This window comes from Mytilus trossulus, chromosome 4 (genome assembly GCF_036588685.1).
Source record: "Mytilus trossulus isolate FHL-02 chromosome 4, PNRI_Mtr1.1.1.hap1, whole genome shotgun sequence".
In the NCBI taxonomy this organism is placed as follows: Eukaryota; Metazoa; Mollusca; class Bivalvia; order Mytilida; family Mytilidae; genus Mytilus; species Mytilus trossulus.
The window spans coordinates 79,190,655-79,334,833 of record NC_086376.1 but is presented as its reverse complement, the minus strand read 5'-3'; the positions used below and the strand labels follow the sequence as shown (position 1 = coordinate 79,334,833).

At 32.7% G+C, this 144,179-nt stretch overlaps 4 protein-coding genes and 1 long non-coding RNA gene across 5 annotated transcripts; 4 read left to right on the top strand and 1 right to left on the bottom strand.

Annotated features, from left to right (window-relative positions):
• Positions 1 to 32,260: 32,260 nt before the first annotated feature.
• LOC134716066 (protein mono-ADP-ribosyltransferase PARP15-like) lies at positions 32,261 to 33,582 on the top strand. Its single transcript, XM_063578793.1, has 3 exons — positions 32,261 to 32,384; positions 32,859 to 33,036; positions 33,293 to 33,582. Exons 1-3 carry the CDS (start codon positions 32,268 to 32,270, stop codon positions 33,580 to 33,582), a joined length of 585 nt encoding a protein of 194 aa, XP_063434863.1. The 5' UTR covers positions 32,261 to 32,267.
• Positions 33,583 to 49,998: 16,416 nt separating this feature from the next.
• Positions 49,999 to 51,219, top strand: LOC134716062 (uncharacterized). Its single transcript, XR_010106827.1, has 2 exons — positions 49,999 to 50,228; positions 51,031 to 51,219. It is a non-coding gene; the product is annotated as an uncharacterized LOC134716062 (long non-coding RNA).
• A 1,069-nt stretch (positions 51,220 to 52,288) lies between these two features.
• On the top strand, positions 52,289 to 61,995 carry LOC134716061 (uncharacterized). The gene is made up of 4 exons (XM_063578786.1): positions 52,289 to 52,470; positions 53,240 to 53,320; positions 58,128 to 59,336; positions 61,322 to 61,995. The coding sequence occupies exons 1-4, from the start codon at positions 52,422 to 52,424 to the stop codon at positions 61,732 to 61,734; spliced, it is 1,752 nt and encodes a 583-aa protein (XP_063434856.1). The 5' UTR covers positions 52,289 to 52,421; the 3' UTR covers positions 61,735 to 61,995.
• Positions 61,996 to 66,223: 4,228 nt separating this feature from the next.
• On the bottom strand, positions 66,224 to 111,378 carry LOC134716060 (protein mono-ADP-ribosyltransferase PARP14-like). Its single transcript, XM_063578785.1, has 22 exons — positions 111,172 to 111,378; positions 110,146 to 110,252; positions 105,296 to 106,277; positions 104,046 to 104,222; positions 98,469 to 98,771; positions 96,425 to 96,676; positions 95,989 to 96,225; positions 93,750 to 95,492; positions 92,862 to 93,350; positions 91,144 to 91,244; positions 86,746 to 86,973; positions 85,331 to 85,552; positions 84,210 to 84,300; positions 82,931 to 83,095; positions 82,254 to 82,325; positions 79,360 to 79,536; positions 73,908 to 74,126; positions 71,937 to 72,130; positions 70,249 to 70,663; positions 68,893 to 69,044; positions 67,341 to 67,518; positions 66,224 to 66,997 (listed from the first exon to the last, which is right to left on the bottom strand). Exons 1-22 carry the CDS (start codon positions 111,350 to 111,352, stop codon positions 66,708 to 66,710), a joined length of 6,975 nt encoding a protein of 2,324 aa, XP_063434855.1. The 5' UTR covers positions 111,353 to 111,378; the 3' UTR covers positions 66,224 to 66,707.
• Positions 111,379 to 117,605: 6,227 nt separating this feature from the next.
• On the top strand, positions 117,606 to 130,256 carry LOC134716059 (collagen alpha-1(XI) chain-like). The gene is made up of 3 exons (XM_063578784.1): positions 117,606 to 117,965; positions 126,315 to 126,421; positions 129,217 to 130,256. The coding sequence occupies exons 1-3, from the start codon at positions 117,785 to 117,787 to the stop codon at positions 129,871 to 129,873; spliced, it is 945 nt and encodes a 314-aa protein (XP_063434854.1). The 5' UTR covers positions 117,606 to 117,784; the 3' UTR covers positions 129,874 to 130,256.
• Positions 130,257 to 144,179: the final 13,923 nt, after the last annotated feature.

Genomic DNA, 144,179 nt, shown 5'->3' with positions numbered 1-144,179 from the left:
TTTAATGACATATAGTTTACAAGTGGGAACAAATCTTATGTACAGGTAGCTAAACAAGGTGTAAAGATGTGAACAAATGTAATCTGAAACCAGTGTACACTACACTACACTAATCATAAACATGTTTACTCTACACGGCGTCTGGTAAGAACACGGCCTTATATGTATTATTGATGTTGCTATAATTGTATACCTATAGTTTATATAGACTTTGGTAATAAAGATATATATAAGAATCTACCAACCAGTAAACTTAATAGGTATTGGATCATCAAAATTGACAATACTACACAAACAGGAAAAATTATATGAGTCTAATAATATAAATTATACAATAATTGCAAATATTTCGGCTCAACAAATGGCCTTTTTCGGTGTCAAAAGTTTTAATATATGTATATATATATATATATATATATATAAGTACGTCTGAGTCAGTGACAACCCTACAACAGATGTATCCATCGGATCGCCATCAATGATGGTGATACATGGCTGTGTACATAATGTATATACAACTCGTCTAAACATCAACATTGTTGGGTTGATGTTTAGACGAGTTGTATATATATATATATATATAAAAGTCTATAAAAAGGACCAACCAGCAAATTTACTATGTACCGGATCGTCTAGAATAGGCGATACTATGCAGATAAGGAAAAAATTATATCAGTCTAAAGATTTGCACAACGGTACTTATATCAGTACCGTTGTGCAAATCTTTAGACTGATATATATATATATATATATATATGTTTAGACGAGTTATATATATATATATATATATATATAAGTACGTCTGAGTCAGTGACAACCCTACAACAGATGTATCCATCGGATCACCGTCAATGATGGTGATACATGGCTGTGTACATAATGTATATACAACTCGTCTAAACATCAACCCAACAATGTTAGATCTGTAAATTTGCTTTCGCAAATTTTTGGTTCTTCCCTCGCCGGGATTCGAACCCATGCTACTGTGATATCGTGACACCAAATCGCCTGCACTGCAGCCGTCCCGCTAGACCACACGACCACCTGGGCTCTCAAAAAAAGAGCTTTCGGTGGCCATATGTTACCTTTCCACGTCAGTTTTAATCTAGCGGCGTACTACAGTACATGATATATAAGGTATGAAGATGTTATTGTTACAGATCAGCTAAATTATCTATAGTAAAGGATCCCACAAATTAATGTAAGATACAGTCACAGAAGTACGTCTGAGTCAGTGACAACCCTACAACAGATGTATCCATCGGATCACCGTCAATGATGGTGATACATGGCTGTACATTGATGTTTAGACGAGTTGTATATACATTATGTACACAGCCATGTATCACCATCATTGACGGTGATCCGATGGATACATCTGTTGTAGGGTTGTCACTGACTCAGACGTACTTATGAATATAATTATTTTCTGTGACTGTATCTTACATTAATTTGTAGGATCCTTTACTATAGATAATTAAGCTGATCTGTAACAATAACATCTTCATGCCTTATATATCATGTACTGTAGTACGCCGCTAGATTAAAACTGACGTGGAAAAGTAACATATGGCCACCGAAAGCTCTTTTTTTGAGAGCCCAGGTGGTCGTGTGGTCTAGCGGGACGGCTGCAGTGCAGGCGATTTGGTGTCACGATATCACAGTAGCATGGGTTCGAATCCCGGCGAGGGAAGAACCAAAAATTTGCGAAAGCAAATTTACAGATCTAACATTGTTGGGTTGATGTTTAGACGAGTTGTATATACATTATGTACACAGCCATGTATCACCATCATTGACGGTGATCCGATGGATACATCTGTTGTAGGGTTGTCACTGACTCAGACGTACTTATGAATATAATTATTTTCTGTGACTGTATCTTACAATAATTTGTAGGATCCTTTACTATAGATAATTTAGCTGATCTGTAACAATAACATCTTCATGCCTTATATATCATGTACTGTAGTACGCCGCTAGATTAAAACTGACGTGGAAAGGTAACATATGGCCACCGAAAGCTCTTTTTTTGAGAGCCCAGGTGGTCGTGTGGTCTAGCGGGACGGCTGCAGTGCAGGCGATTTGGTGTCACGATATCACAGTAGCATGGGTTCGAATCCCGGCGAGGGAAGAACCAAAAATTTGCGAAAGCAAATTTACAGATCTAACATTGTTGGGTTGATGTTTAGACGAGTTGCATATACATTATGTACACAGCCATGTATCACCATCATTGACGGTGATCCGATGGATACATCTGTTGTAGGGTTGTCACTGACTCAGATGTACTTATGAATATAATTATTTTCTGTGACTGTATCTTACATTAATTTGTAGGATCCTTTACTATAGATAATTTAGCTGATCTGTAACAATAACATCTTCATGCCTTATATATCATGTACTGTAGTACGCCGCTAGATTAAAACTGACGTGGAAAGGTAACATATGGCCACCGAAAGCTCTTTTTTAGAGAGCCCAGGTGGTCGTGTGGTCTAGCGGGACGGCTGCAGTGCAGGCGATTTGGTGTCACGATATCACAGTAGCATGGGTTCGAATCCCGGCGAGGGAAGAACCAAAAATTTGCGAAAGCAAATTTACAGATCTAACATTGTTGGGTTGATGTTTAGACGAGTTGCATATACATTATGTACACAGCCATGTATCACCATCATTGACGGTGATCCGATGGATACATCTGTTGTAGGGTTGTCACTGACTCAGATGTACTTATGAATATAATTATTTTCTGTGACTGTATCTTACATTAATTTGTAGGATCCTTTACTATAGATAATTTAGCTGATCTGTAACAATAACATCTTCATGCCTTATATATCATGTACTGTAGTACGCCGCTAGATTAAAACTGACGTGGAAAGGTAACATATGGCCACCGAAAGCTCTTTTTTTGAGAGCCCAGGTGGTCGTGTGGTCTAGCGGGACGGCTGCAGTGCAGGCGATTTGGTGTCACGATATCACAGTAGCATGGGTTCGAATCCCGGCGAGGGAAGAACCAAAAATTTGCGAAAGCAAATTTACAGATCTAACATTGTTGGGTTGATGTTTAGACGAGTTGTATATACATTATGTACACAGCCATGTATCACCATCATTGACGGTGATCCGATGGATACATCTGTTGTAGGGTTGTCACTGACTCAGACGTACTTATGAATATAATTATTTTCTGTGACTGTATCTTACATTAATTTGTAGGATCCTTTACTATAGATAATTTAGCTGATCTGTAACAATAACATCTTCATGCCTTATATATCATGTACTGTAGTACGCCGCTAGATTAAAACTGACGTGGAAAGGTAACATATGGCCACCGAAAGCTCTTTTTTTGAGAGCCCAGGTGGTCGTGTGGTCTAGCGGGACGGCTGCAGTGCAGGCGATTTGGTGTCACGATATCACAGTAGCATGGGTTCGAATCCCGGCGAGGGAAGAACCAAAAATTTGCGAAAGCAAATTTACAGATCTAACATTGTTGGGTTGATGTTTAGACGAGTTGTATATATATATATACTCTAAATTTATAATAAGATCCATTTTGTTACAACCTGTGATCAATTTTATTTGGCAATCGCCAATGGCAGTCAGCAGGGTTAAAGAACATCAGTTGTTCGACCTGTTAGTCAAATGCGTTTTGTTTAAATATACTTTTTCACTCTTTTGGTCTTTTGGAAAATGTTGTTTGTGCTGTTTTTAGACCCTTTTACAACGAAATTTGTTTGACATGCACACGTATAAAAATTGCGGTTTTTATCCAACGCAGTCATAGGTTTGAACGTAGTTTTCAATTTAGACTCGTTTATATTTTTTGTTTGGGCATGTATCATATTTTCCCTCCGGTTTATATGATCCGTTCATCCTATATATTGACTCTTAAAATTCAAGAGTTAATCTAAAAATGAGGGTACTTTCTCTAAAAATGAGGGTGCTTTTTATATGGCCTTCCAAATACCGTTTCGATCCCTAACATCACTGAAGAGACATTTATTGTCGAAATCCGGATATGGTGTACTAAAGAAATATTGACACCGAATGTTTGTGGCACAACATCCTGTCCACAAGTTAACAATTTTTTTTTCTGTGACGTATTAAATTTATAATAAGATCCATTTTGTTACAACCTGTGATCAATTTTATTTGGCAATCGCCAATGGCAGTCAGCAGGGTTAAAGAACATCAGTTGTTCGACCTGTTAGTCAAATGCGTTTTGATTAAATATACTTTTTCATTTTTTTGGTCTTTTGGAAAATGTTGTTTGTGCTGTTTTTAGACCCTTTTACAACGAAATTTGTTTGACATGCACACGTATAAAAATTGCGGTTTTTATCCAACGCAGTCATAGGTTTGAACGTAGTTTTCAATTTAGACTCGTTTATATTTTTTGTTTGGGCATGTATCATATTTTCCCTCCGGTTTATATGATCCGTTCATCCTAGTTATTGACTCTTAAAATTCAAGAGTTAATCTAAAAATGAGGGTACTTTCTCTAAAAATGAGGGTGCTTTTTATATGGCCTTCCAAATACCGTTTCGATCCCTAACATCACTGAAGAGACATTTATTGTCGAAATCCGGATATGGTGTACTAAAGAAATATTGACACCGAATGTTTGTGGCACAACATCCTGTCCACAAGTTAACAATTTTTTTTTTCTGTGACGTATTAAATTTATAATAAGATCCATTTTGTTACAACCTGTGATCAATTTTATTTGGCAATCGCCAATGGCAGTCAGCAGGGTTAAAGAACATCAGTTGTTCGACCTGTTAGTCAAATGCGTTTTGTTTAAATATACTTTTTCACTCTTTTGGTCTTTTGGAAAATGTTGTTTGTGCTGTTTTTAGACCCTTTTACAACGAAATTTGTTTGACATGCACACGTATAAAAATTGCGGTTTTTATCCAACGCAGTCATAGGTTTGAACGTAGTTTTCAATTTAGACTCGTTTATATTTTTTGTTTGGGCATGTATCATATTTTCCCTCCGGTTTATATGATCCGTTCATCCTATATATTGACTCTTAAAATTCAAGAGTTAATCTAAAAATGAGGGTACTTTCTCTAAAAATGAGGGTGCTTTTTATATGGCCTTCCAAATACCGTTTCGATCCCTAACATCACTGAAGAGACATTTATTGTCGAAATCCGGATATGGTGTACTAAAGAAATATTGACACCGAATGTTTGTGGCACAACATCCTGTCCACAAGTTAACAAATTTTTTTTCTGTGACGTATTAAATTTATAATAAGATCCATTTTGTTACAACCTGTGATCAATTTTATTTGGCAATCGCCAATGGCAGTCAGCAGGGTTAAAGAACATCAGTTGTTCGACCTGTTAGTCAAATGCGTTTTGTTTAAATATACTTTTTCACTCTTTTGGTCTTTTGGAAAATGTTGTTTGTGCTGTTTTTAGACCCTTTTACAACGAAATTTGTTTGACATGCACACGTATAAAAATTGCGGTTTTTATCCAACGCAGTCATAGGTTTGAACGTAGTTTTCAATTTAGACTCGTTTATATTTTTTGTTTGGGCATGTATCATATTTTCCCTCCGGTTTATATGATCCGTTCATCCTATATATTGACTCTTAAAATTCAAGAGTTAATCTAAAAATGAGGGTACTTTCTCTAAAAATGAGGGTGCTTTTTATATGGCCTTCCAAATACCGTTTCGATCCCTAACATCACTGAAGAGACATTTATTGTCGAAATCCGGATATGGTGTACTAAAGAAATATTGACACCGAATGTTTGTGGCACAACATCCTGTCCACAAGTTAACAATTTTTTTTTTCTGTGACGTATTAAATTTATAATAAGATCCATTTTGTTACAACCTGTGATCAATTTTATTTGGCAATCGCCAATGGCAGTCAGCAGGGTTAAAGAACATCAGTTGTTCGACCTGTTAGTCAAATGCGTTTTGTTTAAATATACTTTTTCACTCTTTTGGTCTTTTGGAAAATGTTGTTTGTGCTGTTTTTAGACCCTTTTACAACGAAATTTGTTTGACATGCACACGTATAAAAATTGCGGTTTTTATCCAACGCAGTCATAGGTTTGAACGTAGTTTTCAATTTAGACTCGTTTATATTTTTTGTTTGGGCATGTATCATATTTTCCCTCCGGTTTATATGATCCGTTCATCCTAGTTATTGACTCTTAAAATTCAAGAGTTAATCTAAAAATGAGGGTACTTTCTCTAAAAATGAGGGTGCTTTTTATATGGCCTTCCAAATACCGTTTCGATCCCTAACATCACTGAAGAGACATTTATTGTCGAAATCCGGATATGGTGTACTAAAGAAATATTGACACCGAATGTTTGTGGCACAACATCCTGTCCACAAGTTAACAATTTTTTTTTTCTGTGACGTATTAAATTTATAATAAGATCCATTTTGTTACAACCTGTGATCAATTTTATTTGGCAATCGCCAATGGCAGTCAGCAGGGTTAAAGAACATCAGTTGTTCGACCTGTTAGTCAAATGCGTTTTGTTTAAATATACTTTTTCACTCTTTTGGTCTTTTGGAAAATGTTGTTTGTGCTGTTTTTAGACCCTTTTACAACGAAATTTGTTTGACATGCACACGTATAAAAATTGCGGTTTTTATCCAACGCAGTCATAGGTTTGAACGTAGTTTTCAATTTAGACTCGTTTATATTTTTTGTTTGGGCATGTATCATATTTTCCCTCCGGTTTATATGATCCGTTCATCCTATATATTGACTCTTAAAATTCAAGAGTTAATCTAAAAATGAGGGTACTTTCTCTAAAAATGAGGGTGCTTTTTATATGGCCTTCCAAATACCGTTTCGATCCCTAACATCACTGAAGAGACATTTATTGTCGAAATCCGGATATGGTGTACTAAAGAAATATTGACACCGAATGTTTGTGGCACAACATCCTGTCCACAAGTTAACAAATTTTTTTTCTGTGACGTATTAAATTTATAATAAGATCCATTTTGTTACAACCTGTGATCAATTTTATTTGGCAATCGCCAATGGCAGTCAGCAGGGTTAAAGAACATCAGTTGTTCGACCTGTTAGTCAAATGCGTTTTGTTTAAATATACTTTTTCACTCTTTTGGTCTTTTGGAAAATGTTGTTTGTGCTGTTTTTAGACCCTTTTACAACGAAATTTGTTTGACATGCACACGTATAAAAATTGCGGTTTTTATCCAACGCAGTCATAGGTTTGAACGTAGTTTTCAATTTAGACTCGTTTATATTTTTTGTTTGGGCATGTATCATATTTTCCCTCCGGTTTATATGATCCGTTCATCCTATATATTGACTCTTAAAATTCAAGAGTTAATCTAAAAATGAGGGTACTTTCTCTAAAAATGAGGGTGCTTTTTATATGGCCTTCCAAATACCGTTTCGATCCCTAACATCACTGAAGAGACATTTATTGTCGAAATCCGGATATGGTGTACTAAAGAAATATTGACACCGAATGTTTGTGGCACAACATCCTGTCCACAAGTTAACAATTTTTTTTTTCTGTGACGTATTAAATTTATAATAAGATCCATTTTGTTACAACCTGTGATCAATTTTATTTGGCAATCGCCAATGGCAGTCAGCAGGGTTAAAGAACATCAGTTGTTCGACCTGTTAGTCAAATGCGTTTTGTTTAAATATACTTTTTCACTCTTTTGGTCTTTTGGAAAATGTTGTTTGTGCTGTTTTTAGACCCTTTTACAACGAAATTTGTTTGACATGCACACGTATAAAAATTGCGGTTTTTATCCAACGCAGTCATAGGTTTGAACGTAGTTTTCAATTTAGACTCGTATATACTAGTATATATATACAACTCGTCTAAACATCAACCCAACAATGTTAGATCTGTAAATTTGCTTTCGCAAATTTTTAGTATATATATATATATGCATGCGAAAGCAAATTTACAGATCTAACATTGTTGGGTTGATGTTTAGACGAGTTGCATATATATATATAAGTTGCATATATATATAATAAACACTATAACACAAATTCCCATACGTTTCGGCCATTGCGGCCTTCTTCATTGGAATAAATTACAACATTGAAACAACAATTACATCGCTTAGATACATTACGTTATAATAACTTATATGACGTTCATTTGCCGCGTTTTTCGCTTTTTTTAATATAAATATATTTATTATCGTTCATACATTGTGTTGAGTCCTTCAGGTTCTAAAGTTTTTTAATTTTTTCATCCAAAAGGCTTCTTTAGTTTTTCTGTAAGTTTCTGTCCCAAATACTCTCTCTATGGCGGTAACTTTTGAATTTGTTATTGAATGATAATTCTGAATGAAATGGTTGGCTTCTGGATCTTCTGTTTTCTTTGTTCGTATTTTTTAAAAGTTCAATAGCATTCGTTGATATATAGTGTATCACCCTTTTGTCCTACATATATAACTTTTTCACATTTTGTACAATTAATCGCATAAATCACGCCTACGGTTTTACAATTTATGAGGGGGAGGACAGGGGGGTATCCGTCTCCACCCTCTTCTCCTTTCTCCTACCCCTTTTCTCCTTTCTCCTACCCCTCTTCTCCTTATTTTTTTTTTAATTTACCGGAAAAAAGAGAGATATTTTATTTTTTTCTCCAACATTTTCTCCTTTCTCCCAGCCTTCCTCTCCTTTCTCCTACCCCTTTCTCCTTTCTCCCACCCCCTTTCTCCTTTCTCTTACCCCCTTTCTCCCTGTCTCCCTTACCCCTGTCCTCCCCCTCATTTATTTGTCCCTGAATGGTATATTCTTTGCCGGTGTTGTCACAAAATACCTTGGTTTCATTTATATGTGAGCATAATGCACAATTTTTACATCATGGTCCACATCCATTAGTTTGTTTATAAATAGTAAACTATGCTTTTTGTGCACTAAGATGTTTTTTATGTTGTTATCACGTTTAAATGCCACGATAGGCGGATCGGGGAATATTTTCTTTAGTCTTTCGGATTGATGGAGAATTTTAAGATTTTTTCTAAGAATTGAATGTACATTTGGAAGCGCTTTAGAAAAAATAATTACTAAAATTACCCTGTTGTTTTCTTTCTTCTGTTTGTACTGTAATAGATCTTCTCGGTTTAAATTATCGACTTTTTTCAATTGAACTTCAGTGGACGAGTTGTTGTATCCACATTTTCTTAGGTGCGTTTTTATTTCTTCTCTTCTTGTTTTGTAATCTTCTTCTGTTGAGCAAATTCTTTTGACACGAATACCAAGTCCATATGGTATAGCATTTTTTACAGAGTTTGGATGGCTTGACGACACTTGTAAGTACTGGTGTTTATCTGTTGATTTTGTATAAAGATCTGTTTTAAGTTGTCCGTTTTCTATGTGTACAAACACATCAAGGAATTCAATTGTTTCGGTTGAGTAACGCATTTTTTTTTTAATTCTCGAATGCAAACTGTTAGACATTTCGTGATTTTTTTTTAATTCATCTAAACCATGATCCCATATTCCCCAGATGTCATCAACATATCTCCAATATGAACATGGTTGTAAATTGCTTTTTTGAAATACATTTTCTTCCCATTGTCCGAGGTAGGTTCAAGCAGAATTCATGCCTAGATGGGAACCAATAGCTGTTCCCTCGGTTTGTAAAAAGTGCTTTCCGTTAAAGCTAAAATTATTGTTTTCAATGACTAAATTCATCATTTTAAGAACATCTTCAGTTGGGATTGATGTGTTAGTTCGATTTTCTAGTGCTGATTTGCATGCTTCTCGCGTTTCTTTTCTTGGTACGCTTGGATATAATTTACCTACATCTAAACAAATCATTATTGCGTTGTCTGGTAAAGGCTGTTGTATTGCATTTAATTTGTTTAAAAAATCTGTTGTGATTTTGATATAGGTTGGCAAGTTTTGAACATTCTCCAAAAGCTCGTTTTCGACTATTTCCGCGATTTTTTCTGAGGGATGGTTCCGCCTATTGATAATTGTTCTAACTGGGTGATTTTTTTTTGTGTAATTTCGGATTGGCTTGTACCCGTCCGGGACATGTTCCTTTCGGTAAGAGATTTTGTTCATGTCTTTGTCTATTATTTCTCTTTTACATAAATTTTCTATGAGTTTCTTTACTTTATTTTCATTTTTCTGTGTTAGATCCTTATCTATTGCTTTGTATGTATCGTTGTTATCTAATTCTCTTTCTACCTCTAATTTATAATCTTCTGTGTTCATTATTACAACTCCGGATGATTTGTCGCTTGGTCGTATCACGATGCTTGCATCATACAAAAGTTCCCGCATTGCTTTTTCTTCTTCAATAGTTATATTCATTTTGAATTTTCGACTTTATATACTTAAAATTTTATCTTTTACGGTTTGTATTTACTCATCTAACCATCTTTCTTTTTCCTGGAGAGGGTGTGAACGTACTTGATTTTTTGAATTTAGTATACTCGTTTTCGTAAAAAAAAAAATCATCGTTTTTTTTGAAAAATGTTCGCGAAGACGCATTCTTCTTTCCCATGTCTTTAGATCAGCTATACGTTTCCCCATGTCTACTTTTCTTCTAGTTGGAACAAACTTAAACCCTTTTGACAATAATGTTTTCTGTGCGCTCGTTAATTCTTTTGAAGATTTATTAATAACCTCACATTTTGGGTCGCGGTTTTGTTTATTAAAAGTATCTATTGACTCTTCTAATTTGTTTGTTGTTTTTGGATTTGTTTCTTTTGCTAAATTGGGTTTGATAACTGGATTACATGAACATGGTCTAGGTATATTTTTTACAAGCGAAAGATGATTGTTTTCATGTAGTATTGTGATATACGGCATGCCATGGTTGCAATGTTTATTTCTTGAAAATTGGTTACATTCAGCTATGAGACCGACTTTAGTTTTAATAAAAAAAAAATCAACATTATATGTTTCACTAGCTGCTATAATTTCTGCTTCCGTAGCCCAGGATGTGGAGTGTCCATCTGTTTTTGAAATGTTCTTTAAATGGGTATCGAAATCACCGTCAATAAATTCCGTATAAAAGTTTTTGTTTGTTGAAATTGTTGCTAAAATTTGGTGACGTATATCTTTATGTCTTTCTTGGGTGTCGAATAAATAATTTGAGATGCATCGAAAAAAAAACAATTCCCGTCTTTCACTATGTTTATATTCTACTCTTTGATCGGGTTAGTTCTAGTTTGAATATCTGTTGTTAATTTATTGTTGTTACGTAATACGTTGCTTTGACATTTTATTGCAGAGATTTTCTTACTCTTCGTTCTTTTAATTTTTACGTCTATTTTTTGCAGTTCATTCTCATGATTCTGTTGAATTTCATGTAAAATATCAATTCCAAAAATGTTTATGATGTTGTTGTGTATTTGTGTTAAATTGTTATCAACTTCTTGAATTTGTGTAGTACATACCTTTATACTTTCTTTGGTTAATTGATATGAAGAGTTTTCTAAGATATTATTCACATTTTCTTGACGACTGGCGTCGACTTTACCCAAGTTTAATGTCCACTTTAAATTAAATCCCTTTGGTATGATTTTAAGTCTATCACAGGTTTCCAAAAATGAAAGATGACTTCCGTAGCGGCATTTCTTTTCACATAGTTTAAAAAGTCTTCTACTCCAACTTTCAATGTTTCCAACAGATTGCAATTGTGTGTATTCCATGCCTTTTACTGTCTATATGTAAAGTCTCTGAATGATTGTATAATAAAATCTATAACACAAATTCCCATACGTTTCGGCCATTACGGCCTTCTTCAATGGAACAAATTACAACATTGAAACAACAATTACATCGCTTAGATACATTACGTCATAATAACTTATATGACGTTCATTTGCCGCGTTTTTCGCTTTTTTTTAATATAAATATATTTATTATCGTTCATACATTGTGTTGAGTCCTTCAGGTTCTAAAGTTTTTATTTTTTTCATCCAAAAGGCTTCTTTAGTTTTTCTGTAAGTTTCTGTCCCAAATACTCTTAAATAAAGCTTTCAATGGCCGTGTATTACCTTTCCTCGTCAGTTTTAATTTAGCGGCGTACTACAGTACATGATATATAAGGCATGGAGATGTTATTGTTACAGATCAGCTTATTATCTATAGTAAAGGATCCTACAAATTAATGTTAGATACAGTCACAGAAAATAATTATATTTATAAGTACGTCTGAGTCAGTGACAACTCTACAACAAATTTATCTATCCAGGCCCGTAGCCAGGAATTTACAAGGAGGGGTTCGTTTGACTCACAAACTCGACTTTAACAGTCACAATTCGAACAAAACATCGACTTTAACACTGCTTATTTGTTTTCAGGGGGGGGGGGGGGCGTCGTCCGAACCCCCCTGGCTACGGGTATGCTATCGGATCGCCATCAATGATGGTGATACGTGGCTGTGTACGTAATGTATATACCACTCGTCTAAACATCAACCCAACAATGTTAGATCTGTAAATTTGCTTTCGCAAATTTTTGGTTCTTCCCTCACCGGGGTTCGAATCCCGGTGAGGTAAGAATAAAAAATTTCCTGCAATTATACTGAAGAGATGAGTAGATGATCATTTCTGTACACTAAACATAAATACTTCGTGTATTGTATCAGAGATCCTTATTTAATTCCTACAAGCAGGTAACACCTCTCGAAACGAAAGCTTATTTTTAAGCCAGAGTTAGAGGAGGGGATAAGGTCTCTGCACAATGCTAGGCGGTGTTGTCGTAGAAGTTAGAAAAAAATACAGTTTCCAGCCCCGGCGCCGGGGAGGAAGTTACGAATCAAATCTACTCTAACATCGTTAGGTTGATTTTCTAGGCAATTTATATATATATATAATATATATATATATGTGTACGTTAATAAAATTTAGCATACTAGTAACATAAATAAACATTTTTAGATCTAATTATTCCAAAATATAGAAAGGTCTATGAGTTTGTTTCTGAGATACAATCATTTGAAACCTTTGGTAGACTAATATGTGCACAAATGTTTAAACCAAATACAAAATATATATTGGAAGCAATGAGGGCTTAAAAATCGATTGATATCCGAAAGATTAATTTTAGCATATTCGTGCATGGCACACTGTAATTATCGGGTACTGATAAAGTGAGAAACGGAATCGAAACGAAACGAAACGAAATATAACGAAACGAAACGAAATACAACGAAACGCAACGAAATACAACAAAACGAAACGAAATATAATGAAACGAAACGAAATGAAAGAATGAAGAAACGAAACGAAACGAAATGGAAAATGAAAAAACGAAATACAACGAAATAAACGAAATAGGCCTATATATAATATATCTTTTACATTGTTATAGGAGGTTAGGATTTTGATTTTAAAAAGGTGGTGTAATTAATTGTTTTTTTTTATTCCAAGTTCCGAGTCCAAGTTAAGGGGGCTACTATTTGATTTTTTGGGGGGGAGGGGAGGGGGAGAGGGCTATGATGAAATTAAAAAAAAGCCTGCAGGACAGGGATTTGAGTATAAAAAAGGCAAGACAGGATTGTTTAGTAAAAAAGAAGGCCGGATGAGCAACCGAGCAAAAAAACAGGATACATTTATATAAATAAGGCAGAACCAAATATAGTGAAAAATAAAAAGGCAGGACAGAGATTACAACTAAATAAAATGCAGGACAAAAAAATTCATCCTAGCCCATAAAAATCAAATGGTATCTCCCTAAGTTCGAATTGGCCCTGTTGTATTTGACAAGAAATTAAAAATGTGAAATGCTAACGGCTGACGAGTAGCCATAACGAAAACTAAATTGAACTGAAAAAAGAGATCTGAGGTGAACGTTCTGTGTTTGAACCTCCCTTTTTACCAAACATGAATTTGAATGGAGATATATTTTTTAATTTGAAATTGTTTTTCTCCTGGGTTGGAGACCCGTTCAATCTTTTGAAAATGACTGGATTCGCTGCTGACGTCTATGAGAAAGAAAATCAACATACCTAGATGGTCAGAAAGAAACCACCATGTTTTAAGTGATTAACAAATATCTACATCGTGTTGCAAGCTGATTATCTCAATATAGATATATTGAAACATCTTACTGACAGCAATTCGGACTTGTGTGTAGGTTAAACTAATATCTTTGGTTAAGTTGCTTTCAAACTGAACCATGAAATCATTACTTTTGAGTGTAGTTACTTTTGAAAGCAGTTTAGTCCGACATATAGACAACGTTCTGTTCATCAGACTAGACTACTCTAAAGGGCGGGTGGATTCGTTTGAATTGTTTTACATTTATCATTTCGGGCCTTTTAAAGCTGACTATGCGGTATGGTCTTTGCTCATTGTTGAAGGCCGTATGGTGACCTATAGTTGTTAATAACTGTGTCATTTGGTCTCTTGTGGTCTCATTGGCAATCTCACCACATCTTTCTTGTATGTACAAAATCATTGCTTTCCCTGAAATCTAGTAGAACAATTGCTTAAAGTATATCTGAAACAAACTCAGTGACATGACAAAAATTGGACTTTGACCAATGAACCATGAAAATAAGGTCAAGGTCAGATGACATTTTTTAAACGGCAATTTTCATCTTATTAGTCTCATATAAACCAAATTATTGATAAAGTACACCCCTTATAATGAACTATAGAAATGGGGTCCAAGTCAGATGATACCTGTAAGTTGAACACACCAAATATAGTGCACCTACTGCTTAGAATATAGGCGATATGGATTTGACCACGAAAACTTAACACTGTCCGACGCGCATGCAGATTTTACAAGATACTTAATTTTGTATATTTTGTATGCACCTGTCCTGGATTATTCAGGAGCCTGTTGTTCATGTGGTTGTTGTTGTTCATATGTGTTTTCTGTTTCTCGTTTTGTATATATTATATTGTGTCGCGGATCATACATATTCTGGAGTGTTGCTAATATTTAAATCGCGTCTTTTTCATAGAGTTAATATTTTATAGCTTCTTTTTATGTTATAATGTTTAACTTCTGTCTCAGGTTAGGTTGAAGGTTGGCGAGCCTGTTAAACTGTTTAAACCAGATGCATATTCAATACTACTGTCAGGAACCTGTTTTTCAGTGGTTGGTGTGGTTCATATAGGTGTTTCTCGTTTGCTGTATTTTGATTTACTTGTTTAAAGTTTGTATTCAAAGGCAATTTTGGGGACTTTATATATAGCTTGCTGTTTAGTGTTAGCAAAGACTCTGTGTTCAAGTCGATACTCATTGAACTGTTAACTTAAAATGCATTGCGACTTGGATGGAGAGTTGTCTCATTGGCACTCAAACCACATCTTAATTATAGCGTTGGTTTCCTGTTTAAATAGTTTTACATTGGTCATTTTTTACTCTTTATATCTTGTTCGGTGATTGTTCATGAGTTCGTATTGAAAGGCCGTACTCTAACCTATAATTGCTAAGTTAATTGGGCAGGTCCATGATTTCAATACGGGTGGTGTAAAAGGGATTGAGTTTACCGTGCAGAAAGAGTCACGAACACAAATATTTAAATGGTGACGCCCCTCACAATAAAAAATGATCTCCCCTTTCTCAAGTTTCTCGGATATACCGAGTTTAGTAAGACCGGTCGGTTAAAATGATATGCAAGTACTTATATTCGAAAAAAAATATTCGGACAAGAACTTGTTTTCCCCCTATAGTACCGACCGTGCAAGGGCTTTATAGCCAATCAAGGTCGTTAAAAACTCCCGTAGTACCCAATAGTTCTCCGTTTCTGATATAAAGGCCAAAAGATTTTTTTCAACGGCTTTTTATAGTTCGTTCCTATATTGGACGGTCTTCAACAATGAGCAAAGCCCGTACCCCATAGTCAGCTATAAAATGCCCCGAAATGTCAAATGTAAAACCATTCAAACGAGAAAACTAACGGCCTAATTAATGTACAAAAAATTAACGAAAAAAAAACAAATATGTAACACAGCACCAAACGGCAACCACTGAATTACAGGCTCCTGACTTGGGACAGGCATGCACATACATATACACATACATGCATACTGTGGCGGGGTAAACATGTTAGCGGGATCCCAACCCTCCCCTAACGTGGGACAGTGGTGTAACAGTAAAATATAGGAACGAACTATAAAAATCAATTGAAAAGAGCTTAACTCATCAGATGGATACAAATAGAAATACATAGACAAAAACCAGAGTGGAATCGTTTTCAAAAACGATTTTTTTGCACAAAACAGGGTAAAACATTCATATCTTATTATATTAATGTTCTCGTCCTGAATATTAATTTGACTTGCCACTGGACGTTAAAGACCAATATATACATTAACCCTCAAACCCCTAAAATACTCTTAAAATAAAACATTTTTTTATTCACAATTTATTATGACCTTGGCTATTGAAATATTTTGCCATTATGGTCTATAAAGATATCAGATATCAGCTGGTTAGCTACTAAAAATTGCAATGATTCAACATCAAAATGTTTTTAAGTTCTGTTTCCTTAACTACTAACACTGTCGAAATAAATTTTAAAATGTACATGTATAAGGGTACTTACATTTTCTTTTCCTTCTCATTGGGCTCCATTTTGCGTAATAACGGTTGAATAAAAAATATTCCTTTTATATATACCCGGCTGGAGCCCTTGCAAAATCTGGTGCTGAATGCGTTTTAGAAAACTTCAAAGACCTTTGATTTTTTTTCTCACGCTCACAACTTACCCATATATAAACATGATAAAGGGATTTTTGGAACATCAAAGTATTATATTGTACGTCAGAATGGGTAGCACGTCCACACGGGGTTGTAGAAAAGTATGCAATCCTCAATTAAGAGATCAAAGGAGTTTTTTTTTTCATCTTATATACTGTTTTAACGTGGTTGTAACAATGATAACTACATCAACAGCACCAAACAATTGCATAACATAAGGGTCAGATTCATTTCGTTGTATTTCGTTTCTTCATTTTCCATTTCGTTTCTTCATTTTTTCATTTCGTTTCGTTTCGTTATATTTCGTTTCGTTTCGTTGTATTTCGTTGCGTTTCGTTATATTTCGTTTCGTTTCGTTGTATTTCGTTTCGTTTCGTTTCGATTCCGTTTCTCACTTTATAAGTACCCGTAATTATCCTCTGAAAAAACCCAACCAGGAACAGTAAATATTTCAAATATTTTATATAGTTATATGGTAGCTACTGTTACAATGACTTCTATATAAAATGAACTAGCATGACTTGTATTCAATCCTTATCGAGATTATTTATATTTTTAGATTCCACAGTTGAAAAGTATAATTTCACTTGGAAACCCCCATGGAAGAACTTTCGTATCAAAATATGTTCTAGCAACAAAGTTTTAGAAAACACTTCACGATTCCTTATTCCGTTAAAAATGCAGTTTTTAATTACACATCATTTGTCAACCGTACAGAAAATAATTCGTAATTTGGAGAGTTCAATAGTTGAAAGCATAAACTCGACCGAAGAACTTTTAGAAATAAAGGTAAAGGAAGGTGACGATATATTTACTGAAATAGAGAGAGCTTTAGCTAGGGAAACTGATGATATTGTTATGAAACCTATTCAAAGATTAGAGTTTACATCAAGCTTAGTAGAGGAGCTATTCAAAAAGGAATTAAAAGACCACTGCATCGATCTTATGCGAGACGAAACCAATATTTTTGTAGTAGGATTTGAGAACATGAAGTTTTTGATCACTAAAAACATAGACGAGATCAATCGACTCACTGCCACCAAAGTAGTAAAACTAGGAGATAAGTGGAAAATTGAAGCTATCAAGTGTTTTGGAATTATTGACACACTTAGTAAAATGTTCTCTGATGTTGTTGTTCGTCTGCAAGAAGAAACTTCCAGTGTGTCTTTAAAAGGCAGAGATGTTACGATAAACAAAGCAGAAATAGAAGTACACAAATTGTTATCAGATTTGTTCAATGAGAAATTGCTCTTTGATCCACTGACTCTGAAACTGTTAACCTCTAAAGAGATTTCCAAACTTTTCAACGAAATTCTTCAAAAGGAACATCTCCAAGTAGTATGGACAGTTGATAGTACTCATCTCTATTCCTTTAGCAAAACAAAAATTGACAAAGATGCATTAAAAACAGTTGTCTACGAAAACTTTTTGACAGCAGGGTTTTCAAAAGCACCAAAACATGAAAATCAGTTTTGCAATAGCAATACTTTTATTGAAACAACAAAGAAGCAAAACAATAAGTTGCTTTTTCTTGAGACAACCAAGTCCGGTATAAATATTGCTGGAACAAAGAACCTGATATGTTATCTTCTTCACCAAGAGAAGAATTTCTACAGCGATGTTGGAAACGCAAAAGAAATACAGGGTATGTGTTTTCTCTACGAAAATAAATTCCCCTTTTTGTTCATTTTTGTCGTTAAGTTTTGAACTCTGCAACTTGAACTAAGATGAAAAATATGCTCCAATTCTGGTTCATCGATGATAAATTGGATGCAGATCACATCAGTGATATAGAAGTCGTCTCGTCTTCACAAAGATGTAAAAAAACATAACGTCACGGTTTTGACAGCGATAGGCTGACAACATGACAGTATAAGATTGCATAATAAAAATACCCCACCCCCCCTCCCCCCCCCAAAAAAAATAACAATCCAAAGTGTCTACAAAACAAAGATGAGGTATTTAGTCGTCTGCTTTATATGCATCAATAATTTAAAATGAATATGCGATTTGAATACCCATATATCCACATAGAGATTGATCGTACTAGACCGAAATCTATATAATCACATTCATTTTCTAATTGTTGTGCATTTTGAATAAAAGTATAGGAAAACATTTCTATTAATATTTTGACAAACAAGACCTAAAAGTTGTATATTAGTAATGAAAGTCATCACAGATACCAGAATTAAAATTGTGATCGTTCGACGCGCTTGTTGTCTTCAAAAGACAAAATCAGTAAAGCTTGAATAATTTTTTTTTTTAAAAGTTTAAAAAGTACAAAAAGTATGTCAGAACTTATAAAATATTGAGGCCCTAAAAATAAGAATGTAACAGCGTCTGTCTGAATAAATTTTCTGAAATACTGAAACTTCTAACACAGAACCATTTTGTTTGCTATTTACTAATTTCAAAAAGTATATATTTTTTTATGCTTAGTCGACACATTAAGCCTCGAGATAGCTAGCATTAAAGATGTAAAAATGAAAATTGATAGTGAAAGGAGAGAACTTGAGGTGAAATTGAATGACGAAACTCAAAAGAGAAAGAATGCTAACGATCAATATCAGTCATTAGAAAGAAAATGCAAGGAAGGAGAAGAAAAATTTAAAAGGTTTGTGATTATCAGTCTAAAGTTCCTTTAAAGTAATTCGATTTTAAACACTTATCTTATAAAGACATATGAAAGAGAGACGAAAGATATCAAAGCTGCATTCAAACTCAAAAGTAGAAAACAAACCGAAAACGCAATGGCAACACGAGATAAAAGCCAAAAGACAAATAACATTATGAAACACAACTTAAAAAAACGAAAGACCCAGCAACACAAATCTTACCAAAAGCCAAGTGTGATCTTATGTGCTCAAGAAAAATAAGGAGATCACTCTTACATGCGACATCCGTCTAAGTCTGATTTTGAAGGTTACATTCGGTGGGAAAGGTAATTATTTCGGTAACAACTACTGAAACATATCCGTCGTCATCTCTTAAACAGATACTTGTATTCTGTAACGGTCAATTAACTCATGATGGCGCGTCCGTAAGATTTTCGAAAGGATGATATCACGTCTACCATTTGGAACATTTGATTTAATAGCTTCCTTGTGAGTAGAACTCTCAATTTTAAATAAAATATCATGAACCAAAACGCAAGATCTTGGATATCTTATCAAAAGGGAGATATAAACTCCGTATACGGGCGCTACTAGAATGTTGCTATATAAAGATAAAAAGCTCATAACTAAGCTTAAGTTCTACACACTGGATGAAGTAAATCAGTAATAGAGAAGGTTAGTTATCAGAGTTTCATGGTTATGTCGGTCTATCTTCAACATATGATTTTGATCGGTTGTTTATTGGGTATTTTATGCCTCTCTATGACTAGTTTAGTAACATTTGCTAGTCTCAGCATCTTCTAGAAACTTCAATTTGGTTGATTATTTTATTTCAAATCATACGTAAGGTTCATAATGACTGAGACTTATACACAGGTACTGTTATATACCAATAGATGGATAATTAAATTTAGACTAACGGTATAACAAATGTAAGTGGGGTTGACAACTTTGACATCGAAATAAAGCTGATGTTCACGACCCAGCGACTACATTTTCAAAAATGCAAATTCAGTACCTTGCGTTTTACAATAGGATTTTTTTCTGAGACATGTTGAGTTATACAATCAATTGATTTCAGAATATCCTTTGAGAAAGAGTTGTTACAGGAGGAAAGCAGAAGAAACGAGTCGAATCTTATAACACAATTGGAAGAATTAAAAAAAACTGAACGCCAAACAGGTGTAGTATTTTTCACTTAAAGAAGCATCATTTGAAATAACTAAGAACTAATGAATCCCAATAAATCCACATAGAGATTGATCGTACTAGACCGAAATCTATATAATCACATTCATTTTCTAATTGTTTTGCATTTTGAATAAAAGTATATTTAAAACAATTCTATAAATGTTTTTACAAACAAGACCTAACAGTTGTATATTAGTAATGAAAGTCATCATAAATACCAGGATTAAAATCATGAGCGTTAGACGCGGTTTATGTCTTCCAAAGACAAAATCAGTGAAGCTTGAATAAGAAGATTTTAAAAAGTCGAATAAATTACAATTCTATTTGTCAGAAGTTAAAATGTATTGAGGACCTGAATTTCGAATGTAACAGCGGCTGTCTGTATGAATTTTCTGAAATACTGAAACTTCTAACACAGAACCATTTTGTTTGCCAATTACTAACTTCAAAAAGTATATATTTCTTTATGCTTAGTCGACACATTAAGCCTCGAGATAGCTAGCATTAAAGATGTAAAAATGAAAATTGATCGTGAAAGGAGAGAACTTGAGGTGAAATTGAATGACGAAACTCAAAAGAGAAAGAATACTAACGATCAATATCAGTCATTAGAAAGAAAATGCAAGGAAGGGGAAGAAAAGCTTAAAAGGTTTGTGATAACCAGTCTAAAGTTCCTTTAAAGTAATTAAATTTTAAACACTTATCTTATAAAGACATATAAAAGAGACGAAAGATATCAAAGCTGCATTCAAACTCAAAAGTAGAAAACAAACCGAAAACGCAATGGCAACACGAGATAAAAGCCAAAAGACAAATAACAGTATGAAACACAACATAAAAAACGAACGACTCAGCAACACAAATCTTACCTGAAGCCATGTGTGATCTTATGTGCTCAAGAAAAATAAGGAGATCACTCTTACATGCGACATCCATCTTATATAAATAAAAAAAAAAGAAGAAGAGGTGGTATATAGTTATCAAAAGTACCAGGATTATAATTTTATACGCCAGACGCGCGTTTCGTCTACATAAGACTCATCAGTGACGCTCAGATCAAAATAGTTTGAAAGCCAAACAAATACAAAGTTGAAGAGCATTGAGGACCCGAAATTCCAAAAAGTTGTGCCAAATACGGCTAAGGTTATCTACTCCTGGGGTAAGAACATCCTTAGTTTTTCGAAAAATTCAAAGTTTTGTACACAGAAAATTTATAAAAATGACCATATAATTGATATTCATGTCAACACCGAAGTGCTGACTACTGGGCTGGTGATACCCTCGGGGACGAAACGTCCACCAGCAGTGGCATCGATCCAGTGGTGTAAATAGTTATGATTGCCAATGAGACAACTATCCACAAAAGACCCAAATGACACAAACATTAACAACTATAGGTCACCGTACGGCCTTCGACAATGAGCAAAGCCCATACCGCATAGTCAGCTATAAAAGGCCCCGATAAGACAATGTAAAACAATTCAAACAAGAAAACTAACGGCCTTATTTATGTAAAAAAATGAATGAAAAACAAATATGTAACACATAAACAAACGACAACCACTGAATTACAGGATCCTGACTTGGGACAGGCACATACATAAATAATGTGGCGGGGTTAAACATGTTAACGGGATCCAAACCCTCCCCCTAACCTGGGACAGTGGTATAACAGTACAACATAAGAACGAACTAGAACCCGAAGTCTAATTTTGAAGGTTACATTCGGGGGAAAGGTAATATTTATGGTAACAACTACTGAAACATATCCGTCGTCATCTCTTAATTAAGGAAGCTGGCTCGTCATGTTTTGGATTTTTGTCAGATTTTCGAAATCCTCTCGTTTTATCCGCTTAAATGCCTTGAAAAAATTTGCACGGTGACCCCCATTTTTCTTTTTGAAATTCTTTAACATGTATAATGATAAGCCATCTGTGAAAGTCTTATAAAATTTTAATTACTTTTTAACAGTTTTTGATAACTTTAACTTGTCAATGATAAAGCTATGAAAAGTCAAGAAAGAATATTTTCCCGCCAAAATTTCAATGGCTAATATCTAGAAAAACAAGCACTGTGACCTATATATTTTTTGGGCTTTTTTGATTCCTTTATTAATTCCTTATCAATATAAACTAGTGTTTTGAAAAGTTAATTACTTTGAAACTTAGAAGCCAGCTCCCTTAAACAGATACTTGTATTCTATAACGGTCAATTAACTCGTGATGGCGCGTCCGTAAGATTTTCGAAAGGATGTTATCAAGTCTACCATTTGGAACATTTGGTTAAATAGCTTCCGTGTGAGTAGAACTCTCAATTTTAAATAAAATATAATGAACCAAAACGCAAGATCTTTGATATCTTATCAATAGGGAGATATAAACATCGTATACAGGCGCTACTAGAATGTTGCTATATAAAGATAAAAAGCTCATAACTAAGCTTAAGTTCTACACACTGGATGAAGTAAATCAGTAATAGAGAAGGTTAGTTATCAGAGTTTCATGGTTATGTCGGTCTATCTTCAACATATGAGTTTTGATTGTTTGTTTATTTGGGTATTTTTTGCCTCTCTATGACTAGGTTAGTAACATTTGCTAGTCTCAGCATCTTCCAGAAACTTCAGTTTGGTTGATTATTTTATTTCAAATCATACGTAAGGTTCATAATGACTGAGACTTATACACAGGTACTGTTATATACCAATAGATGGATAATTAAATTTAGACTAACGGTAAAACAAATTTAAGTGGGGTTGACAACTTTGACATCGAAATATAGCTGATGTTCACGGCCCAGCGACTACATTTTCAAAAATGCAAATTCAGTACCTTGCGTTTTACTATAAGATTTTTTTCTGAGACATGTTGATTTATATTACCAATTGATTTTAGAATTACCCTTGAGAAAGAATTGTTACAGACGGAAAGCAGAAGAAACGAGTCGAATCTTACTACACAATTGGAAGAATTAAAAAAGACTGAACGCCAAACAGGTGTAGTATTTCTTCACTTAAAGAAGCATCATTTGAAATAACTAAGAACTAATGAATCCCAATAAATCCACATAGAGATTGATCGTACTAGACCGAAATCTATATAATCACATTCATTTTCTAATTGTTTTGCATTTTGAATAAAAGAATATTTAAAACAATTCTATAAATGTTTTTACAAACAAGACCTAACAGTTGTATATTAGTAATGAAAGTCATCATAAATACCAGGATTAAAATCATGAGCGTTAGACGCGGTTTATGTCTTCCAAAGACAAAATCAGTGAAGCTTGAATAAGAAGATTTTAAAAACTCGAATAAATTACAATTCTATTTGTCAGAAGTTAAAATGTATTGAGGACCTGAATTTCGAATGTAACAGCGGCTGTCTGTATAAATTTTCTGAAATACTGAAACTTCTAACACAGAACCATTTTGTTTGCCATTTACTAACTTCAAAAAGTATATATTTCTTTATGCTTAGTCGACACATTAAGCCTCGAGATAGCTAGCATTAAAGATGTAAAAATGAAAATTGATCGTGAAAGGAGAGAACTTGAGTTGAAATTGAATGACGAAACTCAAAAGAGAAAGAATGCTAACGATCAATATCAGTCATTAGAAAGAAAATGCAAGGAAGGGGAAGAAAAGCTTAAAAGGTTTGTGATAACCAGTCTAAAGTTCCTTTAAAGTAATTAAATTTTAAACACTTATCTTATAAAGACATATAAAAGAGACGAAAGATATCAAAGCTGCATTCAAACTCAAAAGTAGAAAACAAACCGAAAACGCAATGGCAACACGAGATAAAAGACAAAAGACAAATAACAGTATGAAACACAACATAAAAAACGAACGACTCAGCAACACAAATCTTACCTGAAGCCATGTGTGATCTTATGTGCTCAAGAAAAATAAGGAGATCACTCTTACATGCGACATCCATCTTATATAAATAAAAAAAAAAGAAGAGGTGGTATGATTGTCAATGAGACAACTACCCACAAAAGACCCAAATGACACAAACATTAACAACTATAGGTCACCGTACGGCCTTCGACAATGAGCAAAGTCCATACCGCATAGTCAGCTATAAAAGGCCCCAATAAGACAATGTAAAACAATTCAAACAAGAAAACTAACGGCCTTATTTATGTAAAAAAATGATTGAAAAACAAATATGTAACACATAAACAAACGACAACCACTGAATTACAGGATCCTGACTTGGGACAGGCACATACATAAATAATGTAGCGGGGTTAAACATGTTAACGGGATCCAAACCCTCCCCCTAACCTGGGACAGTGGTATAACAGTACAACATAAGAACGAACTAGAACCAGAAGTCTAATTTTGAAGGTTACATTCGGGGGAAAGGTAATATTTATGGTAACAACTACTGAAACATACCCGTCGTCATCTCTTAATTAAGGGAGCTGGCTCGTCATGTTTTGGATTTTTTGTCAGATTTTCGAAATCCTCTCGTTTTATCCACTTAAATGCCTTGAAAAAATTTGCACGGTGACCCCCATTTTTCTTTTTGAAATTCTTTAACATGTATAATGATAAGCCATCTGTGAAAGTCTTATAAAATTTTAATTACTTTTTAACAGTTTTTGATAACTTTAACTTGTCATTCTAATGCAACAACGTTTGTAACGTTCATTTTGATTGGATAACGTCACTTTCTTACATGGCATCAATTGACAATTGATGCTATGGGACCTACGCGCAAGCGCAGATGGCATATGACAGATTTTAAATACATGTTTTAACGTTGTTTTCTGTCAGTTTCATTAGAATGGAGATAACAATATTGTATTTTAAGCTCCGACGGCATCAATTGGGGATTTGATGGTCGCAAATACCCGTTTACTGTCTCCGCTAACGCGTCGCCAGTAAACTTAATTTGCGACCATCAAATCCCCAATTGATGCCGTCGGAGCTTAAAATACAATACAGTTATCTCCTAAATGATAAAGCTATGAAAAGTCAAGAAAGAATATTTTCCCGCCAAAATTTCAATAGATAATATCTAGAAAAACAAGCACGGTGACCTATATATTTTTTGGGCTTTTTTGATTCCTTTATTAATTCCTTATCAACATAAACTAGTGTTTTGAAAAGTTAATTACTTTGAAACTTAGAAGCCAGCTCCCTTAAACAGATACTTGTATTCTATAACGGTCAATTAACTCGTGATGGCGCGCCCGTAATATTTTCGAAAGGATGTTATCAAGTCTACCATTTGGAACATTTGGTTTGATAGCTTCCGTGTGAGTAGAACTCTCAATTTTAAATAAAATATCATGAACCAAAACGCAATATCTTTGATATCTTATCAATAGGGAGATATAAACTCCGTATACAGGCGCTACTAGAATGTTGCTATATAAAGATAAAGAGCTCATAACTAAGCTTAAGTTCTACACACTGGATGAAGTAAATCAGTAATAGAGAAGGTTAGTTATCAGAGTTTCATGGTTATGTCGGTCTATCTTCAACATATGAGTTTTGATTGTTTGTTTATTTGGGTATTTTTTGCCTCTCTATGACTAGGTTAGTAACATTTGCTAGTCTCAGCATCTTCCAGAAACTTCAATTTGGTTGATTATTTTATTTCAAATCATACGTAAGGTTCATAATGACTGAGACTTATACACAGGTACTGTTATATACCAATAGATGGATAATTAAATTTAGACTAACGGTAAACAAATTCAAGTGGGGTTGACAACTTTGACATCGAAATATAGCTGATGTTCACGACCCAGCGACTACATTTTCAAAAATGCAAATTCAGTACCTTGAGTTTTACTATAAGATTTTTTTCTGAGACATGTTGATTTATATTAACTATTGATTTCAGAATTACCCTTGAGAAAGAATTGTTACAGACGGAAAGCAGAAGAAACGAGTCGAATCTTACTACACAATTGGAAGAATTAAAAAAGACTGAACGCCAAACAGGTGTAGTATTTCTTCACTTAAAAAAGTATCATTTAAAGTAACTAAGAACTAATGAATACCCATAAATCCATATAGAAATTGATCGTACTAGACCAACATCTATATAATAACATTCATTTTCTAATTGTTGTGCATTTGGAATTAAAGTATATTTAAAACAATTCTATAAATGTTTTTACAAACAATACTTAAAATTGTATTTAAGAAATGAAAGTTATCATAGATACCAGGATTAAAATCGTGAGCTTTAGTCGCGCTTTTAGTCTTCCAAAGACAAATCAGTGAAGCTTGAATAAAAAGATTTAAAAAAGTCGTAAAAATTATAATTCTGTATGTTAGAAGTTAAAAAGTATTGAGGCCCTAAAATTTCGAATGTAACAGCGGCTGTCTGAATAAATTTTCTGAAATACTGAAACTTCTAACACAGAACAATTTTGTTTGCCATTTACCAGCTTCAAAAAGTATATATTTCTTTATGCTTAGTCGTCACATTGAACCTCGAGATAGCTAGCATTAAAGGTGTAAAAATGAAAATTGATCGTGAAAGGAGAGAACTTGAGGTGAAATTGAATGACGAAACTCAAAAGAGAAAGAATGCTAACGATCAATATCAGTCATTAGAAAGAAAATGCAAGGAAGGAAAAGGAAAGCTTAGAAGGTTTGTGATTTAAGTTCCTCTAAAGTAATTCGATTTTAAACACTATCTTATAAGACATATAAAAGAGAGACGAAAGATACCAATGGGGCATTCAAACTCCTGAGAAGAAAATAAACTGACAACGCCACGACAATACGAGATACAGACACAAAAACAATAGGAAAAACGTTAGACTCAGCAACACAAACCTTGCTAAAACCAAGTGTGAATTCAGGTGGAATGTTGAATAAAACTAAAACGTTTACATCTAAGCTTAACTCATCACTTTTGTCTAAACATTATGTTCTCATCCGATCCATATTGTTAACTTCTATATGTAACATGTAAGATATGAAGCAAATTGACTGAATCCTTTAGTTTCTTTTAGGGTAGATACGATCAACATAATCACTATACTTATATTTAGTATAATATGGACATTATATATACAGAACATGACTTAATACGACGGTTCTGTTTAAGAAATTCGTTTTATAATTTTTTGTTACACCTTAAACGAAGCACGACAGTAAATGATTCCAATGACGATCGAGAAGGTTCATGATCAGATTGTCCAAATTTTTATGGAACTATTTGTGGACTTGTTTGTCTTTGAAAAAATGTGGTTTGTTGTTTATTATGGTTTGATTGGTCTATATGCGACTCATGCGTTTCGATTGAATGATGTTTTCTTTATATCAGTTGTCTCTCTGTGACTGGGCTGAAACCTTCGCTTGTTTCAGTTTATTATAGTAACTCATTTGTTTCTTCTTCAAACCATTCGTACTGAGATTTATACTATTAATTGGTTTCAGAATTATCCTTGAGAAAGAGATGTTAATACAGGAAAGCAAAGATAAAGAGGCAAATTTCATTACACAAATAGAAGAATTAAAATCAATGAACGACAAACAGGTACGTATTAGTTCTTCAAGTATAATTCAAAGTAACTTATGTTAATTTTTCACTTTTATACATATAAATACTGAAAACATTAATCTTATACCGTTTTTAGATCACCTTGCCTAAAAGGCCATGTGAGCTTTTCTCATCACTTGGCGTCCGTCGTCGTCGTCGTCGTCATCGTCGTCGTTAACAATTTTTCAAACATCTTCTCCTTTGAAACTACTGAATCGATTTGCATGAAACTTAGCATGAATGTTCCTTAGATTATCCTGCACAAATTTTACGCTTCGATTTTTGATCCGTCAAAAAACATGGCCGCTGTTACTTAAAATAGAACAGAGGGGTCAAATGCAGTTTTTGGCTTATATCTCAAAAACGAAAGCATTTAGAGCAAATCTGATATGGGGCAACAATGTTTATTAGGTCAACATCTGTCAGCCCTGAAATTTTCAGATGAATCAAACATTCATTTTTGGGTTGCTGCCACTTAATTGGTAATTTTAAGGAAATTTTGCAGTTTTTGGTCATTATCTTGAATATTATTATAGATAAAGATAAACTGTAAACAGCAAAAATGATCAGCAAAGTAAGATCTACAAATAAGTCAATGACCAAAATTGTCAATTGACCCCTTAAGGGGTTACTGTCCTTTAATGACAATTTTTTCACAATTTGTTCATCATATTTGCAAACTTTAAAAAATCTTCTCCTCTAAAACTACTCAACCAAATTCAACCAAACTTCAACTGTATGATCAGTAGGGTGTATAAAATAGAATTTATGCTTTATATTTTATTTCGTCAAAAAACATGACCGTCATGGCTAAAAATAGAACACAGGGTAAAATGCAGTTTTTGGCTTATATCTCAAAAACTCCAGCATTTAGAGCAAATAAGACAAGAAGTTAAAGTATTTATTAGGTCAATGTCTACCTGTCCTGAAATTTTCAGCGGAATTGGGTAACTGGTTTTTCAGGTATAATGCCCCTGAATTGATGATTTTAAAGAAATTTAGCAGTTTTTGGCTATTATCTTGAATATTATTATAGATACAGATAAACTGTTAATAGCAAAATTTTTAAGCATAGTAAGATCTACAAATAAGTCAATTTGACCAAAATTGTCAATTGACCCCTTAAGGAGTTATTGCCCTTTAAAGACTTTTTTTCACAATTTGTTCATCATGTTGACTTACTTTAAAAAATCCTTCCTTTGAAACTGCTGTATCAATTTCAGCCAAACTTAGGCTAAATGAGTTTCAAAGTATCTAGTATAAATTTTATATTTCATTTCCTTGTATGTCAAGAAACATAGCTCCTATGGCTAAAATAGAACATAGGAGGAAATGATTTGTTTTGCTCTTGAAGAAAATAGGACGATTCAAAGAACATTTAAATAAATTGAAAAGCCAAAATAATCATTGATGAGAGATTTAACCAAAAAAAAATTAGGTGAGCGATTCAGGCTCTTGAGAGCCTCATGTTGTTGAACCATAACATATTTTTCAAATTTTATTTGTATTTTGTTTATCTCAAATTCTACTTTTATAATCATTGATGAAGGTAGTGAACTAAAGTATTGATGCTAATTTTTTTTGTTTCAAAAAGTTTCAGCGAAATGGAAAACATTTCGTGTTTTTTCATGGTTTAAAATGAACAAATATTTATGTGACACTGGAAGAGACTGTATAAAAAGTTGGAATAAATTGATCATAATATTTAAATTGATGATGGTAGTCGAAGAATGATAGCTCTTCTTTAGAGATCACCAGTCACTGGTCACATTCAGGGCTCAGATTATATCTCATTTGTATTGTAATGAAATTAAACATGAATTCATATTTTGAAAGATTATCTTTTCATATGATATGTGTAAATAATAATTTCTAATAACTTGGTTAAAGATGTCATGCAATTTTAAATAAATTATTTTAACTGAAAAACTTTTTTTTTTACATACAATACAAGTTGATAAGGCCATCACCATTAAATCATGGGACAAAGTGTATATTCTTTACTGCTACCCACAAGGCAATTCAATCTCATTACTCATCTTAGAAAATGTTAAAAAAAACTTTATTTTGACCATACATAATTGAAAAGATTGATGACATTGTTCTTTAGGCTAATATATAAAGGGTTGCATGTCTTTTTAGTAATTTCATAAAACTGCATTAGAAAAAAATATAATTTGTGACAACTTTACGACAAAATTTCCCATGCTGAAGTTTTTTTCTGCGGTCTCCGTTCTATCGTGTATACTAGCTATAGTTTATCGAAATGAAAGCGACAGTTAATTCCAAACCATACGAATGAATGAAAATTTAAAAACAACGCACTAGGCAACAAAGGGTAGAAGTTTAGATCTCCCACCTCCCACAATGCGTCTAGCCGATGCACCCAACAAAACATATAATCAAAAACAGTTTAAAAGAAGTAAGAATATGTAACAGAAAAAAATACATGAAACATATTCTTTCAGCTCAAAATTCAGGACCATTATATTTGATAAATAAAGCAAATTCGTATGACATTGAAGTATCAATGTAATCTCAATAGTATGCCATATTATATATAATGTGCTTTGAAAAAGTTGCGGCGAAACTGAGAAATTAAAAGCGAAAATATTATATAGTTAAAGTAAGGTTCTGTATAGGATTTTATAAATGGTTGTTTTACTGGCATAGTTTGCTAAATTTAATTCCTTATCTTTAACAATGATTCATATATTATACCAACATCTTTAAGAATGTTTTTGTAGTTTTATTATCAATCCTTATTTTACAGAAACAAAATCCAAGGGCTTCTTCTGATACACTGATAAGGCCAAAACCAAGACATCGCCGAACACAACCATCAGGATGTCCACAGCCGGATTTTCTAACTTCAAGTAAGATGACAGGTTAAATGTAAGGTCGTGTTCATAGTAGATTCACCTTTACTTCCATCTACAATAACAATCAGATTATTATTCAAGGTCATTTGTTACAATCCAATAAATTACAATGTTTCGTAGCACTTTATACAATTTATTCATAATAACACTTCATGTGTCGTTGTGTATCTTTCATACAATTTTCTCCTTCGGTTATAGTTTTTGTTTTGGTAGTATGATAAAGCTGGGAGACCACAATTATTTCGCAGTGCATTTCTTTTAGAACATAAATAAAAATAAATAAAAATCCAACCAGCGGTTTCTCAATAACTTTTTAACAGTGTACTGTACTACTTTTGGGACAAATTATATCAAAATTATAGAAATCTTCTAACTCAAAATATGGACAATTTTTATGTTTGAGACGTCTTGAAATCTTTTGACAGCTTTCGAAGTAATTATTTGTAAACTTTTTCAGCTGGAACAAATTACTACTTTCTTTTTCTTAATTCTGGACCCAATTTCTTTTATTTGAGGCATTAAAAATGGAGAAAAAAAATTCATAGGGGTATAAAAATTAATGACAAGTAACCTACTGTCACCACTAGGGACTATATTCGTGAACAACGAAAATCAAGGGTCGGAAATCAAGGGACGACAATTGTGGTCTCGGACCGTATAGGATAGAAATAGTTGACCAATCTTAAAAACATTGGTATGACCAAACCTTAATAAATTATAACACTGCTTACAAAGTTTTATGATAATATGATGTATATAATAAGTTAAGTTCTATGCTAATCTTTGCGTCTTAAATTTTGACGTTAAAATAGATAAAAGTGGAAAGAAGTATATTAGGGATTTTACTGATCGTGAGGAATATCCTGATCCAACTGATCCTACAGCTGTCCTCAGAAAATCTAGAATGATAGGTAAATATGGGATGTAAAATATATGTCTATTTGATCGAGTTATTCTGTTTAGCTTGATATTTTGTAGCGTTCTTTTCTATGACAACATATGTATCCTCTGATTAAGCAAATCGCCGTGTGAAGGTTAAATGAAATAAGTTATAAAAGACTTTGGATTTAATAGGATCAAGTGAATCAAGCCTCATACTTATATCAGCGAAACTATGTGAAATAACAAAAACAAATGTATAACAAGTATGAGGAACAGTGCCTGGTGTTGATTCATAGCCTAATCAGTTATTGTTCTTACTAGACCTTTCTGGTCAGCTATAAATCATCACCCGGTATTGTTAGAAATGTGTTTGACATTTTTACCTTTTTAAAGACTGTAATTAAAAATTTGAGTAGTAAAAAAATCTTATTTATAACAAGTTTATGTACAATTGCAGATTTTGATTTGCCATTAAACTGGGCACACATGGATGAAGATGAAGATATAAAGATTGTTACATTACTACCTGCTGATAAAGAATACCAATACGTTGTACAAAAATTCCAGACGAACATGGCAGGATATTATAACAGTATAATAAAGGTATCTTTAATGAACAGAAGCAAATGTCATTATTACCAACATGTATTTTCTATTTGATCATGTTGAGAGTTGTGTTTTATGTAGAAATGAAGCATTTCAATGATACCAAATTGATCATGATTAAAATTGGAAAACTATTCGAAAGCATACTATATTATGAGGTGACATTTAAACTCTTTTTTTCATGTTATTTATACATTAAGTTAGTTGTTCATATCCCAATATGATATACATAAATAAAGATAAATACAGGTTTATATTAATGTCTCCACACGGGAAAGAAAAGAAAATTGAGCTTCATATTTATTGTAATTAATATCTTCCCAAATTTGAAATTTGTCTTCACCTTGTGGAGATCAGTTTAAGATTCTGATGTGTTTTAGTTTTTTATTTTGTCATTTGATTAGAGACTCTCCTTTTGAACTTTCCCCTGAGTTCAGTATTTTTATAATTTCACTTTTTACATCTTTTAAGATAGAGAAAATACAGAACAGAAATTTACAGCTACTATATCTAAATAAGAAAGAGTCAATGGATTCTACAAATAGTACAGGAATTAATAATGAACGTATTCTTTGGCACGGCACAAACATGGATGCAGTTGATAGCATTAAAACATACGGATTTAACAGAAGTTATTGTGGAAAGAATGGTAATTCAAATCAAGCAAAGCATTCTTTCTATTTTAATGATTGTTATATATAATTTGCTATCACAGTTCCGCTCTTAATTTCTATGAATTTTTTTAACATGAAATTTTATGGAATAATTACCCAGAACTTTCTTATATATTGAAAAGAATATTTTCATCAAATTTGTTTTCAAACTATTACCAGTAGATACAAGAACATATATAAAGTATACCCACAATGTTAGAGTTAAATAACCAAATATCATTGAACTTTCAGCTGTGGCATATGGTAATGGAGTATACTTTGCTGTCAATCCAACTTATTCTGCACAAGCTCAGTATGCTCGTCCTGATCCTAATGGTAACAAGAGGATGTACATGTGTAAAGTTCTTGTAGGAGAATTTACCAAAGGACAGGGTGGCATTAGAGTACCACCACCTAAGCCCGGAGCTGCTGGTGGTCATATTTTATATGACAGTGTTGTTGACAATCCTCATCGTCCTGGCATCTTTGTTATATTCTCTGACAGCCAGGCTTATCCTGAATACCTCATTGTGTTCAAATGATACGTATTTACTGTGTGGAAGTAAATTTTAGAAATAACTGTTTGTAAGCCAATTAAAAAAATATATTCAAATTCAAAAGCAAATTGAAAAGGATAATTTTAATTAATTAATCACTCGGACATTTATAAAAACATTCATATAATTAGTTTTTAGAATTAAAATGCGTAATCACAAAACAGCAGTGCATCAAATTATCAAGAATAAGAAATATAAGCAATCTTTATAAAATTTGCATGACTTTCATATATGATGAAACCTTGGTTTTTTTTTAGAACACAACAATACACATCAGGTTAAAAAAGGACAATCATGCCATGAGGGAAGATGATTTCGATAAAGTTGAAGGAATTTTACATTTCTACATCCTTAAATATGAAAACCTTTTAATAATCAATTTATTTTTTTCCCTTCAAAATTCAGAAAAAAATCAGAATCAAATGGAGTCTTTCTAACACTAAAACAATATAAATGAAACGCTTAAACATACTATGAAAAAAATGATTTAAAAGTAATTGCAGCGAATAATTTTCATCAAATGATCTACAAAGTAATTAGTTATCAAAAGTACCAGGATTATGATTTAGTACGCCAGACGCGCGTTTCGTCTACACAAGACTCATCAGTGACGCTCATATCAAAATAGTTATAAAGACAAACATGTACAAAGTTGAAGAGCATTGATGATCCAAAGTTGCAAAAACTTGTACCAAATACGGCTAAGGTAATCTATTCCTTGGAAAAAATAAGACAAAAATCATTTAAGTGATAAAAAATTTGTTTTTTTTTTCAATTGCAGTGCAAGCTGTTCATGTAGCTTGAAAAATACATACATGTATCAAAAATTAAACTCATCAAAGAAACCAGAAGTTCTAATACATTAACTTTATTTATGTTATATACACACATTTGCACGGGAATGTTTAAGCATTAATTTCACATTAACATTTTAATGAAACTATTTAAGTATGATATACTGTAAATTTAACAATCACAAGAAGCACATTTTTTTTAAAATTTTAAATGCGTACACATAACTGATGCAATACTAGAGTGGTCGCTTCTTAGGCAGTCAATGGTCCCCCTTTTATGAAGATTTCTGGACCATCCTCTTTACATGTAGTTAATTTGCTTTTAATCATCTCATAATTGTGGACCAATCAGTGGTCGTTTAGCAATTACAGAATATGTTAACACGCTAATAACTGTCCAAGGGACGAACCAGCAAAATAGATGATTATAAACGTCAATGCAAATGAGGTTGAATATTAACGTTACAAAGTTCATACTGTAGAGCAGGCACCAAATGGTACAGAAAAGAAAAACAAACAAGTATTACGCAAAGAAAAACGGGATAATGTCTTTTTCTCTGACTAAGTTGTATACATTAAACAGGACCACTACCTTATACGGAAATGCATAAATTAGCATACTTATGTTCTCGCACATGTAATTGTTTATTTACATCATACAAAATAATAAATAATAATAATTTATTTTATTAAAGTGTCACATACTTGTCTACAGATTGTTTATACAGTTTATATAATATATATTGCACAATAATAAAATAAGACAAATACCCAGCCTCGAAAGGCTTATGAGACACTATATATACAAATATATATCTATTTAACAAATACAAAATAAAAACTTAATAAAATGTTAAAAATGTTTAAAATTATCCGGATATTACACATCATATAAAAAAAAAATTATTAACATAAGTAGTTATACATACATATACCATACATATAGATTTTGTTAACACTGCCATGTATGTAAATATTTCTTCGCCTTTTTACGAACAAAAAATTCAAGGATCCCACATTTGCCGCTTTAATTATTTATGCGAACATTTTTGTACTCGTGAATATCAGCACCGGCTGTTATCGACGGCTTACTTTACACTATTGAGTTTTTCTCATGGGTAATTGTTTTTTTTCGCTGTTGTTTCGTTCTTGTCTCACTCTGGTAGACAAATACATGAAATATCTGTGCCATCATCAAACATGTTAATGGCTATATATCGGGTAATTCAAACCCTTTTTTCTTCGCATAAAAACAACTCTTCTTTAATCTGAGCATGGAAGTAATACTTTATATCACGAACTATGAATGAGGATACATAAAATGAAAAACTAAGCGAAATTGTGAATCCCGCATTGCACGAAAAAATGTGTTGTATTTCAGTAAATAACACGTGTTCTTGGTTGATTGTAAACACGTAGTAGTCCATCATGCATTGTGACTCATTTAGTGGATTGGTCAAAAACCTAGGTAAAAATGAATTGCGTCACATGTTACTATTTTTTTTGGTCACATTTCAGTATATGGGACTTCCAAACTGTTCCCTTTGTTTTGAAGGTAGTGAAGTCAGCAACTGTAGTTTCAGTATGTTAGTTTTTTAACGGGCTCGATCGGACATTTGCCAAACTGAATAAAAATATTACAGCTGATTTCTCATACCCGCGAAGTAAAACTTTTGTTGACCTGCTTGCTTTGTTTGCATAGTTGTTTATACAAGCTTTGAAAATAAGATTGACATCTTTAAAAAGTATATGTATATAGGCATAATTTAACTTGTATATTTTATATTTTGTACAATATACAAACAAAGCAAGCAAGCTAACTAAAGTGTTGCTCTACATGCATTAGGAAATAAGCTGTAATGAATTTATCCATATGTATGTTCGACAAGGTGGAAATTTTGATATGTTTTGTGAAAAGCGGCGTTGGATCTATAATAAAAAAGATGTGGTATGATTGTCAATGAGACAACTGTCCACAAGAGACCAAAAAGACACATAAATTAACATTTATAGACCACCGTACACCCATCAACAATGAGCAAAGCTTATACCGCATAGTCAGCTATAAAAGGCCCCGGTATGACAATATAAAAAAATTCAAACGAGAAAACTAACGGCCTTAATTATATAATTTTTTTTAACGAAAAGCAAATATGTAACACATAAACAAACAACAACCACTGAAATACAGGCTCCTATACAATATATATTTTTTAATGGAATAGATTTCCTGTCCTTTTATATATTTAATTGGGCCGGGTTTTTTTGTTGTTTTTTTTTGTTTGGATTGTTTTACACAAGTAATTTTTGGGTCATTAATAGCTTACTTTTTAGCATTGAACCTATGACTGCTTACTTTACTAAATTATGTCTTTTTTGGAAAGATGTCTCATTTGGCACTCTTATCTCATCTTCTTATTTCTATATACAAAGCACGTTTTAGAAAGAAAAAAATAATAGGTAATATGGTAACTTTTAATATTGGAGATATTTTACATATGTCAACAGGACAGCAGCCGAACGACAAAAAAAAACCCTCTGAGGTATATTTTGTGATAAAATTAGCAAAAAACGGATATTATCGATGGATGAAACTATAAAATATGTATTGAGCTATATACCGTACCCGCTCAGTGGCGGATCCAAAAGGGCTGGGGTTCCGGGGGATGGACCCCCTTTTTAGGACGATCAGTGCATTTGGATGGGGACATGTAGTTTGAACCCCCTCCCCTTTTGTCCAGGTTAGGCCCCTTTTTTTAAATGGCTGGATCCGCCCCTGCCGCTTTCATAACACATATTTTTTTTAGCATACTGAATATCGTGATGTTCTTACTATTAGTTCAGGTTCTGATAACTTGAAAAAAATACACATTCAGTACAGAAAAAAGTGTTTCAATGAAAGTTTCCGTGTTTTTCTATGCAGAAATGATTTTGGAATGACATTATACAGGTTTAAAAGAGCTCAAATGATTTTCTTACTGGACAGTGGTTACTTCATTTGATATTTCACTGTGTCACGTCGTGAAATTAATGCAGGTTCAATTAATAACAATGCACAAAACCGGTTCAACTACTTTTGCAAGGCGAAAAAGAAAGTCGAATTGTGAAACCCAAAAACAATATTTTTTTAATCTGAGCTTGCAAATTGAAGATTACGTTATATATTTTACATTAAATATATTTGCAAAATAAAAACTTTGGTAATGAGAGTCCCAGACAATATATTAGCTGACTGTTTTCCCACTAATTCCACGTGTTTTAAGTAGTAGTTTACTCGTAGTAGCCCACAATGCATTGTAGTTCATTGAGTCGATTGGTCAGTTTTTCAAGGCCATATTGGCCTTGTGTTTTGGAAATTACTATATGCAAATATATTCTGACGTCAGAAAATCTAGAGTTCTCCCACCTGTTAAACCGAAGGCAAATATCTAGATATAAGAAGACTGAGAATATCTCTTTTGAGTACATGCACTCGTTTGCACCTCATGTATGCACATCTAAATCCATCCTTGAGCTATAAATATTGATTATTAATTATAGGTCAAAAACATATTCATTCACATACACATTTGAAAACATATATGTTTATTATGAAAATAAATGTAAAACCTTGCACTACACATGTTCTGGATTTATTAATGATGATTTAACAGTAAACTTACTTGGAAGATTGATCATTATTGGATGCATCAAGTTTATTTCAAGATGAAAATTTCTTTAACATTCAGCAAATATACCAGCATGAAACCTTTGTTTGCCAGACGCATGACTCTTTTACAAAACACGTAAGGGTTGCAAGAATCGAAAAGATTTTAAAGTCCATATTGTAAAGTGCAACTTTAAGGACTAGGCAGAATACAGACATCCAAATAAATGGCTAATATGTTCTATTACAAAAAAACTGTTGTTAGGTTGCTGCCCCTGAATTGGTAATTTAAAGGAAATTGTGCAGTTTTTTGTCATTATCTTGAATAAACATCAATAATGTTCAGAAAAGTAAAATCTACAAATAAGTCAATATGACGAAAATGGACAATTGATCTCTTATTTCTGTTATAGTAAATTTTTAACACTATTTAGACATTTTTTGTTATCTTTTACAAAAATCTTCTTCGGTGTTGACATGAATATCATTTATATGTTCAATTTTATAAATTTCCTATTTCAACACTTTGAATTTTTCGAAAAACTGAGGATTTTCTTATCCCAGGAATAGATCAACTTAGCCTTATTTTCTTGGATAACTTTCTTGGAATTTTGGGTCCTCAATGCTCTTCAACTTTCTACTTCTTTGGCTGTACAACTATTTTTATCTGATCGTCTGATGTATTAAATTATAATCCAGGTACTTTTGATATTTATATTCTCCTCTGAAACTTGGTTACTAACGTCATAAGGATATATTGTTTTAAAAATGTGTCCGATGACACCGTCTTTGAACCAAGATGGCTGACATGGCTCAAAATAGGACCTAGGGTTGAACTGTCATGACAGTACTTCTATATACAGCCCGTAACAGAGAAGTGATCGAATTGATGTTTCTTTACCGTCAAAACTAGCTACGTTATCGACAAACTTAATTGAGTAGTGACTGAACTATTGGTACTTTTACGGTAAAAAGATTGACAATGCTGACAAACTTTCATGTGTCGATAATCAAGTTTAATACCGATAACATTGAAAATAATTCTAATACTATGAAACAAAATATGCCCATGCAACATTTCGATTGGGCGAAAAGTAGTTATGTCTTCAAAGTCAGAACAGAAAAAAAAGATTTATGGAAGGACGTCTTGAAAGTATTATTTCCTTTACAATTTTACCCAAAACTAAAAGAAATAAACTGGTAAACAATTAAAAAGGTGTTTGATAGAAATGAAGTCCTTTATTTTTTCGGACTACAATGTGTACCGTATGTGTGATGGATTTGAATTCAATCAATAACTTTGAAATGTTTTCTCATATGTACATTTGTATACACAAAAGGGAGGTCTGGTATTTGTACTTCTGTTAGAATATGTCTTCTTCCGTTTCACATGCCAAACTTTTTTCTAGTACAGTTTAAACGGTAAATTTTGTTGAAATTTTTTTTTAATATGACAATAAAACGAGCAAAACAATTTCTTGCAATGGTACACACAGAGAATATGTTTTTTAGTAAAATATACCATAGCCAGGACCTGACAGTTTTTAGCAGTGTAGAAAAACTCGTCCTGAAATTTGCGCTTGCTGTCATTGCGAGAGATCATGCAATTTTTCACCTATTACCCATAAACAACATAGATTCTCAATTACTAAAAAAAGATAATTTCAAATCAAAGTAAACATATTAACTTCCTTATATACAGTCTAATTAGTCTATAGGTTACACAAAGCTGGTTCTTAAAACTTTCGTATCAGGGAAGACATTTTTCTTTGACTTTTAAAACATGTAGGTGAAACAGATTCCCTAACCATTCACATATAATATTCCTTATTTCTAATTTTTTGTTCGGTAACGTAAATTATACGACTTTTTTACGACTACGTGGACTTGTGCCATTTATTTTCATCAGGAAGACAATTTAAAATTCGGCGTGCACAAAGTTGACGGCAACTGTAAAATGCGCTTTTTAAATAGTTAATACAACCGTGTTTAAAAAAAATGAATTATAATAAGAATAATATTGTTTTTATGATAACATGACGAATGCATGCCATTAAAATCAGCATTACCAGTTAGGTAAATTAAAATTTAATTCATAAAGCATGAAACGGGCATATAGAAAACGGCAAAAATACGGTGTAACTTGAAACATTAAATAAGCATAAATAAGAGTTTTTGACATAACACTTATAAATTTAACACATTTTCCTGCGTTTTCGTATATAGAATTGTTCGGATTCGGACTCGGACTTAACACTAAATTCATCGCAAAAAAATCAAAACAATCATGGTAGATAAATTTAGAATGATCTTCGTTATGTGTAAGAAGTGGCTATTTGGAAAGACTAATAATCGGAATGGAAGAATCGGCAAGAAAAAATGTGTAATTGCAATCTTTTTATTTCCAAATAACTGGGTATTCCAAATATGCCTAACCAGAGGTTTAAAATAATCTGCAAAATATGAATGATTCCATAGTCCAGACTGAACAATTGAATTTATTTAATGTCAAGCTATTATGTTACAATCCAAAGAAATGACGTTTAAACGCTATTTTCTGAAAAGGGTCCACGACATAGTCGCTAATCATTTTCATTTCACTGTTCTTAGCGTATATATATTTATGTTTCCAGAATGTGCATTTGCTGCACTTTTTTGTTCGAAAGAATAAAGAAATATGTTGAACGTAAACATTATAAGTTATGTGATAAACTAAGTGTCCAGTGTTTTTGTTACGTGCTTGTTTTCTGAGGGAAAATGCAGACGTCAAGAATTGGATTTAGTAATTTGAAGACGAACTACGTTTGTCGACCCAACTTTGAACACGCCGTCATACATAACCTTATAATTCTGTTTGGAAACAAAAAGAAATTCCCAAAATATAATATACATCAGTGGCGGATGCAGAAATTTTCATATGTGGGGACCATTGACTGACCTAAGAGGGGGCCCGCTCCAGTCACGCTTCAGTGATTCCCTATATAAGCAACCAAATTTTGTTTCCCAAAAAGAGGGGGCCCAGGCCACCTGCACCCCTAAATCCGCTTCTGTACATGTATGAATATACATGTATTATATGTCTTGCACATGATTGGATTTTGTAGAATTAAGTACCGCACAGAAAAAGTATCATGGATTTCGAGGATTTCATATTCAAGGTTTTGAATTCTACCCTTGTTGAAAACCTGTGGACACCTCTAAAGTTCCTTAAAACATCAATATTTTTTTTTTGTAAATCAATAGCCGTCTCCCTGAACATGCTAACACTTAAGTCATATCTTTTCATTTTCATAATATTCCCCTGTTTGTCTCTGTTGTCTTGATTGTTGGAACGATTAGTGTTATTTAACAATAATTACTGAGAATTATGAATATTTCTTCTCTGTCAGATATGGATCATTACCAATGATAAAATGAAATGCCGTACATCACATCTTATAGAGGTTTAAATTTCAAATATTCTTCCATAACTTAAGATATAGAGCAATTTTGTCTTCGACATTTCAAATGTTAAAGGGTACAATTGTAATTTTTACCTCGATTTGAAGGAAATTTATTTCAGTTTTTTCTGTGACAAAGTACAGGCATGCATGTCGGTATTGCAACACTGTATGATTGACATATTCCCGGGGACATAATAAACAGAACGGTATGAAATAGAAAAGATATGGGATATTCTGTATCAGACGAAAGAAAAATTATTACATAGAGAATAATGCATGGCAAAATCCGTATTGTATGCTCTATTATCACGAGAAACCAATATCAGTCCCGATGGCCGAAGGTCACGAGGGCTGATATTGGTCGAGAGGTGATACAGCATGCGATACGGATTTGTCCACGTATTATTCTGTTTATCATATATTTTAATAGAATCATTGTCGTGGGATAATCTTTTTTTTTTATTAAATCGTCCGAAGTAATTAGAGAGAAAAAAACATTATGATTGTTCTGTATTTTTCTATTCCAATTGTGACATTTTTTTAATAGACTTCAACACCAAGAAAAGAATTTATTGGAAACTTTGCTATCTATTCTAATCAAATTAAAATCGTAAAAATTTTTCATTTGGGTAATGAAAAAACTTAAAGTTCACGAAAATTCAGAACAAATGAACAATACAACTTCTATTTGTGCCTTTTTTTTCGTTTACTTCGTAAAAAAAACGATCGTAAAGTTCCTTGGTAATACTTTTTTGAAAATAACGATTTTAGTTAAAGGGATAATTCGCGATTTTTCACTTTTCATCTTATTATGTTCATAATACCATAAAAAAAAGAAGTTGTATTTCGATATGAAAAGTAATAAAGAAGAAAATTAGGAATTATCAATTCTTTTTTTTTCAAACTTCCTGACATTTCAGTTAGGGTGAATGATAGGAAATACAGCAACTGATGGTCATATGCCAAACGTTGACATCATTCGCATTAAGACGTCACGCCAGGTATGCGATACGGGTTTTGCTATGCGATGCGGGGTATGCGATACGGGTTCAGCTATGCGATACGGGGTATGCGATACAGAGTAGGTGATACAGACTTGAAAACGGAACCTTTATTAAATATACAAAATTGCTGTATTTTGTAGTAAGTATATGATAAAGTGTTGTATCCCATAAATATTCACAGTCAAGCAGTATATTATATCTACATTGATCAAATCGATGAGGTCATGTTTATTGTAGAAACGATGGATGCAACCCCGATAAAGTCATGATCAATGAAAAAAATGTTTTACTGTGTTAAAAAAACTTCGCCTTAAACAATGAAAACTTACAAGTTGGACATGAAATATTTTGTCGATGAAGAAAATTAAACTATGTCACTTCTGAAATAAGTTTGTCGATAACGTAACTTATTCTGAGGGTAAAGAAACGCGAATTCGATCACTACTCTGTTACGGGCTGTATTTCGATCTATTCCTAAGGTTCCGTATTCCCGGATTTTATACAAGTCCTGGTCGGATCCATTGACGGATCTTTCAGTGCATCAATGAAGATATGCTACAATTTCAAGTACAAAGTTGAAAAAAAAAATAAAAAACAAGGATTCAAAAACTTTGCTGAATATTCCCTAATGTTTCGAAAGAATTCAACATTATGCATGTTATGTAAGCAGTTTATTTGTATAAAACAAATTGATCGTATCGATGATAATCCACATCAAGTACGAAGTTGTAGAACATTCACAACCCAAAATCCAAAAACGTTGTGTAGGCCCGAACGATCATTGATAAAATTGTAGAAGAAAATGAGATTAACATAATAAATCTACAACACACAATTATAGTCATATAAATTATTGTTATCAAGTTGACTGAAAGAGAATAATAAAAGCCGTTTCAAATCCACAATGCCTAATATTGTTGCAACATAATTATACTACATAATTGTAAAATATGAAGAATAGTAAGCGATATATAATTGTGAATCATTTGATTTTGCCATTTGATTAGGGACTTTTTCCGTATGGAATTTTCCTCGTAGTTCAGTATTTTTGTGATTTCCTTTTTTTTTAAACGCTCGAATTTCGGACCAAATGGAAAACAGCTGTCAAATAACTGAATTGGAACAAATGTTTGTTTTAGTCATAGCTTATTAAACCTTTCATTGTTGTCTATAAAAGACTCATCAGTGACGCTGGAATAAAAAAAGAAGTTAAAAACGCCAAAGCAAAAGTACGAAGTTGAACAGCATTAAGATCAAAATTTTCTAAATGTTTTGCCAAATAAGCCTGAGAGTTAGTATTTCAAAAATTCAAAGCTTTGTAACAGTAAATTTATAATTCTGACCATATAAATGATAATTCATGTCATCACAGAAATGATGACTACTGGGCTGGTGATACACTCGGAAATTAAAATTCCGCGAGCGGTGGCATCCATCCAGTGGTTGTAAATAAACTTATCAAAGATATCAGGTTAGAAATTTTGTACCAGGTCGCGCGTTTCGTCTACAAAAGACCCATCGGTGACTGTTTCTGATAAACGAATTTTCCCTTTATACAATGAACGATTAACTGTGAGATCGATTTATGATAAAGCATTTTTTATTAATTATTGAGAACTGTGTTCGGACAAATATGTATGCCTTTTGGTTAATTGTAGCGTTGAATTGCTATTTCGTTGACGTATGTAAATAAAACTTGTATTCCATCTTCAAAATGTATGGTATTCACAGATGCAAAGTCAATTGAATGAAGTGAAATACAAAAACAATCATTGCAAAGCAAGAAATTTGATCGTCAAAAATTTCAATTATCATGTATATTTATCAAGTGGAAATTTATAACAGGGTAATTTAAGGAAAAGCAGAGTTGAATTATTTGAAAGAAATAATCAGTCATTTAAATTTACTGAAGAAAGTTATATTTATTTTGGTTACATGTTTTTAAATCATCGTAAATTTCACAACATATGAGATCAGACAGTTAGTTACTTGATAATCATCACAAAATATTATTACTTTATTTTAGGCACAATAGATTGTTGCTAGTCAAGGCAATTCAAATAATTGATATCCATAATCATGTTTCTAAATTTACTGAAATAATATAATAGTTCTGAAGAGGTCTAAATATAAATGTCCTCTTACCACATAATGGACTAAGGATACATTATGAGTCAGTTTTGGGTAGAATTTGTTTATAAAGATCTATTTTGTTGGTAACTTAGTTTAGTTGATATTTTAATGTGTGTTGGAATGGACACGTACAGAACTTTGAAGATGGCAAAGTAAGTATTATATAAGAGACCGTTAACAATTTGTTTAAGCTGCTATCATGTCATTCTTTGAATGAATTCTTAGGAGAAATATTAAGACTGTTCAGTTTATAATGACAGTTTACGTTTTATTCTTGAACAAGTTCTAATCTATTTGTGTAAGTTTTGTTTTCGTTATTCTTACTTATATAATAAACCATTTGTAATATCAGTCATCATTTTTATACTTGTGACGAGTTTATTGATGTGTCGAATAAGAATATAACTCTTCAAATTCGAAATACGTTTTTACTAGTAACTCAATTTCAGTTTGAATTATATACAAACTTATTTATTGATAGGATAGTTAAGCTGGTTGTATAATTGAAAGGCTGTAGGTGTGAAGTAAGTGCATAGCAAGCATATATTTATTCTCAAAATCCTGCGATTGAGTCAGTTGTTACAAAAGTAATGGGTACTTGTGGATACATAGTTTCGAGGAACACTACCTTCATTGTAAATTGTATATGACATAAAGATAACTAATATTTATTGGTCCCGCTATAAATTATTCATATAATAAAATAGCTTCCATTGCTTATCACAACGTTTACTTACCCTTCCGGAGCACCTGAGATCACCCCTAGTTTTTGGTGGGGTTCGTGTTGTTTATTCTTTAGTGTTCTATGTTGTGTCATGTGTACTATTATTTTTCTGTTTGTCTTTTTCATTTTTAGCCATGGTGTTGTCAGTTTGTTTTAGATTTATGAGTTTGACTGTCCCTTTGGTATCTTTCGTCCATCTTTTCTTTTACAACCACAGTAACAAATAACATTTATTTTAGAACAATAAACACTCATTCGTTATATTGACAAAAACCGTCATCGAACAAATTAGATATATAATATTTTTTTATTCTGACTAGCAATCAAACTTAACTGATATATTCATGTGTATATTTAGGACAGTAACCAATTGCATTTAAACCGGCAATCTGGACCAAACATACCTGACTACTTCTACCTTTAATTGTGATAATCATATTTGTTATTAAAAGCTATCAATCAATCATCATAATTTTAAGACTTCTTGGTTTTTTTTAGATACTAGTAGTACTTCATGCTATTTATATTTTATTTTTGATTTCGTTATGTAAGCTTCATAAATAAAAACAATGATTGCACTGTGAATGAAATTTTGAAGACAGATTTTTGTTTACTTCTATCTTTTACTTCCATTTTTAATACACAAAACACAAACATTTTTATTTAAATTCTCATAATCGGTTCTGAAAGTATAGCATTGTATGTCTTTTAATGACAAGCAACGATTTATATTCAATTATTGACCATGAATATTGTAAATATTGAAATTAATGGTTTTTTTTAAATTTTGGTTTAAGGTCTTTAACTTCCAATTAAAAACAAAGTTGAATGGGTTTTAAATACTTGAATGGCTAAGTTTTACTGTATAACAAGTGCACGAAAACTTTCCTGTTAAGAAAAATCCTTTATATTATTTAAATTCATGGTTTTTTTTTAAATTTTGGTTTGAGATCATCTTAAACATCTTAAAAAAAATGTTGAATCGGTATTAAATACTTGAATGGCTAAGTTTGACTATATAACACCTTTCCTGATAAGAAAAATCCCTTTATATTTTCAAATCATTACAAATATACTTCTGTTAAAATGTTGTGTCCTTATACACTTATTCTCAGATATTATAAGTTAAATAGTGTGCTAGCTACCTCATACGATATACATTGAGTTGGTAAATTCTATAGAAAATGAGAGCAAAGCTCGAATCCCGTATAAAATTTATTGACCCCGTACATATCGTATTCGGTCACTAGCACACTGTGTCAAGAATTTATCTTAATGATAACATTAACATGTGTCATTTAGACTAGTAGCATAGCAAATAATCAAGTCTTCAATATAAAGAAACGAATTTCATCTGTCTTTACAAAAACAAATGCCAACAAATGCATTTTGTTTTACCTTGTTATGAGTTTTCTGCATTCATTTTAATCGTTCATCATCAATTTATTCGTTTGTTGAAACCTTTCAGATTTGACCTCAACGCCGTGTTGTTTTACAGCCCCAGTCACACTGTCACGTTTTATTCCGTTTTAAAATGCTACGTTCCAACTACGTTATGATTGAAAATGTCCAGTTATTTCGAAAGCCAGGTCTTACTATATTTGTTCTTTGTACTTCTCACGTTTTACTGCGTATTGGTAGGTGTAGACCTACTTTTCCACCACGCATTGATACGTTTCGATACGTAGTAAGCACATTTTGTTGCGTTCCGTTAAGCTTTGATACGTATTTACTAGGTTTATATTTCGTTTAAGTTTTCGCTATGTTTGTTGTTTTATTTTCAAAACATATGCGGCAGGTCCCGTTTTGAACAAAGGATCAATACGTTTCGATCCGCTCGTCTGGCGTATATACTAAATTTAGTCCTGGTATCTATGATGAGTTTATTTTCGTTACGTTTATTCCCGTTTCGGTACGCTTTCAAAGCGAAGTAAAACGTAGCTCTTGAAACGTGACAGTATGATTAGGCTTGTACAAACAACACGTATATTTAAAAATACCACGTATACTAACCCAGCATGAAACATGTACGTTAATGTAAAAAAATCCACATGCTCCACATTTTATATGTTGATTGTTTATTAATGTCAAAAACCGGTCAAATTCTGTGATAATCTCAAAAAATTAATTTGCGATAAATAATGACTGAATAAAATATCATTTGTGGATGACACGTTACAGATTGGTAATACACATATAAAATAAACTTGCATATAGGACTAAGTTAAGTATATAAGCTTGAATTGGTTTAACAATTTCGACAACATTAAGATTACTAGAAACTCGTTTCATATGACTCGTGAATTATTATACGATAAATATATTGCAGGCGTTTTCAGTTTGTTACATACTTGTTTTACATGTTTATTAAATAATCTAACCTCATTCAATTTTTAAAATAACTTGATATCGGTCATGAAATTGCCCACAACGGTTTGAATTCTTTCATCTTTTATACAATTCGTAGCTTGCAAATATTCGTCAGAAAGTGTACTTTTCAGTTTATTTACTCATCGACTTATCAGCTCGATATTGCTTTACCGAGACAAAGGCTGAAGTTAGATCGAGTAACGAAGGAGTAGTATTCCAACAGGGTCATGAAAAACATAGTAAAGGAATACTTTGTCCTCAATCCTCTTTAAATGCGTGTTTTTGAATTTGAGCGTCACTGATGAGGCTTTTGTAGACGAAGACACGGGTCTGGCGAAAACACAAAATTTTAATCTTAAAATTTATGATGGTTTTTTTCAGAGAACATTTAAACAACAAATTAAAAAGTGATCTTGTCGTATGTTTATCAGATGGTTCTAATTTTATTTGTCTTATATAATGAATTATTATTTTTCCAAGGGGATTGGTGCCGTTATATTTTCGAGATAGTCTTTAAAACAGATTGATTGAAATTTACTTAACAAGATGAAAAATAAACAGTAGCAACATATGTAAATTTTGCAAGGAGGACCAGCGACCATAGAAATTTTTTTGTAGCTGTCCTATGGTCTCCAGTCTCTGGTATGTACTTAACTTGATTTTTGAAATGAAAAATATTAGACGGTCTTTGAATATTAAAGTTATTCAATTTGGTATCTACAACAATGTTAAAATTAACTTTGTTTAAAGTAATAATATTCTGCTTACAAATACAATATTTACCGAACAAAATTATAAGATGGATGCTTTAAAGTATCATTTGAAGAAACTTAGAGAAATTTATTTTATTAAAAACACCTCTCAGTCCACGAATATTAATAACACCAGAGCCCCTGGTTCTCTATTATAGAATAATCAACATATGTCGGATTGTGTTTCATTGATAATTATATATGTTAAACCAAATGAAGCATCATTGCATATTCAATTATTGTTTTCGATTTTAAACTTCGTTCCTGTGAATATGTCATTTTGTTTACCTATGTTCATACATGTTGTGATATTCATTTGTTACAATATAACAAATTCATTATAGAAAGGAAATTTGCAGCAATGTCAAAAAGAGATCAGGAGTATCACATCCATGAATCAAAAACAAACCGACAAAACCATGGAAATAAACAAAAAAACCGACAAAAATTTAAACAAATGTTCACAGAACACCACATATAAAACTAAAGACTTTACCCCACAAAAAAACAAGAGTAATCTCATGCGTATTTGAATGGTGAGCTATCCACATAGGAAGAAGCTATTCAAGAATTAACTACAAAACCAGTGAAATCAGATAAAATTGCAAAACGAACGATACTTTTAGAATACGTAAGCAAGAGCAACATCAACCCCTTTTAAACAAAATTATGACTTAAAAAATTAGTTTATTTTCTTTTTTCACAGAAAAGGTGAAATAAAGACAAAACACAAAAAAAAAACCGGGCACAATAAGTAATATGTTCAATATATTTCTTTGAAAAACGTTTCGAGAAAACATAACAGTCTCTTTGTTTTAATACTTTTTACCAAGTTTCAAAGTTGGTTTAAACAAAGCAAATATCCCAAAAGTGTCTCTTTGCAAAGTATTCCAGTAAGTAATCTTATTAGTTCAACTAAACAAAGTACAGCTAGTTGACTTCCTGTACTTTCATGAAACATCTGTTTGCTGCATTAAGATTATCAAATTATCGTTCTGTTTTTTCGTTGAGCAGTCCGTCTGTCTGCATATTAAATTCAACCCCCCCACACCCCAAAACAAAAATTAGGTGATTGAATTTAAGGGAATTCATCATGTAATCTTTATAATTTTATTACCATATTTGCTCTACATTTGATTAAATGTTTTTTTTCCAATTTGGAAAAGTGAACCTTATTTTAACTACGTATACAAAAGTTTGTTTGAGCTTAAACATATCTATTTATAATAGATTAAGAAACAAGTTATTGCAACTCAACTCATAATAATCCATTTCCACTTCGCGGGTGCGAGTACTGCCTTGTATCGGCAGTAGCCTCCTATTTTTCTATACCTACAAGGGTGTCTTTAACGTGCAAGAGTTATGGCTCTCTCTTTACATCGTCCAGCCATTTATCGTTCCCTTCCAACGGACTTTCATCGTTTTCTCAAGACCAATCTCGCAAATGGTGTCAAGGGAAAGCAAAGAAGTCCCTGAAATCTGATCGAATCAGGAACCTTTGTGTTAGTAGTCAGATGCACTAACTACTAAAAGTTTGTATATCTGTAAGTATTATATACCAGTACCTTTATGTTAACGTCTAGTTCTTTAGTGAATCTTTCACAACATCTATATTATATTATGGCGTTTGCCTTTTTATAAATATTGTTTTCTATATGTGGTAAAACGCAAAAATTGGGTGCAAGCTTCAACTCTGTGATCCTAACTGCAGAAATTAAAAAAGGACCCAGTGTCATCTATTTTTTTATACAAACAAGGAAAAAAGGTATGTATAAGTGAGCTTTGCTTTAATTTTTCATATTGGATTTGTGTTAACCCCAATGAGAATACACGATAATGACGGAGGTAATAAGAATGAAATGACTTCTAGACACACGGAGAGGGGCGAAATATACGAGAGGGACAGTCAAACTCATAGATCGAAAATAAACTGACAACGCCATCGGTAAAAAAGAAAAAGACAAACAAACAAATAATAATACACATGACACAACATAGAATACTAAAGACTAAGCAACACGAACCCCACCGGGAGTGATCTCAGCTGATCCGGAAGGGTAAGCAAATCCTGCTTCACATGTGGCATCCATACATGTAATATGCATACTATGTCATTATTTACCTTATTGTGTTTGTTTTGGTGATGTAAATTAAAATGTTGTCCCGTTTTGATTTGTATTCACTTTTTTGGCAGGAAATGCCAGACACTATGATATTTTAATACATGTATATACTTATCTTCACAAACACTTATCGATCACAACTTAGTTTGTGTATAAAAATGAATAAATATACTATAACAAAATTTTAAAAACAAATTTCAGTGTCTATTTTTTATATGCTTAACCTTAATATTGGCCTGGTAAAAAAATAAAGTGGACATTAAGCTATATGATTATAGAAGTTGTGGATACAAAGCTCAGTCCGATTAACGTAATGGCTTTTATAGTGAGCAGACACACGATTTTTATCTATTTTACCATTGTACAAATATTTCATATATCTTCGTTTTGCCCTTATTCCAGTTTTAATTTTGATTTTACATTTATAATGGTTATTTGTTATAGATGCCATATCACACGAATAAATGTTGCATCAACTTAAGACGATAAGATGTTGATAACGGTATGAATCAATAAAATAAAAGACAGTCTTGATCAATATTTAGACTTTAAACAACAGACCAAACCATTACCAGAGAAAAACTGTGTTTGAAAAGAATGGTGTTGCATAAGAAATGTACGCAGAATTACAAGGTTATTTTTCTTTTTATTTTGTTATTGCATTTTAAAGAATACGTGGTTTTTTTTCTATTTCGTTTATCCAATAACTGATTGATAATTATTTTTATTCCGCTCAAACGTAAAATATATCTTTTGCAGATCAAAAAAGATAAAAACTTTATCGATGTTTTACGTTTATCTTTCATTTCTTCCATGGCTTATTGAAAAAAGCATGCACGAAATTTTAACTTAATATGATGACCTTCCTTATTCATGATTGTAATCAATTCGTAAAACGGCTTCAACGAATTTCGTTTTTTTTAAATGTTTTCTTGTTACAGAAAGTTGATATGATTTTGTTTTTCTCCAGGACGTTTTAGTTAAGCTTATTTTAACTATTGGGCCACCCTGATCAAACATTTCCAATTGAAGACATCAATTTCAAAATTAAGGATTTCCATTTTTCTTTTTTATTTGACGTAAACCTTATGACGAACACTGTTGCAATATATTAAGAAGTTTGTGGTCAAAGAATTAAATTTCAACCTTTGTCTACTAGTTAATTTGGCTCATCATATTAGATTACAGCTATTAAACCAGTTTTTGGTCCGAAATATCTCAGTTTTTCAACTCGTTCCGATGATTTTTATCAGTTTAACTCCATTCGCATTAACCTGGAGGTTCGGTATTTTTGTTATAGTCATATTTAAATATATATTTGTAAATCATTCATTTGTTAATAATGAACACCATATAATATATAGATCATAGTAATATTGCTGTAAATTTTCTATGCATTGTGTTACATTTATTTTTATTTTTAAATGACAGCACAAATCAGATCTAAAATAGTAAGTTGTTTTACATTCAACTTGACTCGCGTTTCGTCTACAAAAGACTCATAAGTGACGCAAAAATCAACAGGTTAAAATTACCAAATAAATAACAAAGTAAAAAACCATCGATTATTCAAAAAATCTATATAATTACTCAATGTAGAGAAGGAAAAAAATCAATCTATGCAGCAATTCTTCATAAAAGACAAACAGTTTACAAAAATAGATAAACAATACATTTAATTGTGTACATATTTGATAGATAAAAAGCTGGATGGTGTCTCATTAAGCGACTGTGTTATCGTGAGCGGTTTTAGTGATATAACTACAGCTGATACCCTAGAATTGTACTTCGACAACAAGAAACGATGTGGAGCAGAAGGTGTAAGGGATGTGAAAATGGATAGACAACTAGGAAAATGTTGGATTTATTTCAAAGATCCTAAATGTAAGAACCCTACTATCTTGAATATAAAAAAAGTATTCAGATAAGCTCAAATATCAGAAGGCGGATTTATATCGATTGTCTATTAGTTTTGTAAGAAACAAAGTAAGTTACTACTTGCATAAGGAAGATATTTGAATTATATTTATGTTAATTATCAATAGAAAGCAAAGCATACTAACGATTAATGCAGTAGATTAATTACTTTAAATAGTCATAGAAACAAAGTCGTGCTGATATTGTTATTGGTACCTTTTTTTCCTAATCTCAATCAAAGTTTGAAATGTTGAATCCTTTTTCGCTGCTTCTATTTGTGACACTCATGACAGTATACGGACATTGCCGATATTCGAATATCAGGGTTCGATCTTGCATGGCTTCGTTTTAATGTTGGGATATATTAAATCTTCAAACTTGGCCCTTTGAGGCTCAAAAGTGTAACAGTTTGGTTGACCACAACACTTTTAGCGAGACACAATTGCATGTGGCAGCGAGCCAAATCAATTGAGCTGGAATTTATAGTTTGAAACTTACCTATAAAATTTCGAAGAGGTAATTATTTTTTTTTAATTGTTTTTTTTTAAATTTTTTTATATTGATCATTCCTAGTAATATATTCAAAATATTAAGATAAACAAAAGTACTGCAATCCACGGGCTCAATTGGAAAATACATGTCCTTTTCAACGTGTAAGGATTTGTCAGATACATTTTTCGTAATATTAATGCCTCAAAACATTAAGATAGTAACTCAAATTCATTACATTTTACAGCTGCTGTGGAAGTTTGCAGACGTTCACATGAAGTTGACAGTCAAAGGTTATCTGTTCTAATGCCTGACGAAACTTATCAGGGTAACAATCTTTAGCTTAATTGTCACTGTAGGGGAAAAGCGGGATACAAAGTTTAAGTACAAACACCTATGTTGCAGTTTCCTGAATTCACAAAAGCAGAAGAAATTCTTCTGTGTAATGCCCTACCATCAAATCCAAAAGGACGGAAAGCTTGGACTATGTCTTGTGTAATGAAAGCAGTTCGATTAAGTGCGAATAAATAAGTATTATATTAATTCAAAACGGACTTTTTTCTGTTAGCAATATTCAAATCGCACAAAAATCATTAAGAAGATTCAAATCAAGTGAAATAACAAAACACTGAAGTATCAAATGAACTCTAAAAGAAATTATACTAAACAATCGGATGATATATCGTTCTTTAAAAGGATTTTTTGTGAATTAACGATATCATATATAAAGACAGAAAATGTGTATCGTCCTCCTTGAGTCGAGATAGACGAAATGCTCGAAAATATTTCGTTATTAGTCTTTGGTGTAGGGGGTATGTATGATTCCAAGTTTTTCAGTATCATTTATCAAGAAAAGTTATAGTAAGTGAAAAGGTCGGCCTGCAAGTGATCTGGTATCCGATTGCAACGTAATCTTTTTAAGAAGACGTATGGTATTCTTTTTATATTAGTACAATTGATTGATTTGTTTAAACAACTCTTACAAAAAATACATTGAAAATGTCTATTGAAATGTTTTACCAGTAGAGTCGGTATGTGTGACATATTAGATGTTTAACATTCATCATTTATCATTCCAAAAAAAAATCATACTTTTCATCAACATTTTAAGAATTTTACAAAACGTAAACAACATTTTATTTTGTCCAGATAGGAATGACATAACTAGTTTTTTTCGTTTGACAACAATCCCAATCGATATTATTACGTCTACTTGAAGTAGAGCTTTTACCATCAAGACGCATGTCTAACTAATTTTAGCTGACAGCTTAACTTGTTTCTGTGACTTATTGGTCTTCGACTGCTGCCATGTTTTTACAGATATTAATTTTATGAAGGCAAAGCACCACAATCACATTTATATTGTCAGAAAATGATATTTTTACTAACTGCATTTCCCATGTTTTTATCATTACCTTCGCCGTATTTGGCACTACTTTTTGGAATTTTAGATCTTCAATGCTCTTTGTACTTGCTTGGCTTTATAATATTTTGATATGAGCGTCACTGATGAGTCTTATGTAGACGACACGCGCGTCTGGCGTACTGAATTGTAATCCTGGTACCTTTGATAACTTTTTGAACTTTCGTAAAATTCCCTCTCACAACCGATCTGACCTAAGTTGACTGAATGCAAAAAGAACATTTACCGGATTTAAAAGACTTTTAATAGCTCTTCGATACATTTGACATTTTACATATAAAATGCACATAATGATCGTAATGATGCTAACTGGGTGAATTTGTCGGGTTTTAAGAGCTAAATTGACAGCGAGTCATTTCTACAATGGCCTCTTAACGATTGGTAGACTTTGATAGTGTAATGGGGATCTAATTTTGACGAAATGGAATCCTGTTAATTACCAATATAGACTGTTGACGAGGTAAATACGTTATATATGAATCTGTTGAGATTTTATTGACCTTTAACGAAGACCGAGACGGAGTATCAATTTAATCAAAAAGGTTTATATATAACGTATTGAATGAGTGAAAGTACTTGACTTAATTTAAATATTCCATACGCAAGTATTGTATTATGTATATTAACTTCAACTTTCTTTCTATTTATACAAGTGAAGTTCTACCTAGCTATACATTCAAGTTTAATCCACCATTTTCTATAAAAGAGTGTTCCAAGTCAGGAATATGACAGTTGTATTCTATTTGGTTGTGTGTCTAAGCTTTAGACTTCTACCATTTAATTACGGAATTTCAATTTGGAATTTTCCTCGGAGTTTAAGTTTTTTATTCAATTATTTTTTTTTTATTTTAAATTGTAGTTTGCACGACAACTGTAATTGACCGTCAATGTTTATTTAATTTTCAAATGAGACATGTCGTCCATATCAAACAAATAGAATCAAGGCTTCATGTTCATGACATACCCTTTTAATCACGTTGTAGTTATCACCAATGAATAAAGAAGATTTTGTTTTATAAATTTACTGTTTGAAAATTATGAATTATTCGATATACTAAGGATCTTCTTTTTCCCAGACATAGATTAACTAAGCTGTATTTGGCACAACATTCTGGATTTTTTGGTCTTCAATGATCTTCAACTTTATACTAGTTTGGATTTGTAACAATTTTGATCTGAGCTTCATTAATGAGTTTTCAGCAGACGAAACGCGAATCTGGCGTATCAACTTATTAGCCTGGTACCTTTGATAACTATTTACACCATACGTATTACTTGCAATGCATATCTATTTAGACTTTTCTCAAAAGGAAAGCCTTTACCGAATTTAAAAGACTCTTAATAGCTAAACGATACATTTGTGTTTTAACATATAACCTGCACATAATGATCGTAATATTGCTAACTGGATAAATTTGTCGGGTTTTAAGAGCTAAATTGACAGCGAGTCATTTCTACAACGGGCTTCAAAGTTATTGTGAAACTGCCTATTCTAGAGGTGGCGTGAATCAGATGTGGATACTTAAAAATTCCAAAGATCTTTTAGAGTACATACAATCTAACTCTCTTTCATCTTGTACCAGTATTAAAACATTTGACTTTTCTACTCTTTACACAAGTATTCCACATTCCAAACTAAAAGACAAATTAAAAGAGTTGGTATTACTTCGCTTCATAAAAAAGAATGGCCAACGAAGATACAAGTATCTTGTCTTAGGGAGGGATAAATCCTACTTTGTAAAGAATCACTCTGATTCAAACAAACAATTCTCTGAAACCGATATTATCAAGATGCTTGATTTATTGATTGACAACATATTTGTTACGTTCGGAGGACGTGTTTTTCAACAGACTGTCGGCATCCCAATGGGAACAAACTGTGCCCCTCTACTTGCTGACTTGTTTCTTTGTTATTATGAGGCTGACTTCATGCAGGAACTTCTAAGGAAGAAAGATAAAAAGTTAGCAATATCCTTCAACTCTACTTTCCGCTATATAGATGACGTTCTTTCACTAAATAATTCAAAATTTGATGACTATGTGGAACGCATCTATCCCATCGAATTGGAGATAAAGGATACTACAGATACAGTTCAGTCGGCTTCATATCTTGACTTACATCTAGAAATTGACAATGAGGGTCGGATGAAGACAAAACTTTACGACAGAAGAGATGATTTCAGCTTTCCAATTGTGAACTTTCCATTTCTAAGTAGCAACATTCCAGCAGCACCTGCAAACTGGGTATATATCTTCCAATTGATACGATATTCCCGTGCTTGCATTTCCTATCATGATTTTCTTGATAGAGGGTTACTGCTCACAAGGAAGCTATTAAACCAAGAGTTCCAAATGGTGAAGTTGAAATCATCCCTTCGTAAATTTTACGGACGCCATCACGAGTTGGTTGACCGTTATGGAATAACCGTTTCACAAATGATATCGGATATGTTCCTTACGTCGTAACTACAATCCCCTTCCCTTTCATGAATTTGACCTACCGAATTAGACTATTTACCGGATTTGTAATCACATAAGCAACACGACGGGTGCCGCATGTGGAGCAGGATCTGCTTACCCTTCCGGAGCAACTGAGATCACCCCTAGTTTTTGGTGGGGTTCGTGTTGTTTATTCTTTAGTTTTCTATGTTGTGTCATGTGTACTATTGTTTTTCTGTTTGTCTTTTTCATTTTTTTTTTTTTTTTAGTTTTATGAGTTTGGCTGTCCCTTTGGTATCTTTCGTCCCTCTTTTTTTAACGATTGGTAGACTTTGGTAGTGTAATGGGATTTAATTTTTACGAAATGGAATCCTGTTAATTACCAATATAGGCTGTTGACGAGGTAAGTACGTTATATATAAATCTGTTGACATTTTATTGACCTACAACGAAGACCGAGACGGAGTATCAATTTAATCGAACAGGTTTATATATAACGTATTGAATGAGTAAAAGTACTTGACTTAATTTAAATATTCCATACGCAAGTATTGTATTATGCATATTAACTTCAACTTTCTTTCTATGTATACAAGTGAAGGTCTACCTAGCTATACATTCAAGTTTTATTCACCATTTTCTATAAAAGAAAACATCGGAGTGTTCCAAGTAAGGAATATGACGGTTGTTTTCTGTTTGGTTGATGTGTCTAAGATTAAGAGTTTACCATCTGATTACGGAATTTCAATTACAAATTTTCCTCGGAGGTTCAGTTTTTTTTACTCATTGTTTTTAAATTGTATTTTGCACAATTACTGTCATTGACTGTCAATGTTTATATAAAATTCAAATGACACATGTCATCCATATACGTTCGAATAGAAACAAGGCTTCATGTACATGAAATACCCTTTTAATCACGGTGTAGTTATATCCAATGAATAAAGAAGATTTTTGTTTATAAATTTACTGTTTGAAAATTATGAACTATTCGAAATACTAAGGATTTTCTTTTTTCCCACACATAGATTACCTAAGCTGTATTTGGCAAAACATTCTGGAATTTTTGGTCTTCACTACCATACTTAATTTTATAATAGTTTGGCTTTTTAACAATTTTAATCTGAGCTTCACGGATGAGTCTTAAGCAGACGAAACGCGCATCTGGCGTATCAACGTATGAGCCTGGTACCATTGATAACTATTTACATCATAAGTAATATTTGCAATGATATTCGAAATATGTTAAAGTTTCGCAATGCATATTTTCTAGTCCATAATCGACTCCATGTGAAAGAAAACGGATCTAGCGAATATACAACCACCGAAGCACAAGTGGCTGTGGAAAAATTTCGTAATCCTGAGTCTGTCAAATTCCAGTCGATCGATCACAGAAAACTAGAGTTTTTAATGAACTTACCAATAGAAAAAGCAGTCTTTGAAAATGATTTACTTTTTAATCATGCTCGTGTGAAATGGCCAGAAGAAACTAGAATTTACTGTACAGTTGAAATCATCAGTACTTTAACAAAACATACGGAGAACTGTTTAAGTTTATCTAAAATTTGGACAACAGCAATCACAAAACAAACAGAAAAATTCTTTGATAAGTTAATCGTCAATGAGTTGGATATTTCACAGGTTGTCTGGGACAAGGTAATGACATATTTACAAACTGAAAAGAAGCAGGTAATTGTCGAAGTAGACAGGAAGTTGCACAAAGTATTTATCGTTGGTCACAAAATCTCAGCAAATGAAACGACAAAGATCATTGAAGATATTATCGAAACAGACTTGCAGAAAAGAAAAAGCCACTGTATTGAAAAAGTGAACACCAAGGATATCTATACAAGTGTGTGCGTCTCTTGTGGAGCGTTTTCTGATCAATTCATACAATATGTTTCAATGCCGGAAGTTAGCAATTTTGTTGAAAATCAGTTCGAAAAAAACAATATTTTTGGCGTTTGGGAATTTCAAGAGAGCAATGTCATTAAGATGTACTCTCATTCCGAAGTTAAAGCCAAGTTGGCTGAAGATATATTAAGAAAATCAATATTCAGTAGAGAAATTAACATTTCTGGAAGTAATTATATTGCTGTTGAAAGCAAGCAGTGGTTGGAAGAACTTAAAGCCATTCAAAGGAACTATCAGAAAGCAATAATTACCGTTTTTACAGTTCACGAGATTTCTGCTAAAAAAGTCTTCATTTATTCTATTTCATCGGAGGCAGTGAGTCACGTTTATCGAGATATCAATAGGTTTCTTTCAAAATCTGATATTAGTAAACCTCTGTGTATGAATAAAGAAATGTTAAAGATGAGGAAAATGCACATGAGAACAAATAAATGGATAACACCGACTGGTCAGTCTATTTATACACGTATTGGAGACATAACATGCTTAGATGTGGATGTCATTGTTAATCCTGTAAACAAAGAACTTCAACTAAGAAGAGGATTATCAAAAATTATACGTGACAAAGGTAATTTGCTGTGATGTCTTTTTACAGAGTGATCTTTCAAAAAATGTCCTTATCAATATATCGGCCTTTTTTGCTGAATGCTATATAAAGTTGATTGATGTAATATATACAGTTATTTCAGTTCTCCTTGGTCAAAAATCAGTAAAAGCAGTACTCATTTTTGCAGTCCGTCGTCCGGTTTGGAAAACCTTTGAAAATTATTAGATAATCTGAATTATCCCGGGAAAATGATGACTTGCTTTGCCAAAATAGACGTAGGACGTATTTGTGCAAACCTATATATCATTTAGCTGCACTCAATTCACAAGAAAAGCTGTGGTTATTATGACTAATTCATAACTACACTCAAACTGCTGATGAAAACCTTAACGAAGAAAAAAATTACACTGAAGCTTTTAAGACATTAATAACTTTTGCCAATAACAAAAAACACAAGTTTTGTACCCAAGAAAACTATCAATTCGTAAACATCCAATGAATTTATTCTTAAAGCGCTAAGACAGCCGACCTTGAGCAGTGTCAACATTAAAATTACAATGCATATTTAGTTAAAAATCTAATTACTTGCTATGAAAAGTTACTGCTTGCATCAATGAAAGATATTCAATTATATGTGTACTATTGTTTGTCTGTTTCTCTTTTTCATTTTTAGCCATGGTGTTGTCAGTTTGTTTTAGATTTTGACTGTTCCTTTGGTATCTTTCGTCCCTCTTTTACAACGTTAACTGCATTACCTTTGAGAATAAGTTAATTCAAGACTCGATGAACATGGATCACATCTAATTTACGCGCTCTAGGAACAACATCACCGTAAAATCTAAGATGTTAAAATACAACTAGTATTAATTTTTGTACAGATAAAACCAAACTTTCAAACCTAGTTTTTTATTATAATAAAAATAAAGTAAAGTCACAAAAATACTGAACTCTGAGGACAATTCAAAACCGAGTCTCTAATCAAATGGTGAAATCAAAAGCCTCCAACGAATAGATAGCAACTGTTATACCTGAATAGGTACAGGCATTTTCTTAAGTAGAAAATGTTGGTTTTATGGCTAGCTGTACCTCTCCCTTTTTATGACCGTCGCATCAAACTCTATTATATTGACAAGGTTGTGTGAACAAAATAAACAGACAAAATAGGTAGACATATCAAAAATTGGGGTACAGCCATCAACATTGTATCATAATCTTAATCACCATAACAACAATCAAATATGCAACAGAGAAGCACGAAAATGCAGACAGACAAAGCACATAGCAAAAACGAAATACAATACAAAAATTTACAATAACACAATAACACAACGGCAGTAACAAGGCAGTGTTGTACCCGATTGTATACTCTTCCCAAGTATATGAATCAACTAACTATATAAATCCATTAACTTCTCGGTGGTCCAATAGTCTAATTTCGTTTCGAAACAAATATTTGAACATAAAAAACGTATTTCTCAAGGCGATGGAAAATACAGTTGATAGTTGAGAGTAACTGATATTATTGTATAGCAATATAATATTTCCCACAAAAAGTAACCAAAAGTTAGCGTGCAATAAACTACAATATTGCACTAGTGCAGTAAATCTTCAAAATTCATGACGTCATATACGTCAAAATCTAGTTTAAACCAATTTTTACTTTTAAATATTATATTGCTATACAATAAAAGGGTTATTGCATGAATATTGGGGAATATTGTCCCTCGTAGAACATATATTGCACTCACAAGCTCGTGCAATATAAGATTCTACTCGGGACAATATTCCCCAATATTCATTCAATAACCCTATATTATTTCTTAAAATTTAGTTATTCATGTCTCTGACTTCAGAAGAGAATATACTACTATTTGATAGAAGACCGATTTCTGGGGCCACCTCAAAGTTCATAATTTATATCTTTATAGCAGTTGAAACACACTTGTCTGGTTGAATTTTACTTTCCCACATTATTGTGACCCTAATCCTGTCTCGTTACATTTCAGGTGGTAAGAGTACTGAGAAGGAGTTTTATGATTTGACCAAACAACAAAAAATGTTACAAGAGGGAGATGTATTGTACACATCTGCAGGAAATCTTCCATGTAAATGGATAGTTCACGCTATAACTCCTCAATGGACGGAAGGACGTCGACAATTCAGAAAACTTTATAAGTGTGTTAGTTCGTCCTTTAATACAGCTAACCAGCTAAAATGTGCTTCAATTGCGATCCCAGCACTTAGTGCTGGTATGTCTCGTTTTCCAGCAAACTTGTCAACAAAAACCATTGTAAAGTCCATACGTGACTACATGAAAGAGAGAGGACGCGATTCATCAATTCAACACGTGTATCTCTGTGACATAAACAATGATACTGTTGGTTTCTTTGAGTCTGCTTTAGTTGAGTATTTTCCCTAAACAAGACATCATCTTTTGTCGAATTTTAAGCCTAACATCATTTGAAAAGTAATAGATGTATTTGTCAAAAGAAAATAGTAGTGTAATATATAATATTGTTATATAATTTTAACAATTCAAATCCATAAAGGCAAATTGTTGGTAAAAACAAGTGATTGTTTTATTTGGATGTAGCGTTCTATTATGCATTTAAAGACAATTGTTATATCAGTCTTAAATATTACAAATTTGTCGACACGGAAATATATCGCCCATCGGTAGAAAAAACAATATGATGGACAGTAACTGTAACATTTTAAAATAATTCAAAGTTGTTGGACTATGACCTATAAGGTTGGATCTAATGATTGTCAACAATATGATATGTTGTGATAGTAATGGAACTTTAAAGTGAAAAATTGTCTACCAAAAAAAGTTCTCATGAAACTAACTTTCGCAGAAAAATTCAAAAAATATGTCATTGATATATCACGAATAGTTTCTTTTTAAACTAACTTAAGCAGAAAACGTATTATCGAAATAGGCTTTCTAATTCAAAGTCAGTCTACCATGACCTAGGGGAATGGGAATCGATATAGTTCTCAAAATGATATATAATGAAAGTAAGGCAAGTTTAAGGACATTGCTTTTAATTTATCTAACACAAGCAGTAGCTATTAAATTCAAAAATCACTGGACCAGGACCGAGGGGACAGGGCCTAAAACTGATATGAACAGATAGTTAAGCAACTTTATAGAAAATATTGTGGCTTATAAAGTATATAAATTCTGCCACTTTATTAATGACAAATTCACAGGCATAAATAAAATGAACAGATGAAGAAAACGAATAAGTTGTTCGTTGTGGTACATGATGGATACAGCTGCTTTTGAATTAGCTCAAGCTTTACGGCAATATTACAAAGAGTATCACGACACATAGGCTGCGTTTGATTCGTTGAATGAGAAAACGGTTATTATCTGTGATCCGTGTGAACATTGTAATGTTTTATTGTTCGCTGACACATATTGTCGTTTTCCAAACAAAAAATGGTGTGATATGTAAGCCTTTTTATTGTTAGCATAAAAAGTTTAACATTGTTTATTTCTATTACCCACAAACATCCATCTGGTTTGAGAAAAAACGTAAAATTATTTCAATTCGTTATTTTTCTTCAACCTTTTTAAAATCATGTATGCCATAATGTTTTGTCAAAAACAAAATGGTATACTACGCTTCTTTGTTTAATTCCATTCCCATATGTGTTAGTACATAACTAGAGATCGTGGTATTATAATCAAAAGTTTAGTCTAAGGCGAATAAAGATTTAAAAATAATTCTATTTATCAAGAACTTTAACCTGAAAATAAAATGATTCCACACTACCACACGAGATCAAAACCATAATTTTGCATTCCATTTTGTATATCTAAATCATGATAATGAACATAACCAGTAGCCAGTACTTCAAAGTACTGGCAATAAACTACTGATATCATGTTATCAAAATTGTCTATTATAAAATTTTGAAAACTATTTTACTGAGTAAAATATATCGTGCCCATTCACAAAAGGCACTGGCTACGGTTACATGGATATGTAACAATAATAAAAATATTATTGTTACATTAGAGACTAATTGCCGAAATGCAAAGTTGGGTAAGGAACTGATTAATTACGAATGTAACAATAATTATTGAGGCTACAGTTACATTGCGTTATTGTTACATGAAAAACAGCAATGTACGCTAGATTTTTAAAACTTAAATCTTCTATAGTTTTTGTTGCTTAATTATTTCATATGTACTAAATAATACTTGTTATAATGATAAATAATAAATATCATTATTCAACAAATAGTGTTTAAATAGTTTGACCTATTAATGGTTTTGATGTTCTTAAAGATATACTACTTCAGATAATAGTGCCAAAGGCGAAACATATAGTTCATGATGGTTTGTTGTTGAGAACTCGGGCTTAGAAAAGTGTGCCCTTATAAGTATTTAACTGCACAGCTACTTTTATAACCGTCATTATACTTTGAACAATGGACGAAGAGATTCCTATTACCAATGTTGTATTGGGTGAAAACATTAAAACTTGGGATGAGTTTGAAACGAAACTGAAACAATATCAAGACACAAACTTGCAACTTTTTTTATACATCAAAAGCAAAGTGTGCTAACTGTGAACTTAAATACTATGAACTTCTGTATACATGTTACGATGATGTATCCAACCTCAATCTCGTCCATGGAGGGCGTAATTTCGTTTCAAAATCAGATGGAGCTCACCCAAACCAAAGGTATTGTTTCCCTTAAAAGCTTTTTTAACCAATATACCTATATACAAATATTAATGCTTGGAGTTGTTTCATCAAAATTTTGTCGGACTTGAACATGCTCCAAAAACCACTTCAATGACTGGATATGTAGAAACTGTCATTGTAAATAAAAAAAATCAAGAAATTGTATGTTGTAATTGTATATATTGTATATAAAATAGATGTCTTTAACTTTTATTATCATTAGTTCATATTACTAGCCCAATCGATCGTACATTGCTGTTTTTCATGTACCAATAACGCTATGTAACCGTAGCCTCAATAATTATTTTTACATTCGTAATTAATCGGTTCCTTACCCAACAATGCATTCCGGCAATTAGTCTCCAATGTAACAATAATATTTTTATTATTGTTACATTTCCATGTAACCGTAGCCAGTGCCTTCACAAAACCAAACGTTATCAATGAACTATAGAAAATGTGATAAAGTCAACTTTACTTGGCAAACTTACACGCAAACTGAATGACACATAATCACTAAATTACTTTGATTTTACACACACACCCTACAAACAAAGGCAACTTTAGAATATGCTAAATAGTCATGGTTATATTAAGCAAAAACATATTTGGGAAACACACTAAAACCGCGAAAAATAACATAACAACAGAAATGCTTAGCTACAACGAAAGGAAACGCCAACCAACAGAGAAACGGACTGTAGATTACAACTGCCATTTGCCTAACTTGATAAAGAACATTTCAAGACAAAATGTTGGACTGAATCTGGTTTTATGGACCTCCAACTATATTGCAACGTTAAAAATACCGCTAAAACGACAAAACTACGTGACAGGAATACAATAACATCAACAAAACAAACCGCATGAAAACTCTGCACATTGAAATCTATAAATAAATAATATAATAGTCATTACCATATCTATAAAGCCACGAAGTAGTGTAAGTTCATTTGAAGTATTTGTCCATCAACTTGTAGGGTCATTTACGTTTTCTCAAATAATTTTATGTAGAATCGCAACTACATAACTTGAACGTATGGTCGCAAATCATAAGAGAAAGATCCCATTGACTTTAAGTCTTTCCAGTCGTAATTAAGGTCATAATTTTTTAAAGACACCAAAAGTTGTGTAAATAAACTGCCTCGAGATTGAAACCATATTTTGAAAAATGGTCTAAATCTAAATCATAATGGATTTTTTAACCTCCAATACAGGCTTCTTAATGGTACATTGCTTTCATGAATTGGTTTTTAAAGACCAGAGTTTCTCTGGCCATATAATACCTCCTTGAGTTCCTGATTTACCTGAGCATTTTCAGGATAACAGAAAATATAAAAGTCCTATATCATTGGCGTAGTAACCACTAAGATACTGACATCCATACAGATTTCGCATTTGACCGTTTTTATTATCTACAATAGAAGAGGAGCATTATGTTTTCTGGTCTGTGGGTCCGTTTGTCCGTTCGTCCGTTCGCTCGTTTGTCCAGTTTCAGGTTAAAGTTTTGTGGTCGAGGTAGTTTTTTATGAAGTTGAAGTCCAATCAACTTGAAACTTAGTACACATATTCCCTATGATATGATCTTTCTAATTTTTATTCCAAATTAAAGTTTTGATCCCAATTTCACGGTCCACTGAACATGGAAAATGATAGTGTGAGTGGAGCATCTGTGTACTATGGACACATTCTTTTTTTTTATATTATCTCCTTAAAGAACAATAAAGTAACAGAGAGATTTATACACTTACACACAAGTTATTGTCCAGAAACTATAAAATGCTTGTGTTTTGCCCTAATTGGTTCCTAAGCCTAAACAGTTAATACCATAAACCCCAAAATCAATCCCAACCTTCCTTTTGTGGTTTAAAACCTTGGATTAAAATTTCATAGATTTCTATTTACTTATACTAAAGATTTTGTTAGGAAACCAAATGTCCTTGGACAACGCTGTTGACTCTGAAAATGTGATACCAAAATTACTGTAAAATTTTTTGCAGTTGTATAAAAATATTTAGAAAGTGTTTATTTACCATGGATTGCTAGATTGACTCCCTGTTGTTTATACAGCTCAGCTTGGCAAGCCCTTCATATGTCTGGATGGTAATATGGGATATAATATATGTTTGGTGCAATCGACTTATGCTGGAGTGGGGCAAATGGGATGGGTTGGTTACTCAGTTTAAAGTTGGTGTTAAGATCAACATATTTTTTTATAATAATTTATTTCAAACAATGGCACATTAATGTTTCCTATACAACAATATGGTCGTTCACAGAAATAACATGGGACCTAGATAAAGCACATTAAAGTTACTTAAACAAATGATTTTTGCAAAGAAATTTCATGGAACCTAAATAATGAAAATACAACAGTCTTCATTACATATTACAATCATGGCTATTGTCTAAAAAATCAAAGCATAAAAATCAAGAGAAAATCAGAAATTATTAAATATAATGACAATTTCATACTGTAGAGGGAAAATTTATCTTTTGTCAAGTTTTACCAACTTGTGATACAACTTGATACAACAATGAAATTTCTAATACCTTTTTAATGAAATTATCAAATTGTCAAAACTTCATACAAATAGAATTCATCAAACTTGAAAAAGCATTGATATTTTGCTTTTGAATTCCAATAAAATTTATTGAATTTGGCTTACACATAGTAATGCTGTATCATTTGAACACAATGAGATATTCAGGATAAGCCTGTGTGTCATGGAAAATAACGACGATACCAGGACTCTGAGGATTGTCAACGACACTGTCATATAAAATATGGCCACCAGCAGCTCCTGGTTTAGGTGGTGGTACTTTCATGCCACCCTGTCCTTTTGTGTATTCTCCTACAAGAACTTTGCACATATACATCCTCTTGTTACCATTAGGATCAGGACGAGCATACTGGGCTTGAGCAGAATAAGTTGGATTGACAGCGAAGTATACACCATTACCATATGCCACAGCTGAAAAAAGTGATAAATTCTTTTACATTTAGTTATTAACCAATTGTATGTAGATTTGATATATGTATATATTTCTTGATTATATGAAAATAAATCAAACAAGGTAATGAGTGGTGAATATATACAAGAATGTTCACTGCAGATATTAATACAAAAAATTACATAGAAAATTAGTTGAATAAATCATCAATATATTAAAGAGAGAAAAATCACAAAAAAAGAATAACTTAAAGATAGAGAAAAATCACCAAAAAAGAATAAATTAAAGAGAGAAAAATCACAAAAAAGAAATATGAAAAATTCAATTAAAAGATGTTAATTTTCTTTTAATGTTTTTAATTACCATTCTTTCCACAATAACTTCTGTTGAATCCATATGTATTAATGCTATCAACTGCCTCCATGGCTGTACCATGCCAAAGTTTTAGTTCGTTATTATGCCCTTTAGCATTTGTAGAATCCATGGATTTTTTCTTAGCTGCATATTGTTGCTGTAAAGTTCTGTTCTGTATTTTCTCCATCTAAATAGATAAAATAAAATCTTAAATTTATCTCCATATTAAGGTAAATCAAAATTACGGATTCTATAGAAAAGAATACATGCAATGGGTCAACTAAAATACCTTTCTAATGAGTAATAACAATAGAGTAGGTCAATTTGAATAACAAATTTTTACTTAAAGCACTCCACTTGTTGATCTTTTTTCTGCATAACAAAATCAAATTTATTTTGTGTTATCTTGTATAATTAGTCATCAACCTCTGAAAATATTCAATCTGCTCTTCAACAAAATATCATATTTTAGTTTGTTATTTTTAAAACTTTTAAAAATCACCCTTGACCACCAATCAGACTATAGTTTTAAGGATGCTTGCTATTCAATGTTATTAACCTTTTTGTAAGATATTTGGACTCCTCTAGTTTGACCTATTTAGGTCCAATTAGATTTTTTCTTGCTAAAACTCCTACTTTTTAACCGGACTTTTGTGACAAAAATGTCGGTTTTTGATTTGGGGATGTACAGCGGGCGGCAATCAAATGTTGTCCATACATTTACTCATGAACCGTTAAACCAAAGCTTTTAAAATTTTATTATGTTGTTACTGACAACTGAAAGAAGGTCAAGTTCAATAATGGCAATTTTAACTTTTACCGTTCAGGAGTTATGGTTCTTGAAAGATTGAAAAATGAAGTTTCCAGTCGTGTCCATGCATTTACGGATGAACTATTCTTCCAAAGCTTCCCAAATTTTAATATGATGTTACTGATGACAAAATGGAGGTCAAGTTCAATAATGACGATTTTGACTTTACCGTTCAGGAATAATGGTTCTTGAAAGACTGAAAAATGGTGTATCCGTTCACGTTTTTACATTCACTCATGAACCATTTAATCTAAGCTTTTCAAATTTTAATATGTTGATACTGATGACAAAATGGAGGTCAAATTTGATATTGATGATTTTCACTTTCACCATTCATCAGTAATGGTTCTTGTGATATTGCCAGGACACAAATAAATGTTAATAAATCCGGTTTGCTGTCGTTGTGACAGCCTCTTGTCTTTTTTTAATTTCCTTACAGCTAGATTACATAACCATTTTTTTCCCCAACAAATGTTTACTTGACTTTATATGAAATCATGTACCTGTCACCTTTATCTATTTTTAAGTTCCTTAATTCTTAAACTTTTAATTTATAACAGCCTTTTAAAAAGCTTGTTACTTTGAAAAGGAAAATCAAAAATACAACCGCTCTATAACAATTTTAATGCTGAATTGCAGATAAATGTATTGATTAAAAAAGAAAAAGTGACAATGCATCATCTCTAAAATAGCTTTCATTTTCACAATTTGAAGATAATTTGTAAAAACATAGTATCCTAACTGTATTACCTTAACAATGCTGTTATAGTTTCCTGCCATATTCGTCTGGAAATCTTTAACAACATCTTGATATTCTTTATCAGCTGGTTGTAATGTAACAATCTTTATATTCTCATTTTGATCCATGGCTGCCCAGTTAGATGGCATATCAAAAGCAGAATCTGCAAACATACATAAAACTTATTATACACAATACTTATTGTTATTCTGCTTTAATCTCATGACTTGATTTTGTTTTATCTAATGTTCATTTTAAAATATTTTCATAGTTCACTAGATTCTTTTAAATTTACTCCAAGGTCTTTGAAAGATCACTTTGTTCATTCACAATTAAAGAACCTTAGTAAGCGCGCTCAAATATCCCACGTCCCTACATTGTCATTGGAGAAATAAAATAAGTGTAAGAAAAAAAAATTGTATAAGAAAAACTTATTATACACAATACTTATTGTTATTCTGCTTTAATCTCATGACTTGATTTTGTTTTATCTAATGTTCATTTTAAAATATTTTCATAGTTCACTAGATTCTTTTAAATTTACTCCAAGGTCTTTGAAAGATCACTTTGTTCATTCACAATTAAAGAACCTTAGTAAGCGCGCTCAAATATCCCACGTCCCTACATTGTCATTGGAGAAATAAAATAAGTGTAAGAAAAAAAAATTGTATAAGAAAAACAATTGAATCATGATTTCCTGTCAATATGCACATCAACAAAGTATGTTCTTGCTATCTACAAAATTTAATGAAATTCTGTTGTATTGTTTCAGAGGAGTTGAGATGACAAACTGTTGCAGTAGTACCGTATATTGAAGCAAATAAGTTCAAAAAGCATAACTCCTAGAAAAAAATTAAATCGTAACTTCCTGTCAATATGCACAACTACATAGTATGTCCTTATTATCTGAAAAAGTTTCGTGGAATTCTGTTATGTGGTTTGAGAGGAGTTGCCATGACAAGAAACAGGACAAATGGACTGACAGATGGATTGACGGACAACCGGATTGACAGACACATCGATGGGCAGGGCAAAAACATTATACCCTTGGCAACTTTGTAGGTGACTTAGATAAAAAAAAAAAAAAGCCTTCCCACCTGATAAATTGTCACTTTCAAGCTGCTGAATTCCTTTTTTTTAGAAAAGTCGAAAAGTGTGACAAAAACAATTGTTTTTTTTATTTGAAATATTGAAAATTTAAGTATACAAAATACAAATCCATATTATTGTGAACTACAAGAGGAAAATAGGATGTAAAGAGTAATTGCAATATGGTCCTGAGACCTCACTCCTACAGATGGGACATAATAATAAAATATGCATCTATACCCATATATACTCATGTTTAAACTGGTACCCATGTTTACCTGTCATTTTAGACTTTCTGAGGACAGCCACAGTATCAGATGGATCATCCTCAGGATATTCCTCATAATCAGTAAAATCCACAATATATTTATTTCCACTGTTATCAAGGAAGAATGCCTTTGGTTCATTATTTTTTAATGCTTGTTCTAAAAGAAGATTAACTTCTGCTGGATACTCTTCCAGTTTTTGTCCAGTATCTTCTACAGAAATAAAATACCACTGCACCATGTCTGCTACTAACTTGGCATGTTGTTGTTTCTGTCTTTGTCTGTCAAAGTCTCGTAGAATTTTGTGGACATCATCCATAGCCTCAGAGAGATTTTCAATCAAACCTCTGACTTTGATACGACCTATTCTCCTGTTAAATTCTATCTCTACTTCACATGTTTCTTCTAACTTCATAATTTTAGCTTCCTATAAAAAAGAAAACATTAAATATCCAATTAAGTCCAATATGTACCAATTATCATATTGTCTGCCTTTCTTCTAACTTCATAATTTTAGCTTCCCATAAAAGAAAACAGTAAATATCCAATTAAGTCCAATATGTACCAATTATCATGTTGTCTGCACATTGATAGTGTAAAATATCAGCTGTGACCAACACTATTTGTCGAAAGAGCATATTGAACGAGTACAAAAAGGTACCATATTGTTTCGAGCAGCTGATATTTTACAATATAAATAAACAGACTATTAGATAACTTATTTATCCGGTTATGTTAGCGTACTTTGCATGATAGAAACTAGTGTTTTCTGTGTTTCACCAGAAACTGAAAGATGACTTTTTGAGTTTATGTTGGTAATGTATGTGTTCAGGTCAAGGTCATTAAGGCTGGGTCAACTTATTTGACTTCACAAAGACCTTGATATGCAATTTTATCAAAAGCTGGGCAAAATGATATAGACAGTTGGAGAACAAATAATGTACCACACAATGACAGTGAGGGCAGTTTCAAAATTAAATGTAAAAGGGGTTGGCAGGCCCTTTGTGGGCTTATCATACTGCATTTTTCATCAATTCTTTGACTGTGAATTCAGTTTTTGCCCCAAAATGTAGCAGTTTTACAAAATTGTTAAAATGTAAACTTTAAGCCAGAATACTTTCTTTAAATATGTGATGATTTTACAATACAATGCACCTGGCGGAGGTACTAGCATTATTAAGTCATGCTAAATTACTGAAATCATTACAATTTTAGCATTTTTGTTAATTTTCAGATGGTTTCTGTCTGAAATGGAAGTGGTCACATATGTGTTCATTCTGAATATTTAAATGCAAGTTGTATTTGATGATAGTACATAGCATATATAAAGTTTCAGAATGTGGCCACTTTCATTTTTGACAAAAAAAACATCAGAAAGTGACATATTATGGCATATTTGATAACGATTTTCATAAAAAGGCTTGATTTTGATCTTTGATGACTAAATCCTTTTAAATCTTTCTGATGAAGTAATTGATTCGACTGAAGTAGACACTTAAGTGATTAAAAAGTGTCAAAAAACTTTCATCAGATGAACCTGAATTTTGAGGCCAGAATCAGCACTTACCCGACCTACTCAATGAGTTAAACATTCAAATTTTTGGTTCCCTTGTACCCACAAAATCCATGGAAATTGGTATTCAATTAATATTAATGATTCAACCTTTAACTAAGCCAGGTTCTTAATTAATAATCCTCACTTGTTCTTTAGTTAGATCTTTAACTACAGTATCCTCAATAAGTTTTTCTTTATAATCATTGATCAAGCTCTCTTCTAATGATCGTAGCGCTGAATCTGCATCATCCTGTTTCTTGGCATACACAACAAGATTAAGAACAGAGCTTGGCATCTTACTGACTGTCCATTGCTTTGTAGATACTGCTTTCTTCTCTCCTAAAATACAAAGCTGTGTGTTTTTCCTGGGTTTAGATTTGATATGGGCTATTTCAGGGAAAATGTAAGGGGGTTTGACAACATTCTTTTTATCCTCTCCCCTTTCATCAATTTGTTTTTATTTTCATTCATTATAGTTGTTCTTTCTTCCACCCCTATTACCCAAGGAACCCAAAGAAAAAATATCAAGTAATTTCCAAGCCTCCAATTTTTTTAAATAAGCCCTTAAATTATTTAGGTACTTTAAAATAAGCAAACTAGAAACCTTCAGGCTTTTTTCTTAGATAAATATGAGGATAACAAAACTGAGTTTTGAGTTCTTATTGCTGAAGGCTGTATTCCTTATATTCCATATTAGAAGAAGACATGAAGCACTGTAACCTTTGGTAAATCTCTATATATAAAAATAGAAAATCGACAAAACTCTCAGTGAAATTCTGAAGGAGAATATTTGATCAGTAGTTTACATTGTGGCTTGGATGGAGAGTTGTCTCATTGGCACTCATTACACATCTTCTTATATCTATTGTAACCTGGTTCAGGTAGGTCGTGAGGTGCAATTCTGACACAGGTGGTTTTAACAGTGTTGTTTCCATTTTGTTTACATTGTATTTATACTTTACTAAATTCAAACTTTATTGAGAATATTTATACCATATACTGTTCATAACGTTATAGTATATATTAGTTTTCTGTTTTGCTTCTTCCAATCATATTGTGTTGTAAAATGATGCCCTTTATGGGTTCTTGATTAGATTAATAAAATTCTTATCTTATCTTATCATATACAGTAGGTTCTATCTACTATTAACTTTTTTTATCAGCATCTTTGTCAATATACAATATTTATGCAATCAACTACAAAACTAGTAAGTTCCCCTCTTTGTCAAATTTTCTACCACCCACAGCAACAGGTTTTTTTGTGCATCTTTGTTAGATTTTTTATAATTTTTAGATCTTTTCAGTCAGTTGTACATATTGCATGTCTGACAAAGGAGTAGGTCCAGTAAGGGCCGGTTTTGGCCTCAAATTTCAAGATTATCTGACAAATGATTTTGAACACTATTTAAACATTCAAATACCCATTTTAATTGATTCAATTATTTTTTGTGACAGATTTTAACTGATTCACTCATTAAAAACGCTCTGATTCTAGCTTTAATATGAGAAATCTGTCAAATATGCCAAAAGCTGTCACTTTTCAGATGGTTTTTGTCAAAAATGAAAGTGGCCGCATCCGTGTTCATCCTCGACCTTTATATATGTTATGTATTATCATCAAATACAACTTTCATTTCAAAATCAAGAATGAGCACGAATGCGGCCACTTCTGTTTAAGATGGAAACTGTCTAAAATTTAACTAAATTGCTGAAATTGTGAAGATTTCAGTAATTTAGCATGAATTAATGATTGCAGGTACCCGATATATGTGCATTGTAATGCCAAAAACAGCCCATATTTATGTAGCAGAGGCATTATACTTTCCAAAAAATAACTTACAGTTTACATTTGAACAATTTTGTAAAACTGCTATATTTTGAGGCCAAAAAGGGGTCTTACTGAACCTACTCCTTTTTAAAAATGTTTTGGCTTTTGGATAACAATTCATATCACATTAATCTACATGTATTATGTCTGTTTCAGTTGCTCACACAATTTTGTTATGAAGTATAAACAGCTATCGTACAAGTGAGAGGTTCAGCAAGTTCATACTTTTTTTTTTTACTAAAATGGGTTTTAAAATTTTAAAACTACATAACAGAGATTTGACATTACCATATCCAAGCATTCCTTTAAATCTGCTGAAAAGTCCTTGGGATTGGTTACTCTGCGTCTGTATGCAGTTCTGCATTGCTGCTAGGAATTGAGATACTTTCTCCTTCTCATAAATTACTACATGAACTTCAGAAACATCTGTGTTCTTCTTCTGAAAACTGATCAAAGCTTCAAACAGACTCTCTGCAACCTTGTCTATGGCATAGCTTATTCCTGCTCCTATAAATCATCAAAAACAAATTATTTAGAAAACACTGAACCCCAAGACATTTAAAAAATCAAAAATCTTTACCTCATGCACAAGCTCTACTTATAAAGTATTTCAAACTGCAGTATATATTCCTTCAACATAATGTCCACCCTTCATTGGATTCAATCTAATTTAAAAGCAATTACCCAGGTAGTCAATTAGTTGAACTACTTCTGGCTATGGTGGTAGAGGCTACTGTTTTCAGTGAACTGAATGAACTTGAGTGCATTAACCCATTACTGTACATTTATTAACCAAAGTTGAGCAACTAGTTCTTCCCTCCCAAAATTTTCAAATTACCAGTTCTATTGAACGTCTTATCTGTTTAAAAAAATGGAAGTCATGCTTTATAGGGCTATCAACCATCAATTATTTTGAATAAAAGAAGATTGTGTCTAGTAAGTGACACTGATGACCATGCTTGTAAACATGCAAAAGAAGCAATAGCTGTTAAAAAACATTTGACAACAATCATGCCTACCAATTATTAAATGAGCGTGGGTATGACATTAAAGAATCATTTCTTAAATATAAGAGAAAGGACAACAATATACAGTTATGGCCAGTTGAAAGGTGAATACTCAAAATTGTCAATTTTCCGACAATGTGCAGATATAGTATACCTCATCAAACAAAAAATAAAAATAATGAGATTTTAACTATTTATAACAGCACTAATGACATTAATTATAATTATTAGACTGCTTCATAATTGTTTTATTGTTTGAATCAGAACATTAATAAAATTTGAATATTAAATCTTGTCCTTGATACTCAAATAATTTATTAAATTTGGTTTAAAGGAAAAACACTTTAATGAATATTTATTTCAATCTTATAAAATTCTTATTTATTTGTTAGAATATTTGCAATTTCAAATTAATTATGTATTCCATACGGAATTGGTGTCCATTCAAAAAACTCCTTGTTTACTGATAAACTTCCTGTTTGCCGATTTTGGAGCTGTAACTTTTCCGAAATGTCTAGGAGTATAATACAACCAATAAACTTTTGTTTTCTCTTGTTTCTTGGACCATAATTAGAAGGATGTTCACTATACATACCAAAAGATCGTATTAATCATGCATGTGAGGTATAATAATAATACATATATACCAGTAATAACATCCCATGTCCATCAAATCAAATCGGCCAAAACATTTGAAGAAGCACTGAGTAAGTGAATTAATTATGCATTGTAATACGATTTTTACTAATTTCTTTGATCTTTTGTGTGCTTTAAAATCTGATGTTTTGGAAAAGAGTGCATTAACTTCCCGATTTGAACGTTATAGCACTGTCGTAGGATTATTCAACAGTCTCCCATTAGAAAACCATTGGTGGGAGGAGCCAAAAAGCAGTGCATTAACTTCACTGAAAGTGCACAGTAAGGCTCCACCTCTTTTTTACAAAAACAAATTATTTATAACTTCTTTTTGTGTGTATTTTTTAAGTTTGATTTTTTTATTTGTCCCTTGTTTTTTTCTGTTCCCAATGTTGATTTTGTTACAGGATTTCCCTTGGAATTGTAAACTTCTTTTACTTGAAAATAGAGGATAGTGTGTGTTTTTTTCCTAAGATTCGCACTAAAATAAAACTCTTGTGTAGAACCTCACAGGGAATATCTATGAAAATAGCAAAAACTTAATAAAATGAAATTTTAATTACTACATGTACTACTGTAATTTATACATTCATTGACAAGTAAAAAAATATAAAAGCCCACCGTTATGCTTTACATTAAATGAAACAAATTTAAAGTCAGTCAGTTTATAACTCGGCAACATATTAATTTAATGAAAATTAAAGTTACAATTTGAGAATGTAACGGCACCAGAATCATTCAAACGGCATGTATTTGTGATATCACCCAGACACTGTTTCTTGTTCAAATTCCTTTCAAACGGTTCGGCCACAGCAGTTTTGGTTTGTACGGATTCCTGTAAACTGTCATTCATATCACGATCGGACGGGGGGTTCAAGACAACCGACACTCGCTTTTGGATATTACTGTTAGTGGTCTTGTATGTTCGAACGCCTTTCGTACATGTTCTTTTTCCCGAGTGGTTGGTAAAGTTGCCAACCAAACCCCCCTTTTCACACATTTCACGCATTAAACCATTCAACTTGTTCACTCCTAACACGGACTTTCCATAGCGATGCTGATCTTGGACATCAGAAATAAGTGGTTTGCGATAAAATAAGCCAGATCCAATTGCCTTCAAGTATATTTCATAGAAGACAACTATGCATCTTGGTCCTACAAAGAAGAATTATGATTTAAAATGTATTTTCCTCCGCTAAACTTATGTTGCATGTATAGAAACAGAAAGAAATAACAAGTGGTATTAATTAACAAGTTTAAAATAAATATAAAAACTAGAAAACTCAACTGATTTATAGTTAAAAAGGGTCCAACCGGCAAAATTTTAAATATTCTATGGGAAACAGCTGAAGATTCAGAAAATGATATAGGCCAGTCAGCAACCCCGTGTCTTGCTCGAGAGGTTCTTGAGATGAAGTGCCCACAATAACTAGCTTTTGAGGGACGGGCAAACAAACAAACAGACGGACAGACAAAGTAAAAATAAAAGACAACCACATGCTTTTAATATGGGAGTCTTCAGATTTCTACAAGTTTATACGATTTAGCCTGAAACAAATTTGCCTGAAACAAATTTGTCACGGCTTTGTCATTCTATTTGTTTCAAAAATATATAAAACGTGATATGCTAATTGCAGTTTTAAAAACATGTTTTTTTGAATAATTTAAATACGTATACACTTACCGCTTGCATAGTGTTTGATATCTTTGTTATCCAGCCGTAAATTGCCTAAACCACCTTTGAACGTCTTCTTGTTTCGACCCATGAATCTTATAAATCTTCCAGTAGCATCTTGTCCAGTTTCGAACTGAGAATGGTCCAGATTTCTGTGCTTGTCCTGTCCCCTAAGTCCAAAAAGTTTGCAGTTGTGAAAAAATACAGTATATTGCAAAGAAGTTGAATTTGTCGTACCGAACACACCATTAGCCCACAACTTTTCTTCGTCATCATCGGATACAGGGTCTACCCTGCGAACATTAGTGCCTAGTCCTTTCGATAATGAGTCTTTCATTTTAGCGTCCAAAACGCGTCTAAAATGAGCAAATCTGCCATCTTTCTGATCCAGAAAGTTTTTGTCGTGGACATTCATGTCCCTACAATGTCTAAGGAGACCACACACAATGTAGTATAAAGATTTAGGCGGATACTCGTCTCCATTTTGTTTCCTGGTCTCCATAACAAACCTTTCTAGCCAATAGTTCATACATTCCGCGTTCATCATATGTAGCTCAATAATATGATCCCCGTTCTGAGCCCGGAAAGATCTCCATTGGTTAAATACACCCACTGCCCATTTCATGTTCTTTTTTGTGTTAGCGTTCATTTTTTCATTGACTAGATTTGAAATTTCTTCATAAGTGACAATCGTAGTAAAACGGTCACTTGGAGCCTGCATTTCTTCGAAATTTAGTCCAAGGTCAAAAATGGCAGTTTGAAAAATATCAAAATCACTCCCTGTGACCAAATTTGTGTCATCAAAAGATTCTTTAGAAACGAAACTTTCAAACTCTAGTGGGATGGTAAAATTTTCAACATTGCGGTCTCCTCCTTGACACAAAGCATCATCCGCATAATCCTTCTCTATTTTCATCGCAATTTGCGATAGTGACATATCGTCCTCCATTTCCCCGCAAAACTGCGAAAGTGCTAAATTATCAACGTCCTCTTCTGAGATTTGAGAGAGGACAAAGTTTTCTCCATCGTGGCATAAAAAGTCAACCATTGCCTCCGACATTTTTTAAACTTCTAGACATGTAGACAGACAAGAGCTCGTGCAGAATTTTAGCGGGAATAACGTAATTTTGGTCACGCCTTAATAATTAACATATCTAATATCTGTATAAAATAGCATTATCATTGGTCATATTACAAATCATATATAGCCACGCCTGACTCATTAAAATTTTTAATGCACTCAAACGCTACGCGTTTTCGATGCATTAAAAATCTTAATTGGTAAGGGCCGTGCTTGTATATAACTTATGAAATTTACACATCTGCAATATTGGTACATTTTGTATTACAAATTACTTAAGGGCATATGATACAGTTACAGGGAAGGTAATGACGTTGCTAACGTAATTTGTTATTTTCGCGACGTCAAACTGTGACATATCGTGAAAAGATGCATTTTCGCCTGATTTTTACCCTTTTGGAGGGAGATTATGTGACCCAAATTTTATAAAACTGTAAATAGAGGATTTTTTTTAATTGTGATAAACATGCAGTAAAAAATTACGTTTTTTCCTCAATTCATGAACATTTGATAAATATGAGTCATTTCTGAATAAAAAATGCATAATTTTTAAAGATATTTATAAAATACAGAAATTACCGATTATTTAACAAAAAACAATTTGTTTTTATCTTTTATAACAAAAAAGTTATGTCTTTCTTTCGAAAAAGAAATTACGGCCACCAATCTGAATTTCGAGCAAATATACAAAATTTCGACCTCATTTTACGCAAAAAGTAGCACATAAAGGTATATTTTTTATTACATATTTCATTTAATCAGGTAAAACACTATGCTTTATGCAGTTTAGTCACTACTAAAATTGTGGTTGCATGTTATATTTTGGTGACTTCAGATTAATATAGGGACGGAAGTCCCCAAAAACAATAAAAAAATCAATAAAAAAAAAAAAAAAAAAAAAAAAAAAAAAAATTCCAAAATTTTCATTTTACTAATGAACTCAAAATCGTTAAATTTTTTGATGTCATGTTTTAAATTCCCCCATCTGCGCAGAAATCTACTATGTACTTCCTTTTTCCTGGTCTCATTTGTATGAAACTTTGAGTAAAATATATATTTAACAGTCTAGTATCAAATAGGAAGGAACGCAATACCAATTTCATTTTTAATAATTCCTTGATGTGAAAAAACGTTACCTGATGGTATCCTTTTTTCGTTTACATTGCATATGACTTCATAACTTAAATAACGTCACAACTAAAATCCCTAACAACAGAACCAAAATTGGAAACATTGCGGTATTTCCGTTTCTTTTTTTTAACAATTATTTAAGTTACAAAAAAATAATTCACACAGACTTCGTCCCCATTTTCAGGTAATGCCTGCCTCGTATTACATTACCTAAAGCTGGCAATGCTACTGATTTCTTGTTCAATTCATCAACTTTTTCCAGGACAGTTTTAAATTTATCCTTCAAGTCCACATGACTGTCTTCCATATTGATATGTATGATAAAGTCACAAGAGAAATTTCTTCCTGCTGTTGTTGTGGCCACACCTTCCCGCTTCATTTCTTTCTCTGAAAAATAGAATAAAAAGCTAAATTATTGAAAAATAATCACACCAGAAGCATTATTACACTTCATAGTAATGGATTTCTGACTATACATATGTTGCTTCTGAAACAACTGAATAATGCTAAACAAAACCAAGCACCATGGAAAATTGTAAAATACTTGGGCATCTGTCAAAGAATAAGTTAGGTGATTATATAATTTATTGAATATTCAGAAATGAATGCAGTAATATCAGTTAAACAGACTTAATATATATATATATATAAATGTGAAAAAGTAATATATGTAGGACAAACGGGTGATACACTATATCAACGAATGCTATTGAACTTTTCAAAAATACGCACAAAAAAAACAGAAGATCCAGTAGCCAACCATTTCATTCAGAACAATCACTCAATGACAAATTTGAACAGAAATTTACAGAAAAACTAAAGAAGCCTTTTGGATGAAAAAAAATAAAAACTTTAGAACCTGAAGGACTCAACACAATGTATGAACGATATTAAATATATTTAAATTAAAAAAGCGAAAAAACGCGGCGAATGAACGTCATAGAAGTCATTATAACGTAATGTATCCAAGATGTAATTGTTGTTTCAATGTTGTTATTTATTCCAATGAAGAAGGCCGTAATAATGGCCAAAACGTATGGGAATTCGTGTTATAGTTTCTACAACAGATTTTTCCATCGGATCACCAGCAGTGATGGTTATATATGGCTGTGTACATTCTGTATATACAACTTGTGATATCTCAGTAGCACAAGTTCAAATACCGGTGAGAGAAGAACAAACAAGTGAAACTGCGAGCTACTGCTCACTGATGATACCCCCGCCGCAAGTAGATAATATAAATAGTGTAAAAATATGCAAGTGTTCGGTAAACAAGAAGTTGTCTGGTGATGAATCTGAAAAAGCATCACACGGTATAGCTGACTTATACAAATCCTGAAACCAAATTTCAGAAATCCTTGTATTGTAGTTCCTGAGAAAAGTGTGACGAAAATTTTCAACTTGGCTATCATTTGTAAAATCATACAAGTGTTCGGTAAACAGGAAGTTGTCAAGTGATCAATCTGAAAATGCATCACACGGTATAGCTGACTTAGATAAACCCTGAAACCAAATTTCAGAAATCCTTGTATTGTAGTTCCTGAGAAAAATGCGACGAAAAAATAAATAGTGTAAAAATATGCAAGTGTTCGGTAAACAGGAAGTTGGCGAGTGATGAATCTGAAAACGCATCACACGGTATAGCAGACTTATATAAATACTGAAACCAAATTTCAGAAATCCTTGTATCGTAGTTCCTGAGAAAAGTGTGACGAAAATTTTCAACTTGGCTATCATGTGTAAAATCATACAAGTGTTTGGTTAACAGGAAGTTTTAAAGTGATCAATCTGAAAACGCATCACACAGTATAGCTGAGGCCAGGATTTTTTAATTTGTTGGTTTACGGATCCGCCGACCCGATTTTGCCGATTTCCAAAATAAAAATAAAATCTAATTTTCAGGCTTTTTTTTATTCTCGCCGACCCTAAGAAATGCATTATCCCTGAAAAATAATTAAAATATCCTTTTTTATGAAATAAAATGCATTAATCACTAACAGAAGTGATGACACTTTCTGTTGTGAAAAATGAAATTTTCAGTTTACGTTTCTAAAAATAGACAAATCAATTATTAATGACCTTGAAATGTTGTTTGCGCAAATAATTTTGCGGAACGAAACCTGTGTTTAAAACCAATTACACAATAAGTTCGTTTCCCTTATTTGTCACCAGTCCGTAAGATGCATGTTCTCATATAAATAGACTTGTCCAAATGAGGACAGGTGGAAGTTCAAGACATCAAGTTAAAATACTGAGTTTTAACAAATCATTTGATATTTTCTTGTTTCATAGATAATAAAAAAAATATCGTCCATTTGGATAAAAAACGGGAATGCATGACAACAGATTATTTAACCTGATATTCTCGTTTTTCCAATGGACGAGTCTATTACGTTTTTGACACGTGTGTTGAAACTTATTTTCATACGACATTTTTACTTTTTTTTTCTCTATCAGTTTTCGTGCTTATTATTTTTCACCAAGTTTTGATTAAAAGCTAAGTCAAATAACTGACGTGAATCTGTTTTTCTTGTTTGTGAATTGACGATTTAATTTCGTCTTTGTCAGTGTACCCCCCCCCCCCTTTTTTTACGGGAAATTATTAGACAATGTCATGTGATGTTTACAGCTGAGCAATAATAATTATCAAACTAAAATTTAAGAACGATGAAAAAATAGTATGACAAACATATATAAGAAAGGTGAAATATATTTTTATTTTGCATATCAGTTTTCTGTCTTGAAAGATCTTTTTTTTCTTTTTTTTTTCCGACCGACCGACCCGACTTTTTCATGGAGAAAATCCATAAACCAACAAATTAAAAAAACGTGGCCTGACATAGATGAACCCTGAAACCAAATTTCCAAGCGGGGGTATAAAAAATTGCAAAAGCAAATTAACAGATCTTACATTGTTAGGTTGATGTTTAGACGAGTTGTATATATATACGATCTTAATCATATCTGGGTACAAATGACTAGAAAGTATAGTTTTTAAATATTGGAATCAGCATTTAATTTTTTCAAAGGCAACTGAATTGAAACTAGTGTTGCGTTCAAATTCTACATAACCAGATGGTCAAATAACAAAGCCAATAACTTACTAGCTGCTGGAACTGACAACAGCTGTGACAATTCTCTTCCTCCTTTCTTGAGAATAGCTTGAGACACACCACCTGTAAGATATGACAGTAGTCTTTTAAGAACGAAACATAAATATCATTTACCATTTTATGCTAGCACTACATTTAATCTTATTTTTAGTACTTTCTTGGCTACATACATATACCGAGATTGCTTTGACATGTTGACAGCCTTTTTCAAAGATTTGCTGGGGGTGTAGGAAAATTTTTTTCTATTGGAAAATTGATCTACTTAAACACAGAAACTTGTGGCCACAAGTCTAGGACAACAATTAATATGCTTTCTATAAGGGTTATTCTCTTATATCACACGTTCCATGTCATTCTAAATAAACCTTGATAAATTTCAGAGCTGTCTTTCAAAGCTATTTTTTACTAATGTAAACACAGAAAAGGCAGTTTCTGATATCATTTTTTATTTATTTTGTAGTACAGTTCGGAAATTAATAAATTCCTAAATTTGGCTTCAAATAATTTATTACTTAATAATACACCTTATCAAAATTATAAATTTGACAGAACACAAAATTATGAATATCAATATGTACTCCTACTAGCATCATCAACTTTGTTGAGAAGTTAGAAAATAATTAAAACAACATAATATATATGAATTTTTAAAGACTTTTAAGATTCACCTCTCGTCAAATCTAGTTCTTTGTTTGTCCCATTTACAATTACATCAACAGTGGCCTCAGTTAAGTCCCCTTGGTAAACTTTCAAGGTCAAATCTCCAATGTCAACACTAGCCTGTCTATTGTCAGCTAAAGCTCTCTGCTGCCACCCACCTGATGCTCCTTGATCTATAAATAGATATGAATGAACTTTTAACGAATAGCATACACCATATTGGGTTCCAAATAAATCAATTGTGTTTATATTTCTATAAAGTTTTTCTCTTAATGAAAATTTGTTGACAAGCAATTCTAAGAATCAGTATCATTTTTTTTTTGTAAAAAGATTATCTATTTATCTAAAAACTTTCAAAGCTAACAAATTTCTGTTAAATAATCCAGGTGTGTATATATATAGGAGATGCAGTGAAGCGCTAACAGAAACTATGTTCGATTTATAGTGTGAATTTTTGTGTTTTTTATTTTTTAACTATATACAAACTATATACCATTTATATATGAATTGTTTAATGTAAAGTGAAATCTGGGTCAAAACTAATATTTGGCATAAAAATAAAAAATATCATACTTGTCAAGTTGATCTTACCAAACTTTCAACTACCTTAATAGAAATCTTTAACCTGGGAATAGACTGGATACAAAATACCACATTTCCATGTGAAAAGGGGTCAAACTTGTTATTTGGTAAATAATAAAGAAATATCATATAATTATGAAAATGTTTACCAAGTTTAAAATTTATGAGAATACAAATTCTCAGTAAACTACATTGACCAAAATCTTTAAAATGATACAGGACAAATGTTATAACTATTTATACACAGTTTATTTGAAACTATGCTGGAGATCAAATTGGACATTTCATCAAATCCAAAAGGGTATCTTGCAAACCTGTTTTATAGTTCCACTTCAAAGTATAACAGTTCCTACTTTTCTATAAGAATTGTAATAATTCTATCATGCCATGCTATATACTAATTCTAACTTAGGTAGGCATCACACCTGTCAACATTCTAAATCTCAATAACACTTGTTATCAAGATATTGACTCATAAAATTCCTACCCATATAAAGCAAAGCATGAAAAATTTATAATTTTGCTAAATATTGTCTTCTCCATTAATGATCTTGTGTGTTATTATCAGCACTTTTAATGGAGTCATACAAAAAAATCTGAGAATAAGAAATGTAATTTTTATTAAAGTTTAACTTGATTAAGTTTTGAATTATAAGAATCAAGTCCATTGTTTAGGTAAAGAGTTTTACAATCTGTTTAATCTACCTTGATCTGTTGTATCACCAGGACCAAGATTTCTTGTCTCTCTACTGACGTAATCTCCACTCTGTCTTTTTCTTTGTTCTTCCTCAAATGCCTTAAAACAAAACAAAAAACTAAGAAATGGATACAATTTGTAAGTTATTCATCAAAAGATTGATTTCATAACTAACAATAAAACAAACAAACAAACATATTTGCAGCCTTAAATCAACGTTATTTTCTTTGGATATCTGAACACATTTTCTTCATTCCAGTTACTAAGTTTTCTTCCCAGTCTTAAGCATACACAAGTTTAAACAACTCTTGGCACTCCATTCAATGCTCAATGCTCTTGAACTTTCTACTTGGTTGGCTTTACAACTATTCTAATCTGGACAATGAGACTTATGAAGACAAAACGTGTGTCTGGTGTATTAAATAATTAGCCTTGTACTATTCACAGCAGAAAAAAATAAAAATGTATCCATAAATTATGAAGAACCTATGGATACTTAAGGGCATACGATACAGTTTTGATCCTGTATTTACAAGTTCATGAAAATTTGCATATAGCCTATTTTTTACCTGATTAAATAAAATATGTAATAAAAAATATACCTTCATGAACTACTTTTCGAGTAAAATGAGGTCGAAATTTTGTATATTTGCTCGAAATTCAGATTTGTGGCCGTAATTTCTTTTTCGAAAGAAAGACATAACTTTTTTGTTATAAAAGATAAAAACAAATTGTTTTTTGTTAAATAATCGGTAATTTCTGGATTTTATAAATATCTTTAAAAATGTGCAATTTTTTATTCAGAAATAACTCATATTTATCAAATGTTCATGAATTGAGGAAAAAACATAATTTTTACTGCATGTTTATCACAATTAAAAAAAATCCTCTATTTACAGTTTTATAAAATTTGGGTCACATAATCTCCCTGTAAAATGAAACCAAATGCCGTTTTGAAAAATAGGGGTCCATGAACTCGTTTTCAAATTAAATCAGTTTGAATGATAAAAATCAGTCGAAAAATGCATCTTTTCCCGATATGTCACAGGTTGACGTCGCGAAAATAACAAATTACGTTAGCAACCACATATCCTCTCCTGTAACTGTATCGTATGCCCTTAATACATACCTTGATAGTTGGGTAATCTTTTTCGTATACTACAAATCTAACATCACAAACAGATGATTTAGGATGACTACTGGAGAATCGGTCAACACAGGAAAACATATTCTTAGCCACTTGGTTTTTAGGATATCCAAGATTTCCAGTTCCTAGGGCAGGGAATGCAACAGAAACAAATCTATGGTCATTGGCAATCTGTAGGCAGTTCTTCATAAAGGTTTCCATAATCTAAGGGTTAGAAAAAATGTAAAAAAAATAATGTTGGCAATAATAAGGAACAATCCCATGCATTAGTTTCTTGACGTCCTGTGGAATCATAACTATTTGTGGCTTTCCTTGGTATGAATCTCAACAGGAAGGATATAATAGCAAGTGCATTGCAAACTGTCCATAAATGATTTCATACTGACTGCAATCAAGGCTAACCAAGCTGAAATATCAATGCACTATATAAGGGTTGGGATAGGGTCCTTTAACTCTTTATTCTTTATATTTTAAGACCATTTTTCATTTATAGCTGGCATGTGATGTACTAAGAGTCTTAAACAGATTGAAATATGGAAAAACCATTGAAAAAATCCTTTTAAATGATTTTTCCTTGTTACAAAGCAATAAAAAATTGTAAGGGTTCTGCGGAACCCAGTGTCTCAACTACTATTGCTGTTAATCACACAATCCTCAAAAATGATGAAAAAAATCATTAAAATTATTCCTCTCGGTACTATCTTTTGATTGTCAGAAGCTTCTGTCCAAGTTTGGTAAAAATCCAGGCTTGTTTAAGAATCTTAAAAATGTTTTAAATACTTTAACTGCAGACTGTATGTAATGTTAAATGGAAGAAAAACTAAGTCCATTTTTAAGTAAAATACGATTTTATTTTTACATAATTTACTTCTGGATACTATCTCCTGATCATAAACAAGCTTCTGGCCAAGTTTTGTACCTTTCCAGGATAGTTTAAGAAAGTTATTAAAATTTTAAAAACTTTAACCACAGAGTGAATGTAATGTTTCCTGGCAAAAAAAACTAAGTATATTCATAAGTAAAATACGGAAAAAATGGAATTTCCTTTTTACAAAATTTACTTCTGGATACTATCTTACGAACATAAACAAGCTTCTGTCGAAGTCTTGTACAATTCAAGGATAGTTTAAGAAAGTTATTAAAATTTCAAAAACTTTAACCACAGAGTGAATATTTGTTGACCCTGCTTTCACCGAAGACAACGATGGAATGAAGGATCGCTATGTCTCACTTTTTCAACTAAAGTCGAAGGCTCGACAAAAAGCTTGTACCTATAAAGTTCAGTGAAGCAAGATTCTGTAGTACATATTGGGTGAAGAAAGAACAGACACATTTACTTCAAGATATCATTTATAACTACACATATCTGCACAACATACAATATATTATCTATTTACCTTCATAGCTGTTGCACCATTAAAGCCAGGCAGGGCACCATGACAGATAATTTTACACTCTAACTTGCCCCCTGAAGTTTCAGCTACCTCTCCAGGCTGTATGCCAGTGGGATATTGCTGGCTGCATTCTGCCTGTATTCCTGGACCACCCATTTTCAGAAGGGACTGTGACACGGCTCCTTGGTTCAACTGAAGACTTGTGGATGTTGTGTTAACTATTACATCAACCTGATGAAAATCAAATTGTTTTAAAATTTAAAACAGATATAATTTTTACTGTAAGCTTAAATAGCACATTCTTATGGGTTTTTTGGCTGAAAAATAATGAACACTTTTTTAATCAACTGCAACTTTCTTAATACCATACATGCATATTTATAATGTAAAAAAGAACAAACAACCACTTAACTACAGGCGCCTGACTTAGGACAGACACCTACATACAGAATGTGGTTGGGTAAAACATGTTAGCGGGACCCCAACCCTCCCCGTACCTGGGACAGTGATTAAAAAGTACAACATAAGAAAGAATTACAACCAGATGCTCCACAGAGCGCAGCTTGATACCACAGCAGAGGTTGAACCCTGAACATTTGGGGCAAGTATGGAGACAACATTCAAGCTTGATAAAGCTCTGAATTTGGATTGTGATTAAATAGTTGACACAGAATAGGTTTCTGACACTGAATGAATGTGGTCTAAGAACTTAAAAAATTTAAATTGAACATTTACCTATTATGGTCCAATATCCAAAATCTAAACACATGGTTCGATTCAGCATAACAAAGAACCCCAATAATTAAATTTTTGATGAAATCAAACAAATAAAATTGAGAAAGGAAATGGTGAATGGGTCAAAGCAACAACAACCCGATCATAGAGCAGACAACAGCCAAAGGCCACCAATGGGTTTTCAATGAAGCGAGAATTCCCGCACCCCTAGGTGTCCTTCAGCATATAAAAAATATGTATACTAGTACAGTGATAATAGACGTCATATTAAACTCCTAATTATACACAAGAAACTAAAATTAAAAATCATACAAGACTAACAAAGGCCACAGGCTCCTGACTTGGGACAGGCGCAAAAATGCGGACGGGTTAAGTTTAATTTTGGACCTTTTTGGCCCCTAATTCCTAAACTGCTTGGACCAAAACTCCCAAAATCATAATTCCCAACCTTCCTTTTGTGGTCATAAACAGTGTATTTAAATTTCATTGATTTCTATTTACTTTTACTAAAGTTATTGTGCAAAAACCAAGAACAATGCTTATTTGTGCCCCTTTTAGGCCCCTAAATCCGAAACTGTTAGGACCAAAACCCCCCAAAATCAATCCCAACCTTCCTTTAGTGATTATAAACCTTGTGTTAAAATTATTGATTTCTATTTACTAATACTTAAGTTATTGGAAATCATCCATCTTGGGAAGACACTGATAATGACAATGACGACGTGATACCTGTATTTGACCATATTTTTTTTTTTAATCTATGGTCTTGTACATTTTTTTTAAATTTTGCGGTCATGTAAAATTCAGTTAAAAAAGGCTTATCTCATCAGATGGATATAAATACAAGTGGTACTTGTACATCCCAACAACAAAAAGACACTCGGTACAGATCTGAGAGTACTCACAATTAACTGGAAACTAGTTCAAAGCCTCTAACAAGTAATAAAATAAAATGATTTGCTGAGTGCAGCCTGATACGACTGTAGGTCAAACCCTGAACAGTTAAGGCACATTTGGACACAATATTAAAGCTTGATACTGTCTGAATTTGGATTGTGATCAAATTTTTGACATAATATAGATTTCTGACACAAAATAAATGTCATAAGATCTTACAAATTTATTGCTCAATACTGTCCAATTGAAGGTTTTGTCTTTCTACTTGGAACTTTTCAAAAATTTGAAAAATATGAGCCCCTTAAAAAAAAGTGAAAATATTCCCCCTTCCAGACTACTCCCTCCTTGGAACAATGACCCCCAAACTCAATCCAAGCATTTCCTTTGTAGTATGGAGCCTTATAGTACAATTTCAGAGAGATCCTTTGACTTAAACACAATTTTTTGTCTGAAAACTAGAAAAAAAATTGTTTTTAGCCTTTTTTTGCCCCTTATATTTCTGAATGTTCGGGGCAATTACCCCGAAACTAAACTCCAGACTTCTCTTTGAGATATGGAACATTGTGGTTCAAAGTCAGAGAGATCCATACACTCAAACACAAGTTATTGTCTGGAACCTACAAAAAATCTTGTTTTTTGCCTCTTTTTGGCCCTTAATTCCTAAACTGTTGGCACCATAACCCCCAAAATGTATCCAAACCTACTTTCCATATTAAACGTAGTTAACTTTCTTAAAAAAAATCATAGATCCACTCATCAAAACTAAAGTTATTATGCGGAAACAAAATGTGTCTTTAGACAACATCATACCATTATACAACCCCAAAAACTTTTTTACTGTTGTATAAAAATCATAAAACTTAAAGACTAAATTATCAATTTGTACACATCCAACATCCAATGAATTTCGTGTAAAGATGACATAAAAAAATCAGAGAATACATGACCTTTTGCAATTCTAAGATACAGGTATTGACACTCTGGTTGTAGATCAATGGATGTGTATATGTATTTGACATACTGTGAAAGTACTTTAATTCCTGGGTATTAATTTTTGTGGTTATGAGCAAAAATTTACATGTTCATGGGTTTTTAAATTTGTGGATTTTAGTCTTCTAAAAAAAAATAGATTGTAAATTGAAACAAAGATATAAATTGTTCGGATTGAAGGAAATTGAAAAGTAAACATTTTAATTTTTAACCCGTGTAAATTGTAGTGATTACTCTAATCAACCTGAAGTAGAGTGATCAATAGAATAACAACCACCAAAGGTGTTAATAAGGCAATAAACATGTCACCTTAAGAAAACAGTTACATAAACAAATACTCTAAATGTACCTTGAATTGTAAAATTAATTCTCATCAAAAGCAAGCCCAGCATAAATTTACTACTTCCCATATGTACCAGAATTATCAGGATATAAAATGAATACTTTGTCATAGCGTATCATTACCAGAAATCAGACTTCCATCTATCAAAAATATTTTTTATGAGAATTAAAAAATCAAAAATTGTACAGTTTTAAAAGTTTTTAAAATTAAATGGGTATAATGCCTGCAATTGTAGTTAATAGTGCATTTGCCCTATGACTCCTTTCATACTGTTCTCAGATTTGATGTCAGACATTCAATATATTCTCTAGATCAAATTGGTAGTCAAACCTACATAGGGGTCTTTCCATGTCTTGATTTGGACAATGCTTGTTTTATTTCGTTTGACACTTCAATTCATGGATAAAGTCGTCAACAAAACAAACACGAAATTGGTTCCCCATGAATTAATGTACTTTCACAGTACAAGTAATATTTAGTTTGCTTTTAATTTACTGATAATCAGAATTCAATGATCTTATTACAGTATTGAATTGGTAACCTTTTGAAGGATTGATAAGATAACCAGGATCGTTTTCAAATTTTCAGGCAAGGTTAACAACATTTCCATAAAAATAAGGATGTGCTATCCCATTAGAAATAAGTTTTCTACATGTACAACTAAACTTCAAAACCAAATCTTTATATCTATGGAAAAATTTTGTTAAGGCTTTAAGTAATTTATTGTAACAAAATCCTTGGCTTAATAATTTACCAGTAATACATAGATTACATTCTTTAAAATCGAAAAGGTTACAACAAACACAGGCATAGCAAACGAGCTGTGAAATATAAACACCGTAAGATGGTGCCAGAGGAACATCATCATCTACAAATGGAAAATTAACAATAGGGAACCAAAAATTGTCCTTTTTGTTGTAAATTTTAGTGTTGAGTTTCCCCTTTATAACACCCAAATATCTAAATCTAGGAAAGAACAAATATTACTGTTTAAATTTTATTTATTTAAAGTAAGTTTCTTTAGGTAAAGTTCAGCAGTATATTGTATTGAAAAAATTCTTGATTGTTTAACGAAAAAATATCATCAAGATAATGGTAAGTGTTGTTGAATTTATCAATTAAATGCAATGTCTTTACTGAGTATGGTCATAAACTGTGATTCATAACAGTACAAAAACAAGTCTGCTATTAAAGGGGCGCAATTCTAGCCTATAGGGATACCTACAACCTGTGGATAAACTTTGTTGCCGAAACATGGCATGAACATATTTCAACTGGGATAATTTGTCAAAATGAATATAAAGGATTCAAATCCCTTCATTTAGCATGCTGTACAGTTATTTTTCTTGAGAATTCATTAAAATATTAATTTTCTTGAACATATATCTAGCTAGAAACATCATATTACTTGCAAGGATATAGAATAACAACATTACCTCCTGTGAAGCAATTTGACCTTTCACAAGTGTGACTGATATATGGCTTCCTGGACTTGATGGTCTCCTTGGTGATGGACTTGGCCCATAGTCATGAGAAGCTAAATAACAAATAAAATGCATTAAAAGAGTTTAATTGAGTAGACCATACAATACCAGTCTAGCCTCAATAAGCCTTAAATTTATTGTTGGTATGTTCAGGTTGAAGATATGTTAAAATATATATTCCAATTCATCTGCTGCAACAGTGTTTAAAGAGGTTTGAGGGTAAAACAATGTCACTTGTCTAAATGTCATTAATGAACTAAAGTAATAACCTAAATGCATGAACTGCATGTAGTGCATTTAATTTTATCACAAGATCAAAGTGTTTAAAAAATCAATTTTTCTTCAGAACTACTTTTAAAACTAGAGGCTCTAAAGAGCCTGTGTCGCTCACCTTGGTTTTTGTGAATATTAAACAAAGGACGTAGATGGATTCATGACAAAATTGTGTTTTGGTGATGGTGATGTGTTTGTTCATCTTACTTTACTGAACATTCTAACTGCTTACAATTATCTCTATCTATAATTAACTTGGCCTAGTAGTTTCAGAGAAGATTTTTGTAAATGATTACTAAGATTAACGAAAAAATGGTTAAAACTTGACTATAAAGGGCAATAACTCTTAAAGGGGTCAACTGACAATTTCGGTCATGTTGACTTATTTATAGATCTTACTTTGCCAACATTTATTGTATTTTAAAGTTTATCTCTATCTATAATAATATTCAAGATAATAACCGAAAAGAGCAAAATTTCCTTAAAATTACCATTTCAGGGGCAGCAACCCAACAACAGGTTGTCTGATTCATCTGAAAATTTCAGGGCAGATATATTTTTACTTAATAAACAATTTTACTTCATGTCACATTTGCTTTAAATGCTTAGGTTTTTGAGTTATAAGCCAAAAACTGAATTTTACCCCTATGTTCTACTTTTAGCCATGGCGGTCATCATGGTAAGTGATACGCCACACATTTTTAAAACTAAATACCCAAATGATGATTATGGCCAAGTTTGGTTTAATTTGGCCACGTATTATCAGAGGAGAAGATTTTTGTAAAAGATAACTAAGATTTACAAAAAATTGTTAAAAATTGACTTTAAAGGGAAATAACTCCTAAAGGGGTCAACTGACCATTTCGATCATGTTAACTTATTTGTAAATCTTACTTTGCTGAACATTATTGCTGTTTACAGTTTATCTCTATCTATAATAATATTCAAGATAATAACCAAAAACGGGAAAATTTCCTTAAAATTACCAATTTAGGGGCAGCAACCCAACAACTGGTTGTCTGAATCATCTGAAAATTTCAGGGCAGATAGATCTTGACCTGATGAACATTTATACCCCATGTCAGATTTGCTCTAAATGCTTTGGTTTTTGAGTTATAAGCCAAAAACTGCATTTTACCCCTATGTTCTATTTTTAGCCGTGGCGGCCATCTTGGTTGGTTGGCGGGGTCATGCCACACAATTTCTAAACTAGATACCCCAATGATGATTATGGCCAAGTTTGGATTAATTTGGCCCAGCAGTTTCAGAGGAGAAGATTTTTGTAAAAGTTAACGACGACGGACGCAGGACGACGCCAAGTGATGAGAAAAGCTCACTTGGCCCTTCCGGCCAGGTGAGCTAAAAAGATGAAACAACAAATCATCATAATTCATTACCATGTCTGGATCTAACTGGCGGACTACTAACAAGGCCAGATCTGCCTCTCTGCTTTTTAACATTAACTTTATCAAAAAATCTCTCCAGAGCAGATTCAAAATGGTCGACAAGATCTTCTTTAACATCACATAAGTAGATCTGTTGTACTGGTGTTGTAGTTCCATTCTCTCTCATGTAATCACGGATAGCCTCTACAATAACTTTGGTAGCTTTATTTGCGGGATAGCCAAAAATACCAGTACATAAAGCTGGAATTGCTATACTTCTATATTTCTTATCTTCCATTTTCTCTAAAGATGCCTGTATACATTCACTCAAATATTCATCTTCTTGTTGGCGACCATTCTGCCATACAGGTCCAACTGCATGAGCAATCATTTTGCAGTTGAGGTTACCAGGAGAACTGCAGAATATTTCTCCTTCATACATCTTGGATTTGTTTTTTGAACCAACATAAGCATCACACTCTTTTTGTATGCTTTTGCCACCTGTGAATAGATTTAGAATAACCTCGAAAATTGTCTCTAACTGTTAAATTTGTAATAAATAAGGCTGCAGTTTTTTGGCATTTTGTGTTTGGAGGACCCATACTAGTATTCCTGTCTTTAAAAAATAAACTTAATGATCAAATCATTTTGTAGGCAAAAATTTAACCAAAATTAATTCTTTTTAGATAAAGAATTCACTCAAATCAGAATGCATAAAATATGCACTCTTCTGAGGCTGTTTGTACAGAAACAATCTACAATTACACTTTTTGAACTAAAATTGACTGTATGAAAAACCCCATCACAAACATCAAATTGTACTTATACTTAATAATCAATATTTGTCAATAGAAATAATTTACCTGCAGTCCAGACCCCCTACTGATGTTAAGTTGTTACCTTTGTCAACAATAACTTTAGCCAGTCCTCCCACATGTTTCAGTTCTTTATTAGCAGCATTAACAATAACATCGACATCAAGTTCTGTAATATCACCCACAACTGTGATAATCGTCTGCCCTGAAGGTATTTTACACATAGCTGTCTCTGTGTATGTTTTCCTTGGTGAGGTTGGATCAGCAGGACGTCTGTCCTCATCATCACTATCTTCACCAGTCTGTAGATGTACTACAACTTTGTTCCTTTTCTCCACTTGACTGATTTTGGTTTGGCCCTGGTCACTTGTCATATGTTTCACAATGCCAGCTTTTTTCATGGTGTATTTCTTTTTATGAATAGATCCAAGTATTTCATCAATCTTCTGCTTAGCATCTTTGACTCCTTTTGAATTTCCCTGAATAAAAACACGGATATTATCAATATTCAGGGTCACATGATCTCTTGCAAACTGTTCTTTAAGTGTATTTAATTCTGATTGATACTGTTCTTGTAACAATCGTAACTCTGAACTTGGCAGTTGTAGCTTTTCCTCAGATACAGCATGGTGGTAAAAGATGTCATTGATTTTTTCTTTCACAATTCCTTCGTCTTCTTCTGAAGTCTGATATATAACAATAGTTTTTGGATCAGTCACAACAATTTTAACCAAAGCCTTCTGGTATTCCATTTCTACATTCTTGATTTCATCATTCCATACGTCAGAACCTATCAAAGCACTCTGTTTGTCATCAAGGTTTATTGGAGCTTCAATGATTGATTTCTTTAGCACATTACAAGCAGTCACAGCACCCTCGTCTGACAAAGAATACATGGTTATAACATTGCCTTCTTCTACATTCCAAACCCCTAAAACTCCCTTCTGCTTAATTTGCTGACCTACATATGTTTTCACCTCTGGTATTTTCAAAAATTCTATAAAGCCATCAGTAAATTTCCCAGCATTTGCATTAGTTATTTCCTGAATCTGTTCAAACATCTTGACCTTAGCCGCATTAACATGACTTGTCATTCCTGTAAAAATCATTATATGCTTTTTCATATTTACATGAACACTAAGTCCTTCAAATTCCTTTTTCATTTTATCCAAAAAATGTAAATACAGCAATACAAGAAGCTGAAAGTGCTTCAGACCAACTTCTTCCGTAACTTGAAGTTTTCTCCTATCATGCTCCGCAGCAACATCTTGCATGATAATCTCAACTTTTTCTGCTACCTCATCAACAGGCATCTTATGACCTACGATAACAATCTTACATTCCTCTTTGACAATTCTGATGGCTACACTTTCAGGATTAGAAATACTGATTTCTTTTAAATGTTTCAGCACATCAACCCAAGCTTCCTGCAAGGTTTGGATTTCTTTTACGGTCAGCATGCTGAAAAATTTCTCAGCTTCTGTTTTCACTGTTTTAGCCCAGGTCTTGGCCAATTTTCTGCAATCCTTTTCTTCTTCAGTTAAAGTACAGTTAACATCAAGCTTATCCTTTATCTCTTTACTATCTGGCCACTCGACAACTGCATAGTGTCGTGAAAGCTGTTTCTCAAAAGCCTCTTTATTTGTTTTGGAATTCAGGAGGAATTCAATCATCTTTGGATCTATGTTGGGTATCACAGTTGGTTTAAGGGATTTAAACTTTGGTCCATCATCATCTACAGAAGCCTGACCTAGACATTCATAGTACACTTGTACTTTCAGTATTTGACCTTCAACTTTGTGTTCTCTCTTACACACCTCAAGTGCACCTAAATAAAAACACAATCATTTGTAAATGTCATAAAACAGTGTTCTAACAAGGTTGATTTCAACTTTGCTAAAAGAACCTAGAAATGAAATGTAAAGAATAAAAGAAGTAAACTATATTATAACAGCAAGGTCAAAAAAATAATACATGTGTTTCCACTAATGTGCTGATTTTTTTTAGGACACATTAGTAGGCAATATCAATTTATTTCATAAACATTTTTAGCTGGTAACTACTACTTTATCAGTCTGACTTTAACAGAGCTTGTTCCAAAATCCCATAAAAAGGGTAGGCACTAAAATTAGGGTAGGTAGGGTAAGCGGAAACACATGTAATTTTTTTTCTGGTCTAAGCATTGAACACTTGAAACTTTAATACAAAATGAGCATGTATGTGATTTATATCTACAGTACTGAAATTGTCAACATAAACTGCATCTTCTTATGAAATTGAACTTAACCAAAGGGTTTATTTACGAAAACTTGTAACAAACTTACTCTCAGGATCAAGGAAGTACACCAGAAATTTCCCTTCATCTTCAACTAACTTCACTTCCCTTATACCTTCGACCCCTGATCGCCTTTTATTGTCAAAGTAGTATTCCATTGTGTCTGATGATGTATTGTCTTTGTATCCAGTGACAACAATACAGTCTGTTATTGGGACTCTATGTATATTAAGATGGCTGCCATCCAATTTTCTCTTCATACAGGCTGTCTGTAATTTCTCCATATCTGTAATATAGTTTTACAATCAGTATAAATATACCAGTGAAAAGTAACATGTTTATGTAATAAATTAACCTGAGTGATAGAATGTTTAACTTCAATTTCACAATAGCAATTTGGTGGAATTAGGGTTGTAACTAATGATACTTCAGGGACTAAACTTAACAATACTACTTGAAAGGCTATTAATTCTAATAATTTTCACCTGGTGGTTGTTCAAATGTAACTAAGGCTGTTCCTTCTGCCTCCCCAAATATAATCTCCTCTGGAATACCTTTAGACTTAGCTTCAAGAAAATTCTCCAGCCCATCTTTAGTGGTTGTGGGACTAATATTAGTAATGAACACTTTATTATCATACTTTGGAACCGGTTTTGGCGGTGGTGGTGCCACATATCGTTTTGCATTAAGTGTCTGGCCATCAACTCGAAGACTTTTATTCATTACTGCTTCAATGGCTAAAATGTAAAAGAAAATGGCACTGTTAATCATAAAATAAAAGTCCATAGTACACGGATGCCCCACTCGCACTTTAATTTTCTATGTTCAGTGTTCCGTGAAATTGGGGTCAAAACTTTAATTTGGAATTAAAATTAGAAAGATCATATTATAGGGAACATGTGTACTAAGTTTCAAGTAGATGTGACTTTAACTTCATCAAAAACTACCTTGACCAAAAACTTTAACCTGAACTTTGCACTTTCATTTTTTATGTTCAGTACACCATGAAATTGGGGTCAAAACTATAATTTGGCATTGAAATTAGAAAGATCTATCATGGGGAACATGTGTACTAAGTTTCAAGTGAATTGGACTTCAACTTCATCAAAAACTACCTTAACTAAAAACTGAAACCAGAAGCAGGACAGATGGATAAACAAATCGACTGACAAACACAGAACAGAAAACATAATGCCATAAACAGGGCACAAAAATATGTTGAATAAAAATGTAAATGCTGTTAATGAGCGCCCACTAACATGTTTAACCCTGCCATATTTTGAATGTGCATGTTCCAAGTATGGACAGTATGGGCTTTTTTCATTATTGAAGGCTGTACAGAGACCTAGTTGTTAATTTCTGTGTCATTGTGGTCAATTTTGTAGAGTTGTCTTATTGCCAATAGCACCCAACTTTCTTGTACTGGAATTTGGTTGGTGTGTGGGTAGTGCAAAAAAAATATACTTCAAGAAAATTTTTAAATTTTAGTTTGAGAATTTGACAAAAAAAGCAAAAAACAACTCAACAATTCATAAAACTTCACATTATATAGATAATCCCTGCTTTTTGTAGAGGTATGTTTTTCACTTCCAATCTTTTATGGTTATCACCTTTCCAAAGCACAAAAATGTCAGTATTCACCTCAAAAGCTTACAAAACATATTCATATGATGAAAGCATAATCTTTCAATCAATTTAATTCAGGTCTGGAGCTGGCATGACAGTTAACTGCTAGTAGTCTGTTGTTATTTATGTATTATTGTCATTTTATTTATTTTCTTTTGTTTCATCTTCTGCCATCGGACTCAGACTTCTCGTGAACTGCATTTTAATGTGGGTATTGTTATGCGTTTACTTTTCTACATTGGCTAGAGGTATAGGGAGAGGGCTGACATCTCATAAACATGTTTAATCCCGACACAATTTTGCACCTGTCCCAAGTCAGGAACCTCTGACCTTTGTTAGTCTTGTATGATTTTTAATTTTAGTTTCTTGTGTATAATTTGGAGTGAAGTATGACGTCCATTATCATTGTACATGTACTAGTATACAATTTTTAAGGGGCCAGCTTAAGGACGCCTCCCAGTGCAGAAGTTTCTGGTTACATTGAAGACCCATTGGTTGCCTTCAGCTGTTGTCTGCTCTATAGTTGGGTTGTTGTTGCTTTGACACATTCCCCATCTCCTTCCTCAATTTTATTGCTTAGTCTTTAGAATATCTTTGTACTGATCTCTACATACTGTTGTTCTCTTTGACCTTTTTTTTTTATTGTAATTAACTTGAAGATTTCTCTTCCATAAATGAGCATTTTTTTAACAGAAATAATTAAGGCTCTGCAGTTTGGGTAAAATGATAGCTAATCAAATTTAAAAAGACTTGCAATTCATAGTTTAATCTTCAATCTGTGAAAATTGAAATTAAAGTTACCAAGACTGGCCTGTATGAATAGAATAAGAAAAATCAGGGGACAACAGTAAATATTCTTCTATAAAAGAAGACTTAATAAAGAGTTATCAGTATTGGACATACCACTTTCTTCCTCAAACCAGACCATGTACATTGCTTTTTCTTCAATAAATTCCATCTTTACAACGTCAGCATTTGCAACTTTGCGGCTTTCAAAATAGTATCTTATGGTATCTTCAGAAGTGGTTGGTTTCATTCCCCTTACTTCTATAACAAACTCAGTGGGCATGTCTGCCGCATCTTCATCCCCTGATGCTTGTGCATCTTCCTCTACGTCTGGTGTCGGAGAACGTGGTTGAAATATTTCAACATCAATCTTCTTCTTCTCAAACAGAAATGGCATTCGGCTTACAACACGTTCAGCAACTACCAATATTACAAACATTTATAGTACATATACATGTAGGATTAATAAAAGTACTTGTATTTGACACTATGTTTTCTTAGAAAGTGTCTTCAATAAAAATGATTTAAGAGGTAAAAATCAGCTTTTATTATAGGATTAAACACATTTTTTCTAGAGGTTATTGATGTGTAAACCGGGCCGATTAACTCACAAACTAAATAAAAGTCTGAAGGACTTTTATGTCATGTTTGTGAGTTAGAGACCCGGTTTACACATCAATAACCTCTAGAAACCGGATGCTCCGCAGGGCGTAGCTTTATACGACCGCAGAGGTTGAACCCTGAACGGTTGGGGCAAGTATGGACACAATATTCAAGCTGGATTCAGCTCTAAATTTGGATTGTGATTAAATAGTTGACACAGCATAGGTTTCTGACACAGAATGAATGTGTTCTAATGAACTTAAAATTTTTGTTTTCTCTTAGAGCAATTTACTATGCTGTTGAATATTAATCCTTTCAAAAAAATGTTTGAAGAAATTTTCATTTTATTTCTGAAATTTCATTTCAAATGAGAAAATTGAACCCATTTTTTTTAATCACATCCCCCTTTCCCTTATTCCAAATTAATCTCAATTAAATTTCTAATGTAGTTTGCAACAATAACTACTCATTTAAATACATCATAAAATATTAAGATGTAAAAAAACTGCTTGTTATCACTGAATAGTAAAGATTATTTTAATTTATCAGTTGGTAGTAAAAAGTGAATATACATTGTATATAACAAAGATTTGAGTTGATTCTGGACAAAGAAAGATAACTCCAATTAAAAAAAAATATTGCTATTTCACAATATTGTGCAATTAGATATTTCTTGCTTACTATTCTGGACAAAGAAAGATAACTCTAATTAAAAAAATATATTGCTATTTCACAATATTGTGCAATTAGATATTTCTTGCCATTGTGCAATACTGTGCAATTGAAAAGACTTGCTATTGCACAATACTTAATATAATATTTTAGATCCTGATTTGGACCAACTTGAAAACTGGGCCCATAATCAAAAATCTAAGTACATGTTTGGATTCAGCATATCAAAGAACCCCAAGATTTCAATTTTTGTTAAAATCAAACTAAGTTTAATTTTGGACCCTTTGGACTTTAATGTAGACCAATTTGAAAACAGGACCAACCAGATGCTCCGCAGGGCGCAGCTTTATACGACCGCAGAGGTTGAACCCTGAACGGTTGGGGCAAGTATGGACACAACATTCAAGCTGGATTCAGCTCTAAATTTGGATTGTGATTAAATACTTGACACAGCATAGGTTTCTGACACAGAATGAATGTGGTCTAATGAACTTAAAATTTTTTTTTGCCTTTGAGCAATTCACTATGCTGTTGACTATTAATCCTCTCAAAAAAATGTTTGAAGAAATTTTCTTTTTATTTATGAAATCTGAAATGAAAAAAATTGACCCCCCAATTTTTTTTCACATCCCCCTTTCCCTTATTTCAAAACTGATCTCAATTCAAATTTCTAATGAAGTTTGCAACAATAGCCACTCAATAAAATACATCATAAAATATCAAAATGTAAAAAAAGTGCTTGACTGAATGGTAAAGATTGTTTTAATCTATCAGTTGGTAGTAAAAGTGAATATACATTGTATATTGTATAAAACAATGATTTAATTTGATTCAACTACTATTCTGGACAAAGAAAGATAACTCCAATTGAAATCCAATTGGAATTTCTTGCTATTGCACAATATTATGCAATTAAATATTTCTTGCTATTGTGCAATACTGTGCAATTGAAAAAATTTGCTATTGCACAATACTGTGCAATTGAAGATTTCTTGCTATTGCACAATACTGTGCAATTGAAGATTTCTTGCTATTGCTGAATACTGTGCAATTGAAAATTTCTTGCTATTGCACAATACTTAATATAATAATTTTGGATCCTGATTTGGACCAACTTGAAAACTGGGCCCATAATCAAAAATCTAAGTACATGTTTAGATTCAGCATATCAAAGAGGCCCAAGAATTCAATTTTCGTTAAAATCAAACTTAGTTTAATATTGGACCCTTTGGACTTTAATGTAGACCAATTTTAAAACGGGACCAAAAATTAAGAATCTACATACAAAGTTAGATTTGGCATATCAAAGAACCCCAATTATTCAATTTTTGATGAAATCAAACAAAGTTTAAATTTGGACCCCGATTTGGACCAACTTGAAAACTGGGCCAATAATAAAAAATCTAAGTATATTTTTAGATTCAGCATATCAAAAAACCCCAAGAATTCAATTTTTGTTAAAATCAAACTAAGTTTAATTTCGGACCCTTTGCACCTTAATGTAGACCAATTTGAAAACGGAACCGAAAATTAAGAATCTACATACAAAGTTAGCGTCGGCATATCAAATAACCCAAATTATTCAATTTTTGATGAAATCAAACAAAGTTTAATTTTGGACCCTTTGGGCCCTTTATTCCTAAACTGTTTGGACCAAAACTCCCAAAATCAATACCAACCTTCCTTTTATGGTCATAAACCTTGTGTTTAAATTTCATAGATTTCTATTTACTTATACTAAAGTTATGGTGTGAAAACCAAGAAAAATGCTTATTTGGGTCCCTTTTTGGCCCCTAATTCCTAAACTGTTGGGACCTCAACTCCAAAAATCAATATCAAAATTCCTTTTGTGTTCATAAACATTGTGTTTAAATTTCATTGATTTCTATTTACTTAAACTAAAGTTATTGTGCGAAAACCAAGAATAATGCTTATTTGGGCCCTTTTTTGGCCCCCAATTCCTAAACTGTTGGAACCAAAACTCCCAAAATCAATCCCAACCTTTCTTTTGAGGTCATAAACCATTTGTCAAAATTTCATAGATTTCTATTAACTTAAACTAAAGTTAGAGTGCGAAAACCAAGAAAATGCTTATTTGGGCCCTTTTTGGCCCCTAATTCCTAAAATGATGGGACCAAAACTCCCAAAATCAATCCCCACCTTTCTTTTGTGGTCATAAACCTTGTGTTAAAATTTCATAGATTTCTATTCACTTTTACTAAAGTTAGAGTGCGAAAACTAAAAGTATTCGGACGACGACGACGACGACGACGACGACGACGACGACGACGACGACGACGACGACGACGACGACGACGACGACGACGACGACGCCAACATGATAGCAATATACGACGAAAATTTTTTCAAAATTTGCGGTCGTATAAAAATGAAGAATCTACATACACAGTTAGATTTGGCATATCAAAGAACCCCATTTATTCATTTTTTTATGAAATCAAACAAAGTTTAATTTTGGACCCCGATTTGGACCAACTAGAAAACTGAGCCAATAATCAAGAATCTAAATACATTTTTAGATTCAGAATATCAAAGAACCCAACCGATTAATTTTTTGTCAAAATCAAACTAAGTTTAATTTTGGACCCTTTGGACCTTAATGTAGACCAATTTGAAAATGGACCAATAATTAAGAATCTACATACACAGTTAGATTCTGCATATCAAAGAACCCCAATTATTCAATTCTTGATGAAATCAAACAAAGTTTAATTTTGGACCCTTTGGGCCCCTTTTTCCTAAACTGTTAGGACCAAAACTCCCAAAATCAATACCAACCTTCCTTTTATGGTCATAAACCTTGTGTTTAAATTTCATAGATTTCTATTTACTTGTACTAAAGTTATGGTGCGAAAACCAAGAAATATGCTTATTTGGGTCCCTTTTTGGCCCCTAATTCCTAAACTGTTGGGACCTAAACTCCAAAAATCAATACCAACCTTCCTTTTGTGGTCATAAACATTGTGTATAAATTTCATTGATTTCTATTCACTTAAACTAAAGTTATAGCGCGAAAACCAAGAAAATGCTTATTTGGGCCCTTTTTGGCCCCTAATTCCTAAAATGTTGGGACCAAAACTCCCAAAATCAAGACCAACCTTCCTTTTGTTGTCATAAACCTTGTGTTAAAATTTCATAGATTTCTATTCACTTTTACTAAAGTTAGAGTGCGAAAACTAAAAGTATTCGGACGACGACGACGACGACACAGACGACGACGACGACGACACAGACGACGACGCCAACGTGATAGCAATATACGACGAAATTTTTTTCAAAATTTGCGGTCGTATAAAAATGTGTTTAATCCTTATAATTCTTCAGCCAAACATACGCGATTATTAATTTCCATTATTACTTTGATGGCTACTATATGTACCATCGGAAATACAATGGCATATCGTAACTAAGGAGTACGCCGCCATCTTGACTTTCTTAAAAACTTTAATGTCCGATAAATGCAACAGAATCTAAAATGAAACAGCACCTACCTCAAAATCTTCATTTTAATTAGATACTATCCGAATTTGAAGCGTACAAGTAACGAAATAATCTTCCATCTGAAAGTTTTCAATCGTATGACGTCGTGTTTTGCCATGACATAAATTCGCCAAATCATTTGTAAAATTTCCCGGAATTTTATTTAAATTTTATTTTTATACATTTTCGAAGCTTTAGTGCATTTATTTTATTTCTTTTTCTTTTTTTTTTATACATGCATTAGAATAGATAGAACTGTTATGCAATTGTTTTATAATCTCAACTTGCTGAAAATCCCAGTATCCCTGCAAGAATGTGTATCGCGCATGAATAGATTCCGAAAGAAGTTTTGGAAACAAAAGTGTAAACCAAAGTGAAAAATTCTAATTGACCAATCAAATTCAAGTATTTATAGATATGCAAATGATATAAGAATTATTTAGTGCTGTTCTTATTAGTAAATTAAGAAATTCATGGATTGATAATGCATTACATCTTTAAAGAAATTTGAGATTTGGTTAAGTATTTATTTAAATAATTTTCTGCAAATAATTAACAAACTTTATAGTTAGTTTAATCATATTTTATGGTTCAAAAAGGACAAATGGATTAGACACAAGTTTTTCAACTCAGTAACATTTTTTCCAAAAAATTAATGATTGTGTACATATAATTATGAACAGCAGGAGAAGTGGAATATATTTCAATGAGAAAACAACATAATGACCAATCAGATCACATCTAGAAGTCACACATTGACCTTTCAATGCTTATCCATCATTTTGATAAATACATTGTACATTTTCTTTTGAAAATGACCATTCATGAAAATGCAGTTTTCAATTTTAGCAGTGGACATCTTTAATCAAAAAAGCTTAAGTATAATTTTTTATAATCTTTAAACACAGAGTTACTAACCATCCTCCTCCTCAAATGTAATAATAGCAGTATGACTGTCTTCATCATAATCAAGATCTTCAATGTCACCTCCTCCTGACTTTCTCTTGTTTTCAAAGAAAAATCTGATGGAATCTTCTGAGGACCCACTAGGAATGTTAGAGACTTTTATCATCTTGATGCTCTCCTCAACAGTTTCTGTAAGGATAATTCAAATTTAAGAAGTAAGAGATTTTCGCAATGTGAAAAAATAAAATTATTTTTTTTACTTTACAAAACTCATTCCTCAATAGTAATCCTTTGATAAATGCCTTTAAGTAAAAACACAATTAACATATACCAGGTACTCACAATTTGTTATTAGACTAAATGAAAATCTTACCATTGTAAAAGAACTTATTTTTCACATTGAAATGCCCAACATTGTTTGTTATAGCGAACCCTATTGAACCTTTCTATAGATTCATCTGCAAGTTACCTGTCCATTTAAACTTTTGTAAGTTCTATTGTCCCATCTAACAAATACAACAGGTATTGTTCTCTGTATAGTTTATTCACCAGGACCTTTAAATTTCTTCTAAGAGAAATATATCACTCATTGATTAATTTACCTGAGTAAAAAATTTATCTGCTAAATTAGATGGAAATAACGTGTACTATTTATAAAAAACTGTATATGAGTTTGAATGTATTATATTTTCAATCTGTTGAATATAAACACTGATTCAAACATTAATAAAAGTTGATTCCTAAAAAAAATTAACATTATTCCTATTTCCAAAAACAAATTGATAAAAAAAAAACTAAAAATGTTGATGTTTACATATTAAGGCCTTCTTAAAAGTATTCTATAACTAAACAAAAACTAAAAAATGCAAATTTTCATACGAACAATACTTTTTATTTTAAAAACAAACTGTTTATGATTAAGTTATTATTTATTTTGAACATATTGAAAAAAACATTATAAATGTTTAATAAACACGAAATCACAGGCATTTTTTTTTATGTGAAACATGCAATTTCTATCAATTTAGCAGATAAATTTTCTACTGAGGTAGATTAATCAATGAGTGATATATTTCTCTTAGAAGAAATTTAAAGGTCTGAGTGAATAAACTATACAGAGAACAATCCCTGTTGTATTTGTTAGATGGGACAATAGAACTGCCAAAAGTTTAAATGGACAGGTAACTTGCAGGTGAATCTATAGAAAGGTTCAATAGGGTTCGCTATAACATGGCTTTTAATTACATAGAAGGTTCTAATACCTTTTTTCTCCCCTTTATTGGTAGGTGAAGTCTCTTGATAGCATTCAGTTACTCTGCTAGCTTCCACTGATTCAAAGTCTATCTCCTCATCCTTGTTATATGATGCTGATTTATATGATGCATCAGAGTTATACCCATCAGTCTTTTCTGGATTCTCTTCTTGTGTAGTCACTGGTTTATGAATTGGGCTTTTAACATTAGTATGGTCCAGGTCTACTGGTGGCCCACCTGGAGGATAATGTGGAATTATTCCTCCTTGTCCAGGTTGTGGCATTCTCATGTGACCCTGATGTTGATAAGGATTATTTGGTCCCATTGGCATATTTTGTGGTCCCATATGAGGTTGTGGATGCTGTTGGCCTTTTGTTTGATATTGATGTCCATCATCTTGTGGATAAGGATAGTTTGGAGGGACTGGATATCCATGATAACCTTGATAATAATGTGGATAAAAAGGATAAGGCTGAACAGAGGGACCTGGAACATCATCTGGACCTTTTTTCTCACTTGTATCTTGTTCCTGAGGTCCATTATATTGATATGGCCAAGGCATGTATGCTCCAGGTGGCATGAGGACTTCAGGTGGCATGTATCCTCCAAGTTGATTGTATTCTCCTGGTACTTGTGGATATTCTATTTTGGGCATTTTATCACCAGGTGGAGGTCTATTCATCTCATGCTCAGATTGTGGTCTTTTCAAATCTGGATGAGACAGTGGTCCCTGTAAATCTGGTTGTGATGAGTGTCCTCCATATGGTGGTAGCTGATGTGGATGGTTGTAAGGATAGCCTGGTCCTGGTCCTGGGTATGGCCCATATGGCTGCTGACCTTGGTCACCATGGGGTTGCTGTGGAAAAGTTGGTCCTGGCATTGGCATATCTTCTGTAGGATATATGTCATCATAATTTGGTGGTTGGTTTGTTGTTTCTTCCAGTTGGTTTGTTGCTCCTGCTATGTCAAAAAAGTCTCCTGAACTTTCTTCCTGTTAAATAAAATTATGTTGTGGTATGAATAAAATGTGAAGGTTTTCATGATTGTACATGCACATGTATGTATATAAAATCTGAAACTAAAAAAAGGCTGGGTTTTTTTTTACTTGCTTGTCAAGTTGTCTTTTTCACACATTCCCCATTTTCATACTCAATTTCAAATGTACAGAAATTATTGAATTAAGATACACATTCAGTCATAAGTTCCTAGAGAAAGAGATGATAGAACAAATACCCTGTACGTGGAAAAAAGAGCAGCTTTTGGAAAATGATATTTTAAAGAAGTTTCAAGCTTCAAAATAACCCATCAATAGACATGGAAATAAAAATACTGTTGGTGGATATATTAAGCAGTTATATAACATTATTATTTATAAAAATAGTAATTCAAATAGAAATTTCTATAAATTACAAATGAAAATTGAGAATTCAATAAGGCCAAATAAAAATATATGAGTATTTCCTATTTCTCTGTCTGCCCTATATTTTAAGCTTAGAAATAGCCTTCTTCAAAGTTGTTTTAATTTGTCATTTTTCAATAAGCACTGATAAAGTCATAATTTCTCTCCCATAGAAATATTAGACACGATAGACTCTATGTAACAAAAAATTGTAAAATAAAACAAAATCCCTGCCTATATATACACTATTTTTTTTTTAAATGTAATAGGAAGCACATATTATTTCATTTAGCCTAATAAAAATTTCTTTTTCAGTAATCAAGGAAAAGTTTCTTTCATCTTTTAATCACCTTTTCATACTATGAAAATGAGATACCAAATCAGGGTAATATGATTAGAGTTTTATGATAAAAAAAAAATATCATGCAAACTGATACTTTAGGCTGTATTAATATGATAAATATTAAACATTGTACTTTCTAAATAAGTGATAAATAACAGGAGATGTGTGGTATATGTACATTGTAAACATCACTGAAACAGTAACCAAATAAAAGAAAATGAAAAAAACAATAAGGTCGACATGCAATTTTCAGCAATAGTCAGATTGTTGTGTCACTTTTTATTCAATCCCTATTTATGGATGATATGAATGGTCAAAGATTGTGAAGGAGATATGTTAACAAGACAGCAAAGTGGAAAGGGATAAATATAAGTTGCCAAACTGGTTTCCCAATCCACTGTAAATAAATATGTTTAAACTAAACTAAGACAGCAACCCAACAACACAGAATATAACAATGCATTGTCAAATCATGTATACCTGTATGCCATTCCTGAAACATATTTGCAGTTGCACATCCCCTAAAATCAGGATTGGTAATGTGCAATTGTACATAAGTAAAAACTTTTTTGTGAAAGCTTGGTTAACGAGTGAGTGGTGAAAAATAATATTTGTCCAATTCTTGAACCAATGCATGTATACATCATAAACTTAGTCCTCTGTGCACGATTTTATCATTATTTTCGCAAATATATCATATAAATGTCATTTTTTTTCTCTTTGTTTGTTATGATTTAACAAATATGGCTGCTCATTAAATGCCGTGTTTTGAAGCCGAGTTTTACCGATTGTCACCTTATATTAAACAAATCACAAAAAGCATGGGTATTGAGCACGTGTTTAACATGTATAATCAGATATTTGTTTATTTCAATGACAGATCCATGTGTTTTGTGGTCACCGAATTTTTACGAGCAGGGTTCACGCTCGGGTCACTATGCATAGGGAAAATATGTGGGCGAATTGCTTCCTGGAAGCAAGCAATTACAAATAAGTAAAATTCTTCTAAATGTGGACAAATTAAAGAATTTTCCCCAGAAAAAAAGTATATGTACATAAGTTGTATAATGAAAACTATCCATTTAGTTATAAAAAAACATATGCATACTTTTTTTTAATTTGAGGTTTCTTATGACTTTAACACAAAATTTTCATTTAAGTAACATGACGAGCCCAACTGGTGGGACAGGAACTGTATACTGTACCTTTTTCAACATCTCACACTTTTATGTTGTTGCTCAATCTATAGTTCCCTTTAAGTGCTTTGAGGACTAGCATTGTGTGTCTATTCCACTTGGTATTTATCCATTGTGTTGTCTCTTTTCTTTGAAACCCCAATTTTACCCCTTTCCAAAACTCAACAGGTGATCAAGTGATCACAGATAACCCCACCGACAGCAAATTAGAGATCATATGATATTATCCAAAATCCACAAACAACTTTTTCACAATCAACTTCAATATTAATTGAATGGTAAAAGTGAAAATGACAAAATTAACCTTGTTTAGTGGTCCAAAATATTCCATTAAAATTTTGATTAATTTAAAATAAGAGTTCTTCAATAATTTCAATGATTCATCTTTCTTTACCAAAATTCTCTATATTTCCACAATCAAGTTTGATTACTCTTTTAAGTGAAAATGGAGGAAAAAGAATTTGAATTCTCATAAAATGCTCTGCAGGAAGCAGTTTGGTATAACAGCAGACATTGCAAATGTTGAATCCTGAACAGTTGTGTAAAGTATGTACACTACATTCAAGCTTGACACAGCTCTGAATTTGAATAGTGATTAAATATTTGACAGAGCTTATAGGTTTCTGACAAGGAGTAAATGTTGTGAAAGAACTGAACATTTTGAAATTGGACTTTACCTTTTATTATCCAATAATTTGATTTTGGATGTAACACGTCTTCTGATTGGCTGACGTTATTTTGTTATGAGCCCATAGACATAATTTAGTCATGTGACTGTGACGTCATCCATGTTTTTTCATGGTTTTCTACGGTTTAAAATGGAATTTTAAATTAAATTATAAGAAATGACTGTAATATTTTTTCTGTCTATTCGAAATAACATAAAAAATGTGGTGCACATTGTTAAATAACCCGCTACACATGTTATTCAGTGTGCACCACATTTTGTATGTTATTTCTTCATAGACAGAAAAAATATTACAGTCATTCCTTAAATATATATCAAAAATCTAAAGACTCCTTTGGATTCAGCATATATCCATCTGCACCTAGAATTCAATTTTTGCGGTCGTATAAGAAGGGTTCTCCATCCATCCATTTTCCAATAAGTTCCTTCCCTGAGCACAACTAGATACAACCACAGAGTTCCAACCCTGAACAGTTGGGGCAAAAATGGACACAATATTAGCACTTGATGCAGGTTTGAATTTGGATTGTAATTAAATATTTGTCACATAGGTTTCAGAATAACTTACTTTTACTGTAGTCCCCCACCATAACCACTAGGAGGAGGGTTGCAATCTCACAAAACATATTTCTGTCCCAAATCAGGAGACTCTGGGCTTTGTTGGTTTTGTATGTTTTTTTATTTCTTTCACCACATTTAATCTTAATTTCATTTATATGTTTTGGTGTTTAGTTTGACGTCCATTTTCACTGAACTAGTTCACAGGCCAGCTGAGACCAACCTCTTTGTGCAAGTTTTTCACTGCTGCATTGAAGACCCACTTTACAGCTGTTATCTGCTCTTTGATCTGGTTGTTCTTTGACATACTCCCAATTTCCATTCTCAATTTTATCTCCAGAAACCATTTTTTGGGGCATTTTAAACAATCAAGTACAATAACTTGAAAATTTGATGCAAACATTTAATTAAATCTGTCTTATAATGAAGTCCAAAGTTTACTCCAAAAAGTGGTTCTTTTTTATATCTGCAACAGTAGCGTGAAGTGTGATAAGGACATGAGGATTCCTATAAACATGTTCCCAAGGGTATGTGTCTACTGGGGATATACATAACTTTATTAAGAAAATTTTCAAATTAAACTAACATTTTGACATTGAACTTTTCTCTACACTTAATCATGCTTAAGTCATTTTTGGCCTTACAGCTTTATTGATTGTTGTTTAGAGCTCCTACCTGAAACCAGTCATGTGGTACATCACATGGTCTCTGACATTGATGTATCATAAGATAATAGCCATCTTCAACCTTAAACCTTTTCTTTTGAACAACATCTTCAGCCTCTGTAAGGAAAAACAAATGAGAATGGTGAATTATTGATAAAGTATAGACATCCAATGACAAGAATTCAAACTTTTTTTTGAAAATCACTTTACAAAGATTTAACATTATTAAAGCAATTCAAATTGTTTAGGGTAAGTTAATATTTTGTATAGAATGTCAACCTAAAAAAAGTACATACAATTGTTGAAAAAAATTGTTTGATCTGAAACTACATGTATTATCCTGTAATACTAATGTTGCTCATAATAGGTCAAACTACAAACAGTGGCACATTACATTGACAGAACAGGCAGATTCAATACTGCTGTTCCTAATCCCAATCTTAACCAGAACATATCATTAGCAGAAGAAAATATGTCGAGAAAACTCAACAGAGAGGAAACATGAGGGGGGATAGGAGGGGTCCTGATCCCGGATTCCCGGACTTAAAAAAACGAAATCCTGAGGTCCCAAATTTAAATCAAGTAAATCCTGAGGTCCCGAAATCCGAAAAAAAGGATTCCCGGATCCCGAAAGGGTCAATCCCGGAATCCCGAGCTTAAAATTACCGATCCCAGAGTCCCGATAAAGGTCCTATCCCCCCTCAAACATTGGGACAATTCATGCCAACAGGCCTTAATTCTAAGATTGAGGATTGAGGTCAAAACTACCACAGACAATGATGATGTCTTGAAAGGATATTTGCCAAAGCAAGAAATTAAAAAGCATTTCAAGAGTTCATAACTAATTGGACTAATCTAGGTCAAAACAGGAAAAGTGAAAGTATAAAAAGTTTACTGAAAGTCTATCATAAATGTCTTTCAAAGTCACCATAAATTTCGCAGTTTGGTTTTAAAAGATGGATGTAAAGAAAAATATCAATACTATATGTTAATTCAATTATTCTGCGTTTCAAGAATTAAAATAACTATTGATTACCATCTTCAGAAGCAAACAGAAACAACCAATGTTTTGTTGGGTCGTCCTCATTTGGCGACGGACTTTTAATCGTAGAAATTTGTTTGGCCGACGAAAAATGTTTTCTCATGTCATCCTGATTCAATTTTCCATTCGGGTCTTCAACATATACACATCTTTTAGTTAAATTTGATCGTTCCATCTTTCTTCCCTCTGAAAATGTTAAGGTGAAAGGTATACCGGAAGTCAATTTTCATTGGTTATCCAAAAATAAACCTGGAATTTCCCTAGCATTTCTCAAAAATGAAAGTAATTTTATTTCGAATTTCGTTTCTCGAAATTTCAAATGTTCAAAATCTTATTTTTCAGTTATCGTTTTGTTTACCTTTTCTTATTATCATTATTTTCAAACTGAATTGGAACCAATCTCGAGATGTTTATTATTCATGAATGAGTTGCAACCAAATCGCACCTATTTTGACATGTTTGACAGGGGCACTATAAATCACCATTATTATATATATAGCTGTCAAATTCAGTTGCCTTCTAATAAAACAATGATGTGTAAAATAGAATGAAATTCAAAACAGCGTGGCTGTGGCTATTGATTGACAGTTTAGGTGAACGTTTGTCTGTAACGACCACTGTTCACGACGTACCTACGATAGACGTTTAAACTGTGAGGTCATCAGAGGTTTCTTAACGCCTTTAATTATTTAAAAATTCGAAAAATTAATCAGAAATAATCTTTATGTATTGCTTTATATAATTGATACAAATCAAACCTTTGGTGACCCCATAGTTTAAGTGTCTTTTAAAAGTGCAAAGTGAGCAGTGGTCGTTACATACAAACGTTCACCTAAATTGTCCTAGTCAGTGAATGAATTTAATGTGTCAATCAATGGCCACAACCACACTGTTTTGAATTTCATTCTATAATTTATCCGTATTATTAAAAGTCTTAATTATGAAAAGACTTTAAAAAAATGCAGGCTTGATAATATATATAATGTAGCTTTGTTTCGTGTATAATTATTTAGTCATGACGCAATCTAATTAACTATCGAGTTGACCTCCGAAGACCTTCGATTCATATTTATAAAGCGATATAAACATAAATTAATACAGATATGAAAAGAAAGCGGACAGGACTTTTCTATGTCTGTTTAATTTCATATTATGAATTAGAAATATGTCAGTGTAAGTCATCGTTTTTATCTGTATTCTGACGAATGATGTTGGGGGATTGAATCCTATATGATTTACCATTTAGGTCACCTTCATTGTCGACATTCTTTTCCTTTACTTAATTCATCATCAGTGTGTCTTAGCTTAATATTACATAATTGAACCATACTGACTGCTAAAACCAAATTAGTATTTCACTTTTCCACTTTCATTAACGATTGAACCAAAAAAATAAGACGTTATCTAATATATTTCTCGTAGCTAGTGTGCCCCTTTAAAGATTCATACGAAAATTGGCGTTCTATACATTTTGTATAGACGTGTCCCCATTTACTGGAAAGTTCAACGAACTCAATTTTAAATCCATGCAAAATCCAAGGATGTGCATTGTCTCAATATAGTCCGGCCGATTGGTGCAGATATAGATCAAAATTGCTCACTTGATGAGGAAAGCATGAAACTTTGCATAGTAGTTCTTGGTTATATACCCTTTGATTTCAGCTAAAGACCCACTCTGAAAAAATCCAATATGGCGGCCATTTTCAAGATGGCGGAAACAAGGTAAAAAAATCAAGATTGTCCTAATGGTATTCTAAATAATTTCGGAAATTAAAGTATTGATTCATTAAAAATGGACTTCATGTTCTTGAATTGGTTATCAATTAATTTTAAAGTATAAAACAAATAGTTTGGGTATTTTTACAACACATAAGTTGCAAATAGGGCTGCATATACAACATCAAATGGTGAAATTCAAAATGTTAATCAATATTTTATTTTAATTGTTCTTTAAACGCCTTTAATGTTAATGGTTGGAATGAAATGGGTTGAAACGAGTCGATTGACGTTAATACAAGTCCTTTAAATGTGGTGGAATAGTAGGTTACTCATCTGAACTTTGAGGCAACGCCACGTCTTATGCCACTTATCGCGTTTTCATCTGCCGTACCCACTACATCGTCAAATTATTCTATGTAATCAATAGGTGTACCATTCTTCCGGCGGATTATAAGATTGCCATCATTTAAAGTGGTTAAGGGGAAACTATTTTCTTTTCCAACTACGTGCGTAACCAATTTGCATCTATTCATCGAGCATGGTCCTAAAATGCACTCCTGGTCAGCACTTTTAGTAGTTTTAATGGTAACAGTCATGTTTGAATTTGGCGAAACTGTGATGGTTCGTTTTATGCAAACAAGCTGAGTTAAAATCACGTTTCCACTATTAACAAGTCAGGCGCATTTATCACTTTATTGTTGATGGTAATTGTGGGAGTACTGAGGTTTATCACTGCCTTCAGTGTGTCCAAAATAACTAGCCTAAGTATAACATCGTCTGCTAATGGCTCTTTGAACACATCCCATTGTATGTTACTCTATTACTGTCGAGATTCGTTCCTTATAATCTTCCTAATAACAAGTTGTTAACCAAAACCACGTAGCGTTACGTTCTCAAAATATCCATTTTCTGCCGGAATTAATTTTTCATTTACTAATGTTATCATTGCAGCAGTGTCCACACTCATGCTCATATTCTGGTCATGTAAAGTACCTCGTACTACTATAAGCTCTTTCAAATGGTTCGTCTGATGACAATATGGGATGAGGCAGTGGGCCTCTGTTGAATTTTGTGATGAGGTGATATTTCATGGCCAATGGACCTTGGAATCTGAGTTGTCCTACTGTCCCGACCCTTTGCTCCATTGTTGGTGTTAAACTCCGTATCCTGGTGAAGGTGGCCGTTGTCTGAAATATTCGGGATTTCTTGAGTTTGTCCGTGGAGATGCTTACCGTTGTCTTCGGGGACTATATGATCTCCCGCTTAGAGGGTGTGTTGCTGATCTATATGCATTAAGCTTGGGTGTACTTCTATCTGCCGATTTACCGCGATTGTATTGCTCAAGAGATCTTTCACGTGTATATTGATCAGGTGATCTACCATTGAACTGGTGAGCTTCCATGATTTTTTTTTATCAGAAGAACCGAACTTATATAGATCGGCTTATCCAAAGTTATGCTGATTAGTTGAAAGCATAACATCAGCTAGTTTTGTGACAATTTATGTTAGGTTATGCAACTCATAATCCAAAGGACTACTCATATTTTCTGTATCGGTCGATGAAACTGCGCCATCAGCAAAGAAGACTTGTTGATGGTCGTAATTGACACTTTTGTATCCATATATCGCCATGTGGTTTGCTTTTGAGGTTTTTAATTGTTTTAATGCCTTCGCCTTGTTGAATGTTTCTGGGTTCCTATCTATTACATACCTTGAAGAATCTTTGTCTTTACATCCTCGACGGAATGCTTTGGTTCCAATCTGGTTTGATCGTCTTTTTTTGCTGAAGCGCTGCTCAAAATGTATGCTTTTTTAAGGCCTTGGAATCATCATCTGTGTTTACCTTGCGAGCGTACTCAAAGCAAACATCGGCCTGGCAATCTTGGGCCTACACACATTTTTCCTGATTTCCCATAGTAATCTATCGGCAGTTCGTTCAAATTGGTAAATGAACGCCTCCAAAGTGAGGGATCTTCTTCAATTTCCTCATTTTTAGCAGCTGTGGGCTTCGGCTCCGGTCCCTTGGACACAAGATCATCAGATATATTCTCTCTCCAGTGAGGAGTCTGAAAAAGAGGTGTTGTCACACTCTTTTTGCTTCCTCTGGCCTTTCCTGGATCGGTCAATGGAGTCCGCTCCAGAAGCGGACGAGATTGTCATAATTGGAGTGATAAATATGGGATTTGCCATTGATTCGACTGGGATGATACCGTAAGTAGGCACTGCATTCAGCATTGGAGAAACTTGATAAAAGCCACTTGCAGCCACTTGTTTCTGTAATGGTGTGCTGATCTGAACCAAATATTATTGACTTATAGTAGATGGTTAGTGTGCGTAAGAAGACACATAATCCTTTTGCTGGTATCATTGATTAGTACTTGAGGTTTATAGTATGTTCTTAAATGGAGATTGTTGTTGAGTAATTTGAACTGTCTCATGCAGGGCCAAGGGTTCTGACAAGGGACTTTTGACTTAAGGTAAAACACCATCCGTAGAGTTGGCTCGGTTGATGGTTCATGCTAACTTCAATTGAGGAAAGACCCAAGGCATGGATTTTGTTGTGTACTTTTGGTAATCTTGCGTTGTACTGGCTTGGGTCAAATTTTGGCTTAGATAATGTGTCCATTGTAAAAATATCAACTTCTTTATTTCGATTGTCCACTGATTCATTTACAATAGATACAGTTGTTGGAATGTACCCTGCTGTTTGAATGCACTTTTAAATTGAACTGTCTCCTTCCTCACTTGTTGTCAATTGTCCATTCGTCTCCCCACAACATTGAATATCTGATTGGTCTGAGAACCAATTTCGCCAAGCAATTGTTATTAGCCTTGTGATCTGAAGTTGCTGAGATCATATTGTTTTCATCTTTTTGTTATAAATATTCATTGCCTCCTTCTGTTCAGCTTGAAGCGTAATGAGACTTATTCATATTTTATGTATTCGCGCTTCGCTATGTTTTATATTGCGATAAATCTCAGCTGTTCTTTGAGCATTTGATTTTCTATCTGCTAAATATTCTTGGTACAATTGTTTCATACTCATTTCGGAGCTGTCCTCTGTTAAAGCGTCTTCAGCTTTATGGGTTTCTCCATATCCCCAAATAATTCAGTTTCAGCCATATCAATGTTCTTGTCCTTGTTGTCCTCAATTCTTCGCCATTACATTGCTATGTAATTAACTGATTCTCAATTCACAGTTTAATGTCTCAAACTGCAAAATATTGCGACCCACGAGATAAAAGAGGGACGAAAGATACCAAAGGGACAGTCAAACTCATAAATCTAAAATAAACTGACAACGTCATGGCTAAACATGAAAAAGACAGAAAAACAATAGTACACATGACACAGCATATAAAACTAAAGAATAAACAACACGAACCCCACCAAAAACTAGGGCACTGAATAATGTCTTAAGGCAGATAATCCCAAATCACAGCTTTTATGTGTGACCCAAGACAACAAATAGTGCAACCATCAATGAAAGCTACTACTACAGCTTTTTTGAAAGCTACTATTGCAGCTTTTTATGAAAGCTACTACTTTGTGTATGAAATAACAAGCAATGCAAAATCAGAAAGGATACAACTTGTACAGATACCAAATGACACTATTCATTACTTAAATGCTTATATTCAGGTCAATGCTCAATAATGAATACTTGCTTTTTTTTCAAGGCGGCCATTTTTAAAATAGCCGCCATTTTGTATTTCAAAAATAGATCAAAACAAAATCTTGCTAGGTACACCAAGTCATTCAAATATGTTGATTTTTGTGCACCAAGCATCAAATCCACTAATTTGTGCAATACTGGAAAATATTTTAGAAAGTACGGCAGCCATCTTGAAATTAGCCGCCATATTGAATTTTGAGGGTGGGTCCATAGCTAATATTGATCAGTACACATAAATGTAACATCATGCAAAAATTGGTGCTTTCCTCATAATTTGAGCATTTTTTTCACCAATCGGCCGGACTATAACTCTTTGTTTTACTTGATATTCCCGATTTAGTATACACATTTATGATATAATTGGTTTACGGCTTTTAAAAAAGTATTTCTTGCCGATCCCTGCCAAGTGTTTGAATTTATTTGAAAAATACCGAGCACGCAAAATAAGACTTTGAAAATCACGATGCACGTAAAATTAAATAAGCAGAACACGTTCAGTTGAACAAGCCACCCGTCTTGCACGACTGAACGTCAAATAAAAAAGTAAAAACACGTTGAACGTGAAATAAAAAACGGCGATCACGTTGCACGAAAATAACCCGTTACCACCCTCATTTGTGAGGAAGAAAGAGATTGTGAAGTTTATATTAGTATAAGGTCAACTTCTAACAGTATAATTCATTGTTCTTGATAGGAACAACATTAGATGTGGCTTCACCCTAAGGTAATAACAGTACACACAATGTGGAACATCAAATGAGATTAACGAGGCGCGTGTCCCCTGTTTTATTGCTACGTACAATAACATCTAATTAACACCTTCAACTTTGTACACCCGACCGTCAGACTATACAATTACACGAGCCAGAATATACAATCATTGTAAATAGTGAACACCTGTTGAAAACTCAAGATTGTCATTAATAAATAAAAAATGTTTTCTTGTCGCTTCTTGTCGCTAAAATTATTCTTCATGACGCTTATTGACGCTTCTTGTCGCTAATTAGTGAGACTCTCAAAAGTAAATACCGGGAAAAAGCTGGGATCTGTTCCGTCAGTGCGACTTCTTTTTAAGTTTCAGAAAACCATCAACATACTGATGTTTCTTTCCGGCTAAACTGGTGTGGAACTAGTCCGTACCGAAACTTGCCAGGTAAAATGTAAACAAATAATTGCGCTCTTGTAACCTTAACATTTTCAGAGGGAAGAAAGATGGAACGATCTTCTTTAACCAAAAGATGTGTACATATTGAAGAACCGAATGAAAAATTAAATCAGGATGATATGAGAAAATATTTTCCATCGGCCAAACAAATTTGTACGATTAAAAGTCCGTCACCAAATGAGGACGATCCAACAATTCATTGGTTGTTACTGTTTGCTTCTGAGGAAGGTAATCAATAGTTATTTTAATTTCTCTAAAACGCAGTATAAGTTCAAGTAAGATATAATATTTAATTATATATATATATCTTGTAAAATCACACTGCCTATAAATGGGGGGGGGGGGGGGGCAAGGGGTTAAATGTTATGCTGTTATGGGGTAATTTAATTCTTTGTTATCTGTTATTCTGTTATTGAAAATTGGAATGTTAGCATTTTGACAGCCAAATTGAATCTTAAATAGAAAAACAACAACGACTGATCTTCTTTTTCAAAGTGGTTGAGGGGAAGATACCAGCGCTTCCTCCCGACGATTTAATCCAATTTCATAGACCAAAGAGACAAATCAAAGCAACATCATATAATAACTTTGTAACAAAAAACATTATAGACCACCAAGTCCGTAACAACAAACGTGCGGTCATAGTTCCAACTAGTAAGACAGAACAGTACAAGAACTCTATTTTTGTGCGCACTGCAATAAACTGGAACCATCTGGAGGACTCAGTAGTGTGCGCCACTACTACCGAGGAGTTTAAATCAGCACTCCTCAGCAAGCGCGACTAATTGTGCGCAGACCAACCCGTCACATAATAGCCGAAAGGAATCTGTGACGTACCCATCCTAATTACAGAAGTGGGAAATACAGATACAGACAGATTGAAGAACATTAAACATTGTGATTTGGATGGAGAGTTGTCTCATTGGCACTCATACCACATCTTCTTATTACCACTATTGGGGTCTTTCCACTGATGATATGGAGGTCACATATTTGCAGAAGAATTCCAGTATAAACAACTTGACATAAAAACAGTCGGGTCCAGGACCATTCCAATATACATGATTATTATTCTTTGTAATAAATTCCATTGTCTGTATAATGTTGTACAAAATATATATTTGTACAAAAAATAGGAACAAATTATAGTTTGTTTTTTGACTTTGTACACATTTTTCTTTCAAACTATAATTTGTATTTTAACTTTGTACACATTTCTCTTACAAATAATAATTTGTATTTTGACTTTGTACACATTTTTTGTACAAATTATAATTTGTAAAAATAGAAATTTGTATGAAATTTGACTAAAATTAACTTATAACTATTACAATAACTTATCATATGGATTTTGTTATAAAAAAAAAGCATTGATACACTGTATATAATTTTAATTCAATGACCAAACAATAAACGTTATGCTGTACTGTTACACCACTGTCCAAGGTTAGGCACCAACTGACATGTTTAACCCCGCCACATTCTGTATGTGCCTGTCCCAAGTCAGGAGCCTGTAATTCAGTGGTTGTTTTCGTTTATTATTTTGCAGATAAATCGGGCTTGCCGCTGTTAAATTTCTCGTTTGAATTGTTTTTCGTTTGTCATTTCAAGGCCTTTTATATCTGACTATGCAGTTTTGGTTTGCTCATAGTGGAAGGTGGTATGATGAGCTATAGTTGTTAATTTCTTTGTCTTTTTGTCTCCTTTTGAGAGTTGTCTCATTGGCAATCATACATCTCCTTTTATACTTATTTACAAAATACAAAAATAGTATATATATACATGTATGTACAAATGTATCATTTGTTTGAGCATGTGAGTGAAATATTGCCTTTGGGAATTACACAACATCTTTTGCTTTTAGCATTCATATTTAGAAGTTGTACTCCTTTACTTTGTTTTTACATGAAAGAGAACCCTGACTATAAATTTTCAAAAGCTTTTTAACTGGTTCACATAGTGAAAAGTGAAGCTCAGAAACTGTTGCTACATTTAAAGATGTGTCTTTAACAGCTTCAAAAATTTAATTTCTCGATAAAATATCCTTTAAATAAGTGAATATATATACATGATATATGTCTCTGTTAAAGCCTAACCAGATCCATACAAGCAGTTATATAACTAGATTTGTAATTGCTAGCAATAACGGATGGCACCCTTCCCCCATTGCCAGGTGAGCGTCAGCCAGTTTGAAAATTCCAAAGTCAAATACTGCATCTACAGATGTCTAGTGACATTTTTGCAAGTTTCATTAAGTTTGAAGCATTTTGAAATTTTGGATATTTTTGCTGTTTCTATGGTAACGGCGGCCATTTTGAAAATACCAAACTCAAAAGTCAATTCTACATAAGCTAGGCAACATTTGTTATAAGTTTCATTAGATTTAAAGCATTTTGAAGTTTTTCATATTTTTGCTGTTTCCATGGTAACGGCGGCCATTTTGAATATTCCTAAGTCAAACCCCCGCTGCAATTGTTTCCCTCCATAATCATATACCATTTTATGCCTCTAGAATAAATTTAACATTGATGTTCTGGAATGTTCTGTGAAAATTCAAAGTTTTGACCTTTTTGCATTGTTTCCATGGTAACAACAGCTATTTTGGAAATTCCAACGCCAAATTCCACATCTTCCAATGTTGCTCATCATTACTCTGAAGTTTCCTGAAGTTTGGAGCATTTTGAGAATTTTTAAATTTTTGGTGTTGTTCCCATGGCAACATAGTAGTTCCAATGAGTGCCAAAATCATCCAACACCTGTATATAGTGGGCACCTACATTGTATTAAAATATAATGATTCTGAGTTCAAGCATATCCAAACAGTTCACCAAAACAAAAAACTGGATTTTTTTACATTTGTTCTGTTTCCATGGAAACGGTAGCCATCTTGAACCATTCCAAGCTTGCTGCAACTCTGCACGTGGGGGTCCTTACTATAGTAGAGTTCCATCAACATTGGTCCATTGGATTTCGAGAAATCACCTGGACAAAATTTGTTGCAAGAAGATAAATAATAATAATAAGAAAAAAAAGAAACGTAGAATAACAATATGCCACCCAAACTCCGTTTAGGGTGCCATAATAAGATCTACTGACTACTGTATTGGTTCTGGACCGGACTGATTTTAAGATTTCATTTACTGTTATCTGTTATTGTCCCTTTTCAATTCCTTGTTATCTGTTTTAAGCCAAATCAATTTACTGTTTTGCTGTTATTGGAACCCCCCTTGCCCCCCCCCCCCCCCCCCCTAAATGTACCTAATGTATGATATCTTGATGAATACAAGGAGGTTGACATTTATAATACTTCTACTTCTACTTCTACTTTTTAGTCACCGCCTTCAACACGTTGAAGTTTATGTCACTTGTAATGCGCATTGCTTTGTGGAGACGTAAAGTTATATACAGTGAAAAGTTTAACATTTTATGATTTTTTTTTAAAATTGATTATAACATTTTTACATAGTGGTAGTGCATATTTTTTTTAAATTATTTATATATTAAGATAAAAAACTATTTACACATGATGAATTTACTGACTGTAGGTGTGGGTTGATATGGCTGTTTTGAACGACTCTATAGAGTTGCTCATAACAATACTCAAAGGAAGGCTGTTCCAGTTTTTAATTGTTCTTGGAAAGAAAGATTGTTGGGGTATCTGTGTTTTGCAGGATGGAATCTGATATGAGAATGCGTGCAATAGTTCCGGGACTGTCTGAGCGGTTGTATTGTAAGACATAATAGTGTCCTATGAAAAAGTGTCCACATTGGACACTTTTTTCATTGAAATTTGGTATTTAATAATGTCCATTGCCATGGAATAGTGTTCCTCAAAAGGACAGATTTGTACTGCTAACAATACGAAATAGTGTCCACTCACAGGACACATTTTCATAGTTGCTATTAAATTGTGTCCTCCAAGGGAAGTAATACAAAGGTCATTACAAAGTTTAATTATACTTGAATTTTAATTAAAATATGAAGGATTGATGAGAAATTGATCAATATACAAATGTAAACAAATAAATAATGGATGGAAGTGAATATAGAGAAATTTTAGTTCTAAGAAATTCCCAGCAAATGGTAATGACAATGAAAGAATAACAATAAGAAGGAAGTGTAAAATCAAATATGAGGAACTTTATAATATTTATTATGTCAGATAAGAAGGCAATAGAAAATAGATAATGTCCATTGCCATGAAATATTGTCTCCTAAGTGGACAGCATTTTACAGCAACAATTATGAAATATGGTCCATCTGCAGATCAAATTTTCTTAGTGAATGTTATTTAATTGTGTCCTCAAAGGAAAATAAAATGGAACAGCATCTAGCATGTATATAATTATATTAAAAAATATAGATATGAAGATAAGGACGGTATGAGTGCCAATGAGACAATTTTTATGTCAAAGTAACAATTACAAAATGAACTAATTCAAGTTCGTAATTAAAGTTAAAATGCGTCCAGTAATAACAAAAGGAAATGGATATCATTTAATACTTTAATCATATTAAAAAATGCCCTGGCGGACACAATGTCCTGTGAAAAAAATGTCCACCTGGACAATATTATGGTAGTGAATAATGTCCATGTTCATGGACACTTTTTCATACCTGAGGACATGTTTTCATAGGAAATTGTGTCCAGGACACATTTAAATAAGTAAATATTGTCAAAATGTGTTCGGTGGACATTTTTTCATGGACGACATTATTAAATCCTACAGTATAAGTCTGTCTGTTTTTGTGATGGCGATGAGGTGGTATGAAATTTTATAGAACATGACAAGGCGTGCATCAGTTCTTCTGTATGCTAGGTCTCTTCATTTTAGGTGATCAATCATGTCACTAACACTTGATGTGTTTCTATGTCGGTTAGTGACAAACCTTAGGCTTAAATTAAAATATTGTTTGTTTGCAGTTTACCGACCGACCCTTAAAAATCCTCCCGACTGTGAAAATTTTATTGCTTTAAATTTGAAGAATTTTTTTTTAATACCTCTATTGACGCGATCCGGAACTTTGGGTCCTTTCCGGAAATGATTTAAAGTCTGGGTCAATTACGCATTTCAAGTTCCGTTTTTCTTAGCTTCCCGTCAAGCGTTCATGTGACCATTTAATGATAAAGCACATGGAAATTGTTTACAGGTATCCATGAAGTCACGGAGGAGTACTTTACGCTGTCGTCTTGTGTCAATTTTAAGACAAATAACAAACAAAAAAGTTTATTAGTAAACTGTTTATACAGATTAAGGCACATGTAATGATGTGTGATGATATCATTGACGATGATGCAGCGGATATTCATAACTGACACGATAACCATAATTTTTGTCTCAAACAAATCGGGTTCAGAATCTGTGGAGCCTGACTAAGTTTATGGAACCAATTTCAGTAGTTAAATAATTCGACAGCAGCTTGAAGTATGGCATATTTTCTTCAAATCGTTGTGAAGACGACAAAGATCTCAGAAACCACTCCTCCGTGACTTAAATCTTCATGAATATCTGTAAACACGCCTGTACGGAGGAAGGGCTCATTTGAAATGTTAATGGATATAGATCATGCCAAATCAATAAGAAGCAACCCTAACTACACAAAGATGAAGAGAAAATGAATGGTTAGCTTGAAAAATAAATATACTCTCTCTATATTAAATCTTCGATTGCAATGAGTATGCTCCTTTAGGATAAGGGGGGCTGCCCCACTCATTGCAATTATTCTCTTTCTTACAATATTGAATATACCCAAACTGTGTGGCCTGTGTGAATTCAATTAAAACATGTCCTTAGGAGCTATGCTGCTAATTTTTGTATACATTAAAAACATTTCAGTACATGTATATCATTTACTTTTAATGGGGTGCTATGGATTTCACCCCAAACTTTAGATTTCTTTGGTTTTCATTAAAGCCTGGCAAAAATATAACCTTATAACATATAATTAAATATTGTTAGAAATATGAAAACAGTCGGATATCTTAATACTTTTTTTTTTCAAGTTGCCTTTTTTTCAATTGAGGAAGATTCAATGGTTATTATTTTTTTTATTAAAAATACACTCTTTAATAATTGTCTTATAAATCTATAATATAACATTTTTCTGATGAAAATACTCTACTCATGAAAACATTCTAGTCAAAAAGCATACATGTCTGAATATATTTCTTTAACAGTTCAAGTCATAATGACATTCCTTGTTTATAAGTGTTCCAGTATATAATAATTATACCATATTTTATGTCATAAATTGGATAATGACACTCACTATGTTAAAGTTTCAGTTTTGATAAAAAAGTTTTTTTATCTAAAAATGCCTGTTCATTTGATGTTGGTTTTCAGCATGTCCAGTGTTTGTTGTTTTAAAATGTTTTTTTTTTTTCTTCACAAGAAACTTGGTTTAGTGTAACTGCTTGTATAAACTGTATTTTGGCTGATAAAATAAAATATTTTTCCTACCTACCGACCCTTCAGTCTGAAAGTACAGTCGGAAAACTGCAAACAAACATATTTTTAAGGTTGGCCTTATATACTTTCAGTAAACTTTTTATACTTTCACTTTTCCTGTAATGACCTAGTCCAAATAGTTTTGACCTCTTGAAGGGATACGTATATTGTTTTGTGTGGTGAATAGCCTTTCAATACACCATAATAATAATTATTTGGACTAGTTTTGACCTAGCATTGACAGAACTAGACATGCCTTATCCAGGCATTCAATGTCTCTGAAAAGAATTTATCTTTGTACTTTAATATAACATATATATATAAATAAAAATCAAAGACATTTAATAGTGCCCTGAATGCTATTTTGGAAAGATGCAACATATGACTTGAATACTTGGAAAAACTAGAACTATTATCTTGAACTGTTTCTCTCCACTATCATTTAAAAAGCTTCAACTCCTGTACATTGTTTTTTAATCACTACATCTGTTCTCTGCACTGTTTTGTATATAATTAAATTATTAACTAGTTTTAAATAAATAGGCCACATACATGTATGCACCAGTTATTAATCATCTTTATTCAAATGGAAAACTGGAAAACTTAAAGAAGGAGAAGAACTCTCTCCAATTGGCAAATTACCTTATACCAACTCACCCAAACTTTCTACTGCATTTTGCAACTTGCCCCACTTTCTACTAACACACCCCACTCAAGTTATCTTACTTGCCCCTCTAATTAAAACAGTTTAATCCAGATGAATAAAGGCCTACCAATAGCCCCACTTGTCAACAGGAGTTTAATGTGAGTGAATAAAGGCTGTCATCTCGCACCACTTATTGATATAGTTACAATGTAAGTCCCACTGAATTCAGGCCTGCCAGCCTTCACCACTAATGAAATTACATCACTGATTGCTCTCTAGCGTTTAATTATACTTAATTATTAAGAAAAAGTTACCAGTTTGTTAATTTGTATAAAATCCATCCGTACGTTCCAAAGTTGATTTCTGTTATTTAACTTCAGTTTGCCTCAACCAAATGTTGATCAAGATCAAATCAAGTTTGAATTTAAGTGGCGCCACTTTAACCGTTCTAGAGTTATGCCCCTTTACAAACATACAAATTGCTGAATATTTTGTTTCCGTTCTCTTACTGTACTTTGTTTGCCTTAACCAAATGCTATGAAACTTATTCAAAATGCTTATTACCTCAAAATACAGATTAAGTTCGAATTTTGGGGTGTTACTTTTACTGTTCTATAGTAATGCCCCTTTACAAATGAAAAAAAATGCTGAATTTTTCATTTCTGTTCTCTTACTTTAGTTTGCTTTAACCAAATGCAATGAAACTTATCCATAATGCTTATTACTACACAATGCAAATCAAGATTAAATTTTGGGGGCTTCTAGAGTTATGCCATGTCACAATTTAAAAAAATGCTGCAATTGTTTGTTAACGTTTTCTAACTTAAGTTTGCATCAACCAAATTTTATGAATCTTATATACAAAACTAAGATCAAGTTCAAATTTGGGTAGGGTCACTTTTATTGTTCTTCAGGTATATCTCTTTATAACTTAATATGATATGCAAGCGGGGGAATTATCTGTGTCCCATGGACACATTCCCCATTTATTTCATAATGAGAAGAAACAATCATATTCAGAGGCATTCAAAAAAAGATTTATATAGATCTTAGTGTATTATTATAATGGTTTTCATCAAAGACACCAATTTTCATTTTTTGGAGAATAATACATGTACTTTTATCCATACAATGTACCCACTTGTCTTCAGTCTTATTCAGTTCTATGTTGTATAGAAAAAAATAATGGCCTCATACTTTTGAATTGATGTCTGCAATAGTCATGGAAAAGTCATGAATCAGTTACTCATTTGGACAAACTACTTTTGATACAGCTTTTAGAAACAAGTATAGCTCATTACATTGTAATGCCACATTGAAAGTCAGGGTATTCTATACAAAATGATTTACTAACCCTAATTGACTTTAATTGCTTTCAGCATTTGTGAAGTGATTTCAATATAAAATTTAAATTCCTGTCCTTAGATATATCTGAAATTCATCAGAAATTTCATGATCCTCATTTATTATTTTTCCTTACAGATGCTGATAAATGTGCTAAACAGAAAAGAAAAAAGGTTGAAGATAACTATGATCTTATGATACATCACTGCAACAGACCATGTGATATTCCACATGACTGGATTGGGGTAGGAGCTTGGAACAGCAATTAATACAGCTGTTATTCCAAAAATTTCTGAACTTGATTAAGGGGGCACGCAGGTATAAATCATTTTTTTTATACGACTGCAAAAAAATGTTTGGAGTCGTTTATTGGTATGACGTTGGTGTTGTCATCGTTATCGTCGTCCGAAGACGCATTGGTTTTCGCACTATAACTTTAGTTTAAGTAAATAGAAATCTATGAAATTTAAACAAGGTTTATGACCACAAAAGGAAGGTTGGGATTGATTTTGGGAGTTTGGGTCCCAACAGTTTAGGAATTAGGGGCCAAAAAAGGGCCCAAATAAGCATTTTTCTCGGTTTTCGCACAATAAATTTAGTATAAGTAAATAGAAATCTATGAAATTTAAACACAAGGTTTATGAACACAAAAGGAAGGTTGGGATTGATTTTAGGAGTTTGCATCCCAACAGTTTAGGAATTAGGGGCCAAAAAGGGGCCCAAATAAGCATTTTTCTTGATTTTTGCACCATAACTTTAGTAGGAATTAGGGGCCCAAAGGGTCCAAAATTAAACTTTGTTTGATTTCATCAAAAATTGAATAATTTGGGTTCTTTGATACGCCAAATCTAACTGTGTATGATTCTTAATTTTTGGTTCAACCTCTGCGGTCGTATAAAGCTGCACCCTGCGGAGCATCTAGATACTTTTTCAATGTCAAATTAAAGGTACTTGAATGTTGGGGAAAATAAAATTTAGTTTCCAGCTATTAATATGATCTGTCAGTTGCTTGGGATATTGGTATCTATGAGTCCTTAAACAAGTGTCTAGTATTAGAAAGAAAAGGGTAAAAGGGAGCTTTCAAATAAAACAGACAACAGCATGAAAAAAGAACAGAGGAATAGGCACACAATAGTCCACAAAACACTTGAAGAAATAAAGATTGAGCAACAAGAACATCACAAAAACATTCCGAGTCAAATCAAAAGAAATGACAAATGAGACAACAATCTGACTATTGCTAAAAACCTTAAATTTTTTCTGTGTCATTGTGTTACTATTTCAATGATGTACTCCAGACATCTTGTTTTAATTACAACACATTTTAATACATGTAGTAAAATGATTAATATTAATCATATGATAAAGATATTCAGTTTGAAGTATCAATTTGTATAATGATTTTTAGTCTGAATGCACCCTAATCAGTTTACCCAGACAGGGGCGTAGCTGCCGTTAGGCACTTAAATAGGCACATAATTTTTCACAAATATTTTTTTTTATTAAAAAAATGATAAACAACGTTATCTGTAGATGAAGGCCAGTGGTTAAAATACTCTTTGATTATCGAATGTCATGTGTACACTAATCTCTCGTTCTTAGCACAGGCGCTTGGGTCTATGAGACATGCACAGAAGTGATAGTTATGTATTATAAATATAGAAAATTGAATATTTTATTTTAAAAAAAAATCAGTATCATAGACCCAAGCGCCTGTGGTTCTTAGTGAATGAAATATTGGATAGAAATGGATGTTATTATGATTTTACCTTATATAGAATCTATAAACTAGAACTTTAGTTGGTTCAGATCATTTCACTTCTATCAACAAAAACTTGAATGAACCTCAACTTAGACACATGAGTGTTTTACTTTAATTAGTTGTTATTAGTTTTCAACTAGCTTTCCACTTTGCCTTCACCCGACTTGCCAATGTTGGTTGTCCTTTTGGCTGTGCAGGCTGTATAAATACGCAGTCACGTCAGGTCAGAATGGGGACATTAAATCCGATGCCTAGTTGTAGAGAGAATGCCACTCTTTGGGGAGTTCGTAGTTGGTCTACTGAAAGGCAAAATTTTGCTCCTATCCAATAATCCCTGTGCATGGCATTTTCAAATTTCCAGACCTTAATTCGTCCTGGAGGACCTAGCTCCCTGTTGTATTTATTGTAAAGTTTTTTTTGTTTGTCCAAATCCCTAAGCAGGTAGGGATTTTACAGTAGAGCATATAAAGAAGGCAGTGTCTGCGGGTACGAATAGTCAAATTGCCGTTCTAGGCTGCGCGTACCCACATCCGGTTTTCTAATAAAATGCCATCGAATCGGGAATGAAATGTGAAATCTATAATACCAAAATTACGAGGTCCAATTTGTCAGCCGTCATCACGTAAAAACGACGTCAACTGTATATATTACTAATATAGTACAAAGGTGTAGATTAAAAATTACACCACTCCAGGCCCTTTTGTTTTCCACGTTATTAATATTGCCAATAATTAAGAAGTTCCGGGTTCGAGTCCGATACCGATACCAATAGTATATTCACCTGTTACCGATTACCTTATCTGTACGTTCCGCATCTGAAAGGCGCACCACCAAACGGTGTATTCAGGATTAATATGCTTTATAGATAATAAACGGGTAATAATCACAGGGTTGCTGACAGGCGCACCACTTACGGTGTATTCGGATTAATATGCTTTATACACGGGTCATAATCACGAAAATTATCGATAATATGGGGATTTTGTGTAGAACGAGTGAAGAATATGAAAAAATAATATTTTCAAATTGTATTTATTAAATAATGATACATAATAAACATTGCAAAATTAAATGCACTATTAATTAAGTTATACGAATATATCAATCAGAACGGAATAGATATGAAAATACCAAACAGGTTGTACTGCTTAATTAAAGGGATACGCTGATCTACGCTGGGCAGTGCATATTGTAATTTTTTTTCATATATCCGATTGTACTCACAGGTACACAATAAATTTATCAATGTATTTATATCAACATAATTTTATTTAACAGGAAGAAAGTTCAGGGGACTCTTTTGACATAACAGGAGCAACAAACCAACCAGAAGAAGTCCACAATCCACAAGTGCCAGGAGAATTCAATCAACATGAACTTGGAGGATACATGCCACCTGTAGAATGCATGCCACCTGGAGCCGACATGCCACCTGGGGATTGGCCATATCAATTTTATGGACCCAATGAACAAAATCTAAGTGAGAAAAAAGGTCCAGATGATGTTCCAGGTCCCGCAGTTCAGCCTTATCCTTATTATCCACAGTTCGTTCAAGGTTATCATGGATTACCAGTCCATCCAAACTATCCCTATCCACAAGATGATGGAAATCAATATCCTACAAAAGGTGGACAGCATCCACAACCTCACGAAGGACCACAATATATGCCAATAGGACCAATTAATCCATATCAACATCTGGGTCACATGGGAATGCCACAACCAGAACAAGGAGGACTAATTCTACATCCTTCTCCGGTTGGACCACCAGTAGACCCAGACCATACTAATGTTAAAAGCCCAATTCATAACCTAGTGACTACACAAGTAGAGAATCCAGAAAAGACTGATGAGCATAACTCTGATGAATCATACAAATCAGCATCATCTAACAAGGATGAGGGGAGAGACTTTGTTAGTAATACAACAGAATGATGTAATCCACAAAAAAGTCAGTCTGTACACACTAACATAAAGCAGACATATACTTTTTGATATACATGTACATGAAATTTGCACCAACTTGTTCTTCTGTAATGTTTTGACAAAGAGGTTATGCTGCTATTGATATTTTTTTATTAAAGAAAATCCATGGGTTGAAAAACTACACACTCATTTACTTTTGTAATCAACACTGCTAGAGGAGATATAATCACCGATGGAGGTATTACCAGCCACGTATTCATCACGTCTGAGTTTATATGACTTAACATTTATATAGTCATACTTAGAAATTAAGTTACACAAACTTTCAACATTTCAAAAAAAAAACGAATTTTCTATGTCAAGGAAATGACAATAAAATATTGAGAACAACACGTTTTATAATTTCTTGCGTCCGAAGCGCTTTTTCTGGATTTACCTTCATCAGGAACGCTCAAAGCCAAACATTTGAAATACGAACATGTATAAGTACCGAACCTTTGCTGTATCAGACAAAGCCAACGAAATATTTAGCTTTGAATGCTTTCAAACGCGTCTGGCGTTCAAAATTAAATTTATAAACTTTGATAATTATTTTTAATGTATCATCTATATTTAACACATGGCAAGCCTAAAATCTCTTTGTTCTTACTGTACTTTAATCTGGATAATGCACAGCAAAGGTGTGCATTAACTACCTCAGATATATACTGCACAGTTCAAATCTATTTTTACCTTTAGGGCCGGTTCCTGGATTTTGAAAGGGGCGTTATTCTATCAAATTAAAAAAAATACCACCGAGTGTAGCGAGACTAAAGACAATATTGACGATTTTAAGCTAAAAAACGATACTTTGTTTAACCCAAGGGTTAACGACCTATTCGCCCCCACCCCCGAATCCGCCATCTGCCTTGAAATTACGACAAAGTTGAACTTCGTACACACATCGTAGTTTCAAAATACGAAAAAGAAAGGTTTCTCATTCCTTTATGTTTTTTTTATCTAAGCTGGGACTTAAACTATTTTATTAAATTTTGTGTACAACGTAAATCTAAATCAGTGTTTCAAAGTTAGAAAGATTGTTGCAACAATTTTTGGTAATTTCTGCCAAAACAGAAATGTATCTAAGAATATCCGAATAAAAGAAATCTGATTTGGATTAGTTTTAGACTCAATGGAATTTATAACGACTTTTTGAATATCTATTCCCCATATTTTTGGATCGAATTTAAAGGGGTCATATTTAAGTTTGTTTTAAAACAGGGAGATTAGCTGGAGACCAATCAGACTTCATTTAGATGGACGTGTCTTAAAAATTAATACAGTAGATACAAAGAAATTTGGGGGAGGGGGGAGTAAAACATTGGAAAGAAACACGTGTTTTCCGTTTATTCAACATTTAAAATTAAGGTAATATAACATCTTCCTCGGTTTATCTTTCTCTATTAAAGCATATCATTGATGGAAAGAAATTCAAAAGATATTAATCTAAACTCAATTACCCTTTCGGTTATGATTTTTTTCATACAACGATTTGAAAGTACTCAATTTGACAAAGTCTTAAACGTCACATATTAAATAAAACATGGGAATAGATTTAACAGAAACATTAAAAAAAAGTCTACCATTAAATCGCAATTTTACAATAATTCTAAACCCCCCAAAAAGTTATCAATTTGAAACTTACCAATGAAAGTCGTATTTCCCCCTTTCTTTACCCTACAATAAACATTCTCAGGATTCGTGGATTGCGGAACATCGTCCACATCTAAAACGTTCACGTAAATTAATGACGTCATGTGTTAAAACAGTTATTGGCCAATCAAATCGGTATATAGAATTTAATCTGCACGCGCTCAGGATGACCCTTTAACACGAACTCCTACGTCGTTCGGGTTAATAATGGTCACCTGAGCTGTGCAGATTAAATTCTTTATACTGCAATCAGCTAGTTTACTGTACAGATAAAGCTATACGTATAAACGTTAGCTTTATACGTCAATGACCCCAACTGACCTATAAGCCCCGCCTCCTTATTGTATTTCATCAACAACATCACGTCACGACCATGACAACGTAAAGTAACGATGGTCAAACTTTTTTCAATGTAAACTTTTATGTCTTCAAATTGGTTATTTATATATCATGTTTATCAAATGTTATTAATTTAGTTCATTTTCCCTTTCTAATTCCTTTTAAAATACGCCAATGTCTTACCACCTGGACTACGCTCATAGGGAAATACCCCAAAATGGTACCTCAAGAGGGAAATTCTTTTTTAACAATTTCTGTTACATGTTTTTTTCATTTTTCATTTTTCCCCCCGATTTCAGTATAAAAACAATATACGTATAGTGTCTTGAAATATGAAATTTATTTGTATTCGGCACGAAACGGGAAAATGCTCGGTAGAACCTCGCATTTTCCCGTTTCTAAGCCTCATACAAATAAATTTCATATTTCAAGACACTATACGTATATTGTCTAAATATACCGACTTGCTTGGTCAATAACTATAACATATTGTCTATGTGTGGTCAATAAGAGTAAATTAAAGCATCTTAATAAATGCTGCTTCCTTATAAACCGTATATGCATGTCAATCTTAAAATCTGTTCTTTTATGGAAATGCTTTATAGGATCATCCTTTAAAGTTTGAAAAAAGAAGGAAAAACAAATCAAACCTATAGATTAAATAGACCTTTATTTTGCTAAATAATATACACGAAATAATAAAAGCATTGAATTATTTATTTAGAATCAAAATACAAATGTATCTGCAGGCGCGTAGCTACGTTTACGTCAAAACGATCTGGCGTACACTTGATTTTTGGTAAAAAAAAAATTAATCTCAATATACAGTATTAAAAAAGAATCTGGTTGAAAGCACATCATGATCAGTCTTTTTAATCTTACTTCAAAAGCATGTACATTGTATTTGCAGAAAAAAATGGAAAAAAAATTCTCTCGATCAATTGGTACCGTTAGATATTCGTTCATTTTTTGCCAGTCAAAGTCTGAATCTGCTGGGATTTCCTCTTACTTTACTTTTCAGCTGAGATTCGATATGTGCTTTGAATTTTAGCCGCGCCTACATTTATGACACGAAAACAAGAAATCTCTATATATATAGAGAGACCCTAGATTTAATCGGAGGCGTCAACATTTAGGTTAAATATGTGGTAAAAGATTTTTCTAATATCTGTTATTGTGTCAAACCTGCATGAAATTTTACAAGTAAGACAGAAGCTTGTTATTCTCAAAAGAGTATCCAGACCATTATGATGAACTTACATTTTTAATTTCCCCGTATTTAACTGATAATAGGAATTTTTGTTTGCAGTTAACAAGTACATGTAGATAGTCTGTGGTTGAAGTTTGTTACACTTCAATTACTTTGTCAACTCTCCATCGAATTTAATGAAACTTTGGCAGAAGCTTTTTTGTGATTCATGTCTGAAGTAAAATTTTGAAAATAGATTTTTTTTTCATTTTTCAATTGACATACGGACTTATCTTTAGCAGTTAACAGACGCTCTGTGATTATTATTTTTTTACATGATAATTTTGAAAACCTTCAGATATTGTCATGAGACTTGGGTAGAAGTTAATATTCCAGATCAAGAAAAAAAATTCTAGAAGAAAATGTTTGATTATTTAAAATCCTGTAATGGACTGATAAAAGAATCAATTTTCGACGGAAGCGGTAATCTAGCGAGAACCACGGTCCCATGGAACCCTTTACGAATTTTCATAATGCACCTAAACATCTATGCAAATTAAGCAATTCATATCCATTAACGAAATTTGCACAAAAAGGGGTTTTAGTCGAGTAATTGCTATATATTACCCCACGGTTCCTTTTAAACATATTTTAAAGTAACTGGTTTGGATATTTTTTTATAACACCATTGACTATTAGATTTCAAATCAAAACAATGCATACATAAACATAAAAGATAAAAAAAAAAAAAAAAAAAAAAGTAATCAAAAAGGTATGTTCAACTTGCTATGGATTAGTTTTTAATGACACCCCCTCTCGAATCCACTACAAGAAGATGTTATAACCTGGGTCAGATTGTGGCTCCCAAACCCCTCGCCGAGGTTGGGGCGTACACTTAAAAATAGCCTAGCTACGCCACTGATATGAACGTTCAAGATTTTTTTTAGTGTCAGTAATCCCCAGACATTGACAAAGAGAAATTGCTTATTGGTTTTTGGCGGCAATGAATTTGGTTCTTTTGAAGGCAACCTGTTATAATAAAATATATACATCATTTTGAACACGTTGTGAAAACACATTTATTGCTCTAAACAAAACGCGCATCCGAAGCAAAAATTTAAAACAAATGGTATCTATGAGGTTTTCCTCCCGAAGGTTTACCCAGTCCAATAGTCAGCACTTGGGGCACACTTTTTTAATCCTGGTATCTGCGATGAGTTTATAGCTAAATATTAAGTACATTCTCATTTTTGTGTAGGCATGCATTATATGAAATAGCCTTTACATGTATTGTATATGAGACAATATCTGAAAAAGTCTAATTTTTGGCGGCAATAAGAAAAAAGAAAAAAAAATCTTTAGACCCGGTATTTTAAAAACACAAATCGAAGAACACACATTGAGGATCTAGGAACTGTTGTCTGTAATTCAAACAATTGTTAAATGTGGTAACAATGGCAATTTTAAAAATGGTATAAAAAATATCCAGTTCTTTCCTGTTACCAAAGTGAATCAATTTTAAAAAGTTTCTAATGGGAATAAGGAATAAGTTTAAGACACTATTTGTGGTTTACTAGTATATCCTGCAATAGTTTATCAAATGCCAATTATTGATTTTAGCATTTGCAATACAAAAGGTTTAGAAATATCCTAAAATATATGTCGGTAACATGAAAGTATCTTGAGTAACAGGACAACGGTAACAGGACAAATTTGGTAACAGAAAGGATTTTTTTCTAAAAAAAAATGCTTTATTTTATTGTTTAAGAAAAATACATCATTTCAGATTGGTCACAATTTGAAGATAACAGCAAACAATGTCATTTATCCTTGTATTTGCAAGATGAAAAATCTGCCTAGGTAATACAAAATTCTAAATAAATTCCTTTCTGTTACTATCTACTATACTAACATTGCACAATGTTCTCTGCTGTTATCAAAAGCAAAAAAAAACTATTTTTTTCATTCAATATACTGTATATTATTTTGAAATTTATTTAATATGGGGATGATAACTTATATTAAATGAAATAGTTGGCATATAGTAGATTAACTTTTTGATTCATCAGTTAAATTGTCTTGAACATCCTTCCTGTTACTGATTATGGTTATGCTGTTACTTTCAATCAGGTAACATGACAGAACGTAACAGAAAGGAATTACGCAGTACTTTTTGTTCATTTACTTGAATTGTTTATAAGTTTACTTCCATCTACATGTCAATTTGATAAGATACTATAAAAACACATGTACTGGTATAGTGCTGACAATGAAATAATCTCAGAAGGTACACAAAAAGCTGTAACAGGAGAGAACAAAATTATTTTTCTCCAAGTTCTAATCTATGGGGAGTTCAGATTTTTTATACTGGTTGCTATTCACATAAACATATGGAGTCATACATTCAGGAAATGATACTCTTCACATTGCATTACTAGAAATACATTTTTGGTCTTTCAAACATGTCCACAGGAAGAAAAAAACAAGTGGTAACAGGAGGGAAATTATCCCTGGGGACAACATTTAAAACACCCTTAAAAATGCAAAATTTTCTTGCATGCTTTAGTTATAACAAAACCAAACCAATTTAAATATTCTTTGAATGATTTAATTTCCAGAAAATAACAGGGGACAACATGGTTTTTGGGGGGTTGACCATTTGAATTATAATATTTTATTAGAAGAAATATTAAAAAGAATGTTTAATTGGTTGCAGTTGGTGCATTATATACTCTAGTTAATACTGTAACTTAAAATTTTCCAAAAAGGTGCCTGAATAAAAAAAACAATTGCTGGTAAAGTGTGCGCATGGAAATTATACTTTTTCAGATATTGTTTCATATGCATTTATACTTATGTGACTAGACTTGAAGATATGGTTTAATACATTTATTCATCAAAGTTGCGAAAACATTACATGTATTTGAACATAAACATATGAATGTTCATCAATCAAAGCAGTTCAATATGAATATCAATTTAAACCCAGTATAACATTATTAGAATCTAGTGGACGGGAGAAATTGGAGATCGCAATTACAGAGTAAGTCTATCAATACTTAATTTTCTTAATGTTTTTTTTTTTTTTTTTTTTTTTTGAGTTGGGTCGGTTTTTTACTCATTTTTCTTCCGTAATTGGTGACATCACAGTCATTAGTGGATTTTTGTTGTCAGTCTTTTCTATATAGATCATATGCCGGTTTTTTTATACAAAATCTCTCAATTTAATGATTACACTATTATTATCATTATTATTATATTAAACAATCTAGTGACTAGCAAACTGTCTTTATCCAATACGATATTTTACTTTTTTCACTCAAGTAAATAAAATGAACGGCATGTAAGATCATGATGTTAGACAAAATATTTATCATTCAAAATAGTTGATTACATTGGAATGTACAATTATATATGGAATTTCAAATATGTGTTTTTTCGAAAACAAATTTTGTGTGAAAAACAAAACTTTTACGAACTTGTCTCCCGAAACACGGTAGTTAAAAAGTGAATATAAACTTCTTGTTTTTATACGACCGCTAAAAAAAATTTTGCGTCGTATAATGGTATCATGTTGTCGTATGCGTCGTCGTCGTCCGAAGACACATTTAGTTTTCGGACAATAACTTGTTTCAGTGAATGGACCAGAAGGTTCAATACCACTAAAGAAAGGTTGGGATTGATTTTGGGGATTATGGTCTTAATAGTTAAGGAATTAGGGGCCAAAAGGGGACCCAAAATAAGCATTTTTGTAGTTTTCGAACAATAACTTGTGTTTAAGTGTATGAATCACTCTGAAATTATACCACAAGTTTCCATACCATGAAGGGATGGTTAGTATTGACTTTGGGGGGTTATTGCTCAAAATGTTTTTGAATTAGGGGCAAAAGGGCCAAAAAAGGGGTAAAACTAGGTTTTTCTGGTCAATGAACAATTAAAACAATTTAAAAGCAGTGTAAGGGAGGTAATTCAAAATCATTTAACATACAACGTTGGGTATGTTCAGAAACGTTGGGTATGTTCAGATTACACTACTTGTATAAAGAAATGTCAGGTTTTGGACTAATTGCCAAAAAAAAGGGGTGGAAGTAGTTTTCAATTTTTTTTTCCAAATTTCTCAAATTCCAAATCTTTTAAAAGTTTGAAGAAGAAATCTTTAATTGCACAATATTGCGCATTAGATTTGTAAGATCTTGACATTTGTTTTGTGTCAAAAACTAATATTATGTCAAAAATTTGATCACCACCCAAATTCAGATCTGTATCAAGGTTGAATGTTGTGTCCATAATTGCCCCCAACTGTTCAGGGTTCAACCTCTGCGGTCGTATAAAGCTGCGCTCTGCGGAGCACAAAAAAGGTGATCTGTAGTTGCTCGTTCTTTGGTCGTTGCTGGATAAAGAGGCCACACAGTAGCTTGAAGTTGTTCATGTGATTGCGTTTGAAATTCGGTCTCTGGCGGATAGTTGTGCCACTGACATTTAAAACACATCACCATATGTTTATATTAAATCAAACAGGTAAATCAAACTAAGGTCAGCCCGAAGATGTTGCAGATGAGTTTGGTTTTTTTCTCAATAAAAATACATTTACATGAAGAAGAAAAAACGGAAAATTCACAATTAAGAATGTTTCATTAAAAATATACTACTACCTTACTACGTACTGGCTACTGACTAGGCGGTTGGTATCTTTAATTTATGGACAGATCGTTATATTTCTGCGCCTACGATCCGCGAGCCTTTTAGCACATATAATCCGGGTTTTTTTCTGCGCAGATGTTATCTTTGGGGACTTTAGCTTATATAACATTAGAGTTATATTCCTAAGCGGGTGGTACCATCTGGTGCCATACCTTCCGGTGACACTTACCGATAAGACTATGAAGTCCATAGCATTAGAGTTTTATTTGGTCGACAGTTTATGTTCATCTACAGATATAAATTTGAATTTATCTTTTTATCAACTTATAAGCAGTAGCTTTATTAACTTTTTCGTTTCATCTGTATAATAACTTATTGATTTATGATCTTATGGTCTGGACATATATATGTGTTTATACGACCGCAAAAATTGAAAATTTATTGGTCGTATATTGGTATCACGTTGGCGTCGTCGTCTGCGTCGTCGTCGTTCGAATACTTTTAGTTTTCGCACTCTAACTTTAGTAAAAGTGAATAGAAATCTCTGAAATTTTAACACAAGGTTTATGACCACAAAAGGAAGGTTGGGATTGATTTTGGGAGTTTTGATCCCAACATTTTAGGAATTAGGGGCAAAAAAAAGGCCCAAATAAGCATTTTCTTGGTTTTCGCACTATAACTTTAGTTTAAGAAAATAGAAATCTATGAAATTTTGACACAAGGTTTATGACCACAAAAGGAAGGCTAGGATTGATTTTGGGAGTTTTGGTTCCAACAGTTTAGGAATTAGGGGCCAAAAAAGGGTCAAAATAAGCATTATTCTTGGTTTTTGCACAATAACTTTAGTATAAGTAAATAGAAATCAATGAAATTTAAACACAAGGTTTATGACCACAAATGGAAGGTTGGATTGATTTTGGGAGTTTTGGTCCCAACAGTTTAGGAATAAGGGGCCCAAAGGGTCCAAAATTGAACTGTGTTTGATTTCATAAAAAAATGAATAATTGGGGTTCTTTGATATGCCGAATCTAACTGTGTATGTAGATTCTTAATTTTTGGTCCCGTTTTCTAATTGGTCTACATCAAGGTCCAATGGGTCCAAAATTAAACTTCGTTTGATTTTAACAAAAAATGAATCCTTGGGCTATTTTGATATGCTGAATCTAAAAATGTACTTAGATTTTTGATTATTGGCCCAGTTTTCAAGTTGGTCCAAATCGGGGTCCAAAATTAAACTTTGTTTGATTTCATCAAAAATTGAATATTTGAGGTTCTTTGATATGCCAAATCTAACTGTGTATGTAGATTCTTAATTTTTGGTCCCGTTTTCAAATTGGTCTACATTAAAGTCCAAAGGGTCCAAAATTAAACTTAGTTTGATTTTATCAAAAATTGAATTCTTGGGCTATTTTGATATGCTGAATCTAAACATGTACTTAGATTTTTGATTATGGGCCCAGTTTTCAAGTTGGTTCAAATCAGGATCCAAAATTAGTATATTAAGTATTGTGCAATAGCAAGAAATTTTCAATTGCACAGTATTCAGCAATAGCAAGAAATCTTCAATTGCAGAGTATTGTGCAATAGCAAGAAATTTTCAATTGCACAGTATTGTGCAATAGCAAGAAATCTTCAATTGCACAGTATTGTGCAATAGCAAATATTTTCAATTGCACAGTATTGCACAATAGCAAGAAATATCTAATTGCACAATATTGTTCAATAGCAATAAATTTTCAATTGGATTTATCTTTCTTTGTCCAGAATAGTAGTTGAATCAACTTAAATCATTGTTTTATACAATATACAATGTATATTCACTTTGACTACCAACTCATAAATTTAAACAATCTTTACCATTCAGTGATAACAAGCACTTTATTTTACATTTTAATATTTTATGATGTATTTAAATGAGTAGTTATTGTTGCAAACTCCATTAGAAATTTGAATTGAGATCAGTTTTGGAAAAAGGGAAAGGGGGATGTGCAAAAAAATGGGGGGCGGTTAAATTTTTCTCATTTCAGATTTCATAAATAAAAAGAAATTTCTTCAAACATTTTTTTGAGAGGATTAATATTCAACAGCATAGTGGATTGCTCAAAGGCAAAAATAATATTTTAAGTTCAGTAGACCACATTCATTCTGTGTCAGAAACCTATGCTGTGTCAACTATTTAATCACAATCCAAATTTAGAGCTGAATCCAGCTTGAATGTTGTGTCCATACTTGCCCCAGCCGTTCAGGGTTCAACCTCTGCGGTCGTATAAAGCTGCGCCCTGCGGAGCATCTGGTTTGTAGACTAGTTTGTTTTGAGACTGAAAAGAATAGATCGATGAGAGTTGTCTAGATGAAGCTTGTGATTGTTTTCCTAGTGTTAGGACTGGTCAAAACGCAAGGTGATTATACAGTGTAGATTTTTGAATTCAATATGAAACACACCTTTTGTGAAGGTTATTAATGTGCAAAAATAGAAACAACAAATTATCAATTTTCATAAAGAACATTTTATTATTTATTAACATAAAGAAAATGTATGATCTTTACTTAGTCTTTATACTGGTTCTTTAACTTAAAAGGAACGTGTAGATTTCGCCTAGTTGTAATACTAGTTTTCTAACTTTAAAAAATGCAACAATAGTATACCACTGTTCAAAAGTCACAAATCGTTTGAGAGAAAACAAATCCGTGTTACAAACTATAAGCGAGGGTAACACATCAACTGTTAGAGGAAAACAAAGGAACAACAGAAATACTGACGTGCAACAAAAACAAACGCCAACATACATAGAATTGAACTATTGATAACAACTGCCATATTCATGACTTGGTACAGGACATCTTATGAAAAAATGTTGGGTTTAACCTAGTTTTATGGCTAGCCAAACCTCCCGCTTATATGGCAATGTTAGAAAATATCGCTTAAATGACAAAAGTAAGCGACATAAATACAGTACACACACACACACACACACACTAACACACATGCAAGAGCACTCATCACAGGGAAACGAACAAACAAACAATATATGATAGTCGACACAAAATGCAAACTGCAGAACAACAACGAAAATCGTCCTACAACAACAGAACACACAGGAAATCATAACGAAACAGTGAGGCACTTATGTAACGACTATGTTATCTCGACTTTGATACAATTATTTTCACAATACCAGTCCAAAACTTAATATATATCTTACAATTTTCCTAGTCCTAATACTAGTTCTCCAATTTAAAAGGAACAAATGTGGTATATCTAGTCCTAAGAATAGTTCTCCATCCTAAAGGGATATTCATATTTTTTAGTGTAAATAATAGTTCAACTTTAAGGGACATATATATTTTAATTAGTCTCAATACTAGTTCGACTTAAAGAGGAATATATTTTTAACTTAGTTCCAATACTAGTTCCCCAAAATAAATGGACATATATGGTTTACTTTTACAAATTGTGAATTGTGACTTGGATGGAGAGTTGTCTCATTGGCACTCATACCACATCTTCTTATATTTATATATCTCTAATATAACCTATGTGCTTACTAGTTCTCTTACTTCAACGATTATTCTTATACAAGTTTTCCAGAATGAAAGAGGCATACATCTTCCATCTGGGCATACTCAATTATCTATATAGTTTTCTTAAAAAAAGACATTATTTTTGATACCCTTTTGTTATAGTGCCCGCCTTTGGATCTTTTTATACTCACAGATTCGAATGACTTCAGATCTTCAAGCGATGATTCCAGATCTTCCGTTGAAGAAATAGACCAGAACAGACTCGCATCACCCCGTAGAACAAATGACCGTGGACAGTGGACGAACCGTAGAAATAATGGTTTTAGAGCTTGGAACAATCGTCAATCTCGAAATTTTGGACATGCTGGATTTTGGAGTCAAACTGATGCTCGGACAATCAGAAGACCAGGGCCAGGTTTAAGGAATACTCCTATGAGGGGGAATAATCCAAGAAATTCGAGACCATTTGTTGATTCTTCATTGAGGAGAAAACAACCGCCTAGACCTTCACCTTTTAACGCGAGATCAAGATTTGGTTCCAATCGAAGGGTGACGTCAGGTGGGCCTTTATTCAGACGTATCGCGACAAGACAATTAAGTCCTCCATACAGATTAGTGTACATATATGTACCAGTTTAATCAAATGCTAACACACCTGTCGACTGAAGTGATGTAAAATCTTAAAAGCTACCATAAAAGTGTAAATTTTATAATATTGAGAATGCAAAAAATATAAACGTCAGTGTACTCCAATTAAACAAAGATGGCTCTGACAAGCAACAAAACTAAACAGTTCTGACTTGAAATACATTACAAAATAACAAACTGTCAAATTGTATTTTTCATCATATTTTTATTAATATTTGTATGAAAATGAGTAAAAGAGGGACGAAAGATACCAGAGGGACAGTCAAACTCATAAATCGAAAATAAACTGACAACGCCATGGCTGAAAATGAAAGAGACATACAGACAAACAATAGTACACATGACACAACATAGAAAACTAAAGAATAAGTAACAAGAACGCCACCAAAAACTAGGGGTGATCTCAGGTGTTCCGGAAGGGTAAGCAGATCCTGCTCCCCATGTGGCAGCCGTCGTGTTGCTTATGTTATAACAAATCCGGTAAATAGTCTAATTCGGTAAGTCACATTCATGAAAGGGAAGGGGATTGAAGGTACGACGTAAGGAACATATCCGATATCATTTGTGAAACAGTTATTCCATAACGGTCAACCAACTCGTGATGGCGTCCGTAAAATTTACGAAGGGATGATTTCAACTTCACCATTTGGAACTCTTGGTTTAATAGCTTCCTTGTGAGCAACAACCCTCTATCAAGAAAATCATGATAGGAAATGCCAGCACGGGAATATCGTATCAATTGGGAGATATATAATCCGTATGCAGGTGCTTCCGGAATGTTGTTATCCGTATGCAGGTGCTTCCGGAATGTTGCTACTTAGAAATGGAAATCATCTCTTTTGTCGTGAAGTTTTGTTTTCAACCGACCTTCATTGTCAATTTCTAGATGTAAGTCAAGAGTAAGCACCAGACGAACACACAAGTTGAGTACGTTTGTATTTTTATGCGATGATTGTGTACTTACACGTAGCAGTTATACTCGTAGGTATTGAACTATTGCAAGTTGTCTAAAAATCTAATTAAAATGCAGATACTTTGTCAAAGCTTTGCTTACAATGTTCTGTAAACACTCGGTTCTAGCAAAACGTGGTCAAGATAATGTTTTTAATCAGAATGGTTGTCTTACAACAGAAAGATAGAAAGCCAATTAAAACAAAGAAATAACAGGACCCCATAAAAAATCAAAAACTAAATACAAACAAAACACAAAACCTGGTCAAGATAATGTATTTAATCAGAGTGGTAGTCATACAACAGAAAGATAAAAAGCTAAATACCGTAAAACAAAGAAATAGCAGAACCCCCATAACAAAATTCTCTAAAACTAAACACAAACAAAATACAAATGAACTCTGATTGCAACATACCTTTTATTTCCAGAGGCATCCACAGTGTGAATTCATTATCCCGGTTGACCCAGTTTACAGAAGAAGAAAAAAACACTTTACTTATTTATGTTGAAGACCTGTTTGACCAAAAATGAACATCAAAAATTTAGCCAAAGGGTCTCAGGTCAACTTTTCCTGTTGAAGTTGAAACATTTAAATGTTTCCGAACCTAAGTATTATCTTTATTGACTTTTTTGTCGATTTAATCACAGGTGCTTGAGGACAGGATCCTGTACGAACCCCATATAGTCCCTCCCCATATATGGTATATTAGTATATATATGGTACAAATAAGTGATATATATAGAAAAATCTGAGATTTATGATTAAAAAAAAAAAAAAAAAAAAAAAGGGGGAGGGACTATATGGGGCTCATACAGGATCCTGTTCTCAAGCACCTGTGGATTTAATGAAGTCATGAATATGCAAGAACAATTTGCCATTAGACGTTGAGCAAACACCAGAGAATAATAAACAACAGAAGACATACTTCACTTTTTTTGTATCTGTTTTGACAAATGTACAATTTGAAAGTTAACTCTTTAATCATATGACATTGTAATTCAACTTCCATTTTCAGTCTCCTTAATGAATGATCCAACGCTGACAAAAAAGGACTAGCAGACATATACTTTTTTAAATACACATTTTCTTTTTCCGAAGATGAGGTTGAAAACAAAGCTCTTAGTTCTTGAAACCTTGACATTCGATGTTCAGTTATACATTATGTTACGAAATATTAACATAGTCAAAGGTCAATTTCTTTGAACATTCTAAAGAACAGAATCAAAATCTCGTCACCAACTTTTTAAGTTGTAAAATCATCAACAATACTTTCTTTGTTCATACTACAGATTTGTAGTGCAGATGGAAAAAGTAGAAAAAGAAAACACGGT

Bases quoted from the DNA above. Each gene is read 5' to 3' on its own strand.
- LOC134716061 (XM_063578786.1), top strand. From the start codon at position 52,422: ATGGATAGACAACTAGGAAAATGTTGGATTTATTTCAAAGATCCTAAA. The intron at 52,471-53,239 runs GTAAGAACCCTA...TACATTTTACAG, and splicing joins TTATTTCAAAGATCCTAAAT to CTGCTGTGGAAGTTTGCAGA. The intron at 59,337-61,321 runs GTAATTTGCTGT...GTTACATTTCAG, and splicing joins AAAAATTATACGTGACAAAG to GTGGTAAGAGTACTGAGAAG.
- LOC134716060 (XM_063578785.1), bottom strand. From the start codon at position 111,352: ATGGAACGATCAAATTTAACTAAAAGATGTGTATATGTTGAAGACCCG. The intron at 96,226-96,424 runs GTGAAAATTATT...ACTATATTACAG, and splicing joins TACATTTGAACAACCACCAG to ATATGGAGAAATTACAGACA. The intron at 72,131-73,907 runs GTAATGTCAAAT...TTTGTATTTTAG, and splicing joins TAAAGGAATGCTTGGATATG to GAGAGAAGAAAGCAGTATCT.
- LOC134716066 (XM_063578793.1), top strand. From the start codon at position 32,268: ATGGATGAAGATGAAGATATAAAGATTGTTACATTACTACCTGCTGAT. The intron at 32,385-32,858 runs GTATCTTTAATG...ACATCTTTTAAG, and splicing joins ATTATAACAGTATAATAAAG to ATAGAGAAAATACAGAACAG. The intron at 33,037-33,292 runs GTAATTCAAATC...TTGAACTTTCAG, and splicing joins AAGTTATTGTGGAAAGAATG to CTGTGGCATATGGTAATGGA.
- LOC134716059 (XM_063578784.1), top strand. From the start codon at position 117,785: ATGGAACGATCTTCTTTAACCAAAAGATGTGTACATATTGAAGAACCG. The intron at 117,966-126,314 runs GTAATCAATAGT...TTTTCCTTACAG, and splicing joins ACTGTTTGCTTCTGAGGAAG to ATGCTGATAAATGTGCTAAA. The intron at 126,422-129,216 runs GTAGGAGCTTGG...TTTATTTAACAG, and splicing joins TTCCACATGACTGGATTGGG to GAAGAAAGTTCAGGGGACTC.